General features: G+C 44.4%; 1 protein-coding gene across 2 annotated transcripts; it reads right to left on the reverse strand.

The window, feature by feature from the left end:
• Positions 1-13,921: 13,921 nt before the first annotated feature.
• Positions 13,922-107,770, reverse strand: RER1 (retention in endoplasmic reticulum sorting receptor 1). Of its 2 annotated transcripts, none has more exons than XM_069240987.1 (7): positions 107,633-107,770; positions 92,496-92,583; positions 89,683-89,787; positions 77,513-77,612; positions 49,989-50,067; positions 42,917-43,052; positions 13,922-15,117 (listed from the first exon to the last, which is right to left on the reverse strand). In XM_069240987.1, exons 2-7 carry the CDS (start codon positions 92,574-92,576, stop codon positions 15,028-15,030), a joined length of 591 nt encoding a protein of 196 aa, XP_069097088.1. In that variant the 5' UTR covers positions 92,577-92,583; positions 107,633-107,770; the 3' UTR covers positions 13,922-15,027. The 2 variants fall into 2 exon arrangements, with proteins under 2 accessions (XP_069097088.1, XP_069097089.1); XM_069240988.1 differs by having other exon boundaries at positions 107,629-107,745.
• Positions 107,771-144,179: the final 36,409 nt, after the last annotated feature.

The following is a 144,179-nucleotide window of genomic DNA, read 5'->3' on the forward strand; positions in this document are numbered from 1 at the left end:
CCATCACTTAAAGCTTAGCTACTCCTTGTCTTGTAGTGCAATTCTTAGTTTTCTTGATCATCAGGGTCAGTTGAATATTATTTTTCCAGTTTTCGTTTAGTCTTTGAACGGGTGAATTTGTACAATCCTTTGAATCCTCATTATAATGCTATATGTATGGATACATGGGGCATTTCTTTAGGTCTCTAACAAAGACTGACGTTCCCCATGCTCAAAATAAATATGACATATAAGTTGACTAGACCTGAGAAGGAGTTTACGAAAGATTTGGAAGACAGAAGGGAAGAAAGTGAGTCAAAGGCAAAGGGAGGAACTAAGGCTGAAAGAGAAAAGAGGAAGAAATCTAACAATTGCTGGGATACAACCAGAGTTAAGCTTAAATTGGCAACAGTATGGAAAGCTTTGTTTCATGAAAAGAAAGGAAAATATTAGAAGTGCTCAGATAATGGGTTGAAGTGAATAGATTTGTTCAGTGGAAAGGACCCTGCCACTCCTGGAGTTTATTATGAGCGTGGGAAGAATGCTTATGCTCAACTTCCTAAAAATTGGGTAGGCAGCTTTTATCCTGCCTTAGTGTTCCCTAAAGGTAACCATGTAGATAATAGAGGAGTAGTGCTTCAAAGATACACGTGTAGTGTTTCACAAATAGTTACAGATATCTTTGGTGCTATGATTCCTTCTGTACGAGTTTTTTTTTTTAATGACCTGAAGATTAGAAAGCTATCAACATTGGTTGACCATCTTACAAACTATACAGCCCATGTGTAGTCTGTTAACACAGAACATGTGGCAATAATAGGCATGCTTCAACAGAATAGGGTTCCTTTAGATATTGTGGAGTCTGCTGAATGATGTGCATTCAGCATTGTTGCACGAATGTGCTTTAAAAATATGGTGGGATTAACAAGTGTATTACTAATATTTCTTATGTTTCAAAAGATTTGAGGGAGTTCGAAGCAACAGGTGCCTGGGAGGCTATTAGGAAAGGTTTTTCTGCAGTTGGTAGTTGGCTTTGTGGCATTGGGAATAAACTATTAAGGAACATTTTACCCCATATTAACCTTGCTATCTTAGCTAAATGCTCATTCCTCTGCTTAAAGTGGATTATAATGATGAGTGGAATGAGGAAATCAAAGCGTAAGGAACGAGAATCGATGGCAAAAATAAATGGGGGAAAAGGAAACAGAGGAGAGGCGGAGCTTGAGCTTTATGATGAACTGAGAGACTTAGAGGAGTCTAAACATAAACAACTAAGATCAACAACGGGAATTTGAAATTCAGTCATGAAGGAGACTTATGAATGTTTTATGTGATGACTCTCAGAGTCGTCAGAGGAGTGAATTAGCAACTCTGCTACCATTTTTCCTTTTGGTTTAATATACATATTAACCTATGCATCGTATATAAAGTGTGATTTTCACTTTAAAATTAAACCTAGTTAGTGATGTTCATGTTAAGTGACTCATATTTAATGTAGGCCTCCGTTTAAACACCTCATGACTTCATTTAGAATGTATTTCTGGCTGTTGTGTGTTTCTCTCATTTCTCTCTTTTCAGGAGCAAAGCTACAGTAATTGAGGTATGTGATAAATGTTATCGGTATTCCATAGACAGTAAATAGTAAATTTACAGACCTATGCGTGAACATGTTGTATCATCTTATTATGAGATATCTCTGGAAGGCCGGGCAGCTTAAGCTCCCATTGTGTGATGGCTGGGAAAAGGGTGAAGCCTTATTATTGCTCTTAGCTTAACATTAGTGGTTTTTCCTTCAGGGGAAACTGAAATTTACTCAATTTGTATATGACATTAGGCAGTCCGGTTTTGTATTTGAATCACTTTTGAGTTATATTGACAACAGACTTACATGATGATCTTTGATTTATGACGAATGTGAACGATTTAAGTTTGTAAATTTGCTAATCTGTTAAAAACCATAATGGTTTGCATATCTACAACTGTCTGTCATCTTTGCAGGGCCAAATGTGCTTCACTATCATCAATGTATCATTTAATTGTTGATGTTAAGCCTCAGCCCTGGACAAAAGGTCCATCCGCTTGAGTGCAGTTTCTACTTGAGTTTGCACTGACTTTCTGCACGGTCAGTGCTTAATTAGTACATAAAAACGTGCAGTGCCCAGAGCCCTCATCTTAAACGCGCAGCTGCTGCAATTAAATGTGTGAACACTGAATACTAAGGCAGCCTAAATCCTAAAGCTGTCTCAGGCCTCTTCCATTCATTCACAGCCACTCCCTGCCCCCTCAGCTCACTCTTGCAGCTTTCTGCTTTCTCCCATTGTGACACTTTTTGTTTTTCTCCTCCTCCTTCTTTCCCATATGTGTCTTTTGCTCACAGTAAATGCTTGAGGCAGAAAAATAAGTGCAGGCCCTCCTCATAAGTGCTGGTGCTCTGCACCAGAAACAACAAGCACAAATTAAGCACTGTGCACAGTACAAATCCCATCCACACTATAACAGCCCCACATCAAGACTTCTATGAGTAAGCAGATAAAGAAGGAAAGTTGCTATTCTGACTCACCAACTAAAATGTCTGAGGTTACAAAAAAATTGGGAACTGTATAACCACACTCCATATAGGTTGGAGGATGACTATTAGGTCACAGTTCTCAAGAATCAAGGAAGCGCAAGTTGAGCAAGATGTAAATGCGAAAGTCTGGAATTTAGAGACAAGTAGTAAACCAAGAGCTTCATAAAACCAATAAATTACCACCATTTTTTAAAGATTGGATTATAACAGTACACGTGGTTAGATTCATGAAAATTTAGTCCATCTTGTGTTAAATAGGTATTGCTGCAATGACATTTTCATTTTGTTGATAGTCTCGGAATTGTTTGTCCAGAAATATGTTGCATTTGGTGTGATGCAGTGTTGAAGAAACGTTTATCAATTCATCAACATTTTGTGAGGAAAGAGCAGAGCTGCTAAGATGGCGAATGAGTCCTCCTGCGTTCTGCAAACTATCCTCTTAAGAATCACTGAATGTATATTGACGCTCAAACTTCCCGTGGATTGCTCATGGCTGGGAGCTTTGTTATGGCAATGTATCTAATTAGTGCTTACATTCAGGGAACTACTTCTTTCTCTACACTCGAGTGCTGTTTCGCTCCTAAAAAAAAAAAACAGTTCTTAATTTGTGCTTGTTGTTTGCGGTGCTGAGCACCGGCACTTAATGTGGGGGGCCGGTGATTATTCTTCTGCCCCAAGCATTTGCTGCGAGCAAAAGACACATATAGGAAAGACGGAGGAAGAGAAAAACGAAAAAGCGTCACAATGGGAGAAAGCAGAAAGCTGTAGGAGTTAGCTGCAGGGACAAGGAGTGGCTTTAAATGGATTGAAGAGGCCCGAGATGGTTTTAGAATTACGCTGCCTCAGTACCCCTGCTCCCACATTTAATTGCAGCAGCCGCGTTGTTTAAGAGAAGGGCTTAGAGCACCGGCACGTTTTAATATACAAATTAAGCACTGAAAAAAAACAGTCCTATGTGCTCTGTTGCTGCCTCCTCCAGCTCCCAAGACTATTCGTTGCTACCTCCCAACCTCATTTGCCGTTTTTTTTGCTTTTACTTTCTTTTTCTTCTCTTTAAATCTTAAGTTCTTCTGCTGATACCTTTCTCCCCTCCCATTCCATTCCATTGCCCCCATCATGGTGACTTCTCCCCCGCTCCTCTCGTTCGGGTTCTTTAAAAATATCTTTTTTTTTTAATGGATGGCCCAGTTACTGCAATTTCGGCAGTGCTTCTCCTTTTTGCAAAATGTGCTTTCGTACACATTCAATTTTCAATTTTAAAGCACGGCTCCAAGATTCCGGTCTTCCATCTTGGAACGGTAACTTTAAAAAGAAAAAAACACATCAGCATCATCATCATCATACTGTAGGCGCGCAATTGCTTGGTGATGCATGCACGCATATACATTATGCTGGGCAACATGACAGATGCATGTATTGACGTTATCACACTTTTTTAAGGTTCATGGACAGTATTAACAGACTTTTTTTTTCTCTTTTTGCAGATACTGAAAAGTCACAGCAAAAAAGCTTTGGCAAAGTCAATATGTCGGCATTATCAGCCAAAAGGCAGAACGTATTAGGCTCGGCCATGCTTTTTGCAAGTATATGGTGTCCCAAAATACCAATTTTAAGTTCCTCGGGGACACTCAAAATGCGTCTGGAGAAAGAAATGCGAGCATGACTGCCGAGTTCCTTTTTGAGGTTGGGTAATAGCACACAATGAACATGTGGTCATAGTAAAACTGTTTCTCGAAATACAAAATTTAAATTGGCTTAAAATTAACGTGTTCAGTGTGCAACCTGACTCCAAATATAATGCACATATTAAGTGTGATCCGGTAAAGACACGGCAAGGAGATGGGCGTTTCCAGCAAACAGCATTTCTGCATGTGTAAAAAGCTACTCTACATTTGTGTGCTACTTAAAATGCTCCCCGACATTGAAATGCACTTGATAACGATTTCTGTACTTTGAACATCTCTTACCCAATGAAGGAAACCCTTCGTCTATCATCCATCAATTGTGGGCTATTTTCTCTCTATTTGGACCCTGGATACACACTTACTTTTGCCTTATAATGGTGTAAATCCAACTAAATGCAGGTGGTGGAGACTGTGTTTTCCAGCCCAACCTGGGACCAACGTTTCTCACAGGTAACAACACACATAGTGGTGTTATTATCACAAGCGAAAAGTCCGTTTACTATAGTAAATTAATGTTTGGGAAATACAACATATGACTTTCCAGATGTGAATGGAGGAGGTTTCGCACCTCTGTTCAAAAGGATTCACAAATACCTTTATGTAATCAGATCCATGATTTAGTACCATTTTAAAAACTATAAACAGCTTATTAAGGACTTTACTACTAGGTAGGTAAAATACTAAAGCCAATTAAGTTACAAATATTTGATGAATGTGATGTTTTTTTAAATTGAAATGTTGACCATTCAAAAAATAACCACACACCTTTCTCCCAAAATTTTATTGCATTTTGTAATAAGAAGAAAACAAAAAAAAATCTTTTACACATTTTGGCAATTTTTGGAAAAAGAGTCACCAGAAAACAACACTCTTCTGGGTTAACTGGTCCACTATGATCACCATCTCATGACAAAATGTAAAACCTAAGAGAGAATCTCTCAGGAAAAAAAAATAATTGAGACTCCAATGTAAACATGAGTAAAGCTCAGGAATTAGAACAGGCACGTTGGCCGGGTGATTAAAAATGACTGGTGAGCCCCTTTAATAAAAAAAAAATATATACATATATATATTGTGGTGTTTCAAGGCATATCTTGAATTATAATTTTGAATTCTCCATCACATGATGATTTGTTTATACTCTATTTAGCACAACTAAGACATGAATAATTCAGGTGTGGTTTAATAATAAAAAATAAAAAAAAACATTCTTAAAGTAGAAAGTACGGTGTAACTGTTTAAAAGTATAATATATATATATATATATATATATATATATATATATGGAAAATGTCACTTACGCAGTGTACATCTGTTCGTGGCATGAGCCGCTGCAGATTCACATGCCGTGCATATCCCGCCATCTAGTGTGAGGCTCGGAGTGTTACAAGTTGTTTTTCTTCGAAGAAGTCCTTTCGAGTCACAAGATCGAGGGACTCCTCCCATTTCGGCTCCATTGCGCATGGGCGTCGACTCCATCTTAGATTGTTTTCCCCGCAGAGGGTGAGGTAGGAGTTGCGTATATAGTAATAATGCCCATGCAATGGAGTAAGTATGTATGTACATAATGTGACAAAGTGTTATATTTACAAATTTTCAAATGTACAAGTTGAATTTTATTCAACTTATAATGGCTACAGGCTCCCGGGGAGGTGGGAGGGCGCATGTGAATCTGCAGCGTCTCATGCCACGAACAGATGTACACTGGGTAAGTGACATTTTCCGTTCAATGGCATTTGTAGCTGCAGATACACATGCTGTGCATAGACTAGTAAGCAGTTATCTCCCCAAAAGCGGTGGTTTAGCCTGTAGGAGATGAAGTTGTCTGAAATAATGGTCTTAGTACTGCTTGTCCTACTGTGGCTTGTTGTGTTGTTAACACATCCACGCAGTAATGTTTAGTAAATGTATGAGGCGTAGACCATGTGGCTGCCTTACATATTTCTGTCATTGGTATATTTCCTAGAAAGGCCATTGTGGCGCCTTTCTTTCTAGTGGAGTGTGCCTTCGGTGTAATAGGCAGTTCTCTTTTAGCTTTAACATAACAGGTTTGAATACATATAACTATCCATCTGGCAATGCCTTGTTTGGATATTGGATTCCCTGTATGAGGTTTTTGGTAAGCTACAAACAATTGTTTTGTTTTGCGAAGCTGTTTTGTTCTATCAATGTAGTACATTAGAGCTCTTTTTATGTCTAATGTATGTAATGCTCTTTCAGCTACAGAGTCTGGTTGTGGAAAAAACACTGGGAGTTCCACAGTTTGGTTTATGTGGAACGGTGATATAACTTTTGGCAAAAATTTGGGATTTGTGCATAGAACCACTTTATGTTTGTGTATTTGTATAAAGAGTTCTTGAATGGTAAAGGCTTGTATTTCACTCACTCTTCTGAGGGATGTGATAGCTATTAGAAAGGCTACTTTCCAGGTTAAGTATTGCATTTCGCAAGAGTGCATGGGTTCGAATGGTGGACCCATGAGTTGCGTTAATACAATATTGAGCTTCCATGAAGGAACTGGTGGTGTTCTTGGTGGACTGATCCTTTTTAGACCCTCCATAAATGCTTTTATGACTGGGATTCTAAATAGTGACGTTGAATGTGTAATTTGCAGATATGCTGAAATTGCTGTGAGATGTATTTTAATGGACGAAAAAGCTAAGTTAGATTTTTGTAAGTGTAGTAAGTAGCTTACAATGTCTCTTGCGGACGCGTGTAATGGGTGAATTTGATTATTTTGACAGTAATAAACAAATCGTTTCCATTTATTTGCGTAGCAATGTCTTGTAGTAGGTTTTCTAGCATGTTTGATGACCTCCATACATTCTTGAGTAAGGTCTAGGTGTCCGAATTCTAAGACTTCAGGAGCCAGATCGCTAGATTGAGCGACGCTGGACTCAGGTGTCTGATCTGCTGTTTGTGTTGAGTTAACAGATCTGGTCTGTTTGGTAGTTTGATATGAGGCACTACTGACAGCTCTAGTAATGTTGTGTACCAAGGTTGTCGTGCCCAAGTTGGTGCTATTAGTATTAGTTTGAGTTTGTTTTGACTCAATTTGTTTACAAGATACGGAAGGAGTGGGAGAGGGGGGGAAAAGCGTAAGAAAATATCCCTGACCAACTCATCCATAACGCATTGCCTTTGGAGTGAGGCTGTGGGTACCTGGATGCAAAGTTTTGGCATTTTGCGTTTTCTTTTGTTGCGAATAGGTCTATTTGTGGTGTTCCCCACTTTTGGAAGTAGGTTTGCAGTGTCTGTGGATGAATCTCCCATTCGTGGATCTGTTGGTGATCTAGACTGAGATTGTCTGCCATTTGGTTTTGAATTCCTGGGATGTATTGTGCTATTAGGCGAATGTGATTGTGAATCGCCCAATGCCAAATCTTCTGTGCTAAGAGGCACAGTTGTGATGAGTGTGTGCCTCCCTGTTTGTTTAAGTAATACATTGTTGTCTGTTTTGACAAGAATGTGTTTGTGGGTTATTAGCGGTTGAAATGCTTTCAACGCTACAAACAATGCTAGTAGTTCTAGCTGATTTATGTGAAGTTGTTTCTGCTGAGTGTCCCATTGTCCCTGGATGCTGTGTTGGTTGAGATGTGCTCCCCACCCTACCATGGAAGCATCTGTTGTGATTACGTATTGAGGCACTGGGTCTTGGAAAGGCCGCCCTTGGTTTAAATTTACAGGATTCCACCATTGAAGTGAGGTGTGTGTTTGGCGGTCTATCAACACTAGATCTTGAAGTTGACCCTGTGCTTGTGTCCATTGTCTTGCTAGGCACTGTTGTAAGGGCTGCATGTGTAATCTTGCGTTTGGGACAATGGCTATGCATGAGGACATCATGCCTAGTAGTTTCATCACTAATTCTACCTGATACTTTTGGTTTGGGTGCATGCTTTGTATTACGTTTTGGAATGCTTGTACCCTTTGTGGACTTGGAGTGGCAATCCCTTTTTTTTGTGTTGATTGTTGCTCCTAAGTATTGTTGTATTTGACACGGCTGTAAGTGTGATTTTTGGTAGTTTAGTGAGAACCCTAGTTTGTGAAGGGTTTCTATGATGTATTTTGTGTGTTGAAGACACTGTTTCTGGGTGTTGGTTTTGATTAACCAATCGTCTAGATACGGGAATACGTGTATGTGCTGTCTTCTAATATGTGCCGCTACTACTGCAAGGCATTTTGTAAATACCCTTGGTGCTGTTGTTATTCCGAATGGTAACACTTTGAACTGGTAGTGTACTCCTTGGAATACAAACCTTAAGTATTTCCTGTGTGAAGGATGTATGGGTATATGGAAGTACGCATCTTTGAAATCTAATGTCGTCATGTAGTCTTGTTGTTTGAGCAAGGGGATTACGTCTTGAAGTGTCGCCATGTGAAAGTGATCTGATTTGATGTAAAGATTTAGTGTTCTGAGATCTAATATAGGTCTTAGAGTTTTGTCCTTTTTGGGTATGAGAGTACAGTGAGTAAACCCCTGTCCCTTTTTGATGACTGGGTACTAGTTCTATTGCCTCTTTTTGTAACAACGCTTGGACTTCTATCTGTAATAGATACATGTGTTGTTTGGACATGTTGTGTGTTTTTGGCAGCACATTTGGTGGTAATTGTAGGAATTCTATGCAATAGCCATGTTGGATGATGGCTAGGACCCACGAGTCTGTTGTTATTTCCTCCCAATTTTGGTAAAAATCTGTTAGTCTCCCCCCCACTGGTGTTACATGTTGGGGATTTGTGACACTGAAGTCACTGTTTGTTTTGAGGGGTCTTGGGACTTTGGAACTTCCCTCTAGTCTTAGGGAACTGTCACCCTCTGTATTGTCCCCAAAAGCCTCCTCTCTGATACTGGCTCTGGTATGTGGGCCTGGTTTGTGAAGTTGAGGGTTCTGTTGTTTGAGCCCGAAACCCCCCTCTAAATTGTGTTTTCCTAAAAGTGCCTCTGCTCTGTGGGGAGTAGAGCGCGCCCATGGCCTTGGCCGTATCTGTATCTTTTTTCAACTTCTCGATAGCAGTGTCCACTTCCGGCCCAAACAACTGCTGTCCATTAAAAGGCATATTAAGCACAGCCTGTTGGATTTCGGGTTTGAATCCTGAGGTGCGAAGCCAAGCATGTCTCCGAAGTGTCACCGCTGTATTTACAGTTCTTGCAGCTGTGTCTGCAGCGTCCATTGCTGAACGTATCTGGTTATTTGAGATACTTTGTCCTTCTTCTACCACCTGTTGTGCACATTTTTGGAATTCTTTGGGCAGATGTTCAATAAAGTGTTGCATTTCATCCCAGTGGGCTCTGTCATATCTTGACAGCAAAGCCTGTGAATTCGCAATGCGCCATTGATTGGCTGCTTGTGCTGCCACTCTTTTCCCCGCTGCATCGAACTTGTGACTTTCTTTGTCGGGTGGTGGTGCATCGCTGGAGGTGTGTGAATTCGCCCTTTTACGTGCTGCGCCAACTACTACTGAGTCCGGTGTCAGTTGCTGTGTAATGTACATAGGGTCTGTTGGTGGAGGCTTGTACTTTTTCTCCACCCTAGGAGTAATAGACCTGCCTTTCACGGGTTCTTGAAATATTTCCTTTGCGTGTTTCAACATTCCCGTTAGCATTGGAAGACTCTGGTACTGACTATGTGTGGATGAGAGAGTATTAAATAAAAAGTCATCTTCGATAGGTTCAGCGTGCAGTGTGACGTTGTGAAACGCAGCTGCTCTGGACACCACCTGCGTGTAAGCCGTACTGTCCTCAGGTGGTGATGGTCCTGCTGGGTAACAGTCAGGACTGTTATCTGACACAGGCGCATCATAAAGATCCCATGCATCTGGGTCACCTTGGCTCATGCTTGTGTGTGTTGGAGACTGCACCATCGGTGGGCTAGCGATTGGTGATGATTGCGGTGAGCGCTGAGGTGATGGTGGCGGAGTTACTTGTTTTGCCACCTTTGCTTGTGGTGGTTTATCCTTCTCTTGGAAAGCCAGTTTCCTTTTCATCCTTATAGGAGGGCGAGTTCTTATCTTCCCTGTCTCCTTTTGGATATGGAGCCTTCTCTGTGTATAATCTGGCTCCCCTGCTTCTAGTTCCTGTCCGAATTTATGGCTTTGCATTTGTGTGGAAAGCCCTTGCTCCTCAGTGTAGGAACTTGTTTTCGGCTCCGAAGCCGGATGTTTCGGGATCGAAACCTTTTCCACCATCTTTTTCGGCTCCGAAGCCACTTTTTTGTGTTTCGGTGTTCCGATCTCTCGGTGCCGAGTCGTCTCGGTATCCCGATGTCGAGATTGTTCTGACCCGATGTCTCGGGGTCAAGTCTTTTCTGTGCCGGTATCTCGACCGGAGTCGGATGACTTCGACACATGCGTGCCCTTTTTCAGTGCCGATGGACGGTCACCGATAATTTGGGGTAAGCCATGGCCTGCCGGCGGTGGCGTCCCCTGGGCTCTGATGAATTTACTGAGTTTTGGCTGGGGCGATTTTACTCACGGTTTTCGGCGTCTGTTCTGTTTCGGCCTCGTCCGAGTCAGCAATGGAGAAGGTTTCTTCTTCCTCCAAGTCATGATGTCCTGACGGCGCCGACGCCAACGCCATTTGAAGTCTTCTCGCTCTCCGGTCCCTTAGCGTTTTCCTCGATCGAAGCGCTCGACAGGCCTCACAGGTATCCTCTTTGTGTTCGGGAGACAAACACAAGTTACAGACCAAATGTTGATCTGTGTAAGGATACTTGTTGTGGCATTCGGGGCAGAAGCGGAATGGGGTCCGTTCCATTAGTCTTGTCGACGCACGTGGTCGGGCCGACCAGGCCCCGCTGGGGACCCGAAACCCCGAAGGGCCACCGGAGCTCTTCAAAATTCGGTGTCGATCTGTGTAAACGAACCCGATACCGAACGCAAACAATACCATCAAATTTTTCTGATATCTAACTAATTTCCCGAACCAAAACACGGAGTGTAGAGGAACACGTCCGAACCCGATGGCGGAAAGAAAACAATCTAAGATGGAGTCGACGCCCATGCGCAATGGAGCCGAAATGGGAGGAGTCCCTCGATCTTGTGACTCGAAAGGACTTCTTCAAAGAAAAACAACATGTAACACTCCGAGCCCAACACTAGATGGCGGGATATGCACAGCATGTGTATCTGAAGCTACACATGCCATCGAACATATATATATATATATATATATATATATATATATATATATACACACACACACACACACACACACACACACACACACACACACACACACACACATACATACACACATACACACATACACAAACATATATCTATACATGCACAGTCTTCTTTCCTTATGACTGCTTGGACAGTGCATATTTGTAACACTTAGGGCGTCCCTTATAATACTTTAAAATAAAAATGTAGCAGGATTAAATTATGCATGCAATATGCCAAACGCATCCTTTAGATACACACTGCTGAAATATGATTCTTCCAGAGTGGACTAAAATTGCCCTACTCGAAAAAGTAATTACTTCTAAGGAAAATATTTTAGTTTCACCTTTACATGTCGCCTCACATGTTATGCGATCAGCATTAGCATAGCGTGTGTATGCCATTTGAATGTCCTAGCAGGGTTCACTATAATGCTGAGGGTACCCGTCCACATGTTTCTGGATTGGCTCACTGAACGGAAGTATGTTGACCATTTGAAACACTCCGCTAACCAGAGCTGTGGTTGTTGTAGCTTTTCTTACACACAACTCATAGAGTGGTAGACTTTAATCCAAATACACAGATATTTCAATATGCCTTGACTAGACCTACCTAAAAATAAGATTATAATTTTAAAGTCGGAGTTGTAAAGCAGAGGTGCATCAAAAACTCTGCTATTTTCTACAAAAACATTCATGCTTCAATAATAGTAAGTAGAAATTACACAATTCGCTGTGCTTAACACAAAAAATCCCAGGACAGTCAAAACAGACTTAAACTCTACTCTATTTGGGAGCTGACAGGGCTATACAACTTCATGGCCATGGAAGTATACCTTTCTTGAATTTTTTTACTATCCCAAGGGCACATTCTTTGCCTTGAAGCTCATTGGAACAGCCCGAGGGAGGCCTCACACATCTCCAAAGATTACATCAAAGAAAGGAATTGGGCACGCATAATGGAACAGGTCCTGGCCAATTTGAGACATGGGTCACTTACTAGCGCATTTTTAGATTTCAAATTTGTGTAACAGAATTTGAGCCACTCTTAGATACAACTACTCCAACACTTGTGAAGCCACTGTATTTTACGTTCAGATACTGGACTTTGTAAAAGGCTTTTGTAGCAAATGGAAATTGCTCATTTATTGACAACATAAGCCGGGCTTGTAAGTCTGAACCTGAGGCAGTGGTACATCTCCTGGTCTCTTATAGTGCCTACTCCAATGCTTATAAGAAATGAATTGCTTCAATATGCCGACTGATTTGGGTGGCTCAATACATGCTTGCTTTGAAAATTTTGAGAACTGATACACAGGGAATTACTGTAGGTAGCAACATTTTTTTAACATCGATGTGGCACACAAAACGGACAATTTTGATCCAGAAATAGGATGTGAATTTTATTTACGGTAGTTGACTTAACATTTTGGCTGTTATTTTATTTAACATTTGTGTATACACAGATGTGATTTTATGTGATTCTATGTGTATGATTTAATGGGATCAATTCCCGAATAAACTGAATTTTGAGTGACTGGCTTTAATACTTTGAACAATAAAAGAAAACGGCAAAAAACTCTGCAGAGCGGAGCTAAAAAATGCATTTTCCACATGATAATCTTACCACTTGAGGAATTTCACCTTGGAATCAAGGTTCAGTATGAACTGTGTCTTACTAGCTGAGGGGTTACCCAAAACTTCAAAAACCATTAAATGACTTACAGAGAATATACAGTATTATTAACTAGGCACAGAAAAGCCACATAAACTGAAACACTGTAGAATGTTTCACAATTTTACTAATTTATCAGTGTCAGTAAAAATAATTACACTGAGATAGAAGCATTTCATCTTTCTTAATCTTTCACGATGCTTCGAAATGTTCTGGTTGATCCAATGAACATAATTTTTGTGTCCCGTTTTACCCACGGTTTGTAAATCGAATGGTTCACAGTGAGTACGTTTGCTGTTAAAGAATAAAATGCTGCTTTACCCACGTGTATCCAATGATTATTGCAGCACAGTTGTTGCTAACTTAATACAAGGGGTTTACAGCATACTAGGAAAAAAAGGCAGACACATTTCTGTACTGCCAGGGTGCTGCTTCAGTAATTAACTTGAAGCACAATTCCACTTTAGTTCGGCATCTGAATACCCTTTGAGCAGATGCACCCAAAGATGGGGCTAAGAAAAAAAAATCAGATTTAAAACAAAAAGGTAAAATTATTATCTTTAAGGGAAATGTTTTCATTCAGAATTGAAATATGATTCAGCGAGGTTGATGTATGGCGTTTCACTCTGAGCCACAGAAAAAGACGCACATAAATCCAACTGACCTAGTAAAAGTGCACTAGCAAGGCCACTCGAAAATAAAATTATCCCAATTGCATGTACCACCTGAAATGAATCCCTGGATCATGGTTAGTGGTGGTACCCAAGAGTACACAAATCTACAAACTTCTTAAATAATCAAGCATAATTTAAATCTGTAGTAACTTCATGGTCCATAAATATATGAGACGAGAAAGGAGTCACTGTCTTTAATAAAGTTTGGAATGAAAAAGTCACTTAATAAAATCATCTCTTTTTATAGTTGTACCACATCGAAAAAACGTATACATGCAGGTCATATAGTTGTCTCAATTTTTCATAAAAAATGGAAAAAGCAGCATTCAAACCCTCAAACACTTTTTTTGTCACTGTTGTGTTTGTGTGTGTGTTAAAATGCCTCGAGGGGCTGCACAAAATAAACTTAAGTTAATCAGAAAAAATAAACAAAAAACTTTTTTATCAAAGAAATAAATGTGAAAATAATCTCAACTAATAATTAAAATATATTTATATATAGGTGTATCCAGGCCCTCAAGCAAAATTATACCATCAAGAACAGAGTTTTGAACCATTATTAAAAGGGCACAATTTCAGCATCACGCAGTTAGCGCAATGGTGAAACTGGCATTTGAACCAAATGGAGAATACAAGAAAAACATATTAAAAATCTAACACTTGTTTCAGTTCTTAATTCCACTAAAAGTGTGGGACTCCTCGTTCAAAAAGAGCAGTAATAATAACTTTTTAATATCGTTAGTAGCCGACGTTCACAACTGATGTAATTTCTTTTGCACACATTCTAAAGCAGGAACTACCACACCCAGTTTGCAAAGGGGTGCCTCTTCATTCCTTTCCACTGTGGTCATGAAAACTCCCCACAGGTTAGTGGATTATTCCGAGGACACCATGGCAGAGACAACACTGCGGTAGACTGTGAGGTCAGACTTTTTCTTCTTCTTCTTCTTCTTATTTTTTTTTTAAACAAACCCGCAACTGTGAAGTAATCCTGAAGTACTAGTGCCACAGAATACTAACAATTCCGAGGCTTCTTCAGGTGCTGTTAAAATGAATGTGGCTTGCTTCTATGGAGTATTCACCACTTTAGACATGGTTGAAATGCCAGTTACCGGGTGGTACCATTTCAGATATTCCATACAACTAAAGCTATTCGAACAAGAAATAAAAATAAACCACATCATTAGCTCTGTCATTTTCGGTTTTGTGAATAAAAAGGCATTTTTACAATGGCTCAAAACTGTTCTTTTCCTTTAATTGTACATAAGAAAGTCAATTGTTTCATCTAGCTGGAGAATGGCTTCCCCACCTCTTCCTTTCCTTTGTACTTCCTCTTGCCGTGCGTGAACGGGATATATCTGTATTTGATCATGTGCTGTAAAAAAAATTAAATAGGGTTAGATGTCTGCCGCAGCTGCACAAACACAAAAAAATAACAAGGCCAATTTGGCCAGTCCATTTCCTAAAATAATACATCTAACCCGTACTGACAGATTCCTAAAAAAAAAAAATGTGAGAAAGAAATAACTAGAGATGTCTACTATTGTCCTTTCCTGTCCTCTTGCAACACAATAGTCTCTTGAACATCTTTATTCACTCTTACACCGGGATTAATTTCTTGTGTCAGTACCAAACCTTATGATTTGCTTTCTTGACTTTGCACCGTCACACCTCCAAAAGGGTGGTTGTATATATTCACTGCACTCGCTACCAAGAACGAACTTCTGCTCCTCCTACAACTTGACTGCCTTTGTCACCTAAATGGAAATTTTCACGCCAACAGATTACATAAGAGCCTCACATTTCAGATCGGTTTAATTCTACGTATTGTCTGTAGACTACAAAAAAGTTTAAGGTATTGTCAGCAAACCAAAAATAAGGATTTCAAATTGTAAAGCACTGGTGTTTCTAATGAAGCCCACTGTTAAAAGACAAAAAGTCCATGTAAGACATTACAATCGGTTCAAACATGTTCTGTAGGATTTAGCCTTAACAAGATCTTTGTGCCTCTACGATATCTGATTTCTAGAGGTTCAAGTGTAGCAAAAATCAAAAATGAATTAATTTCTTTATTAAAAAAAAGTCTGCTGGAATACTAGAATATGGGGCAGAAGAAAACGTGAATGTTTACATGGAGTAATCACTAGATATCGGTGCTCATCAACAGGTGTAGTGAAAAGATGTATCACCTTCAGCAAAAAACGCATGACAAAACGACAGCCATTAATTTCTTTGTAGGGTGCTTTTCATTCAGGCTTTTGAGAGATTTCGAGACAATATAAGGTAGCTATCTACATAGTAGGCTTAAACGTTCAGCACTGGGAGGGAAGAATGGAATATCATGCTTGCTCCTAGGACATGTGGCGAATATTTAATTAAAGGTTCAGCAATACGTTCTGAGACAGGAATAAAAGCACCGAAATACTGGGGAGAGGCACACCTATTTTTGAATTACTGTAAGGTCCATTGCATTATACATGTAAGGAAAAACGCAGAAACAGCTTCTTAAGTCAGGTATTTTTTTCCCTAGGTCCCCCAGCTAAAGGCATTAAAGAGAACATTCAGAATGATTTCTAGTATAAAAAAAACAAAAACAAAAAAAACACCTAAGTTAAAAACAAGAGGCTAGTCAACATTTGTGGGGAATGCGATGTAACAAATTCAATTTGTCTGCATCAGTATTTAAGATTCCTTGAAAGTGAACTGTAATAAATTAAATGGTCCTTTAAAAGTTATAGGTGGCACACAGAATGATTGCAGGTACAAAAGTTCTTGTTAGGCTAAAACGTTGTTGTGTTTTGGAGAATCGGAAAGATTATGATGACAGGACATTTATTTCCGGTAAAACAGGTTGATATGCTAACATTAGCTTATGAGACTAAAATGGTTACAGCCTGAACACAAGCCGTCCAATAGTGTTTTTATGGTGGTGTTCCCGGACTACAGATTCCTGATGTTTCCTTCCTGTGGCACTCAAAGTCACACAAAGAAAAAGTGGGATTATATTACCCTCAGTTGGTAGGCTAATTTGTGAATACTTACTCTAAAAGCACCAGGCAATAGCCCTGCCTTCCCAAAAATTGTACACGTGTCTCCTTGCAAGGCAGGATCATCTTAAGGTGGAGTGCAGAACAGCTGTGATAAATTGAAGCCCATTTTTAAATGGAAAAACACTTTCTTGTGATGCTATATGAGTACCCCATTTAACAGTGCCATACGGACCCTGAAAACTAGATAAAGCCTCAAAGAGTTGGCCTTATGATTAACTAGCCCTCCAGTTAGTATAGATGGTGATGATTGTGGTAGGATGTCACCATTAGAAGCCCCTTGGTAAACACTCAAGGGACAGCATAACCAAATTGGAGGAAATTTTATTGGCAATTAACACCAACAATTCCAAATCTAAGGCACTTCAAGTGATTGTACTTGCATCTTTAAAGGTGCACTGGAAGTATGTAGACACATGGAGGCATAACCTGCAAAACAATGTGAAATGGTTTAAGAGAAAAAAATAAGTACATGAGACTCAAATTCCTGGCCTTCAACCACTCTTGTTATTTAGCAACTAAATGAAGGAATGTTTGAACCACTACAAGAGCCTTCAGAGTCTCACTAACTTATTGGTGGAGTCCACGTGTGTGCTTCAAAGAGAAATATGTGCCTATTAGGCTGAAAAGGAGCCTTAGTTTGTAAGATCTACCCTTATTTGAAAGTCTTGAAAGTGTTTAAAGCTTGTAAGGACCAGAAAGCTGAAGTGTGAGGAGAAGCTAAGTCAATTACACTCAAAGACCTAGCAACAACCACTCTAAATTTACACTGCTGAAGAAATGCACGTGCAAAAATAGCAAGCAAGTTTTTTTAAATCTATTAAGTCAATAATCTTGCAATGAATGTCTCAATGAAGAAACACCCAAGACTCTGGTTGTCACCACATTGCCACCCCTTGCAAACAGACTCCTATCTGAAGTGTAGGAAGGTGTTTATATAGGGATCTGCTGTAGGATGGCCTCCTTACTGGTATTCAGTCCAAACTATTTATTTTCCACAAGATTTGGTGGAAGAAATGAATGTACTTACTCGCCCCACCCCAATACACGTGTTTGCCTTAAAAGACAGAGTTCTAACTTGTCTTGAAGAGTTTTGTAGTCTCAGACCTCCCTGGAGTCAATACTATATCTGAGATGCAAGTATGAGGGGAAGGTCTTTGTATTACCATACAGCATCAGGCAAAGGTACAGGGAGTGAGATTGCCTTTTGCACATTCCAGCATACTAGTGCAGCCAGGACATTTTGTGAAGGAGGTATTTGCCAATGCTGAGTTTGACAGGTTTACATTCTGAATTAAGGTCCTACACACTGGAGGCTATGCTGTATTCTAACTACTTGGTAAGTCAGAGCCCAGAAGCCTAAATAAAATAAGAGGACTTTATTTCCCATCACCCATTAGCACAGGAAGTGACCACTGGATCTCCCATCATCCACCTGCACAGGAAGTGTCATTTCTTATTATCCATCTGAGAAGGAAGTGACACTAATGGTTTTGCTGCCACAACTGTCTTAAAAAAAGTAAGGCAAGTAAAAGGTCTTCATTTCCCATCAACCATCAGCATAGGAAAGGACATCACAGCATCCTCCAATCCTCATCTCTCCCAGAACCTACTTTAGGGCAGCTGCAACACGGCAGCACAGCAGATGTGCCGAAAGCAGGCTCATTTGCGCACACCCATGCCTGGACCGTGCCCAGTGCCAGGAACCCTGGTCCGATCACCACCCAGTGATACTCTGCAGCACTCCCTAGGTCCCTAGACCCGGGACACGCAGGACACCATCTTCACCACAAGTGACAGCATCAAATGCAAGTCCACCACACTACTCATATGTACTGACCGCTCCATCATCCACTTCCAGACCAACACCAGTCAAGTCAACACCCTTACCAGGTTCAGCATTCCAAGCCGCAGCTGGGGTGAAATCACAGAAGCAGACTGGCCCAGCACCTCAGCACGGATCACCCTAACCTCATAGGCAACTTTGACAAGGACATCAAAAACTTCAACAGGACCAAGAACTATGCAGACTGTCTAGCACTCATTAAACCCAACAAGCAAAGTAGATCAAGCAGGCCAGCTTGCACACAGAAGACTTCTGAGATACTAAACCACATTGTAAATAGCTAGAACAGAAATGAAGAACCAACCACGACACCACCAACAGAACTACCTACGAGTCTTCACTCGGTGTCTCTTACTTGCTGGTGATAGCTTCTAAGAAAGAGGTACTAGTGGCCCGCTGCTCCAAAAGCTGCAAAGAGATCTTCTCGATAGTCAAGGTTTTCCCCTTGTCGACAGCCACTGTCAACAACATGGGTGCCTCACAACAACTCTGTGACAACCTAACCAACTTATTCCAGAGCAAAATTGGAAACAGCAACTTTGCAACCAATCTAACCCCATAAAACTCTTCAGTAACCTATCCTTCACCAACCAAGACAGCCACCTGACTGAATGGACAACTCTCACTGGAAAAAACACAGTGGTTATCATGCGGACCTGCCACTCAGGGGGCCCAACAGACTCATGCCCACCCCTTCACCCCAACCACATCTACAAACTGGGAACCTTGCCAAACAGCACCACCCGGACCCGCATCAACACCACCTTCATCACACCCGCCTCTTTCCTAGGTGAATGGAAACTTGCAGAAATCAAGACCCTTCTCAAGATGCCGCAGCCGACTTGAATCAAATGAGCAACTTCTGACTCATCTCCCTGCTCGCCAATCCAGCCAAAGTGAAGCCATCAACAAGCAACTCACAACCCATCTCACACTTCATCTTCTAGACAACGCTCAATCATGATTCAGAAAGAACCACAGTATGAAAATGGCACTCATCACAGCTATTGACGACATTCGACCACCTAAAACAGCATTGCAAGACTCATTTTCTACCTCCCACACTACACCCACATCACACCGAACGTCAGGAACTTCACTGGCTTCTCTTTCACAAGTACAGACAATTCAAACTTCTCAAGCACAAATACAAAACCCTACACAACACAGGACCAGAATACCTGAAAAGCAGCATACACTTTCAGCAGCTCACCAGACATCTATGATCTGCCTCACTCTTATTCGCACACCCTCTCAGGATCCACAAAAGCAAAACTGGAGGTCGCTCATTTGCCTACATCTCACTCGAAACAGGGAACGACTTCCCTCAACACATTACAGCCTCCTCCTCACTTGTTGAGTTCCGCAAGAAGCTGAAGACCTGGTTCTTCGAATAAGCAATTTGGGGACCACAAACCTACACAGCTGCCAAAGCAGCTGGATACCCTCTCTGGTGATTAGTGCACTATACAAATCAACATAACAAATACCAAAATGGGATGAGGCCTGTTTCTGGAGCACTTTGACAAACACACTTGACTTTAATCCTTAAATGCAATAATCACCAATATTAAGGAGGGTTCAAGAAATGAACTGGGGTGTGAAAAGTTAATGAGAGCTAGTACAGTTTGCAAGCCTTTAAGATCAAATAAATTGAACACTGAAGCTGTGCCTAATAAAAGGATGCAGGACGAATGTGCCCAAAGTGAACAGCAAATATAGGAAGGAAGCTCAAATTCTGGTGAAAACATCGCAAGTATGAAGCCACATACAGAAGATGAATAACCCAAAGAAAAATTACACAATGGAGCCTCTGCAATCACAATCTTTTAGAAGTTGCTGGGCAAGATGAAAGATAGCAACCTGATATTGGAGTGTTGTTACCAGAGGAAGCAATTGAGTCTCCAATATAATGATTTGGGCACTCCTTGAAGAAAGCTTATCAATTTGCAAAATTGTTTTTCTCTTGACCCTTTCTAGCTCAAAAACCTCTGTCTGATCACAGGCAGACAGATTAGCCATGTTCTAGGAGAGGCGTGCAATAAACCATTTTCCACAGCACAATTGTCGTGATTTTATCTACTATATGGTATTGGTCATGTATGCAGCAACGAAATAGCCATACTTCAGAAGATCTGCAACACTGTCCCCATACTAGATATAGAAAGAGGAGAATGAGGAGCTTGTCTCTTCTTTTTGGTCTTCTTTTAACTCCCAGACATGTATGACAAAGTTGATTTAGAAAGTCAAGTTTTGTTTTCGTTTTCCCCCTTCCTGAGAGGCTTTCTTAGTTTGTACACGTGTTGTGTCAAGTCTCGCCCTTTCCCCATGATATTCAGAGAGCTCCAGGTGTCTATTTTTTATTTGTAGGTATTGAACATCTATGTTCGGCCTGGCAATATACCTTGTGGCATAGGCGGGCATCTCCATTCACAAGTATGCTGATGACGCACTATTAAATCTTCCTTTGTCTGATTCAAGTTCAAGGTTGTTTTAAAGCACCATATTACTCACATTGGTGCCAGAGCACACAATAACACTGTTAAATAAATGAAATTAAGTAAGGTGGCAGAAAGCAATGAAGCACAGTTCTAGCATGGATTATCCTGTGTCAGTGAGCGTTATTTGTAAGGGTAACAGAAGGACACAAACAACTAGTCGGAAAGATGGAAGCCTTTGATTTTATGGAGAAAGAATGTGAAGCACAATAACAAATCTAAGAAGTGGAGGCCGCATCCTGCTTGCCTGGAAAGTTTGGGGAGAAAACAAACACAAGATCATAGGCATGCTGAGGCGAAAGTGCTATGGAACCTTTCTTATAAAGTTAGGCACTGTACATAATGTGACTTTGTAATTTAAAAAACAAAAACATGGATTCTTCACTGTGGAAGCTTATACTTCTATAACTCATCTGGAAGAAATAAGTGTCAGAAGCAAAGTGTCTTTCGTGGATGTATATTTGATGTTCATCTATTGAATAAGCTAAGAGTAAGAACCCAGGAGCTTTGGCAGTATTTGGTTACGTTTCTCGGCAGTCTGGAGAAAAGTTCTTGCAAGGCACTTCATGAATTGATGGAGTACAAAAACAGCAATGAAGAATTTTAGGTGTGGAACCATGATATTACTGAAAAGACATACTGTAATATAGCTGTCTTTAAGACTGGTTTAGACAAGGTTAACAAATACAATAGAAATCCATGTGGCTGAGAAGAATTTGATTAGCACTCCAAAGGCAAAAGTTAATCCAACAAAATAAGTAGATTTTAGCAGTTAATAAAGTCAAAGCACTTGCGAATATGTTGTTGCAAATTATGCAGGAACCAAGCTGTTAAACAGAAAGACGTGATTGTGGTGCAAACATTGACTATTCATTTTCAACAAAGGAGTTGGATGGTTCCTAGGTTCTGTGGGAGAACCATACCCAAAGTATCTCAACCATGCCAGGGCTTTTAGGATAAGGATATATGGTCCCCTCTTCATCTTACGAATGATCTCTCGAGATCAAGAGGAATTGAAGAAAAGTGTTTGCAAAAAGCTGCTGCTAAAATACTTGCATCTCTTGTTTTTGTGAGTTGCAAGAAGGTCCAGGTTGAGCTCTCCACACTTGGAAATCAGGATGTACCTTCTAAGCAATGCATTCACCAACAGCCCCACCCCCCCCGTTTCCAGGTCCCTGGCAAGTTTGTCATGGGCGTTCTATCTTGTGGGAAATCAATCAAATCCGGATCTCCAGCGCATCTAATGATCAAACTGGAGATCTCATGCTTCCCCGGTTTTTCATACAGAACACTGATGTAGTACTGTTGGTCATGACCAATGATGTAGTGATTTATTTGAGGCAGAACACCGGGAGTCCCTAAAGAATGTCTCTCAGCTCCAGGAACTGAAGAAGAGGTCCTGAATATATTACCATTATTGATGAGCATGCAGTTACAATACGTTGTGGTTGTGGCCCTCTGAAAAAAGTTCTACCAAAGGACTGGGGACAAATTGCCACCACAGGTAATCTTTCTTTGAGGTGTGGAATCATCAGCCCTGTGTCCTCACATTGGCCCTTCCCTTGACTTCAATACTAGTTCAACCCCTGGTGGATCCTGTCGCAAGAGAGGTAAGTCGTTTATGTAGTATCAGCATGATACAGGTAGACATCAAGCGAAGCCGGAATTGCTACAGACCTAAGTTAACCACTGAGAATAACTACAACACTGGGACAGAAAGGCTCTGGCAAGTACAGTCTCAGAATTCTCCCAGTGAAGGAATTAGATTTCAAGATGTCAGGATGGACATGTTCTGATTTCACGAGAGGCTCAAGTTTAGAAACAATGTGACAGAAGGTGTTAAGCATGCATTCAGCAACCAATAATCTACATATGTAATAATCTGGTACCTTTGCCTCCTGAGAAATGCACCACGCTGGTTGAGGCATTTTCGGTAGTATTATGTGGTCTCATCTGTGTCTGCAAGTAAGAGCCTTGAATTGGTAAGTGCTGTCCGGCTACTCAAAATGGTTGTATCTACGATGAGTGTGATGGATGTTGGGGTGGCCTGGGAGCCGAAGATGGAGGATGCGTGAGCCTGCTGCTCCGTGCTAGCCCAACACTTATCCTGATCAATGGGCACCCGGGGTAACTGTTAGCTGGTTGTGGATAAGGTGGAGTCACTTGAATACCTGCGGAGACGAGCCAAGGACAGGAAATCGGTGCAATTTGGGAGGCGGCAGCTCCCGAGACCGGGGAGGCTTGCCCGATCCGGCTCAGCAAGATGGCGGCCTAGGACGGCCGACAGACTCCTGTGATGGCCTGTCCCGAGTGGCGAACACTACAGCCCTTGTGCACCTGGGGACAGGCGACTGCCAGGCACCTCTCAACTCCCCGTCCCACCCCCCACTCCCGCTTCCACATTCTGTGGGTTCGGGGTGAGGGTAATCAAATAGCGTTGAGGAGAGAGACTAGCGTTAGGGGTGACCGTGTGCATATTTTCACAGGGCTTCATCCAGTTGATGCCGTGGAGATGGAACCCTGGGGTGCCACTGAACTGTCCCTGTGGCACAAGCGAGGAAAGTCTTCTGTCAGACGACTGGTGGTAGTAGCGCCCTCACCAAAATTTCTGGTTTGGGGCGACAGTTATCCGGCTTTAATACTCCTTGGTGGCAACCTAGTATCCAGGATCAATGCCCCCCCCCCCCCCACCCCCCCAGAGAATGACGCCAAGTCCTGACGGCCTACCATCAGAATTCTATTCTGTGTTCGCTGGGACCCTGATCATCAGCTGGAGTTCCTGTTCGCAGAGTCACTGAGATCGGGCTCCACCCTTTATCGATGTTAAACATGGATTTTAAGATCCTAAGTACGATTTTTGCCCTTGGATTCCTTCCCCACAGGCCAAGGTTAATACACAGCGACCAAAACAGGTTTCTTCCAGAACAGAGCATCTCCCTAAATCTCCGAAGGTTATACCACATTCTCTACCTTCGAGGCGCTCTATTCCACCCTCGTGCTCTCATTATGTCAGTGGACCTTGGAAAGGCATCTGATTCGGTGAGTTGGGATTTCCTTTTTGAGGTCATGCGCAAGATGGGTCTGGGGAAAAACTGGATTAAATGGTGTAATCTGCTGTATTCTGCCCACACTGTAGGGGCTACTTGGTTTCCCCACAATACAATGTATATCAGGCTACTAGACAGAGGTTCCCACTGTCCCACCTCCTGTTTTCCCTGGCCGTCAAACCCTTGGCAGAGCTAATTCGACGAGAAGAAGTGGGAGCCAGGATAACAGGGAGTGGGAGGAGGCATGGGGGAGTTCTTTGGGGGGGGGATAGGGAACACATCATCTCCTTATATGCAGATGATACATTACTCTACCTGGTTGCCGGAACTCCGGGTGCAGCCTTTGAAATTACCTATTGAACAAATGTGCAACTGTGTCAGGGCCTCAGACTCAACATCTCAAAGACTATTCCCCTTAATAGCAAGTGCTCCAAACCCAAGAAATTCACCAGGAGGCCTGACGTGGTTTCCATCGACCATCCGATACTTGGGCGCCTGCGTCTTTCATTCCTTAGAGGATCTCTGGGAGGGAAATGCTCTTCGCTCTCTTATAGCCTGTGTCCCCTTTGGCGATCTCTGAAACTATTCATCATGGCTCGGGTCTCATTGTCCAAGACAGTCATGTTGCCGAGATAACAGTATTTCTTTACTAACCTCTCGGTCAAGATACAGTGTTCCTGGTTTCAACAACTAGATACCCTACTGACAGAATTGATCTTGGAGGCTGTCACAGGGTGTTGCTGGAGGTTCTTAGGTGCCTCCCTGACAAAGGAAGGTCTGGGTACCCCGGCTGTCGAATTGTACTACCTGGCAGCTCAGTTGAAATGGGTCGTACACTGGCTTGATGGAACTCCTCAAGAGGAGCTAGGTATAGCAAAGGGGACCACCAGACGAGGGACACTACTGGCAAAATTACTCTGTACAGAAGTTGAAATGCCCCAGGCGAGTGTCTTACTGGCAGTGGCCCTCAAATGCTGCAAAAAGTGCTTGCAAGAAACGGTGGGCACCCTCCTTTACACTCCAGCATTGCCCCTGGTGGGACTTCCACACAGAGACCTGCTTGCTTACTTCTCGGATGCCCAACTGTCAGCCTGGATGGATGCCGGAATGATGTTGGGGAGGGGGAGGAGGGGCTGCTATCAGATGGGCCTGCTGACGCCGCTGGAAGATTAAATGGACCAGTTTGACTTACCAACAGGCCAATTTCTAACATATGAGGCATTAGTGAAGCACTTCAGGGACCTCTGGTCAAGCGGACGAGATGAACCCAAGACGCATATAGTTTCACAATTAATGGTAACTTTGGAATCTGCGATACATTGCGTGATATCCTTCGCTATAATTCCAGTATTTTTATCCTTTAAAGATATCTGGAATAGACAATCTGGTTCTTTTTGCTTAGGAACTATATGATAATTTCTGTAGAATTTTGTGAACATCCTTTTCTAACTCCTAATAGTGATATTTTTGCTGAGATCTAATTGCTTTTTTTCAGAATTCAAGCCTTTGACCATCTTTTAAGACTGAATGTGCCTACGTGAAGATGATCTAAAAATAGTAACAAAAGAGTAAAATTCTACCCCCTATTGCAGATCTACTATGTGGGTATATCAATTTGAACTGAAACCTTTGTTAACTAAACCTTCTAATAGCTCTGGTACTGTCAAAACCTGGACTCCTCCTTTGGTACCTTGCTAAGTTTAGGACGTCCGATACTACTTACAACTTTGGAAAAGTATACAGTACTCTTTTGTGCCAGAACCTCAAAAGAGTGAGGTTTTCTCAACAATTGGCGTCTTAACAGCCCTTGCTCTACAAGTTTCCATTTGAGTTGATTGTGATGCTTTGTCATTTTCCCTAAATACATTGTCCATCAAAGGCAGTGGCAAATAGTTTGGCCTCCAACTAATTTTTTCTGAATGTTTCCACTCTTAAGCCACCTCTTTTGTCTTAATTCAAGTGTTACCGAGCTTGGCAAGAGCTGCTCTCTTAGAATGCATTGCCAGCCACAGGGCATCCTTTAGAACAGATCTTGTTTTAGATCTTTTATTTAGGATAAATAAGTGAGTAAAAGAGATCAACCTGTGATGCAGTTTGTAAATTCCATTTTATAGAATAGCAAGATCTTTAACTGCCTCAACTATAGTGGCAGCCGCAATCAAGATTTTTGCTGAAGGTATTCATACAATTTCCAATCTTTTCTTGTGGAACAAAACATATTGCAGATGGATTGGTTCACTTTTACAAATCTGCTTCTGTAATCACGGTGTATGCTTATAGTTGCCTAGTAAGGCATTCTGTGCCATCACCCCAAGCCCCAATATTTTCATGTCCTTTCAGTAAGGGAAAGTCTTGGAAACAGCACTGCCACATTTAGAAGAACCTTCTTCCAAATGTGTGCTATCATTAGGCAATAAGAACAATTTCTTCTACCCTTCTTGAGGTAAAATTAGATTAATGCCTTTTTTGATTTACCCATGAAATAGGGAAGTATCATGAGGGGGGAACTATCCTTAGACAGGAGCTCAGTGGGACCCTCCCTCAAGCTTATACATTGTTCTGATTTACTGCCTTGGGCATCAGAAGCCATCTGGGCATGAACTGCTTAGTGAGTGAGATGATAACAGCTGGGATGATAGTAACCTATATGGTACCTACTCTGCCCTATAACTACTATATGGTTTAATAATTGGGTTCAGCTCCAGCATTCTGGATTTGTGACACTTGTTAGCAGGGGCTGACAAACAATAGGCTTCCACTCAACAGTCTCTTCAATGCCGACCAAGCATATTGTTGAATTTATTCAGGGGTTACGCACATGCGCTACTTGAATGTGTTTTTGGATGTTTAGGAAATGCAACCCTCATGGTAACTATATAGCTTGTCTTTACACTGTATTTCTGCCTGAAACCATATAAAAATTAATTCTCTTTTTGGAGGTGCTTACATTTCATCCTAGAAAGTTAAATGAAGAATACTTAGAAATAATATTTAACAAACTTTGGAGGTTGTTTTGTGGTGGTTACTCTCCAAGGCATACAGTTGTCTGGCCATATCTGCCTTACTAGAGTTTAATCACAAAAGGTAATTCAACTTGTGTAAAAAAAGATGTAGGTTGTTAGGATGCCTACTTCAAGATTCATGAATGTGTAAAGCGTCCCAAGTGAATAGTGATGTTGCTTCCCATTATGTTTAATATTTTGGACTTGTATGTACTTGCTTTGAAGTGTAACACTTTTGGGGAGTCTTTCCTGAAAAAAAGCTGTAACGCGTTAGGTGGATTACTCAAAGATGGAATTATAGCAATGCAAATAGACTGATTTTGTGGTAACCCATTTAATCATGGTCTTGGAGTAAGCAGGGAAGGCACCCAAAGGAAGGAGATTTACAGTGATACACTATCTCCTCCATACCACCACACAGCTTAGACTTTGAATTACTTTCTCGATGAACCACCAAACCACCGTGAAATGTTTTCTTAACTTGCAGTGGTAGCATTAAACATGGGCTATCAAAACTCTTGTATGTTTGATAACATGCACCAATTGTATAGAAACAGGCATTTTAGTTGAGCATATTCAGAGTTTCAGTGGTGTTGTGGGATGCTCATGTTTAGGAGCTGATATACATGATATATATGGAAAATGTCACTTACCCAGTGTACTTCTGTTCGTGGTATGTTCCGCTGCAGATTCACATGCTATGCACATGTCCTGCCATCTAGTGTTGGCCTCGGAGTGTTACAAGTTGTTTTTCTTCGAAGAAGTCTTTTCGAGTCACCGTACCGAGTGCCTCCTCCTTTTCGGCTCCATTGCGCATGGGCATCGACTCCATTGTAGATCGTTTTCCCGCAGAGGGTAAGGTAGGAGTGATAGAGTGTAAAGAAAGAGATATCCATGCAATGGAATAGAGATGTATATACATAGTTTAAATTAAGGGGTGTCCATGCAATGGAATAGAGATGTATATACATATGTACACATTTTAAATGTAACTTAAATGACTACAGGCTCCCGGGGAGGAGGGAGGGCGCATGTGAATCTGCAGCGGAACATGCCATGAACAGATGTACACTGGGTAAGTGACATTTTCCGTTCGATGGCATGTGTAGCTGCAGATACACATGCTATGCATAGGCTACAAAGCAGTAATCCTCCCCTAAGCGGTGGTCAGCCTGTAGGAGTTGAAGTTGTCTGAATGAAAATGTCACTTACCCAGTGTACATCTGTTCGTGGCATCAGTCGCAGTAGATTCGCATGTTCTGCAATAGCTCGCCATCTGGTGTTGGGCCGGAGTGTTACAAGTTGTTTTTGTTCGAAGAAGTCTTTCGAGTCACGGGACCGAGTGACTCCTCCTTTTGTGTCCATTGCGCATGGGCGTCGACTCCATCTTCGATTGTTTTTCCCCGCAGAGGGTGAGGTAGGAGTTGAATTGTAGTAATAGTGCCCATGCAATGGAGTGACTAAGTATGCACCTATTTAAGGTTGAGATGATACATATATAAATAATTGAAGGAAACTTCCAAACTGCTACAGGCTCCCGGGGAGGCGGGTGGGCACATGCGAATCTACTGCGACTGATGCCACGAACAGATGTACACTGGGTAAGTGACATTTTCAGTTCGATGGCATCTGTCGCTGTAGATACGCATGTTCTGCATAGACTAGTAAGCAGTTATTTTCCCAAAAGCGGTGGATCAGCCTGTAGGAGTGGAAGTAGTCTGAAATAATGTTCTTAATACGGCTTGACCTACTGTGGCTTGTTGTGCGGATAACACGTCTACACAGTAGTGCTTGGTGAATGTGTGAGGCGTAGACCATGTGGCTGCCTTACATATTTCTTGCATTGGGATGTTTCCTAGAAAGGCCATGGTAGCACCTTTCTTTCTGGTTGAGTGTGCCCTTGGTGTAATGGGCAGCTGTTGTTTAGCTTTAAGGTAGCAGATTTGGATGCATTTAACTATCCATCTGGCTATACCTTGTTTTGATATTGGGTTTCCTGCATGAGGTTTTTGAAATGCAATAAATAGTTGTTTAGTCTTTCTGATGTTTTTTGTTCTGTCAATGTAATACATCAATGCTCTTTTGACATCTAATGTATGTAGTGCCCTTTCAGCTACGGTATCTGGCTGTGGAAAAAACACTGGAAGTTCCACTGTTTGATTTAGATGGAACGGTGAAATAACCTTTGGCAAAAATTTAGGATTGGTCCTTAGGACGACTTTATTTTTGTGTAGTTGTATAAAAGGTTCCTGTATTGTAAACGCCTGAATCTCGCTTACTCTTCTTAGGGAAGTAATGGCGATGAGAAATGCCACCTTCCAGGTTAGGAACTGTATGTTGCAGGAGTGCATGGGTTCAAAAGGTGGACCCATAAGTCTAGTTAGGACAACATTTAGGTTCCATGAAGGAACAGGTGGTGTTCTTGGTGGTATAATTCTCCTAAGGCCCTCCATGAATGCTTTAATGACTGGTATCTTATATAGGGAAGTTGAATAGGTAGTCTGCAGGTATGCAGATATTGCTGCAAGGTGTATTTTAATGGAAGAGAAAGCTAGGTTAGATTTTTGTAAGTGAAGCAAGTAACCCACTACATGTTCTGGAGTTGTGTGTAATGGTTGTATTTGATTAATATGGCAGTAGCAAACAAACCTCTTCCATTTACTTGCATAGCAGTGCCTGGTGGATGGCCTTCTGGCTTGTTTTATGACTTCCATACATTCTTGGGTAAGTTGTAAGTGCCCGAATTCTAGGATTTCAGGAGCCAGATTGCTAGATTCAGCGATGCTGGATCTGGGTGTCTGATCTTTAGGTTGTGCTGTGTCAACAGATCTGGCCTGTTGGGCAATTTGATGCAGGGTACCACTGATAGGTCTAGCAGCGTTGTGTACCAGGGTTGCCTTGCCCAAGTTGGTGCTATCAATATGAGTTTGAGTTTGCTTTGACTGAGTTTGTTTACCAGGTAAGGAAGGAGAGGGAGAGGAGGAAAAGCGTAAGCAAATATCCCTGACCAGTTCATCCATAGGGCATTGCCTTGGGATTGTTCGTGTGGGTATCTGGATGCGAAGTTTTGGCATTTTGCGTTCTCCCTTGTCGCAAACAAGTCTATCTGAGGTGTTCCCCAGAGTTTGAAATAAGTGTTCAGAATTTGGGGGTGAATTTCCCATTCGTGGACCTGTTGGTGATCTCGAGAGAGATTGTCTGCGAGTTGATTTTGGATCCCTGGTATAAATTGTGCTATTAGGCGAATTTGGTTGTGAATTGCCCAACGCCAAATCTTTTGTGCTAGCAGGCTTAACTGCGTGGAGTGCGTCCCCCCCTGCTTGTTTAGATAATACATTGTTGTCATGTTGTCTGTTTTGACGAGAATGTATTTGTGAACTATTATTGGTTGGAAAGCTTTTAGTGCTTGAAAAACTGCTAGAAGTTCTAGGTGATTGATATGCAGTTTTGTTTGATGTACGTTCCATTGTCCTTGTATGCTGTGTTGATCGAGGTGTGCTCCCCACCCTGTCATGGAAGCATCTGTTGTTATTACGTATTGTGGCACTGGGTCTTGGAAAGGCCGCCCCTTGTTTAAATTTATGTTGTTCCACCACAGAAGCGAGAGGTAAGTTTGGCGGTCTATTAACACCAGATCTAGAAGGTGACCCTGTGCTTGAGACCACTGTGATGCTAGGCATTGTTGTAAGGGCCTCATGTGCAGTCTTGCGTTTGGGACAATGGCTATGCATGAAGACATCATGCCTAGGAGTTGTAATACCATCTTTGCTTGTATCTTTTGTGTTGGATACATGCGTTGTATGATGGTGTTGAAATTTAGAATTCTTTGTGGACTTGGAGTGGCTACTCCCTTTGATGTGTCTATTATGGCTCCTAGGTATTGTTGTACCTTGCGCGGCAGAATGTTGGATTTTGTAAAGTTGACGGTGAACCCGAGTTTGAAGAGGGTTTGTATGATCTGATTTGTGTGATTTGAGCACTCTATGAACGAATGGGCCTTGATTAGCCAGTCGTCCAAATATGGGAACACATGTATTTGCTGCCTTCTTATGTGTGCAGCGACTACCGCTAGACATTTGGTAAAGACTCTTGGTGCGGTTGTTAATCCGAAAGGCAGTACCTTGAATTGGTAATGTATTCCTTTGAATACAAACCTTAGGTATTTCCTGTGCGATGGGTGTATTGGTATATGGAAATAAGCATCCTTGAGGTCTAAAGTTGCCATGTAGTCGTGTAGTTTTAGCAATGGCAATACTTCTTGTAGTGTGACCATGTGGAAGTGGTCTGATTTGATGAAAGTGTTCACTACTCTGAGGTCTAGGATTGGTCTCAGCGTTTTGTCCTTCTTTGGTATCAGAAAGTACAGTGAGTAAACTCCTGTGTTTATTTGTGTGTTTGGCACTAATTCGATTGCATTCTTTTGCAATAGTGCCTGCACTTCTATCTCCAGGAGATTGGAATGGTGTGTTGTTAAATTTTGTGCTTTTGGTGGTATGTTTGGAGGGAATTGTAGAAATTCTATGCAATAACCATGTTGGATAATTGCTAGAACCCAAGTGTATGTAGTGATTTCCTCCCATGCTTTGTAATAATGACCTATTCTTCCCCCCACTGGTGTTGTGTGGAGGGGGTGAGTGACATGTGAGTCACTGTTTAGTAGTAGGGGTTTTGGGGCTTTGAAATCTTCCTCTATTTCTAGGGAATTGCCCTCCTCTATATTGTCCCCGAAAACCTCCTCTATACTGTCCCTGGTAACTGGACGGTGTTGCTTGTGAGGTGCTGGCTTGTGTGCTTTGACCCCGAAACCCCCCTCGAAAGGGCGTTTTACGGAATGTGCTGTAATTCCCTCTGCTCTGCGGGGAGTAGAGTGCGCCCATGGCTTTGGCAGTGTCCGTATCTTTTTTGAGTTTCTCAATCGCTGTGTCCACTTCTGGACCGAACAGTTCTTTTTCATTAAAAGGCATATTGAGAACTGCTTGTTGAATCTCTGGTTTAAATCCAGACGTTCGGAGCCATGCATGCCTTCTGATAGTTACAGATGTATTAATTGTCCGTGCAGCTGTATCTGCAGCGTCCATGGAGGAGCGGATCTGGTTGTTGGAAATGGTCTGTCCCTCCTCAACCACTTGTTTTGCCCTATTTTGTAAGTCCTTGGGCAGATGTTCAATGAGATGTTGCATCTCGTCCCAGTGGGCTCTGTCATAGCGCGCAAGTAGTGCCTGGGAGTTCGCGATGCGCCACTGGTTTGCAGCTTGTGCTGCGACTCTTTTACCAGCTGCATCGAACTTGCGGCTTTCTTTATCTGGGGGTGGTGCATCTCCAGATGTGTGAGAGTTGGCCCTTTTCCTAGCTGCTCCTACAACGACAGAGTCTGGTGGCAGCTGTGTAGTGATGAAAACCGGGTCTGTAGGAGGCGCCTTATACTTTTTTTCCACCCTTGGTGTGATTGCCCTACTTTTGACCGGCTCCTTAAAGATGTCTTTTGCGTGCCGGAGCATACCAGGGAGCATAGGCAGGCTTTGGTATGAGCTGTGGGTGGAGGAGAGTGTGTTGAATAAAAAATCATCCTCGACCTGTTCTGAGTGGAGGCTTACGTTGTGAAATTGTGCTGCTCTAGCCACCACTTGAGAATACGCGGTGCTGTCCTCTGGTGGAGATGGCTTCGTAGGGTATGCCTCCGGACTGTTATCTGACACTGGGGCGTCGTATAGGTCCCATGCGTCCTGATCTTGGTCACCCTGGCTCATGGTGGTGTGAGCTGGGGAGTGTGATGGAGTTTGTGCTGGTGAGACGTTAATCACGGGCGGAGGAGAGGGTGGTGGGGTAACTCTTTTCACCACTTTTGGTTGTGGTGTCTGTTCAGTCTGGAACTCCAACCTTCTCTTTCTCCTAATGGGGGGAAGGGTGCTTATTTTTCCTGTCCCCTGCTGTATGAAGATACGCTTTTGCGTATGGTCCACATCAGTTGCTTGTAGCTCTTCCTCAAACCTATGCTTTTGCATTTGGGAGGTTAGCGAGTGCTCTTCTGTATAAGAGCCTGAAGCTGGGTCGCTTGCAGTTTGTTTCGGCATCGAAACCCTGTCTGCGTGTTTTTTCGGCTCCGAGGTGGCTTTTTTCTTTTTCGGGGCCGAAACCTCTCGGCGTCGATCTGCTTCGGTGCCGCTGTCTCGGCGTCGAGCCGTGTCCACACCGGCATCTCGGTGTCGAGGCTTGTCTCCAGCACTTTCTCGGTCCCGAGAAGGCTGCGTGCCGGTGTCTCGACCGGAGTCGGACGACCTCGGCACTGTTTGGGCCTTTTTCGGTGCCGACGGTCGGTCACCGAATTTATGGGTGGAGCCACGGCCGGATGGCAGTGGCGTCCCCTGGGCCTTGTAAATGTTTCTCTGTGTGGTTTTCGACGTCTTACTCACGGTTTGTGTATCGTCGAATCCTTCGGAGTCTGAGTCTTGGATCGAGAAGGTACCTTCCTCTTCCTGTTCCTCGAACTCCCGTTGGGCTGTCGGTGCGGACGCCATCTGAAGTCTTCTGGCTCGACGGTCTCTGAGTGTTTTTCGGGACCGGAACGCACGACAGGCCTCGCAGGTGTCTTCGCTGTGCTCAGGTGACAGGCACAGGTTGCAGACCAAGTGTTGGTCTGTGTAGGGGTATTTATTGTGGCATTTGGGGCAGAAACGGAACGGGGTCCGTTCCATCGGCGTTCTTCAGCACGCGGTCGGGCCGACCAGGCCCCGACGGGGGATCGAAAAACTACCCCGAAGGGCACCGGAGCTCTTCGATCTTCGATGCGGTGTGGAATCTAAGTACGCCGATCCCGAACGCAACAATACCGACGAAAATCTTCTGAAATTAGCTAATTATCCGTTCCGAAACTCGGAGCGACAGGAACACGTCCGAACCCGATGGCGGAAAAAAAACAATCGAAGATGGAGTCGACGCCCATGCGCAATGGACACAAAAGGAGGAGTCACTCGGTCCCGTGACTCGAAAGACTTCTTCGAACAAAAACAACTTGTAACACTCCGGCCCAACACCAGATGGCGAGCTATTGCAGAACATGCGTATCTACAGCGACAGATGCCATCGAACATAATGTTCTTAGTACAGCCTGTCCTACTGTGGCTTTTTGTGTTGCTAACACATCTACACAGTAATGCTTGGTAAATGTATGAGGTGTCAACCAAGTGGCTGCCTTACAAATTTCTGTCATTGGTATGTTTCCTAGAAATGCAATTGTTTCTCCTTTTTTCCTAGTGGAGTGCGCCTTTGGAGTAATTAGCAGTTGTCTTTTCGCCTTTAGGTAACAAGTTTGTATAGATTTCACACTATCCACCTGGCTATGTCCTGTTTTGATATAGGATTACCAGTATGGGGTTTTTGGAACGCGACGAACAACTGTTTAGTTTTACAAAATGATTTTGTTCTGTCGATGTAATACATTAGAGCTCTTTTAATATCTAATGTATGTAGTGCTCTTTGTGCCACTGAGTCTGGCTATGGGAAGAAGACTGGGAGTTCCACTGTTTGGTTTAAATGAAACAGTGAGATTACTTTAGGTAGAAATTTAGGGTTTGTGCGGAGTACAACCTTATGTTTGTGTACTTGTATAAAGGGATGTTCACTAGTGAATGCTTGTATCTCACTAACTCTTCGTAATGAAGTGATTGCCACTAGAAATGCTACTTTCCAAGTTAGGAATTGAATCTGACAAGAGTGCATGAGTTCAATGGTGGACCCATGAGTCGTGTAAGTACAATGTTAAGATTCCATGAGTTTACTGGTGGCGTTCTCGGAGGTATGATTAGTTTTAGACTCTCCATGAAAGCTTTAATGACTGGTACCCTAAATAGAGATTTAGGGGGTCATTCTGACCCTGGCGGTCATGGACCGCCAGGGCCAACGACCACGGGAGCACCGCCAACAGGCTGGCGGTGCTCCCATGGGCATTCTGACCGCAGCGGTACAGCCGCGGTCAGAAACGGGAAACCGGCGGTGTCCCGCCGGTTTCCCGCTGCCCAAAGGAATCCTCCATGGCGGCGCGGGGGATTCCGACCCCCTTACCGCCAGCCTGGTTCTGGCGGTTTCTGCCAAGCAGACACTGAAAATCGCGACGGGTGCAACTGCACCCGTCCCACCCCTTCCACTCCGCCGGCTCCATTTGCAGTCGCCCGCCAGCCCAGCGGGAAACTCAGAATTACCGCGGCGGTCTTTTGACCGCGCAGCAGTATTCTGCCGGCGGGACTTTGGCGGGCGTCCTCCGCCGCCCGTCAAAGTCAGAATGATCCCCTTAGTTTGTTTATTTTGCAAATAAGCAGAATTTGCTTTGAGTTGTATTTTGATGGCTGAAAAAGCTAGATTTGCTTTTTGTAGGTGGAGTAAATAACTTACGATGTCTTGTATGGACGCATCTAAGGGTATGTATTTTGCTTGACAGTAACAGTAGAAAACAAATCTTTTCCATTTGTTAGCATAACACTGCCTGGTAGTAGGTTTTCTTGCCTGTTTAATGACTTCCATACACTCTGGTGGAAGATTTAGATATCCAAACTCTAAGATTTCAGGAGTCAGGTTGCCAGCCTGAGCATCGCTGGATTTGGGTGTTTGATCTGCTGTTTGTTCTGTGTCAGCAGGTCTGGCCTGTTTGGGAGTTTGACGTGTGGTGCTATTGACAGGTCTAGCAGTGTGGTGTACCATGGCTGGCGTGCCCCATGGCTGGTTGGTGCTATAAGTATGAGTTTGCGTTTGTTTTGACGCAGTTTGTTGACCAAAAATGGAATGAGCGGGAGAGGGGGAAAAGCGTAAGCAAATATCCCTGAGCAGTTGATCCATAGAGCATGCCCATGGACTGAGGGTGTGGGTACCTGGACGCGATGTTTTGGCATTTTGCGTTGTGGTTGGTGGCGAACAGATCTATGTTTGGTGTCCCCCACTGTCGAAAGTATTTGTGAAGTACCTGGGGGTGAATTTCCCACTCGTGAGTTTGTTGGTGATTTCGACTGAGGTCCTCTGGTAACTGATTGTGAATCCCTGGAATGTATTGAGCTACCAGGTGTATGTTGTTGCGAATTGCCCAATGCGAAATTTGTTGTGCTAGAAGGCAAAGTTGTGATGAGTGGGTTCCTCCTTGTTTGTTTAAGTAGTACATAGTTGTCATATTGTCTGTTCTGACAAGAATGTGTTTGTGAACAAGAAGAGGTTGAAAGGCTAGGGAGACTGCTAGCAGTTCTAAGTGATTTATGTGAAGCTGCTTTTGTTTGTTGTCCCATTGTCCCTGAATATTGTGATTGTTGAGGTGCGCTCCCCATCCTATCATTGATGCATCTGTTGTGAGAATGGAGTGAGGCACAGGGTCTTGAAATGGCCGCCCTTTGTTTAAATTTGTGGGATTCCACGACTGAAGCGAAAAGTGTGTTTGGCGGGCTATCAACACTAGATCTTGGAGATGACCATGTGCCTGCGACCATTGTTTTGCGAGGCACTGTTGTAAGGGCCAAATGTGTAACCTTGCGGTTGGGACATTTGCGTTGCATGATGCCATCATACCTATCAGTTTCATGACAAAACGGACAGAGTAGTGCTGGTCTGGCAGAATTTTTGGCAATATGGCGTGGAACGATTGCACTCTTTGTGGGCTTGGACTTGCAAGCGCTTTTTGAGTGTTTAGTGTAGCCCCCAAGTACTGCTGAATTTGCGATGGTTGCAGGTGTGATTTTTGGTAATTTATTGAGAACCCTAGTGTGTGTAGGGTGTCTATTACATAACGTGTGTGATGTTGACACTGTTTTTGAGTGATGGCTTTTATTAGCCAATCGTCGAGATATGGGAATACATGCATAAGTTGTCTCCTTATGTATGCTGCGACTATGGCAAGGCATTTTGTAAAGACTCTAGGGGCTGTTGTTATCCCGAAGGGTAATACCTTGAATTGGTAATGTTTTCCTTGTATAACAAACCTGAGGTATTTTCTGTGAGCTGGATGGATGGGTATGTGAAAATACGCATCTTTTAGATCCAGTGTTGTCATAAATTCTCCCTGTTGTAGCAGTGGGACTACATCTTGTAGTGTTACCATGTGAAAGTGTTCTGATCGGATGTAGAGGTTGAGAGTCCTGAAATCTAATATTGGCCTTAATGTTTTGTCTTTATTGGGAATAAGAAGTACAGGGAGTAAACCCCTGTTCCTTTTTGATGATGCGGCACCAGTTCTTTGGCTTGTTTGAGTAATAGTGCCTGTACTTCTGGTTGTAACATTGCAAGATGTTGCGATGAAAGTTTGTGCAGTTTTGGGGGAATGTCTGGAGGAAATTGTGTGAACTCTATGCAGTAACCATGTTGGATAATGGATAGTACCCATGTGTCTGTTGTGATGTCTAACTATTGGTCGTAGAACATTTTCAGTCTTCCTCCCACAGGGGAAGTGTGTTGAGGGAAGGTGATGATAAAGTCACTGTTTGTTATTAGTGGCTTGTTTTGAGGATTGGAATTTTCCTCTGGATTTGGTGAATTGTCCAGTGTAGGATCCCCGAAATCCCCCTCTTTGGTATTGTGTCTGGAATGAGGGCTTGGATTGTGAGGTGGATGGCTCGGAGGGCTGTGGCCTGAAGCCTCCCCTATATTGAGGCTTCCGAAATGAGCCTCTGTATTGGGATGAGTAAAGCGCTCCCATCGCTTTGGCAGTGTCGGCGTCTTTTTTCATCTTATTACAGCCGTGTGCACCTGTGTGCCGAATAATTGTTGCTGATTGAAAGGCATGTTGAGGACGGCCTGTTGGATTTAAGGTTTAAAACCTGATGACCTGAGCCATGCATGCCGCCTAATGGTGACAGACGTATTTATAGTCCTTGCAGCGGTATCTGCAGAGTCTAGCGCCGATCTTATTTGATTGTTCGTAATTGCCTGTCCCTCCTCTACTACCTGCTGGGCTCTCTTTTGTTGTTCCTTAGGGAGATGCTGAATAATGTCCTTCATCGCATCCCAATGAGCCCTATCGTATCTAGCTAGAAGGGCCTGCGAATTAGCTATGCGCCACTGATTGGCTGCTTGTGACACCAACCTTTTCCCTGCAGCATCACATTTTTTGCTTTCTTTATCTGGAGGGGGTGCATCTCCAGAGGACTGAGTTAGCCCTTTTCCTTACTGCGCTGACCACTACTAAATCGGGGGGCAGCTGTTGTGTGATATAAACTGGGTCTGAGGGTGGTGGTTTGTATTTTTTCTCTACCCTTGGGGTTAAGCCCTTCCTTTAACTGGTTCTTGGAATATCTGCTGGGCATGTTTGAGCATACCGGGGAGCATGGGTAGGCTTTGGTATGCGGCATGAGGTGAGGACAATGTATTGAACAAGAAGTCGTCCTTTAGAGGTTCTGTGTGCATGCTCACATTGTGGAAAGTTGCTGCACTAGCTAGAACCTGTGTATACGAGGTGCTATCCTCAGGTGGCGATGGCTTAGATGGGTAGCACTCTGGTCTATTGTCTGAGACTGGGTCATCACAGAGATCCCATGGATCTGTATCCTGATGTGACTGCATAGTGTGTGTTGGAGACTGTGCAGTGGGTGTAGCAGGTGGGGAGACAGTCCGTTGAGGAGAGTGAGGAGGAGACCGGTGAGGAGAAAACTGGGGCGGCACAGATTTCTCTCTTGGCACTTTAGCCGTTGGCTGATCAGTGTCCGAACGTCCATGGAACGCCAGTTTTCCTTTTATTCTGAGAGGAGGTGCTGTGAGGATCTTGCCAGTGTCCTTGTGGATCTGTATTCTGGCTTGTTTGTCATCGAAATCCTCCATTTGTTGTAGTTCTTCCTCAAATCTATGGCTTTCTTTTAACTGTTTCGAAAGTCCATGCTCCTCTCTATAGGAATGTTTTTTCGGCTCTGAAGACGTTTTTCTTCAGCACCGAAGGGCCTGGAGTAATTGTTGGCCTCGGTTCCGAAAGTGACTTCCGGGGTCTGGACTCGATGGGTCGGTGCCGTATGCTTTCAGAGCCTGTGGCTCGGCTCGAGTCAGAAGGCTTCTTAACGAGCGTGGCCTTTTTCGGTGCCGAAGATGTTACTTGGTCACCGGTCGATTTTTTTACGGGTGGAGCCATGGCCTTCCGGCAGTGGCGTCCCCGAGGCCTTATGTTTGGGCTTGGTCTGGGTCAGGGCAAGCATACTCACATGCTGGCCTGCTGTTAGTGGTCAGTCGACGTCAGACTCTTGTTCGGAATCGGATCCCTGAACGGAGATGGCAGTGTGAATCATCTCCTCCTTTTCTGCGTCGAGGCGTTCGGTGCTTCTGGACGCCATCTGTAACCGTCTCGCTCTTCGGTCTCGTAAAGTCTTTTTCGAACAGAAGGATTTACAGGCTTCACAAGTATCCTCTCGATGATCTGGGGATAAACACAGATTACAAACCAGATGTTGATCTGTGTAGGGATACTTGGCGTGGCACCGAGGGCAGAATCTCAACGGGGTCCGGTCCATGAGGCGTCTATGACTCTTGTGGTCGGGCCGACCAGGCCCAAGTTGGGCGCGGGTGCCCCGAAGGGCAACCGAAGATGTGTATCCACCAGTACCGAGGTATCGATGCTGGATGGGACGCGATCCAAAACAATACCGATGATTTTCGATGGATTATAAGTTTTTCCGACTCGAACAACCGGAGTGAAGAGGAACACATCCGAACCCGATGGTGGAAAGAAAACAATCTACGATGGAGTCGATGCCCATGCGCAATGGAGCCGAAAAGGAGGAGGCACTCGGTCCCGTGACTCGAAAAGACTTCTTCGAAGAAAAACAACTTGTAACACTCCGAGCCCAACACTAGAAGGCAGGACCTATGCATAGCATGTGTATCTGCAGCTACACATGCCATCAAACATATAGATAGATAGATAGATAGATAGATAGATAGATAGATAGATAGATAGATAGATAGATAGATAGATAGATAGATAGATTTTTTTCTGACATTTTTATTCTGCCCACTAGAACAAACAGCATGGGACAATGGGGCAGCCCACTTGAGACATTGGTTAATTTCAATATGAGTCACAGCATTCTGCTCCTTTACAAGAAATACATTCACACAAAAAGTAGTTCACTTTGGTGCTTGGAACAGTGTGCTTTTCGGGACAAAGAATATGTTTCTTTCTATTTTTTTCTAGCTATTATTGAGGGCTCAGCAGGTCTCTGACCATCAATGTTTTACAAAAACTATGACAAAACAACAAACAATGACAAAATCAAAAGGCTTGCGGCCAGAAGCAGACTTTGTTAAGGCATTTTTAATAACTGAAGATTGTTTTTTTCTATTGAAAACCTGTTCCGGGATAGCATATTCTACATTAATGATCATTACTGAAAAACCCATAAGGAAAAAGGCATATACAACAATAACAAATGCTAAGAAACTAAATTTGAAAGGGAGTATTATGGTAATTCTCACATAAGCTGACCAAACTATTAACAGAGCACAGAAGGGGAGTGTACTCATCACAACAAACTATAGCTGCTGACTGTCAACCAAAACCCAAATTCTCTTTTCTACAAGTTAAATAGCTGCATGGGTCATCCACTGAGAGATCTCACAATTGGTTTTGTAAACCAATCAAACAAAGGGATATGCTGGAATCCATGTTATTAGTTATTGTTGATGCTTCGTGAATGGGTAAGAGATCTATATTTTTATTTTCAACGATGTCAGAAGTCAATGCTATTGTTTAAAGTTCCTTCGGTCAACTAAAAACAATAAGAGACAAAAATAACTGTGATGGTGCATAGACATTTTTAAGGTAAATTCGGAGAGAGGTATCAAGAAAGGTAAATATTGTAGGTATCCGAATTGTGCATATGCTTACACAGAGTATGTAATTCAAGACATTTATGTTAAAGCTAAATTTCTTAACTGACACTAGATATCACTGCGCTAGAAATTAATTCTGAAAGACTTGGAGGCATTTATAGCAAACGCAGCATCTGGATACCCATGGTTTAGGCTCGATACAAACTAACTGGATCTTGAGGCATCCTAAGGTGTAATAAAAAAAAAACCCTATCATAAAAAAGCCTGAAAAATGGAAGGTATGAAAGTTTGGTGGACAGGATACTCTGCCTCAAATGTGGTGAATTTTCCACCTGACTTATGATAACCTGTGGTACTTGTAATTTGGCAGACAGGATATGCGTCACGTTTTGAAAGAGTGTTCTGTCTACCAAACTCTAAATAAGGCCCCAAGTGTCATCTCTCACTCCCACCAGTACTATGAGATACGTTGTTTGAGCTGCCCGGTTGGCATCTGCCACAATCTGTGAAACTACACACTGAAAGAAAGCATTTCTTCAAATGTATAAAAACACTGCTACCACTGCCTGGTGGCAAATATTCTATAACTGCTTTTAGCACAATTTCTCGTGTAAATTTGCAAAATCCATTTGAAAATATATTCATCTCCCAAGATACAAAAAATCTAAAAGAATCGTATTTAGAATACAAAGTTGGTATTTTTCTACATCAACACCGACATGCATTGGGAGCAATACCTTTTCTTAAAATAGACACATTAGAATAAGAATAATAAAGTATCTGCCGTTCTAAAAAAAAAAAAAAAGACAAACTTCTTAAAAGTGTCCATCACTATAAAAAGGCAGTTAGGTTGAAAGTCGGTGAAAGTCAGTAACCAATGGACTAATGCATTCACAGCACGGGTATTAGTTCAACTGCATAGTTATATGTTCAAATACTGAGTGGCTTGTCAACTCAGTCTTTCCTGCTTCCGAAACCGATAAAATGAGTATGATTGAGTTGGGTTTTCAATAAAAAAAAATTATCCAGAGCCATTACAGCCGTTTGAACAAGCACTATACACATTCTTATGTTATAGGTTTAAATTCAAAGTCAGTAACGTCAGCAAACGAAGAAAAATTACATTTTTAAGTGTAATGTTCTATGGCAAAAACTCACATGGAAGAGAAAACTGCTATTTTTATATGTATCTCTTTTATAGGTTGGTCAGTTTGCTTCTGACCCTCTCTGCATTGTTTCTCCAAAATCATACCACCATTAAACACCCAAATGAATAAATACAAATGCAGATAAAATAATACAAAGCAGCAATGTGCCATTTATACATTACGACTAGCAACCTGCTGAAATCTGCAAAGTGGTTATCTCCGCCCAGACCCTGTGGATATTTTTTTTATTTTCTGAAAGTGTTCAGAGAGCTATTAAGAATACTAAGTTGCTGCTTTTGTTCAAGTTACAAAAATAGACTCAGGGCCTGATTACAACCTTGGTGGATGGGATACTCCGCAACAAACAAGACGGATATCCTGTCCGCCGTATTACAAGTTCCATTAGATCCTTATGGAACTTGTAAAATGGTGGGTCGGATATCCGTCATGTTTGTGACGGAGTATACCATCCGCCAAGGTCGTAATCAGGCCCTCAGTCTCCAGAACAATGTGCAAGTGTAACACTATTGCAGGAATTTATCAGCAGTATTTCTGCTCTATTTACAATTATAGTTTGGAGTGTTTTTGCATCAAAGTAAGCATAAGTGGATTATTGAGAGTTTGATGGAGGAAGGACATTCACCAAAAATTGGTTATACATAAGTATACAATCAAAATAGGGCAGACAAGACATCCACTGATTCATGACAGATGTCCTGCTTCTGCCAAACTCTAAGTAACAATACCAGTCTGTCAAATGAACAGGCTCTCATCCTTTAGCTAATGCAGTGCTGGATTCAGACATACCTTGATTTGTCGCTTCATGGTGATGCAGAACAACATGATGAAGTACATCACGAGAATGGGCCAGAACACTGGAACATTGAACGCCTCAAAAAAAGTGCACACCATTGCAACTACAATACCTTTGGTGGCAGAGTGCCTAGGAAAAAACACAGTACAAATCCAATTAAAAAAAAAAAAAAAAAAAAAACAGCTTTATAGAAGTTTACAAATATTTAGCACAGAATATTCTTTTTTGAGCTGGCGCCTCTTAACTCGTAAGATATCTGTTTTGCAGCCAGCAGAAAAAAAAATTCTTACTTATGCTCTTTACAAAACATGATATCTTGTTCGAATAGTAGACTCTATGCCTCAGAGCTCTTAAAGTAAAATGGGAATGCAAATAAACTGGAGAAGGATTTCCTATGGTCAGAGGTGGCCTGAAGATATACCTGCAACTATCTTGTTATGACCAGAATTCTGCAGACTTCAGCCATGTTTGTGGCTGATCCTCTGTTTTTAATTTTTAAATTCACTGGCCAGTCCGATGCATAAGACTGGCCTATTCAACCTTGTTTGCAGACTGAGTCTCAGGGTATGGTAACTCCTCCTCTTGCTTCCAACGCTCTTAGTCCTAAACTCCATTGTTAAATTGTTTTCATCCTGGCAAGTGAAGATGGAGTTTAGGAACTACGGGGGTCATTACGACCTCAGCGGTCTTTTTGCAAGACCGCCGAGGGACCGCCGTGAGGAAGACCGCCTGTGCAGGCGGTTTGCCTCTCGGCGTATTATGACTGTTGGCTGCTGTCCGTTGTTATTCTGACGGAGAGCTGCCAACAGCCATACTTGCGGGCGGCGGGAAAGTGGAGGTTGCTTCACCTCCACCGCCACGCCAACAGAACACCGCCCAGCGAATCACGTCCTGTGATTCGCCGTGGCGGTGTTCTGTTGGCAGTGTGGTGTCGGCGGAGCTGCCCCCATGGCTCCCGTTCCCTCCCGGAGGATCGACGGAACAGGTAAGTCGATCATCGTTCGTTAGGGGAGGGGGGTGGTGGGGTGTTGTGTGTTGTGTGCGTGCATGGGGGTGTTCGTGTGTGTATGTAGAGGGGGTGTGTGGGTGCGTGTATGCTTGCAGGGGTGTTGTGTGTATGGGAATGAGTGCGTGTATAGCTGTGGGTATGGCTGTGTGCATGTTTGAATGTGGGTGTGCGTGTCTGACTGTGTGTGGATGTAGGCATGTAAGTCGGGGTGTGTGTTGGTGGTGCCTGCATGCGTGTCGGGTGTGTGAGAGTAATGTTATGTTGGGGGTCGGGTGGGGAGGGGGGCCCTGCCACCTTTGGGGGGTGGTGGGGGGTGAAGGGGAGGGAGTCGGGTGGGGGTGGGGGAGAACCCTATCAGTGCAAGGGAAGGAGTTCCCTGGCACTGATAGTACTTACCGCCATGGATTTCATGGTGGTTGAAACCGCTGGAAATCCACAGCGGTAAGCCGGGTCCAAATACCGGCGTCGGTATACTGACGGCCGCCGGGCTGGAGACCCAGGTCTCCAGCCCGGCGGTCCTCTCCGCCTGGCGGGCGGGACGGAGAACCGGCGGATGACCATGGCGGTAACCGCCATGGTCATAATTCACCAAGGTAAGACCGCCAGCCTGTTGGCGGTCTTACCGCCGGTTCTCCGCCATCCGCCAGGGTTGTAATGACCCCCTATGTATGCTAGTGAGATGACCATGCGAAAATTATTTTATATTTACTTCTGATTTGCAATCCATATAGGTATCCGGGAGGAGGGTGAGTGCATGTGAACCTACAGCACTACATGCCACAAACAGATGATTACTGGGTAACATTTTCCATTTGAGGCATGTGTGGCTGTAGATACACATGCTTAGTGTAGACTGTAAAGCAGTTTTCCTCCATCCGCCGTGGTTAAACTGTGTGGGTTGCAGTTGTTTGAAATAAAGTTCTTAGTACCGCTAGACCCACATTGTTTGTTGACGGGCCATGGCATCCACATAGTAATGTTTTGTAAATGTGTGCGGTGTAGTCCATGTAACTGGCTTGCACATGTCAGCTATGTGTATGTTTCCTAAAAATGCCATTGAAGCTCCCTTTTTGCTAGTAGAGTGAGTTTTGGAGGGATAGACAGAGGTTGTTTGGCTTTCGCCTAATAAGTTTGTATACATTTCACAATCCAAAGTGAAATACCAGATTTGGAAATGGCTCTTCCTATATGTGGTTTTGAAAATGCAACAAAAAGTTGTAGTGTTTTCCTAAATTACTACATTCTGTCAATATAGCACGAGAGCTCTTTTTACATCTAGTGTGTGTAAAGCTCTTTCCGCAACTGATTCAGGGTGGGGAAAGAATACTGGTAACTCAATAGATTGATTTAAGTGGAACTGTGAACCACGTTTGGGAGGAAAACAGGGTTGGTACATAGTACCACCTTGTCCTTATGAAGTTGGAAAAATGATTCTTCAAAAGTTAATGCCTGAAGCTCACTAGCACATCTATATAAAGTGAGTACAATGAGAAATGTGACTTCCCGTGAATGAAACTGGAGAGGGCATGAATGCAGAGGCTCAACTGGGGGACCCATTACCCCTGTTAACACAATATTGAGATTCCAAGCAGGGGCTGGAGGTACCATTAAGTGGAAAAGCTCCTTTGAGTCCCTGTAAAAAGGCTCAGATTACAGGGATTCTGAATATAGAGGCACGTCCTCTATTTTGCAGATATGCAGCAACTGCCGCTAAGAGTAGCCTTATGGAAGTGAAAGATAACCTAGTGGTATATAAGGGGAGTAGGTAGCAGGCGAAGTCTTGAGCTTTTACTGTTAAGGGGTCAAAGCAATGTTTCCACTTTGTCGCATAACAGTCTCTAGTAGTGGGTCTTCATGCTTCTTAAAGAATATCCATACACTGTTGAGGTAGGTTTAAGTATCCAAATTCAAAGACCTCAGGAGCCTGATCACAAGATTGAGAGAGGGTTTGGATGCCTTACTGCTCCCTGATGTTGAGCTAGAAGGCCCTTCCTATTGGGATGCACCCAATATGGAACTACTAAGAGGTCTAGTAATGAGGTGAACCATGGCTGTCTCACCCATATGGGAGTTACTAGGATGAGGGTTAGAGACATCTACAGAAGTCTGTAATTTCAAACCTGAAGAAGCAGGAGAAGTAGAAAGGTGTAGGCAACTCTCCCTAACCAACTCTGCCACAGTGCATTGCCCTTGGACCAAGGGTGTGGAAACCTAGAGGCAAAGTTTGGGCATTTTATGTTTTTTGCTGTGGCGAAGAGGTCTGGGTAACCCCACTGTTGGGATAATGGGGGGAGGACTTGTGGGTTGAGCTCCGACTTGTGGACTTGTTGATGTCTCCTGCTGAGAAGATCTACAAAGGCGTTGTCTACTCTTAGTACCAAGAGGTGAATATTGTGCTGGAAAGCCTACCTACTAATGGTCTGAACTAGATGAGATAGCTCAGGTACATGGTAGTCACGTCTGTTTTGATGAGAATCACCTTGCCAATAAGGTGAGGAATGAACGCTTTCAGCACCAGATGAACAGCTAGCAGCTTGAGGTGACTGATATGGAGTGAGTCTGACTGGGTGTCCGTTGACTCTGTATATTCAACTCCTGTGAGTGTGCGCCCCAACCTACTGAGTGATGTGTCCCGTTGTTTTGGTTCTCTGCGGAACTGGGTCCTGGAAAAACTGTCCTTTTAGAAGACTGTTGGTATTTTACCACAGCAGAGAGTGGCAAGCTTGATGGCTGATCAACACTAGATCTTCCAGTTGACCGTCCGCTTGAGACCATTGATGCATTAAGCATTCTTGGAACGGGTGCATATTGAGTCTGGCAAGAGGTACTATGGCTAAACATGATGCCGGGATGCCTAGGTGGCACATGACTGTTTTGACTGGTACCTGCTGGTAAGGCTAGAACTGTGGCATAAGTGTTTGGAAGGACTGAATCCTTGCCAAATTTGGTAAGCTATTCCTCCTTGAGAGTTGAAGACAGCTCTGAAGTAAGGTTGTATTTGAAAAGGTTGTAGGTGGGACTTCAGTGCACCTACTGTGAAACCTAGTGAGTGAAGCAAGTTTATGGTAGTTTAAGTGTGTTGAAAACAGCTCCGATAATTTGTGTTTTTGATGAGCCAGTCGTCCAGATATGGGAAGACGTGTATGCTTTGCCTGTGCAAATGAGATGCTACTAAGACTACACATTTGATGAACACCCTGGGGGCAGTAGTGACCCTGAATAGAAGTACTTTGAATTGAAAGCGTTTTACATTGAGTACTAATCTAAGGTATTGTCGATGTGCTGGGAGAATCGAAATGTGAAAGTAGATGTCCTTCAGGTCCAGTATGGTCAGGAAGTCGCCTTGTTGTAGAAGTGGAATGATATCTTGCAGAGTGACCATGTGGAAATGCTCTGAGAAAATATACCGGTTTAGGGGTTTGAAGTCCAGAACTGGCCTAAGAGACCTGTCCTTTGTAGGAACAAGAATTAACGGGAATAAACCCCTTTTCCTTGTTGGGGTAATGGCACAGGTTCTATTGCTCCCTTTTGTAAAAGAGCCTTGATTTCCTCTTTGAACAGCTGCTGATGGTCTGATGACAGTCTGTGGTTGTGAGGTGGAATGTTTGGATGTGTTGAAGTGAGCTCCAGGCAATAACCATGTTGGATAATATTCAACACCCACTGGTTGAATGTGATATTCTGCCATGAGGGAAGGAACTGTTGAAGTCTTTCCCCAACAGGTGTAGCATGATCGGGGGGAATGGCAGTTAAGTCAAGGTTTTCTGGTGGATGGTTTAGAGAAACCGCCCTTACCTCTAGAAATGTTTCCTCTGGAGGAACCTGTATAGTATCTCCTAGGTGATGTATTTTGTGACTGGGGATGAATGCTGTGTGTCTACAGTAGGTGAGGGTGGTGGGGAGTGTGCCCTTGATACCACCGGCGGTGGTGGTGAACTGATGGGCGGCGAGCTGATGGCCTTGTCTGCTTTCTTTCTTTGCTTGGCTGGGCATGGGACCACCAAAGTCTCTTAAAGAATTAATTCTCTTTTGGCTGGCTAGTCTGTTGTGTAAGGAGGTGCAGCTAGGATACGACTGGTGTCAGTATTGTTTCTGTCTGGAATCAAGATGCTCCTGTAACCGTTCAATCATGGGTTCCACAGATTTGAAGCTGGCCCTTTGCTTGTAGAAAGTGAAATACTTTGGTTCCGAAGCAGCTTTCGACACCGAAGGTTTAGAAGAAGTGTGCCTCTGTTCCAATGTTATTGGTTTGGGCACTGAGACGCATTGAGATTTTGGCATCGGGGCTTGCAACTCAAGAGTCTTGGCTTATGACTGAGGACTGTTGAGCATGGGTTTTCTGCTGCTCTTTTGGCGCCAGGCTGGGGCTGGGCATGTGTGATGCAGCTTTTTGGTGCTGGTGATCCCCGAGAAGACTTTGGCCAGTACGAACCGGTTGACTCTTTTGGACAGTTTGCTGAGGCTGTAGCCAGGATGGAGGAGGCATAGTACTCACCGTTTGTCCTGCTGAAAAGTCCTGGATCTGGAGTTCAGATCACTAACTGTTGTCATGCAAGAAGGAGCCCGCATCCGCTGGAAATTTAGAGATGTCTTGCGTGTCAATCACAGGGCATTTTCTTCCATCAGGAAGATTTGCAGGCCTCACAATTGAATTCCTGATGATCTGGAAAAAGGCACAAGTTACACACTAGATGTTGGTCGGTGTGTGGAAACTTGGCGTGGCAGCAAGGGCAAAATCGAAAGGGCGTCCATTCCATCACCAGATGGGCATGTCATGGATGAGATGTCAAGAAATGATTTGCCTTGAAGGGTGGCGGTCCTCTGGGATGGTCAGCTGGAAACGCTTCCACCAGTGACCGATGTAAAGCTATAAATAACGACGATCGAGGACAATACCGACATTAAAGCCTAGATGCTAGGAAACAATGATGCCGAACAGAGCAGAAAAGCACACGTCCGAACCTGACGGCGATAAAAACAATCTAACAGCAGAATTGTGGGCCATGCGCATTGTAAGCAAGAGGAGAAGTCACCACACCTTGTGACTAGAAAGACTTCTTAGAAGAAAAACAGCTTGAACACTTACGAGCCCATTAGTAGATGGTGGGCTTATGCTAAGCACGTGTATCTATAGCCACACATGCCTCAAACACTATGTAACCATTTGTTCCATCCCCAAATAGGAATACCTTCCTACCATATGGAGCGATTACAAGCCTTCTCTGCAGCTCTGCTTAAAAGATAAGACCCAACCATGGAGCTATTTTTCTATATGTCCCTTTCTACACAACCCTGATCTAACAGAATGCCAAAAGACTTCTCCAAATCAGGTAAATTGTTAACCAAAAAACAGATGTTGGACAAAACTGCTATGATGTCTCCTGGGACAAGGTCCAACATATGACTATATGTCAACCTTACACCAAAGATATACCCAGTCATACTGTATCAAATCAACTAACAAACATCCTTTTCTACATCATTCCCTCAGTGGACAGTCATTATTATCACAGATATCAGTTCAATGCGAAATTTAGTGCTTATGCATTACGTGAGAATAGAAATGTCCCTTTTTCAAATATCTCATGTTTCAAATGATAGTAGCCTTTTACTTACTTAAAATATAAATGGTACAAAATAAGACCATCATTGATACCAAGGACATAAACAGCCTAAGCAATAAAACTAGTTTATCATTTTCATCCAAAAAGGTTTATAAAATCCTACCGGTTTTCAGTGCCCACACTAATTCTATTTCAAACATACTTTTTATCGGTTCTTTTGATTAAGAAAAACATATTTAAACGCTATTGTTCACTAAGTATGTGTTATTTCAAACTGGGTCAGCACCCCAGAGAGTCATAGAAAGCTTTCTCAAGGTTTGTGCATTCTTTGATACTGTAAGCTCTGATAATGCTTGTTTCTGATTATAACATAAAATTAAACTACCTTTATATTGATCTCTTCAGCTGCAGGGCTTCAATAAACGCTGCTAGTAGGTCCTGTTTATAGTTTACACCAACAAAGAGGACACAAACAAGAAAGGGTGCACTCACCAAAATTTAAACTCTGGTAGCCTCCGAATAAAAGGACGAAATTCTTCATTTTGTTTTGTGGGTAAGGAAGGACCTTCATCTGAAAAACAAAATTATCATTTTTAATTCTATAACGATAATTTGATGTTTTCTGAGTTTAATACATCCAGGAATAACTACTCAACTTTATCCAAAGTATTTTTTAAAAGTTTCAGAGTAACCAAAACTTTTCAACATACATTGAGCAAAAATAGCAAGACCCCATTTCGAGCTAACAAATTGAGATCTGCAAATTAATTATGAACGAAGGCACCTCAGCTAACTTTCCTACTTTTAAGTTTAGCCAATATGCATCCTTGACAACTTGTGCAGCATTTTTTGGGAGACGATCGGGGTCTGTCCAAAACAAGCCCAACCCTAGTTTGGTCAAACTGTTTTCAACATGATTACACCATGGGATTTTTCTTGTTATATGTGTACTCAGCAGGGCATTCAACCATGTTCTGTATGGGCTAAGAATATCTATGGACCAAATCTTAATCCAATACAATATTGTTCTTAAGGCAGCTATGTGGGTGATGGAATCTAGATTTAAATCCATCCGAATATGCTAAGTGGGGGAGCTAGCCGGTATTTTTACCAAGGCCTTTATAAATGAATTTAAGCAAGCTCTAAGTCCCTCAGATTGCCATACCCCCATAGCTCTGCTCCATACAGAGCCCCCCTCTAGCTTGTACTTTTTATATTTCTATTGCGGGGGAGATTGTGAATCTGGAAGATCTGTTAGCAAATCTCAGGACATCCCGAGTTCTGTTTCAGTCTCATGTATGCCTTTGATAAATGGGCCTGCCATTTGTGCGTATCCTCCAGTCTGACTCCCAAATAATCAAAATCAGTGACTCTCTCTAATGCTTCCCCATCCAGGAGGATCGTCCTCCTTATTTTATGTTTTTTATCACCAAGGATCATGTATTTGGCTTTTAAGGTATTAACTTCAAGGCCATGGTCCTTGCAAAAGCACATGAACTTCGCAAGTAAATTGGCAAGGCCGAGGGCAGTTTGGGATAGTAACAAAGTGTCATCCGCAAATAGCAAACACAGAATCTTTGTCCCGCCTAGTTTTGGTGCATCGTTGTCACAGTCCAGTAAGTAAGGGATACAAGCGTTGATAAACATTAAGAAAAGTGTGGGGGCCAATACACATCCCCGCCTCATCCCTGTTTTAATCGGAATCTCTTGTTACCTCCCCATTTAATCCCCATCGAATTTTAGAAAAACTCTCAGTATATACACTTTTAATTTAGTTTAATAGGGGACTTGGGAAACCGGCTCTGTCCAGTACCTCTCACAATTTGCAACGCTGGACCAGATCGAAAGCAGATTTGAGATCCACAAAGGCCACAAAAAGGTTCCCTGCATCAAGGTCTACAGTCTTCCATTTCATCGTGAGGAACCTAAATATCTGATCAATGGTACTTATTTTCTGTCTAAAACCTGCTTGAAGATCACAGACGGCTTCAGTCTCTTCTAGCCATTCTTTTACCCTTTTCAGAACCTGATAACAAAATAATTTTTGAAGATTATCCAGGAGGCTGATTGGACTATAATTCGCTGGAGTGGCCCTATCCCCCTTTTTGTAAATAGGTACAATAATTGCTCCCTTCCAGGAGCGGGGATAGTTTCCACTAGCCAAAACGGCATTTGATACATTGTTGACATAGAGGCCCCACATGTCAAGGTCAGATCTAAACAAGTCAGCAGGTATACGATCTAACCCGGGGGCTTTTCCTAGTTTTTGGGCCTTAATGGACATCCTGGTTTCATTCAGAGTAAAAGGAGTCAGGCTGTCAGTGGGAGAAGAGTCTAGTCCACAGTACTGCTATTGGGGAAAGCATCAGTTTCAACGTTATACAACTTCGTGAAGTGGCCCACCCAATTTTCCGGCAAAATATAGCAATCTGGTCTAGAATTTTCGTTTTGCCCATCAAAAGCCACCAAGGACCAAAAACGTTTCAGATGCTTCTCCTTAGCTGCTGTCAGCAAATCCTGCCATGACTCCTCTTCCCAATTGTTTTTGCAGGTCTTTATTACAAATGCATACTCACGCCTAGCACTAGTTATCAGATGTCTATCTTTAGATTTAATTGCCTTTGGCAAACTACACTTACACTGCATGCTTTGCCAAACCACCTATGGTGGGGTCCAGCTACTGAGTGATTATTTTCCCGAACAGTTCTATAAAAAAGATCCTTCAAAGTGGAAAAAAGATCTATGTGCAAGGCCATGACCTTATTGAGGGAATATGAACAAGGACCATTCATTATTTGGTGGGTTGATACTAAGTCAAGCATTTTCCGCCACAGTTTTCTTGAACTTTTAAAACAATCCCACTTCAGGGCCCGCTTGTTAGAGGAGACTACTAGTGGGGAAATAGTTTCATAGCTATTTTGCATATCTATTCTTTTAAAAATAAGCCCATCATATGTAACTAAGATTGGGGCATGATCGCTATTGTATTGATTTCCTACGCAAATATCTTGAATAGTGTGCCATATCCTCACATCAATGACCACATAATCTAATATACTACTATAAGACCTTCTGAAAAACGTGGGTTTTGCAGGAGAGTCCGAAGGAAAACGCCCATTTCCTGGGCGAAGACCGTGTGTTATCATGAAGTCTATAACCTGAAAATCCCTACCACTAGTTTTGGACTGCTTCTTCAGAGAAGAAAAAGGAGGAATATTCCATGATGCATCTTCTAGCTGCATAATCTCGGAAAATACAGAGTTCGGCTCAAGTGACACATTTAAATCCCCAGCAACAAAAATAAAATGCGTTGTTATATAATCAGACACCAAGGCATTCAACACCTGAATAGTTTTTGACAATTCATTAAAAGGACCTGGTCGGTTGTAAACATTGACACACAACAAGGGGAAGCCTCGCTTTTGCTGGATAGATAAAGCCAGTATGTCATCTGATTCCACATAAATTTCTCTAATATTGCCCAGATCAGAGTTTTTTGTCCATATAATAAGACCCCCCCACCGCTCTCCCTGCCAGGGACGGTCTGGCTTCTTTGCAAAATGAGTTAAACCCTTGTCTGAAAACATTAATAGCAGACCAAGTTTCCTGGAACAAGCAAATATCAAATTTGTCAATAAACTCCCCCCAATCTGGGTCATCTAATTTGTTGCGAATTCCAGCCAAGTTGCATGTCAGAAACTTTGGGGTTAAAGTCTCCCAGGTTATAGGGTCCTTCCGGAGGGCTGACAAAATTCAAGGTCTAACCTGGTTCTTCCTATGTGATAATTTGACCACAGGTGCATCAAGTGCATCAAATGCCAAAACCCTGATCGTAGGGGAAAGGAGCTCTGGATCTGACACCCCTTCTACCTACAAATTAACAATATGAGAAGATCCACTACTATCCCGAGCAGTTGCAGGCAAAATCAGTCAATCAATATCTGGAGCAACAGCTACTTGTGCCAGCCTCCTGGATTAGTCGTTGCGTTCTGGCAAACCCACTCCTTCTTATTAGCTAAAACAGGGGTCTCCTCAGAAGTGGCTAGAAGTTAGTCTCTCTCAATTCGAGGGCTATGGTTCGGAGCGGGAAAATTCATCCTCATTGAAGAATCATTTACAGGCCAACAGCTTTTAAAACTGATATTTGAACCACTTTGCAGGGGGTTCTGCGTCTCCATGGATAATAGGCCCCTTACCAACTCAGGCGCAGACAGCACTAGCTTTATTGTGTCCTAATGGCCCTCTCTCTCTGTGTGGCGCTGCGCCAATATTATATCTGAATGGATAACGGAACCACATTGTCTGGTGTGCCGTATCCAGTAAATGACTTTATTTATAAGTGAAGCACTATCTTCATGTGCATTAGGTGATAAAGGAGGGACTCTGCACATGAGGATTGGGTAACCACTACCCAAAGGCTTGTATGAGGTTTGCACAGTGAGCGGTTCCCATACCATTTTAGCGCGTGGTCGAGGAATCATTGGAGCACAGAGATGGCTTTTTGTGCCGGAGGGACTAATAAGACTGATCTGTGGGTCTCTAGTATCCCGGTCAAGATTGTTACTTGGGCAAGCAACGGTCTTCTTCCTAGCACCAAGTTCTTTGATAGAAGTGGAAATAGGATTTAATGGGCTGTGGGTCATCTGAATGTATTGCTCATGTGTTATTCCATTGTCCAGCATATGCCAAACAGCGGACTCAATGGATTATACCTCTTTGTAGATCCATGGGCATTAACAACCGGCCCCTAGCTCTTGGGATCTGCAAAACAAATACCCATGGGATTGTGGTATGTGCATTGGCAAGATGCTTAGATGCAATTTGGCACATAAGAGCAAAACGGTTAGGGACAGCTTGCAATGCATCATACTAAATCAAGTCTAAGACTGTAGATAAAATTTTATATGTTGCTCTCATAGGGAATATTTGATTTTAATCTCAATGCTGCCATATTGTATTTATATATTTTGCATTTTAAGCTTGTTGATTGAAGGATTTTATATTATTGTCTTTTTATATTAGTGATCTTTCATAATTTTTTATTATGTTTTAGAATCTTGCATTTCGCATTTTAATTGTTCATTTTTAAGCTTTATACAGTTAGAGACTTTTATATTATTGCTCTTTTATATTTCCAATGTGTGTATTGTATGAAGAGCTTTTATGGTATTTTTATTACCGAAATAAAGCCTAAGTAAGTAATTATGCAATTCTGGTTGTAGAATTGTGTCACAGTTTATGGAAAGTACATATATTAGCTCTTGTATTCTTGCCCACTGTCAGGCATATGTGAAGTTGGTACAAATATGGACTTCAGTAGCATAATGAGATTATTAAAAATGAAATGTGCCCTTCGTTGGTCTGGTGCATAACGTTTTTAAATTTCAACTGAAAGGAGATTTGCAAATCTGACTGTGTTCCAAAAAAAGTAGTTTATTTGGTGGGACTGTAAAAAGGAATAGTTTCTTACCTGTAACTCCAGTTCTCTCGTAGGGGAATCTCCGTTGAAGTCATAAGCATTTGAATAGTTTTGCCCACATGCGTTATCCCGGAGCACTTCTTCACATAGTCTCTTCTAAAGTGTAGGCTGCAGAGACACTCACGAAAGAACATAATATGCAGCCTAGGCAAACAGGCTACAGTGGTGTAATTCTTCAGACTGTACTTAGAAAAGGGTTAAAACACCCTGATAAATGTATAATTTGAGGTACATGTATACACCAGACCTCAAATCTCCTTCACAAACCCTTTTCGGTCAAAGTAAGAGATGGAGAATAGAAAGGCAATTTAGCCTCATAGGATGCTATTATGTCAGTGGAAACCAGTGACTGTGCCTTTAAGGCTGCAGAAACCACCAGTATCCCATCATGCTCAGGAAGTGGCAGTTGTTTCAGTTCTTTTTGACGTACCAGTGATAGGTTAGTGCAATACTATTCTCTATTCAGTCCACCGGTGAGGAGGGAGAGATGCTTATGACTTCAACGGGAACTGGAGTTATAGAGGTAAGAAACTATTCCTTCTCTCTTAGAGGGATCTCTATTGATAGTCATAAGCATTTGAATAGAAAAGCAAACCCATCCCCAATAAACGCAGTGAAAAGAATAGAGAGAAGATCAGACTTGGTAAATACATTCCTGAGAGAGGCTTGTCCTACTTGAGTATCTGCCCTAGCATCGGAGTCCAAACAGTAGTGTTTAGTGAATGTATGAACAGATCTCCATGTAGCTGAGTTGCAAATTTCAGCGATGGGGACATTCCTCATCAAAGCAGTTGTAGCTGCTTTGTCTCTTGTAAAATGGGCCTTTTGGTAACAGTAAAGTATGCAGGATATTATTCAGCGTGAGATGTACTGAATGGAAGTGGCCAAACCCGTGCAAATCGGCCCATAGTGCCCAAAAAGCTGGTCCGATTTGAGCAGGTTTCGCGTCTTGTCTAGGTAAAACCTCAAGACCCTCTTTACATCCAGGGAGTGAAGAGTTTGCTCTGCTGGAGTAGAAGGATTTTGGAAAAAAAAGTGGGTAAACATATTGTTTGATTGACATGAAAATCCGAAATAACTTTGGGAAGAAATTTCAGATGGGTTCTGAGAACTACTTTATTAGAGTGGAAAACTGTAAGGTTCATTAGCACACAATGCATGGATTTTGCTAACTCTACGAGCTGATTTAATAGCTACTAGGAAAGCTGCTTTTCAAGATAGATACTGTAGCGATGCCTTAAGAATAGGTTCAAAAGGATCTTGCATTAAACATGAAAGGACTACATTAAGTTCCCAGGAATGGGAAGGGCATCTGATGGGAGGAAAAACCTTTTTTAACCCCTCAAGGAAATCTTTAATTACTGGGATCTTGAAAAAAAGAGGTTTGTGAAGGACATTTGCAGTAGGAAGTAAGAGCCGCAAAATGCACTTTTATTGATGAGAATTGTATGCCAGATTTTGCCAGACAAGGGAGAAAGGAAGGATGGCTTCCTCCTGGTAAGATGTAGGGTCTATATTCTTTGAAGAACACCAAATGCAGAATCTCTTCCACTTAAAAGGTGTAAGCTGTACATGTTAGATGGCTGTTTAGCTTCCTTAAGAATGTTCATGCAGTCTAGTGGCAGGTTTAAGTGTTCATAGTGCACTAGGTCAGGAGCCATCCTGTCAAATTCAAGGAGGAGAGATTGGGGTGGACCATCTGTCCTTTGAACTTCGTTAGTAGGTTTGGACAACATGGCAGCTAGAGTTCTGGATGCGGTGATAGGTGAAGGAGGTCCGTGAACCACCACTGACACTGCCACTCTGGTTCTATCAGGATTAGTCTGGCTCTCAAGACTGACAGGTTGAGGACTGCAGGGATCAGAGGAAAGGCATAGAGAAATTTGCCTGACCAGTCGATCCATGGGGCATTCCCCAGAGTCCCTGTTTGGAAGTACCCTGAGGCGAAGTCTTAGTATTTTTTGTTTTCAGCAGTGGCAAACAAGTCGATGTGCTGTGAGCCCCACAGCCTGAAGATGTTGTTGCCGATGTCATCGTGAAGGGCCAATTCATGGTTTTCTTCCAGAGCCCTGCTGAGGGCGTCTGCCTGCACATTTTGCACACCTGGAAGGTGAGATGCAGTGATCCGCAGGTTTCTGGCTACGAGCCATCTCCAAATTGCTTGTTGAGGTAGTACATGGTGGTTGTGTTGTCCTTCTGAACAAGCAGGGATTGAGTTTTGAACGACTGGTAAAATGCTTTGCGCACCAGGTGGACTACCCAGAGCTCGAGGAAGTTGATGTGGTATGTAATTTCTTTCTGAGATCATTTGCCTTGTATTTGGAGATGATCCTTGTGGGCTCCCCATCCCAGTAGTGATGCATCCGTTTTTATGGTTTGAGAAGGGGTCTGTTGGTGGAAAGGCACCCCATGAAGAAGGTTGGTCGGGCAGCACTGCCACGTTAGAGACTGCTTCACATGAGGGGAGTGGATGATCTTGTCTTCCCAGCTGCCTGTCGCTTGATTCCACTGATCCTCGAGACATTCCTAAAGGGGATGCATGTGAAGGAGTGCATTCAGAGTGAGGATAATGCATGAGGCCATGAAGCCGAGGAGGGAGGACACTGACCTCACCCTGGGATGAGAGGCTGTCATTAAATATTGACATTTCCGTTGGATCGCTGACTGTACCGGATTGGAGATTGACTTCCTGTGGTTGATGTATAGACCAAACGTGGGAGGACTTCGCAAGCCCAGTTGCAATGTTCCTGGCCTCTTGTAAAGTTGAAGCTTTGATCAGCCAACCGTCTATATAGGGATAGACAAATATTCGGTGTCTCCTGAGATGTGCAGCCACTACTGGCATGAACTAGGAGAAGGTTCTGGGAGCTGACTTGAGGCGAAATGGAAGAACCTGGTATTGATAGTGGCTCTGCCCCACTACAAACCTCAAGAATGTGTGGTGTTTCTTTGCGATGGGTTTGTAAAAAAACGCATCTGGGAGGTATACAGAGAATAGCGAATCTCCCTGGCGTAGTTGAGGGTAGATCTGATGTAATGCCAGCATCCGAAATTTCTATTTGTGAATCTATTTGTTGGTTGTCAAAGTCGAGAATGGGTCTGAACTAGCTCTGGTCTTTTTTCTTCACCAGAAAATACCTTTGGCCTGGTGTTTGTGAATGACAACCTCCACCACTTTCTTTTGAAGCAAAATGTTGACTTCTTTTTGAAGCACGTGCAAAAAGATGACTTGATGGTTTTGGTGGTATCGTCGGGGAAGAACTGGTGAAATTTAGACCATATCCATTCTGAACAATGTTCACTACCCAGGCGTCTTTTGTGATTTTTTGCCACTCTGCCAGAGAATGTGAGAAGCTTCCCCCACCAGAGTTGATAACAGACGAGGGGAAAGGGAGGATTCATTGCCTTGCTCCTGTTGTCGTTTTAACCCCTTGTGCGGGTTGTTGTGAAGCACGTCCTCTAGTTTGCCTTCTTTGCTGGAGTTGCTGATAAGGTTGATGTTGCGGTAGCTGGCGACTCTGGTACCACTGAGGGGTTTGAACCCTCTCTGCAGGTAATAGCAACGCTGATAAGGTCTGGAGGGACGTCTTTGTTCGTTTGGTCTTTCCAGGGTGACAACTTTCAGTGTTTCCGTCTCTGACTTCAGGCAAGCCATCTCTTCATCGGTATGGGTGTCAAAGAGGGTTGAACCAGAAAATGGAAGTTTCAAATTTGTTGTTGTGACTCAGATTATAATGACGTGAGTCTCAGCCAGAAATGATGTCTTAAGGCTATGCCATGACAATATTCATGGCTGCTAACAACGATTAATCTGTGCTGCAGTGCCAATTATTTGATTTGATACCGTGAGGCCTTCATTCACTCACTCAAGAAAGTCTTCTCTTCTGTCTCTGGGGAGATTGTCAGCAAACTGTTGGATACAGTCCCACAGTGCTCTATCATATCTTCCGGGGAGGGCAGTAGCACTCCTGGCCTTCATGGTGGTTGCAGCTGTACAAGTCTAATTTCCTATCCTCCTTGTCACGAGGAACTGAAGAAACCGGAGTGGTAGCATGATACTTCTTAGCTGCCAGAATGAAAGTCAGGTGGTGGTTCTGTTCTAAGAAAAAGCAGATCTTGTTCTGGAAGTCTGTATTTCTTTTGAAGTCTTGAAGGAGCTGATTTGGTGCCTGCTGGAGTAAGGAAGCGCTTCATGGCAGGCTTCAACAATCCTGGCACCAATGGAAGCAGAGGCCTTGATGATGATTTTTGTTAAAGCGTTTCAAAGATAACGGATGTCATAAGTGTATGAACTGACATCTGTATGTTCAATTTTGCAGTTCCTCTTACTAAAAAATCCAGGAAGGTGGATATGTCATCTATCGGAGATGCGAGGAGGCGGTGAGTCAGTAAGGGTCAGTGAGCAGTGTCTTCTTGATGCAGATGAGGACGTTGTGTGTCTAGATCTAGGTCTAGATGGTGTCCTTGAACTATAGGTACGATGGTGAGAGCGTCTTGTAGGCGAGGAACATTTGCAATGGTGTCTGTGGCGTGATGTACTGCGCATTGTAGAGCATGTCTGGGCTGTGTCGGTGTCGTAGGAGGAGTTGGTGCAGGAGCTAGTACAGGATGAAGAGCCAGTGCTGGAGGTGGCAGAGACAGTAGCGAAATTGGAGGTGCTGAATCTGGTAGTACTATTGGGGATGAAGAGAATAAGCCATTGAGTACTCAGAGTCAGAAGATTAATAAATCCTTCTCCTTTATCTCCTGGGCATCAAGATGGACTTCGACGTTGAACGACAATGCGTCGACCTTTGTCAACGGAGCCTCAATGTCTATCTTCTCAATATCATACAGCTCCCTGGCGTTGAGGGATCAGGTTGCCTCGACGTTGATACGCTCCTGGACGACGATCTGATAGTGCATGTCGACGGAGTATGCCTCGTACCTTGTCGCAACATCGATCTATGCTGTTTCCCCAACGGCTATCCAGTCCTCGGTGGCGAGCAAGTTGGTGCTGTACCAGGTCTCGACGTGGACTGGGAAAGATGGCTCTTACATGCTGGAACTCTCTTTGTGGAACTTCTACATTCCTGTGAGACAAAAGTAAGTGTCCTGGCAGAGGATGTACCCTCTCCTCGCTCTGAAGTCTCAACCTGAGACTGGATTTGCTGTCTGCGCCTTTTTTCTGCTTCATGGAGTGGAATCTTTTCTCTCGCTCTCAGTGTATGTTGTGAACATTTTTTTTTACAATGATGACACTGATCTGGAAGATGAGAAGAGGGAAGGCATAGAATGCAGGCATTGTGAGGGTCTGAGATGGCCTTTTTCCTCCCACAGGAAGGACACTGGTCAAACAGAGAAGGCATAATGCAGGAGAAAATGTTGTCAGATTAGGTCTGAAAATGGGAGAGAAAGTTGAAAAACGTAGAGTGATGTAGTCAGAATGAAAATTCACAAGTGAACTTTGAAGGAAAAAAGCCTAAAAGGCTGAGTTCAGAGCTCCAGGATCCTGTCAACAGGTATACGAAAAAAGAACTGAGGCAACAGCCATCTGCTGAGCATGATGGGATATTGGTGGTCTCTGTAGCCTTAAAGGTACAGTTACTGTTTTCCACTTAAATAATAGCATCCTATGAGGCTACACTGACTTTCTATTCTTCATCTCTTACTTTGTCAGAAAAGGGTTAGTGAAGGAGATTTGAGGTCTGGTGTACACATTTACCTCAATTTATCCACTTAGAAGGGTATTTGTAACCCTTTTCTAAGTACAATCTGAAGAATTACACCACTATAGCCTGTTTGCCTAGGCTGCATATTATGTTCTTTCTTAAGTGTCTCTGCAGGCCTTCCTGAAGCAAGGCGAACTTCTACACTTAAGAGACCATGTAAAGAAGTGCTCTGGAATACCACAAGTGGGCGGAACTAGTCAATTGCTTTTGACCATCAACGGAGATCTCCCACAAGATAACTATGGTTTTTCAGAACGCAGACCCTTTGGCACCCATGTTCCACTTGTTACAAAGGATGAATTATCACCAGAAATGGATGAAACGCACTATGAGAAATGGCAAGAAGTATGTATAGGTGAACATGACTATTAAACCTTACTTGCCTTTTTGTGTAATTTTGAGCTACTTTTAGGAGAAGCCTACAGCGGAATTTGTCAGTATTATCTTAGTTCTCATAATGGATGATGTTTTTGTATGTCCTGGCAGCACCACTTAATGTACATATTACTTACTTTTAGTAACAGTTTATCTGGTACAGACTCTATCCACAGACTCCTTACCTTAGAAAATTCCCTAGGTGTCAGGCAGACTGCTGGCGGGGCAGCAGGTGGCGCTGTGCGGCTCTGCATAGCAGTGTCTGTATCGAGTGCACTGGAAATAATGTGCATGGTACCTACATAGGCACCACTCCAGCCTGCTGACCTCAGTTTATGACTATAAAGAGGCATGGACCCATACTGAGGTGGATTGATCAGCAGGTCAAAATGAGGTCCTGGAGTATCTCTGAGATGAGATGAACAGTTCACAGGACAGGGAGGATGGAAGGGTTGGTAAGGAATCTGCAGCTAGTTATAATCTCTACCAGATAAAGTGTTCCCAAAGGTAAGTAACCTGCTCCTCTGATAGAGGCTTTTGTCGCAGATTCCTCACCTTAGGATAAATACTAAAGCAATCTCTCCCTGGAGATGGGTCTGAGAATCGTTTGGACCAAAAACTCATAAAGGACCGAACAGGCGAAATGCCCATCATATCAAACCTAATTGTCCAGGCAGTAATGCTTGGCAAATGTGTGCTTAGCAAATGTGTGCAATGCCCACGTAGCCACTTGAAGGATGTCCTGGACTGGGACTCCTCAAGCTAGCGCAGTGGTCGCAGCTTTAGCTCTGGTGGAATGAGCTCTGAAGCCCTGAGGGGTTGTTTCTAGGCCATTGCGTAGCAGATTTTTAGACAGAGGACAAATCATCTGGAGATGGTTTTCTTGTGAATTGACTTTCCTTTGTTAGCAACTACAACTCTAAAAAGGAGTTGATCGTCCACCAAGACATCTTTGGCATTATCAATGTAGAACAACAATGCTCTTTTTGTATCTGGATGGTGGAGTCTCTCCTCTTCCTTGGTAGGGTGAAGGGGTTTGGGGTGAAGAAAGTAAGCAGTGTGATGTTTTGACAGACGTGAAAATGTGTGACTACCTTGGGTAAGAAGGAGGCACAGTTCCAAAGGACCAGCTTATCCAGGGAGTTATCAGAAAGGGTCTGTAATTCGCTAACATTCCTGACAAATGTTATTGCCCAAAAGAAGATTGTTTTGATGGTACGGAGTCTCGGAGGGCAGCTGCATGGGTTCACTAGGCAAACACATTAAGAAAGTGAGAACTAAATTAAGATCCCATTGGGTGCAAAATTGAAAAAGTAGGGGGAAAGTGCTGCAAACCTTTCACGAAACAAGTCACAACGGGTTACTTGAACAGGACGGTTTGATCTGGCAGCTGCAAAAAAGCAGAGATGGTGGAAAGGTAATGGCGGAAAGGTACCCTTTAACTGTACCCAATGCAAGACCTTGATGGGCAAGGAGTAGGGGAAACAAAAGGACGTCAAGACAAAGGTGCAGACAGAGAATCAACAGATTTATCAGCAAAACAAGCCACAATTTTGTCTCATATGCAGGCGTATACAGTTTACGTGAAGGGACGCCTGGGTGTCAGAATGGCATCACTTATTTTGGGAGGGAGGTCTAATACTCTCAACTATCGCCGTTCAGTCTCCTTGCATGTGGATGGAGAGTGTGCAGGTTCGGGTGCAGAACCCTGCCCTGTGCGACAGGAGGTCCTCCCAAAGGTGCAGCCTGATTGGAGGACAGATCTCATGCTCAAGAGGTAGGGACATCAGCCTCTCCGTGCTCAATCTGGAGCCATCAAGATGACTGGGGCTCAATCATTCCTCATCTTATTGAGAACTCTGGGCAAGAGTGGTAAAAGCGGAAAGATGTACAGGAGTCCTGAGGTCCACTCAAGACTAAATGAGCCTCGGAGCGCGAGCCGCCTTTGCAACTCCAGCATGCAGAAGTGCTGACATTGCTCATTCTCTGCAGTGGCAAATAGATCTAACCAAGGTTCTCCTCAAAGTCCGAAGAGACCTTGCACCACCTCTGAATAGAGTTGCCATTCGTGATCACAAGGGCATCGATGGCTGAATTTGTCGGATATGGCGTTCAGAGAGCCTGCCAGACGTTAAGCCACCAGGAAAATGAGCCGACATTCCAGCCATGTCCAGAGACTCAGGGCCTCTTGACAAATGGTCCACGACACCGCCCCCTCCACTTGTTGCAATATCACATGGTGGTGATGTGTATGTGAACACTTGAACCAGCCTTCCCGTGTTGGAATGAAGAAAGACCTAATTCCAGGTTAATCACTCTCAGATCCAACAGGCTGAGGTGCAGCGGTGACTCCACAGTTGACCAGAGTCCTCTGATCTCCACCTCTCCCAGATGATCACACCAACCAGGAAGTGACCCATTTGTCATTACTGTGAGCTCTGGATGGGGAAGGGAGAAGATTCTGCAACTAAGCCAATCGCGGTCCAAGAGCTACCACTGCAGATCTTTTGTAGTTCCCTTCGATATCTGGGCCGAGTCAGAGGGATTCCCCTGATGGTGTGCCCACTGGGACTTCAAATCTCACTACAGTGCCCACATATGCCAACAGGCATGCTTTACCAGCAAAATGCAGGAGGCCATGAGACCCAGCAGCCTCATTAAATCTACCAAAAACCAGGATAAAGGATTAAAAAGCGGAATCGCAGCCCAAATACCCTGGACTTGCTGTGCCAGTGGACAGGCCCGAAACTGCACTGTATCCAAAACAGCTAGGGTGAAAGGGTCTGGGAGTGAGTCACTGAATGTGAAACCCAGCAAATATAGGAGGCCCGCCAAAGTCTGAAAGTGAGAAACTGCTGTTTAGTACGAGCCTGCCTTTAACAGTTGGTCGTTGAGGTAGGGGAAGACTTGGACTCCTCAACTCCGCAGATGTGCTGCAACCCTGCCATCACCTGACACCAAAGGATGCTGGTAAGACCATAATGCTCTTTGGCTTCCGTGAACCGCAGATGTGAGGTGTCCTGCAACTCCAGCGCTAATATCTAGTCTCCAAAGACAAGGGCTGACAGAACCCGAGCCAAAGCGAGCACCCTGAATTTCTCCTTTTTCAGGAAGCAGCTGAGAGGGTATAGGTTAGGACGGAGGCCTCCATACCTTTTTTGCACTAGAAAGTAGTGGGAATAGCAAACACGGCCTATTTCTGATACCGGCACCATCTTGATGGCTCCTTTAGCCAAAAGAGCTAGCGCTTCCTGTCCTGGGTCAGCCATCCCTGGTCCTCCATCAGTTGACTAGCAAATGGTGGCAAAAGTGGATGGTTCCGATGGAAGGATAGGGCATAGCCCCACCGGACATTGTGAAGCACCTATTTGTCCAAAGTAATCTCCTGCCATTGGGGCAGGCGGTGCCGAATCCTGCCACCAACCGGGTGCCCATAATGATATATTTGGGGCTGGGGCTGCGGTTGCTGAGGGGTGGGAGAAGGGGGTTTGGAGGTATTTCTGGCCTTGGTTCCCACAAGGACTGTGGGAGCCACAGATGCAAAAGGACAGAAGCTCCTGCTGTCCATGGTGGCTAGGAGGAAAAGGACGCAACTAGTAACCCCTGCTGTAGCCATGGAAGAAGTGGAATGCAGCTGTCATTGGACCATGGTGAGCCCTAAGGACTTAGCCATGGTACTACTATCCTTAAAACGTTCAAGTGCCAAATCCACCTTGTCGCCAAAGGGCAGTCAAAGGGCATGTCCATAAGAGATACCTGGACATCTCTTGAAAAGCCAGTTGTCCTCAGCTGGTGTGCCGTCGGAGCGCCACAGTGGAAGCAATGCCCAGTGAGTTGGTTGTATCCAATCTGCAGCAGATTCTGAACTTTGCTGCGACTCTCTCGTTAGCAATAGCTGGAAAAGTATAACTCTGGCCTCCTAAGAGACCATAGGTAGCACTTGTGCAACCATATCCTATGCAGTATGGGAATAGTGGCCTAGCAGGGACAGGTGCTCACGGACCGCACTGAAAGGCTGGTATAAAAAAATAAAAATCCTTTAGCAAATGTATCCAGCCCCTGGGATTCCCTATCAGGTGGTGTGGTAAGGAACAAGATGGGATTGAATGAGGCCTGACCACCAGGCTATCAGGGACGGTGTAGGAAGTTGGCTCTGTATGCACTATTTCAAAGTAAGGAATAGTATGCACAGAGTCCAAGGGTTCCCCTTAGAGGTAAGATAGTGGCAAAAAGAGATAACACTAATGCTCTATTTTGTGGTAGTGTGGTCGAGCAGTAGGCTTATCAAAGGAGTAGTGTTAAGCATTTGTTGTACATACACACAGGCAATAAATGAGGAACACACACTCAGAGACAAATCCAGCCAATAGGTTTTGTTATAGAAAAATATCTTTTCTTAGTTTATTTTAAGAACCACAGGTTCAATTTCTACATGTAATATCTCATTTGAAAGGTATTGCAGGTAAGTACTTTAGGAACTTTGAATCATTACATTAGCATGTATACTTTTTACATAAAACACAATAAGCTGTTTTAAAAGTGGACACAGTGCAATTTTCACAGTTCTTGAGGGAGGTAAGTTTTTGTTAGTTTTGTCAGGTAAGTAAATCACTTACAAGTCTCAGGTTTGGGTCCAAGGTAGCCCACCATTGGGGGTTCAGAGCAACCCCAAAGTTACCACACCAGCAGCTCAGGGCCGGTCAGGTGCAGAGGTCAAAGAGGTGCACAAAACGCATAGGCTTCAATGGAGAGAAGGGGGTGCCCCGGTTCCAGTCTGCCAGCAGGTAAGTACCCGCGTCTTCGGAGGCAGACCAGGGGGGTTTTGTAGGGCACCGGGGGGGGGACACAAGTCAGCACAAAAAGTACACCCTCAGCAGCGCGGGGGCGGCCGGGTGGAGTGTGCAAACACGCGTCGGGTTTTCAATGATGTTCAATGAGAGCTCAAGGGATCTCTTCAGCGGTGCAGGCAGGCAAGCGGGGGGGGGCTCCTCACGGTAGCCACCACCTAGGCAAGGGAGAGGGCCTCCTGGGGGTCACTCCTGCACAGGAGTTCCGTTCCTTTAGGTGCTGGGGGCTGCGGGTGAAGGGTCTTTTCCAGCCGTCGGGAAATGGAGTTCAGGCAGTCGCGGTCAGGGGGAGCCTCGGGATTCCCTCTGCAGGCGTCGCTGTGGGGGCTCAGGGGGGACAACTTTGGTTACTCACGGTCTCGGAGTCGCCGGAGGGTCCTCCCTGAGGTGTTGGTTCTCCACCAGTCGAGTCGGGGTCGCCGGGTGCAGTGTTGCAAGTCTCACGCTTCTTGCGGGGAGTTGCAGGGGTCTTTAAGTCTGCTCCTTGAAACAAAGTTGCAGTTCTTTTGGAGCAGTGCCGCTGTCCTCGGGAGTTTCTTGTCTTTCTTGAAGCAGGGCAGTCCTCAGAGGATTCAGAGGTCGCTGGTCCCTTGGAAAGCGTCGCTGGAGCAGGTTTCTTTGGAAGGCAGGAGACAGGCCGGTAGGACTGGGGCCAAAGCAGTTGGTGTCTTCTGTTCTTCCTCTGCAGGGGTTTTTCAGCTCAGCAGTCTTCTTCTTCTTGTAGTTTCAGGAATCTAAATTCTTAGGTTCAGGGGAGCCCTTAAATACAAAATTTAAGGGCGTGTTTAGGTCTGGGGGGTTAGTAGCCAATGGCTACTAGCCCTGAGGGTGGGTACCCTCTTTGTGCCTCCTCCCAAGGGGAGGGGGGTCACATCCCTAATCCTATTGGGGAATCCTCCATCTGCAAGATGGAGGTTTTCTAAAAGTTAGAGTCACTTCAGCTCAGGACACCTTAGGGGCTGTCCTGACTGGCCAGTGACTCCTCCTTGTTATTCTCATTATTTTCTCCGGCCTTGCCGCCAAAAGTGGGGGCCGTGGCCGGAGGGGGCGGGCAACTCCACTAGCTGGAGTGTCCTGCGGTGCTGGCACAAAGGGGTGAGCCTTTGAGGCTCACCGCCAGGTGTGACAGCTCCTGCCTGGGGGAGGTGTTAGCATCTCCAACCAGTGCAGGCTTTGTTACTGGCCTCAGAGTGACAAAGGCACTCTCCCCATGGGGCCAGCAACATGTCTCGGCTGTGGCAGGCTGCTGGAACCAGTCAGCCTACACAGATAGTCGGTTAAGGTTTCAGGGGGCTCCTCTAAGGTGCCCTCTGGGGTGTATTTTACAATAAAATGTACACTGGCATCAGTGTGCATTTATTGTGCTGAGAAGTTTGATACCAAACTTCCCAGTTTTCAGTGTAGCCATTATGGTGTTGTGGAGTCCGTGTTTGACAGACTCCCAGACCATATACTCTTATGGCTACCCTGCACTTACAATGTCTAAGGTTTGGCTTAGACACTGTAGGGGCACAGTACTCATGCACTGGTGCCCTCACCTATGGTATAGTGCACCCTGCCTTAGGGCTGTAAGGCCTACTAGAGGGGTGACTTACCTATACTGCATAGGCAGTGTGAGGTTGGCATGGTACCCTGAGGGGAGTACCATGTCGACTTACTCGTTTTGTTCTCACCAGCACACACAAGCTGGCAAGCAGTGTGTCTGTGCTGAGTGAGGGGTCCCCAGGGTGGCATAAGATATGCTGCAGCCCTTAGAGACCTTCCCTGGTACCAGGGGTACCAGTTACAAGGGACTTACCTGGATGCCAGAGTGTGCCAATGGTGGAATCAAAAGTACAGGTTAGGGAAAGAACACTGGTGCTGGGGCCTGGTTAGCAGACCTCAGCACACTTTCAATTCAAAACATAGCATCAGCAAAGGCAAAAAGTCAGGGGGTAACCATGCCAAGGAGGCATTTCCTTACACAACCCCCCCCAAACGAAAGAGGATGAGACTAACCTTTCCCAAGAGAGTCTTCATTTTCTAAGTGGAAGAACCTGGAAAGGCCATCTGCATTGGCATGGGCAGTCCCAGGTCTGTGTTCCACTATAAAGTCCATTCCCTGTAGGGAGATGGACCACCTCAACAGTTTTGGATTTTCACCTTTCATTTGCATCAGCCATCTGAGAGGTCTGTGGTCAGTCTGAACTAGGAAGTGAGTACCAAAGAGGTATGGTCTCAGCTTCTTCAGGGACCAAACCACAGCAAAGGCCTCCCTCTCAATGGCACTCCAACGCTGCTCCCTGGGAAGTAACCTCCTGCTAATGAAAGCAACAGGCTGGTCAAGGCCATCATCATTTGTTTGGGACAAAACTGCCCCTATCCCATGTTCAGAGGCATCTGTCTGCACAATGAACTGCTTGGAGTAATCTGGAGCTTTTAGAACTGGTGCGGTGCACATAGCTTGTTTCAGGGTGTCAAAGGCCTGTTGGCATTCTACAGTCCAGTTTACTTTCTTGGGCATTTTCTTGGAGGTGAGTTCTGTGAGGGCTGTCACAATGGATCCATATCCCTTCACAAACCTCCTATAGTACCCAGTCAAGCCAAGGAATGCCCTGACTTGAGTCTGGGTTTTTGGAGCTGCCCAGTCCAGAATAGTCTGGATCTTAGGCTGGAGTGGCTGAACTTGGCCTCCACCTACAAGGTGTCCCAAGTAAACCACAGTTCCCTGCCCTATCTGGCATTTGGATGCCTTGATAGAGAGGCCTGCAGATTGCAGAGCCTTCAAAACCTTCTTCAGGTGGACCAGGTGATCCTGCCAGTTGGAGCTAAAGACAGCAATATCGTCAAGATAAGCTGCACTGAAGGACTCCAAGCCAGCAAGGACTTGATTCACCAACCTTTGGAAGGTGGCAGGGGCATTCTTTAAACCAAAGGGCATAACAGTGAACTGATAATGCCCATCAGGTGTGGAGAATGCGGTCTTTTCTTTTGCTCCAGGTGCCATTTTGATTTGCCAGTACCCTGCTGTTAAGTCAAAGGTACTTAAGAATTTGGCAGCACCTAATTTATCAATCAGCTCATCAGCTCTAGGAATGGGATGGGCATCTGTCTTGGTGACAGAGTTAAGTCCTCTGTAGTCCACACAAAACCTCATCTCTCTCTTTCCTTCTTTGGTGTGAGGTTTCGGGACTAAGACCATTGGGCTAGCCCAGGGGCTGTCAGAGTACTCAATTACTCCCAATTCCAGCATCTTGTGGACTTCCACCTTGATGCTTTCCTTAACTTGATCAGACTGTCTGAAGATTTTGTTTTTGACAGGCATGCTGTCTCCTGTGTCCACATCATGGGTACACAGGTGTGTCTGACCAGGGGTTAGGGAAAAGAGCTCAGCAAACTGTTATAGGACCTTCCTACAGTCAGCTTGCTGTTGGCCAGAGAGGGTGTCTGACTAGATCACTCCATCCACTGAGCCATCTTTAGGGTCTGATGAGAGGAGATCAGGGAGAGGCTCACTCTCAGCTTCTTGGTCCTCATCTGTTACCATCAACAGATTCACATCAGCCCTGTCATGGAAGAGTTTTAGGCGGTTTACATGGATCACCCTCTTGGGGCTCCTGCTTGTGCCTAGGTCCACCAGGTAGGTGACCTGACTCTTCTTTTCCAGGATTGGGTAAGGGCCACTCCATCTGTCCTGAAGTGCCCTGGGAGCCACAGGCTCCAAAACCCAGACTTTCTGCCCTGGTTGAAATTCAACCATTGCAGCCTTTTGGTCATCCAAAACTTCTGGAGCTGTTGGCTGGCCTCAAGGTTTTTACTTGCCTTTTCCATGTACTCTGCCATTCTTGAGCGAAGGCCAAGTACATAGTCCACTATGTCTTGTTTAGGCTCATGAAGAGGTCTCTCCCAGCCTTCTTTAACAAGAGCAAGTGTTCCCCTTACAGGGTGGCCAAACAGAAGTTCAAAGGGTGAGAACCCTACTCCCTTCTGAGGCACCTCTCTGTAAGCGAAAAGCAGACATGGCAGGAGGACATCCCATCTCCTTTTGAGTTTTTCTGGGAGCCCCATGATCATGCCCTTTAATGTCTTGTTGAATCTCTCAACAAGGCCATTAGTTTGTGGATGATATGGTATAGTGAACTTATAAGTCACTCCACACTCATTCCACATGTGTTTTAGGTATGCTGACATGAAGTTGGTACCTCTGTCAGACACCACCTCCTTATGGAAGCCCACCCTGGTAAAGATACCAATGAGGGCCTTGGCTACTGCAGGGGCAGTAGTCGACCTAAGGGGAATAGCTTCAGGATACTTAGTAGCATGATCCACTACTACTAGGATGTACATATTTCCTGAGGCTGTGGGAGGTTCCAGTGGACCCACTATGTCCACACCCACTCTTTCAAAGGGGACCCCTACCACTGGAAGTGGAATGAGGGGGGCCTTTGGATGTCCACCTGTCTTACCACTGGCTTGACAGGTAGTACAGGAGGTGCAAAACTCCTTAACCTTCTGGGACATGTTGGGCCAGTAGAAGTGGTTGACTAACCTCTCCCACGTCTTGGTTTGTCCCAAATGCCCAGCAAGGGGAATATCATGGGCTAAGGTCAGAATGAACTCTCTGAACCCCTGAGGCACTACCACTCTCCTAGTGGCACCAGGTTTGGGATCTCTTGCCTCAGTGTACAGGAGTCCATCTTCCCAATAGACCCTATGTGTTCCATTTTTCTTGCCTTTGGACTCTTCAGCAGCTTGCTGCCTAAGGCCTTCAAGAGAGGGACAGGTTTCTTGTCCCTTACACAACTCCTCCCTTGAGGGTCCCCCTGGGCCCAAGAGCTCAACCTGATAAGGTTCCAGCTCCATAGGCTCAGTTCTCTCAGAGGGCAGAGCTTCTTCCTGAGAAGAGAGGCTCTCTTTTTCTTGTTGTGTTGCAGCTGGTTTCCCAGCTGACTTTCCTTTTCTCTTGGTAGGCTGGGCCTTTCTTCCAGACTCCAGCTCTACTTTTTCACCCTGTGCCTTGCACTGTGCCCTTGTTTTGACACACACCAGTTCAGGGATACCCAGCATGGCTGCATGGGTTTTCAGTTCTACCTCAGCCCATGCTGAGGACTCCAGGTCATTTCCAAGCAAACAGTCTACTGGGATATTTGAGGAGACCACCACCTGTTTCAGGCCATTGACCCCTCCCCACTCTAAAGTTACCATAGCCATGGGATGTACTTTAGTCTGATTGTCAGCGTTGGTGACTGAATAAGTTTGTCCAGCCAGGTATTGGCCAGGGGAAACCAGTTTCTCTGTCACCATAGTGACACTGGCACCTGTATCCCTCAGGCCCTCTACACTTGTCCCATTAATTAAGAGCTGCTGCCTGTATTTTTGCATGTTAGGGGGCCAGGCAGCCAGTGTGGCTAAATCCACCCCACCCTCAGAGACTAATGTAGCTTCAGTGTGACACCTGATTTGCTCTGGGCACACTGTTGATCCCACTTGGAGACTGGCCATTCCAGTTTTAGCTGGAGTGGAGTTAGAAGTGGTATCTTTCTTGGGACAGGCCTTGTCTCCAGTTTGGTGTCCAGACTGACTACAGCTACGACACCAGGCCTTTTTGGGATCAAAGTTTTTACCCTTGTACCCAGGATTGTTTTGTGAAGAGGCTCTGGGCCCACCTTCCTGTGCAGGTTTTTGGGGGCCTGTAGAAGACTCTTTACTATTTTTGTTTTTGGCTGTCTCACCACCTTTCCCCTGGGGAGGTTTTGTGACCCCTTTCTTTTGGTCACCCCCTGTGGAAGTTTTGGACACCCTAGTCTTGACCCAATGGTCCGCCTTCTTTCCCAATTCTTGGGGAGAAATTGGTCCTAGGTCTACCAGATGCTGATGCAGTTTATCATTGAAACAATTACTTAATAGGTGTTCTTTCACAAATAAATTGTACAGCCCATCATAATTACTTACACCACTGCCTTGAATCCAACCATCTAGTGTTTTTACTGAGTAGTCTACAAAGTCAACCTGGCTCGAGGATTTTTGAGCCCCCCTGAATCTAATCCTATACTCCTCAGTGGAGAATCCAAAGCCCTCAATCAGGGTACCCTTCATGAGGTCATAAGATTCTGCATCTTTTCCAGAGAGTGTGAGGAGTCTATCCCTACACTTTCCTGTGAACATTTCCCAGAGGAGAGCACCCCAGTGAGATTTGTTCACGTTTCTGGTTACACAAGCCCTCTCAAAAGCTGTGAACCATTTGGTGATGTCATCACCATCTTCATATTTAGTTACAATCCCTTTAGGGATTTTCAACATGTCAGGAGAATCTCTGACCCTATTTATGTTGCTGCCACCATTGATGGGTCCTAGGCCCATCTCTTGTCTTTCCCTTTCTATGGCTAGGATCTGTCTTTCCAAAGCCAATCTTTTGGCCATCCTGGCTAACTGGATGTCCTCTTCACTGGAGTTATCCTCAGTGATTTCAGAGAAGTTGGTCCCTCCTGTGAGGGAGCCAGCATCTCTGACTATTATGCTTGAGAGGCCCTGTCTTCCCTAGATAGGACTGGTAGGGGGGAATCACCCTCCAAGTCACTATCATCATCCTCTGTGTTGCCAGCCTCAGAGGAGTTGGCTCTTTCAAACTCTGCCAAAAGCTCCTGGAGCTGTAGTTTGAAAGGTCTGGGGCCCATTACTATTTTCTTTAGTTTACAGAGTGACCTTAGCTCCCTCATCTTAAGATGGAGGTAAGGTGTGGTGTCGAGTTCCACCACATTCATCTCTGCACTAGACATTATGCTTCTAAAAGTTGGAATACTTTTTAAGAATCTAAAACTAGTTCTAGAATCTAATTCAAACTTTTACCAAACTTTTAAACTCTAAAAGAAATGCTAAACAGGATCTAACACAAGGCCCTAGCAGGTCTTTTAAGAATTTAGAAAAATAGCTCAAATTGCAAAAACAATTTCTAATGACAATTTTTGGAATTTGTCGTGTGATCAGGTATTGGCTGAGTAGTCCAGCAAATGCAAAGTCTTGTATCCCACCGCTGCCACCAATGTAGGAAGTTGGCTCTGTATGCACTATTTCAAAGTAAGGAATAGTATGCACAGAGTCCAAGGGTTCCCCTTAGAGGTAAGATAGTGGCAAAAAGAGATAACACTAATGCTCTATTTTGTGGTAGTGTGGTCGAGCAGTAGGCTTATCAAAGGAGTAGTGTTAAGCATTTGTTGTACATACACACAGGCAATAAATGAGGAACACACACTCAGAGACAAATCCAGCCAATAGGTTTTGTTATAGAAAAATATATTTTCTTAGTTTATTTTAAGAACCACAGGTTCAATTTCTACATGTAATATCTCATTTGAAAGGTATTGCAGGTAAGTACTTTAGGAACTTTGAATCATTACATTAGCATGTATACTTTTTACATAAAACACAATAAGCTGTTTTAAAAGTGGACACTTAGTGCAATTTTCACAGTTCCTGGGGGAGGTAAGTTTTTGTTAGTTTTGTCAGGTAAGTAAATCACTTACAAGTCTCAGGTTTGGGTCCAAGGTAGCCCACCGTTGGGGGTTCAGAGCAACCCCAAAGTTACCACACCAGCAACTCAGGGCCGGTCAGGTGCAGAGGTCAAAGAGGTGCCCAAAACGCATAGGCTTCAATGGAGAGAAGGGGGTGCCCCAGTTCTAGTCTGCCAGCAGGTAAGTACCCGCGTCTTCGGAGGGCAGACCAGGGGGGTTTTGTAGGGCACCGGGGGGGACACAAGTCAGCACAAAAAGTACACCCTCAGCAGCGCGGGGGCGGCCGGGCGCAGTGTGCAAACACGCGTCGGGTTTTCAATGATGTTCAATGAGAGATCAAGGGATCTCTTCAGCGGTGCAGGCAGGCAAGGGGGGGGGCTCCTCGGGGTAGCCACCACCTAGGCAAGGGAGAGGGCACCGGGGGTCACTCCTGCACAGGAGTTCCGTTCCTTTAGGTGCTGGGGGCTGGGGGCTGCAGGTGCAGGGTCTTTTCCAGCCGTCGGGAAATGGAGTTCAGGCAGTCGCGGTCAGGGGGAGCCTCTGGATTCCCTCTGCAGGCGTCGCTGTGGGGGCTCAGGGGGGACAACTTTGGTTACTCACGGTCTCGGAGTCGCCGGAGGGTCCTCCCTGAGGTGTTGGTTCTCCACCAGTCGAGTCGGGGTCGCCGGGTGCAGTGTTGCAAGTCTCACGCTTCTTGCGGGGAGTTGCAGGGGTCTTTAAGTCTGCTCCTTGAAACAAAGTTGCAGTTCTTTTGGAGCAGTGCCGCTGTCCTCAGGAGTTTCTTGTCTTTCTTGAAGCAGGGCAGTCCTCAGAGGATTCAGAGGTCGCTGGTCCCTTGGAAAGCGTCGCTGGAGCAGGTTTCTTTGGAAGGCAGGAGACAGGCCGGTAGGACTGGGGCCAAAGCAGTTGGTGTCTTCTTTTCTTCCTCTGCAGGGGTTTTTCAGCTCAGCAGTCTTCTTCTTCTTGTAGTTTCAGGAATCTAAATTCTTAGGTTCAGGGGAGCCCTTAAATACAAAATTTAAGGGCGTGTTTAGGTCTGGGGGGGTTAGTAGCCAATGGCTACTAGCCCTGAGGGTGGGTACACCCTCTTTGTGCCTCCTCCCAAGGGGAGGGGGTCACATCCCTAATCCTATTGGGGAATCCTCCATCTGCAAGATGGAGGTTTTCTAAAAGTTAGAGTCACTTCAGCTCAGGACACCTTAGGGGCTGTCCTGACTGGCCAGTGACTCCTCCTTGTTATTCTCATTATTTTCTCTGGCCTTGCCGCCAAAAGTGGGGGCCGTGGCCGGAGGGGGGGGGGGGGGGCAACTCCACTAGCTGGAGTGTCCTGCGGTGCCGGCACAAAGGGGTGAGCCTTTGAGGCTCACCGCCAGGTGTGACAGCTCCTGCCTTGGGGAGGTGTTAGCATCTCCAACCAGTGCAGGCTTTGTTACTGGCCTCAGAGTGACAAAGGCACTCTCACCATGGGGCCAGCAACATGTCTCGGTTGTGGCAGGCTGCTGGAACCAGTCAGCCTACACAGATAGTCGGTTAAGGTTTCAGGGGGCACCTCTAAGGTGCCCTCTGGGGTGTATTTTACAATAAAATGTACACTGGCATCAGTGTGCATTTATTGTGCTGAGAAGTTTGATACCAAACTTCCCAGTTTTCAGTGTAGCCATTATGGTGTTGTGAAGTCCGTGTTTGACAGACTCCCAGACCATATACTCTTATGGCTACCCTGCACTTACAATGTCTAAGGTTTGGCTTAGACACTGTAGGGGCACAGTACTCATGCACTGGTGCCCTCACCTATGGTATAGTGCACCCTGCCTTAGGGCTGTAAGGCCTACTAGAGGGGTGACTTACCTATACTGCATAGGCAGTGTGAGGTTGGCATGGTACCCTGAGGGGAGTACCATGTCGACTTACTCGTTTTGTTCTCACCAGCACACACAAGCTGGCAAGCAGTGTGTCTGTGCTGAGTGAGGGGTCCCCAGGGTGGCATAAGATATGCTGCAGCCCTTAGAGACCTTCCCTGGCATCAGGGCCCTTGGTTCCAGGGGTACCAGTTACAAGGGACTTACCTGGATGCCAGGGTGTGCCAATTGTGGAATCAAAAGTACAGGTTAGGGAAAGAACACTGGTGCTGGGGCCTGGTTAGCAGACCTCAGCACACTTTCAATTCAAAACATAGCATCAGCAAAGGCAAAAAGTCAGGGGGTAACCATGCCAAGGAGGCATTTCCTTACAGACGGGATGCTGGGTGAGGAAGGCTGGGTCCATGGAAGTGAGGCGACAGCGGCAGAAAATATTCCTGTGCACAGGAGTGCCTATGCTGGGCTTCACCCAGGCCTCAGTGAGGGCTTCATTGAAGGGAAGTAAGGGTTCTGGTGGAGACATCCTGGGTGAAGCACTGCTATTGAGACAGTGGGCTTGAACTGAACTGTGAGCAGCTGAAGGTCCAAGACTTCATAAGGGCCTCACAAAACTCTCGGGCCTGGTTCGCCCTGGCAACGAGATACTTGGGGAAGATCAGAGCAGACCCAGGGTCAGCCATGGGCTCCACAGGGACGACCTGGGACCAGGACCTGGACTTGTGGCATCGTTCCAGTGTATCGTCCAATGAATGGGACCAGTGTGAGGAAGTTGAAGAATGCTTCAACCTCTTGGACTTCTTCTTGTGGGACTTACCTGAAGACATCCGGGATTGCGACAATGACAGAAGCGAGGGACTCCGGAGAGCGGTCCTAGGACCTACCTTTGTGAACAGAACCTGCAGCAGTGCAGATTTTCATGGAGAGCGGGCAGAAGCTTCATGGACCACTTGCGGCTGACTTTTGGACTCATGATCCTGCAATCCGGCACTCAAGGGGACTGCTCAAAAATGTCAGGGTCCAGTCTGACGTCTGGGGAATATTCATTTGTAAGGAATGTGCAGCTAGACGTCTCTACTAGATTTATGAACTGCTGCAGGGGTTTCCATTAAGGCAGCAGAATCAATTGTTTTTTTATTTTTAAATGGTAAAATGTGCTCCAGATATTTTTAGGCGGAGGAAATCAGAAATCTTACTTGTTAACAGACTACTCCTAAGTTCATTAACACTGGGATGTACCAGCTCGAAATGTGCTAGGCAGCTCCATGTTCACCCCTCTCACCAATTCAACTTGGTCCTCAACATTTTCTTTAGAGGAGTAACAGGGGTATAGACAGTGATCAAAAACGGATGAGATTCAGTTCCACAGATGCATTGATAACCTTATTGACTGAGGTATGTACTATTTGAAGTTCAAACACGCCGGTATTTTATTCAACTCTTATCTCTGATTGTATTTTTGGGGACTGATTTTTAGATGGAAGCCCAAGGGGTGGGTGCAGTTACTTCAAAAGTGTCTCTTCTTGATATAGAAAGCTTGATAGGAGTATAAGAGCTTGATGACTGCTGCATCACCTCAATATTTGTTGACTTACTAGCTTTTGACGTGTAAGACTGGAAATGTAAACAACAGTATGTGGACCGTATGGTCTTATAAAAAAAAAACAGCAACAATGTTATCATGAAAAGCTATGTATACAGTCAAGCTTGTTGAAATGTTAATAAATACATTTTTATAAAAATCCTTCTGTGAAAGGTAAGAGCAGAAGACAACACTAGGCCATAAGAGAAGCAGCAAAAAATACTGCATTTTCCCAAAGATCCAAATTATTGGAAATCCGCATCTTAATTGGGCACCAAAAGAATACAACTAATAATTAAATCACTCATCTCCTTTAAACTAACTGAAAGACGAGTCCTCGGCACAGATACATGGCAGACAAAAAGAGCTTAAATAGAAGTGCTACAAATATGTGCATTTGGGGCACACTTGTCTGGTCAGATTTTCAAAGCAGCAAATGCCCATCAAGTTTTGTTAGTGCATCTCCAACCACAAAACCACTCACCCTACCAAGTGTCTTGACAGCATTAAGCCAGTGCATGACTTTTCCTTTCCATAACAAGTGGGCCCTAGTTTGCAAACATCGTAAAGTGTGACTAGTACAGCATCCTGCGTCCAGCACAGTTAAAGCTGCCCAAGCCAGACAGACATCTTCAATGGAATTTTATAAATTAATAACTGCAAAAGATATATACTGTACCTGAGTCTTCCATTAAAGACGGATCTACTTTTGGAGACAGGAAAGCTATGAAGAGATTAAGGTGATAGATTCCCAAGGCATATGTCACAATGTACCAACCCTGAAGTAAGACACAAGAAAGGGAAATGCGTTAATAAAACAGCAACAATAAATGAGTTCAATACAAAGTGGTGGCCGCACCAGCCTTCTGAATGTCACGGAAGCCAAACTTTCATTCCTGATATTGTTTCTCTGCTTGACAAAGGAAGTGATATAGTATACTTGTAAAACCTCATTGTCACTTTGCTGTAATTTCATTCCTTAGGCTCCATCAGTAACCTACGATATGAAGGACCACCAAAGTGGATATAGACATTTGGAAAAGATTACATAGCTGAACAATTAATTACAATTCTGTAGTAAAGAAAAAAAGATTTTGCAGCAAAAAGCATATTAAAGTAGATAGAAGTACAAAGTGACTGGTTGCCCCTGATTCAAGGAGGACGTAACATCTTGCCATTCATCAGTAATCTGTAGTCCAGGGGTCAAATGAAAGAACACAGTGGTCTGGTTCCTGCATGGGAAAAATGGGTCGGGATGATACTGAGTGACTTTCTAACTCCTCCGATGGATGGTCCGCCCTTTTAATTATGATCTGCATCATTATATTTCTTCAACACTTCAAGGCTATGATTTTAAATTTACTGGCTATTCAGCTGATTAACCCCCCCCCCCCCCCCCAACCAGGGTTTCTCGTAAAGGACAGTCCACAACATCATAAACAACAGGTTCTCAAGTGAATGGATTACTTTATTCACACACATTTGCCACTTTTTCTGTTCCACACTGCAGCGTCACTCATTGAAGCCAAAAACGATGTTTAACTTTTCAACACTTCAAACGTCCTCCAACACACAGCAAATTCCGCTTTCCAAGATCATGCGCCCAATATAATTCAACGTTGCTCTTAAATTAACAGCAACCTTAAATTGTAAACGCTGTATTCTAAAAATTGTTTTGCCGAAATCTGTGTTGTTATTAAGTTTCAGTTGAAATGAAGACCTTGTGCAGCATGACTTTGGATATTTTAGAGGTTTCAATCAAGCTCCCATCCCCGCTCATACCTGCCAGCTCTACAAATGCTGTACAAAGTATCCTGCCTGCTCGCCATGGGACTATGATAAAAAGGCCTTTCTATGCAATCCTTCAGCCACCACCCAAGCCGCCCCGTCTGCTCTGGGGTTCTGTAGTTATACTGGAAAAGACCTGGTTCATCATATTGCACTGTCCTGAGAGCAGACTACCCTACTGACTAGCTACATTGCTTTAAACCTTTGTGGGAAGCATAGTTTCAAATATTTCATAGATACAAAAGAAAATGCTACTTCCCTACAACTAACGTTTTGCAGCACTGATATATTTCATAGATCTCTGTGCTTGGCGTTGTATCCTCTCATTCCAACTGCACAGGATGGCCACCTTTCTGTTTCAGTCAGTGAGTTGCATAGGGTTCGAGTCTGCCTCATTGACGATTTTTAGATTCAGCATCACTAGTGTGCCCAACCATAGCTACACCTTATGGAGTTGGGGAGTAGTGGGGCACATGTTGCATGAGAATTCATGGCATTTTAAAACACTTCTGCACCAAATATCAGTGGTATACTGTAGGAAGCTGGCCTGGTGTGAGGTGAGCACCTATGGTGTTATCACCTTATACCAGGTCCACTTATCCCCTATTAATGAGGTGTAGACAGTGTCTAGGAAGCCATGGCTCACTAGAGGTAGCTGTGGATAAGCAGCCAAGACTTTACTAGGAGACAAGCAAAGCTTATGCAATACCACTACAGTCACACCGCACTTACACACATGAAAGAAACACACAGTGTTACAAAATTAAATGTACTTTAGTATAGTAACAAAAATACTAAAATACTGAATAGGCAATACTCCAGTAGGATGTAAGTAAACAACCTATGTTGTACACATTAGAAGTCAGTGATTAGCATAGGAAGCAATAGCAAACAGTAAAAACAATAGAAAATAGGGAATGCCCTGGGGGGGGGACCAAATCATATACTAAATAGGTGGTATGTGAAACGCAGTCCCCCCACCCAAGGAAGTGGGATCAGTAGAGGGGAGCTGGAGGAATTGGGAACCCCAAAAGGTAAGTACCAGGGTGCACCCCAGCGACCAGGAGAGAAAAAATAAGTATGTGGTTTTCACCAAACCCACAAGAGAACTTTGGAAAAGGACTGTGCAAGACCCAGATAAGACTGGAAGAAACCAAAGGTTGACCCAGACAGAAGAGGACCTGCAAAAGAAGTGGACCAAGTGCAGTTCAAGTTGGAGTGTCCGGCTGTGGCAAGAGCCACTACCCACACTTCTGTGAATGCAGGACCAGGTCAACGGTGGATGAAGAAAGTCAGCAGTGCAGCATTGGCACAGAAGTGAAGTTCCAGAAGTGATGCTAGTGATGTCCCACATCGGCAGTTGTGATGCAGTCAGTCAGTGGTGCTGAAAAAACCACCAACAAGTGTTTGCAAATGCAAGAGTCGGTAAAGACGTTTTTGCAAGGCTGAAGAGAATCAGCAAGGCCCGTGGAACTCGACCAAAGGAAGGGAGTCTGAGTTGACCCTCAGCAGCTGGGAGAGTCACAAGAAGAGGAGGCAGCCCCCACAGGTGACCCGCAGGCAGTATGCACAGGAGTCACAGTGAGGGCCACTCAGCACACCTGAAGAGGAGTCCCACGTCACTGGAGCATCAGGCAGCAGACTGTGCTTTGCCGGGAAGAGTGCTGGAGGCCGGGGGCTACATGGAGCCTGAAGATTTCTCAGAGGAGGCACAAGCAAGCCTTGGTAGCTGCTAGAGTCGTGGTGCAAAGGGGTACTATCCCACAGAGACAGGCAAGGGCTTACAGTCTCCAAAGTCGGACAGCTAGTAGAGAGGACCAAGGGGACCACTTCAGACACCACCTGTGATGTAGGATCCACACAGCTCTGGAGGAGAGAAGACCCATGCAGCTGGTCAACATTGCAGTTGGTACCAGCGGAGACAGAGGAGTGACATCTTCACTCCAAGGGAGATTCCTTCTTAATTCTTGTGCAGGCTGAAGACTCGTCACACTCAAAGGATGCACAGCCAGGGAAATGTTTTAGTTGCTGGAAGGAGCAGGGGAAACAATGTTACAGAGCGGAGTTGTAATTGGAGTTGCAGATTGTGAGTTCCTGGAGGATCCAGTTGCAGTCCCGGTGGTCAGAAGATGAAGTAAAAGTTGCAGAGGAGTTCTGATGGAATCTTGCACGTCGAATCTGAGGACCCATTCAAGAGGGAGACCCTAAATAGCCAAGGAAGGGGGACTGGTCACCTAGCAGGGTGACCACCTATCAGGAGGGGGCTGTGACGTCACCTTCTTGACCTGGCCACTCAGATGCTCCCAGAGGCCTCTGCCCACTTTGGTTTCAAGACAGCAGAATCCAGTGGCCACCTGGGGGAGCTCAGGGCACCACCCCTGGGGTGGTGATGGACAGGGGAGTGGTCACTCCCTTTACCATTGTCCAGTTTTGCATGAGGGGGTCCCTGGACTGGGGCAACTTAGTTTATGCAAGGATGGCACCAAATGTGCCCTTCAAACTATACCGGTTTTCCAAAGGAGAGGGCGTTACTTCCCTTTCTCACAGGAAATCCTTTGTTCTGTCTACCTCTGCCTGAGCTGGTCAAGCAAAAGGAGTGCAGAAACCTGTGTGAGGGGTGGCAGACGTGTAGGCTGTCTGGAAAACCCCATAAGACTAGCAGGAGCCCCCCAGAGTGCATGGAATCATACAACCAATACTGGCAATAGTTTCGGGGTACGACTCCAATAAGTTTGATACCAAACATGCCCAGGTTCAGAGTTACCATTATGTAGCTGGCTACAGGTAGTGGCCTGTGTTCAGTATGCAGGTAAAATGGCTTCCCCGCACTTACGAAGTCCAGGGTAATGGAGCTGGAGTTCGTAGGGGCACCTCTGCTCATACAAGGACGCCCTCACACAGAGGTACCTGCACCCTGCCCTCTGGGCTAAACGGGCTTACCATAGGGGTGACTTGCAGTGACCTGTAGTGAAAGGGTGCATGCACCTTTTCACACAGGCTGAAATGGCAGGCCTGCAGCCACATTTTGCATGTGTTTCAAAGGAAATTTAAAGAGACTGACATTACACCATAATCATATACTTGGTGTCCCCATTCTTTCATTTCACTATTAATGTCATTCTAGTGGATCAGCGGTAATAGGCACGATAGGTCTTCACATCTTCTTCGAAACTGTTATGTCTTGTCAAGTGCTCTTGGGTTTAAAAAAGAATGCACTTCCTCAGTCCCATTAGGAAAACATCTTCCCCTCCTGAAGCACCCTTGGTGCAGGATACCCTCAAAGAGAAGAAATTGTCAAGTTTAGTAGCTCTTGAAGTTATTATTATTATTATTTTTTCCACACCTGGCCTTCAGCAATTAGATATTTAACAAATTATTTTGTTGTTCCTGCACAACCAGCAGGTTTTTAAAACTGATTCTCTGGTGTTTATTCATTGATGATGTTTTTTCAAATGAAGAACACCTTGAAACACATGATGAGAAAAATGCTTGCAATTTGTCTAACCACTGGAAATCGTTCTGGGTAGCATCCCAACCCATTGTTCTTTTGCTCAAAATGTCACCTCAGTTTGGACCCAGTCATAATCAAATCAGTCTTAACCCTGCTCCCCATGGAAACAGTGCAGTCTGAACTACCAGACCAGGTCCTCCCTGAACTGGAACACAAGCAGCCCAGGACCGGTTTCGCCCTAGTTATGGGCTTATCAGCTGGGTATAGTGAATGAATGAAAACTTTATACGATTATCATAATCATAAAAGATAAAAACAAAGAGAAAAAAAATACATAAAGAAGAATTTTAAAAACTATAAAATTTGTCTATAAATAATCATATTTACAATATAAACAATAAATATAAACATACAAATAGTAGTCCATCCATCATCTTCCCAGTTACCTCATTAGTTAAAATGATCTCATTCACACAAATACAAAATTTTAAATACAGGATGATTACCCTTAATCCTATATCCATTCAGATACAGTTCTACAAGATACATGGTAAACTACTAGGCATTCAGGATCTTATTCCAACAAAGAGCCCCTTTCAGGTAAGTAGTAACAGCCGTTATTGTTACGTTATCCCGTAGTAACTTCAGATGAAGAAATGCTGGACGAAATTGCTGAAAGCCCCTGATCTTAAAAGCGGTATTTCCAGCAAGTAGAAAAATCCTGTGTTCAAAATATTTGAAAAGAAAGTACTTTAGGCCTGTACGAATTATGGAGTGAAAAGTTACCCAGCCTGAAGAAGCTATGCAGCAGCATTGGCTTTGCACCTCGAGCTGCAGATGACTGTTTCAGAATGCAAACAAAGACTGTCTGACCACAAATCACCGGCGTCATTTCAAATGGCAAGTTAGAACTACAGAAGTGAAACAGTAACGTAAATATTCATGGGGAAAAGGGAGCATTGAGCTGCCACCCAGCCAGGAGTCATTTCTCCTGCAGTTATGTTCTACACTTGTGTGTGTGTGTGTGTGTTTTATCACACTCAAGGAGCCACATTCACTATGAAAACCTACAGTCTTATGTTTACTCCCACATTAAGAGAGATTTTCGAATCCGATTTTGGAATTCTCAAAGAAAAAAATTATTATTAAGACATTTACTTTTTCTAACTTTCTCCCCCATTTTCCACCTGGAAATGTTTTTCTGGGGGAGAAGCCACATCTCAAACAACTCAATAAATTTTAGGGTTTTTCCCCTTTTCTGTTACTGAGAAATGATGTACTTCTGTCTTTAACAACAGTAAGCCTCTAAACTTTTCCAGGCTGAGAATGTTTGTCAGCAGTTAATAATTCATACATTTGTCAGGGTGCACAAACTCTCTATGGCATCCCCACTGTGGAATGCACACTCCACACCCATGAGAGCAGATTTACTCCAAACTAATGTTACATAATACAGGTGTTATATTATGTGTGCGTGTAAACTGAGTTAAGCTCAAATTTATATTCCACTTTTGTAAAGCAAGCTACTTACACAAGTAAGTTAAACCTATACATGCAATGACTATGAATCGGACAATGAGTACTATGGAGCACATAAGCCCAACTTCCTTCTTCCCAGGAAATCATTTGACAACTAAATCTCATGGTGTCCAATTAGGTGCTGGGAAAAGATTTCCATTCAGAATATACCTGCATACCAGGATCTGGACATTGATTCAGTCAAGGATGGCCACTGCCCACGTCATAACGCAGTGGTGGTGACTTATGTTATCATGCTGCTGCTTGGTCCCCTTTCTGGTTTTGACACTGTTAGGTTGCGTGGCACAGCCGTAACTGAGAAATCACACAGACCTCTTCCAGCTGGTAAAGCAGCTCTGTGTGAACTGTAATATGGAATACAAAATTCTGTGACATGGTGAGGCACATTCTCCTCAATTGTTTTTAGCCTGTCTGTGCCACTACAGGCTGGGACAAATCACGTCAGAATTAATTTGTCCCAGACATTCAATGTATGTTCCTATGGAACAAATGGACCAGGGAGCGGTGCAATTTTCAGCTCCTCTGGCAAAATAGAACTGTGCCAGTGCGGCAGTCCCCATATAGGTTTTTAAGGTAAATAGGCAATAATTTCACCTAACCACTAGGTGACACCTTCCTAACCTCCAGGTGACTCCACCTAGGTGGCACCTTCCTTACATCACAGGGCTTGGTTAGACCATATACCCTCTGAAGGGGAACTTGTGCATCCCCAAATGCAACAAATATGTGCTTCTGGTGTGTAGTCGTAGAACGCACAATGAGAATTAGCTAAGACAGTTATGCCCCTCTCAGGAAGTGTCTCAGTTCTGACTTCTCAAAGAAGATGTCCATAAATAGTCAGGTCACGTAACAGGAATATATATGTGTGTGTACTGAAGATGCAGTGTACTGCTGCTATGGAACAGATCAATGTTGTGGTGATGCTGAGAGCGGATGTGTCAAAGTCTGTGAAGCATAAATAGATGTTGTGCCAGCCACAAATACTCAGTGCCTCACACGTCATAGATAGGAATCATGTATTACTTTAGGGTAAATATTAACTCCTGTGCTGGAAGCCTAGATGGCACAATGTATACATAGTGCATTCATAAAGATGTATTCCTCTGAATAACCTCATCACACAATTAATGCAATAACAATGATAATAACATTATAATGATCATTTATATAGGCCACATTAAGCAAGTAGTGTCTCCTCTTGGTGCATGTTAGAAAGAGGAAGGGCCACTGGAATAATGTAGTTCTGTGACTGGCATATTATGCAATAGGCAGATCCTTTGCAGAGGTCATCTGGTCTCTTTTTAGTTGCTGACTCTTGTGGTCATGCGTTAAACTGGTACTAATAAGGAGAAATCTTCACTCAGACCGTATTAATGTGTGTTATAGGACAAAACAGCAAAATAATGTTGCCAGTGAATGTGCAGCATTACTTTCTAGCCACATAATTCAAGCACCTCTTCCACATACTTTTGCCTGTCAATTGCTGCATAATTCCAGTGGACCTGATAAAGGGTGATCTGAAGAGATGAGACGGATGCACAGCACAAGAGGCAGGCAAATGCATGTGTTGGAGCATTTAATACCAAGTAAATCAGTCCAGAATGTAGGTGATCAGTCATGTATGTGGCACTGTCCCACCAGCAGCATGATTTTATCACCTCATTCCTTGAGTAGCTTCTCCTGTTTCCAGCTGACATACGAAATCCTAAGGAACCACATGGCGTCACACACAAAACCATGACAAGACATGACTCCAGGGCAAGAAAAGGACCAGGAGACAGACACAAGATAAAACATATATTATTTTCCCACTGATTGTTTTGCACACTTTTGCCTTGTGTGTGGTGTCATCTGAAGTTCTGGCATTATTTGCGCTGGGTTCTGAAAGTTCCCACTAACTGGGATAGTGGTGGTCTGGGCTCGGTGCGTTAGTTCAGTGAGCCGGTCCCTTTAATGAGGTGATGGTGTGATACATCATTCAAAGGCTCAGGTGATATCACCTTGGATGATGAAAGGCCAAGCTAGCCACTCTGGGAATTAAACATTTAAATCCTTGCTGCCACACAGATCTTTGCTGAGGACACATTAGGCGTGTGGGCTACCTTAGCCCATATTCAGGCTAACTTAAACATTACTGGACTGTGACAGACGATGCATGGATCATTATACACAGGAGTCCAAAGGTAATTGCTCTGCGCCTGTGACAGTGACAGTGGGGGGTATTTGAGGTGGGGCCTCTTCAAACAGGAAGCAGTGCTATTCGAGCGCTGTTTTAGACAGTGCTTCTGGAAGTGGCATCTGCAAGGTCACAGTAGCTGTGAGGGGACAGTCAAAGCCATGACACTAGTGGATTCCGAGAGGAGGAAGTGATGGAGTTTGCTCCACTTTTGTCCCATATGATACGCTGCTTCTCTCACTGTGGCACCCTTGTGTTAGCTTCTTTGCGCTACAGAGTTTGGAAAATGGCTGCCTCTACTAACTGAACTCTATTTGAAGAGGCCCAATTTACATCCAAAGGCTAAATGTTTTTTGCTATCAAGCTTGAGGCCGTAAAGTGTTTACGTCTGGAGTCACGACTCCTTTTCCACCATTTTGGAAAAAAAACATCTTTGGCCATCTTCTTGCTTAGAACTAACCTATGTGCTCGGTTGGTGGCCCTCAAGAGGTTATTAAGAGCATGTGCTATCGCCCTAGGGGAGAAGATGTGGCTTAAGGGCCAGAGCTGCCGACCTTGGAGCTGGGGAATACAGTTCGAGTCTCGGCGCCGGCTCAACATCCTGTGCTTCAGAGCAAATCACTTAATCTCCCCCTTGCTACCAAAAATGAATTTGTAATGTAACCGATGCTCATGTAAAGCATCGAATTTGCGCTATATAAAACAGCAAAAAAATAATAAAGCGCTCCAGTACCTTCATGTCGAGTTCGCACTACATAAAACTGCACCAAAAAAAAAAAAGAAAAAAAGACAGACATCGCAAAGAAACAGCAAGATGTCTGAAAACAAGGAAGAAACAACATACCGCCTTGAGCGCAAAGTGGGGAGGCAAAAGAAAAAATAGTGCGCCTCGCTAAGGTACATGTCTAATCGTCTATGTCACAGGGTCAGTCTCAAGTAACAAAACAGTCTCAAGATGAGACAAACGTAAAGCATTTACCAACGACATCAAGGGATTTTTGAAAGGCAGGCTCAGGAACGAATGAAAGTGACGGGCGTGGTTAAAGCCCACAGAACAGATTACAACATGCTGAGAAGAGCAGTGCTTGTGCGCTGCTATGCTCAACCTAAAAAAAATGAAATAGGAACACTGTTTAATTTGGGAGCGTCCAAAGTTTTTAAAGAAAAGGCTTCCACAATATCAACAAATACAGACACTGAACGACAAGGGTGTTTATGTGGTCCCTTGGCGCACTCCTTTACTCACTACACATGGGGCTCTAATTTTACATTCGGGACTAATTTTACGTAAGTTGTACTGTTAGCCTATAAAGAAAATGTTACATTAATAAGGTGAGTGGGCACCACATGGGCCTCTAAGGCACCTGTAAAAACTAGCTTGATCAATGTTATCATAAGTGATCTGAAACTGCCTGATTTAGATGGCCATTCTTTATAATAATATATTTAGATAAATAACATTAATTTAAAGACTTTTTAAAAATGTACCTACAGATTTGGTACAAACAATATGCCAATCAACTATAGCCACCACCAAAAACAGTGCCATGGCCAACAGCTTTAGACCAAGATGCCAAAGTAATAGTTTAAATGTTCAAATTATCTATCATACTATCACATACAATAGAAAGGAAAAGAAAATCAATAAAATGACGATACGAAAAAGAAAAATGTTTACAAAAACCTGTGGATACAGTTCATTCTGAATCAATGGAAATTAAAAGAAGACCACTGTCTAAAACTAGAGTTCTACTTTATTAATTCAGTAGCATGTGCAGTTCCCGACTTTGTAGCCAGATGTTCTTGGATAAATTGTCCTACCCGTAACCTACCTTTTGGCACAAAGACCAGTGGCTAGAGATGGCAACGCCATTCAGCGCTCACATCCTTTTCAATGTTTCTTTCCTTTGCAGGTGTTTGATTTGCAAACAGCTTTCTTGGGGGACCTGTAATCCTGTGTGCTCAGAACTGGTTGCAGTTTCAATCCATTTCCTTCCCTTGGCATTATTCTCCCAACACTCCTGTTTGCAGACATAAATTATCTACTGAAGGCTATCGATATATACTGGCAGTGATGATGCTGCTTGATGCCAAGAGGGCCTTTTAACTTTTGAGACTGGAACGTCTATTTACTAACTTGGACACATACGATTTTCCTTTCAAACTCATATGTTTAAGCTCTTTAAGATGAAATACATCAATATAGGATCAAAAAAAAGTTAGTCAGTGAATTATGAATACACCAATGAAGAAATGTTAAACATTCTATATATAATGTATTATTGAAATAATAAAAGAAAAAGTGCACAACAGTGATAAAACGTAATCTATTCTGCAGCAAATAGCTCTGCTTCATTACTTTTCTGAGTAGCTTATCTTTAGGGGAAGTGAAATACTACACAAAACTCTAACCTTCTTAAAAGACATCTATACAATCATTCAGCCTGCGATCCACTGGACACCACTGTGGCCTATTTCCTTCCTTTTGCTTCAGCCTTTTAAGTCAGGAGTTATCCAAAACCTATTGATTTTACAAAAAATTGTATTACAGAATACACTTACAATTCGGGGGTTTGAGTAAGAACTTTTCATTAATTAGTCTGCTGTTGTGTTGATCACATCTTTTTTCTACCCCCTACAGCATAGGACAGTTGATCAGTCCACTCGAACCATTAGTTAATTTCACTGTCAGGGAAGGCTTTCTGCTCTTTCACCAGCAGCACATCCACACACAAAGTACTTCCCTTCAGTAACAGGGTTTACTATGGCAACGAGAGCTTTCTGAGATGAAAAAAAGATTTGTGCTTTGAGGCAACATTTTTTATATATAAGAAAAGACCATGCAGCTCCCCCAAGAATATCCTTTCACAGAAGTCATGAGAAGACAAAGCAAGCGATGGTAAAGGCAAAAGACTGGCAGGCAATGCCAGACTACTGGCTTTTTTATGATGAAAGTTGTGTCTGGTGGCAAAAACAATAATGGCCTCATTACGAATGTGGCGGTCCGAGGACCGCCACACTTGCAGCAACGGTCAAACAGCCGCACTCTAGGCGGACTGACTGCTACATTACAGCCCTGGTGGGCGGACCTGCAAGGGGACCGCTGTCCTCGCAAGGAACATGGTTCCTGAGCGGTTGATAGCGGTCTGAGTTGTACTCAGTCACGGCTGCACTGATCTCAGTGCCGCCAGGGTGATTACAACTCAGCTGTCTGCTAGCCTTTCCATGGTGGAGGCCCCGCCATGGAAAGGCTAACGGAAAGCCAGTGCCGGAAGCCATGGGGGTGGGGGGGGCCTGAACTGCCAATGCCCATAGCATGGGAAGTCCAGAGTCCCTTCTGCCCAGCACCATCAGAATACACACTGTCTGCTTTGCAGACAGATCACATTCCGGTGGTGCTGGTGTGCCTTAATAGAGCAGAGGCCAATATCGTAACACTGTTCCCGCAGGTCAGCCTGGTGGGAACATTGTAATACGCCTGGGGTTGGGGGGAAACGCCACAAGTATGACGGTGGGTTCCTCCCCGCAGCTTTGGCCGTCCCATGATGAGACCACCAAAGTCGTAATGAGGGCCTAATTCTGTTTGTACAAGCACACTCACCCATGCCTATATTACCATCTTTAGCTTCTCTCATGGTTAAAGCTAACTAATTCCAGTGTAAACTCAAGAAATATATTTTGTTTTTGAGAACTTATTTTTACAAGACACTTTTATCTGTAACTCTGAATGGCACTTGGTTACATTTACATGTTTGGTCTTTTTTTTTTTTTTTTTTTTAGTTCTAAAACATGCTCTAGTAACTTTACAAGTGAAGTACCAAATATGAAGAGATGCAAGCAAAAAACAACCAACATTTAATGAGAATATAATTCCATGACTAAATAGCAAACTTACCTGTAGTAAATATACTCTAATCATGTAGAGGAAACTTAGACCGAGAGTTAGAACCCATCGTCCTATTGTGTATGGAGTGGATTTATCTAACCAGGATTGATAGAGCTAGATAAAAAAAAAAAACAGTGAAATTAATATCGTTTTTTAAGATTTTGCAATTTAATGTTCACAAAACAGTTATCTTGCGGAAATCCCAGATGATATGGGTGGGTGGGGAGGGAATTTAATACTTCATTTTCAAACCACAGAAATACAGTTGCAACTCAAACCTCCAATGGCAATGGGATAAGCCTATATTACACAGCTGCCTTATCTCTCTTTTCTGTAATATTAATTTAGAGCAATTGGTCAGTGTTAACAGTATTCTAATTAAAATTATGCTGCACTTTCATTTAATATCAACAAGACACACAGAGTGTCTTATTCCAGTATCAGAAGTGGTATCGAAAAAGGTGTGTGTAAAACGTATTCCTTCAAAATAAGAGACTGATTGTGACATCGTTCTACTGCAAAGTTTATTTTTTATTACTTTAACCCACCACCAGGTTTGTTTTTATTTTCTCACAATAAAAAAAAAAAAAAAAAATCGCACTTTAAAAAAAAAAAAAAAAAACAATTCATTTTATTTAAGCTGTAACATACAGCCCGAATAATTTTCCTGCTGAGAGTAACAATGGAGTATGTTTTCATTTCACCTATATAGCATTCAAGGCAAACAAAATGCCTCTCAACCAAGATGCTATTACAAAAAAAAAAAAACTAGCAGCACAGATATTGGAGCACAGTTTACAGTTTATTACTTTGAGTGAGCTTCTCCATGTCCTACTAAATGTATCGATACTAAAAGTGTATGAGTACTCCTGGTTGTGAACTATCTATGGTACCTTCACAGACAAGCTGTGTTCTCAACGGCTTTGCATAATGAATGTCTAATAATGTATATTGCCAATGGGACTGGGACGTGCTGTGGAGAAGACATTTATCTCCTGGACCATTCTAGTTTTGATGAACCTCGAGCATTTCACACAGTTCACACTGCCAAGCTTTAAACGGGCCGAAACAGGTGTGTCTGTGGGAAGTCCATCTTCAATTCACTGGGCCATACTCAAAAAAAAAAAAAACACTAACTTTGAACTTCAGAGCTTTAACTTGTAGGCATTTATCTGAAAATGTGTGCAGCCACAACTTTGGATCCTGTCTTAATTCTGAACTGAAATTACTTTCAAAAGGGTATCAGAGAAAGAGCATAATTTGTAGTTCCTGATGATGAAACTTTGAATTTCAAACAACACGGGGACGACTGTTTCAAAAAAAAAAAAAAAAGACTTTCATTTGCAACCCTTAATTGAACTTTGCTTGACACTACTGGAGAATAAAGAAAACAGTTATTTAATCATGAAAGCAAAGTATGCAAACTTGCTTGTGGTATCAGTTTCTCTCTACTGTAGGAAATCCCTCAAGCTATGCCAGTGTTTTGCCCTTTTCTTTACTTGTATTTATTAGATATACCTTACGAAAATCAAAAACGTACATGGGCTCTTCCTGCCACTGGGAACACACACCACTAGCCACCCTATCATGTGTCTACTGTGATGTGGCCTGTGTGTGGTGGTTGCACCACAACTCTGAGACTCCCTCGGGACACAACTAGTAGAGTTTCTTATAAAGCCTGAAATAGTGAACGTATTTGCTACATGTACTGTGATCCTTTAGTTTAAATGTCACTTCTCTTGTAAAGGGGGATGATAACTGCAATAACTCGTCACTGCTTGTGAATGGGAGCACTGCTAAATTAGAACACAAGCAAGGACATTCGTTAAGTGCCCCCCAAGTGTCACTGTGGAGTCAATGTAACTGCATAATGCCCCGGAGATGCTCTTGCTCTTCATCAACAGCAGGGAAGGGATTAAGGGCCATATGTACGAACACTTTTTCCCATAGACACAGAATGGGAAAAAACCTTTGCTACATCTGGCCCAAAATCCTTGATTTCACACTTTGGATCTGGAAGGTTTTGTGTTGAGGCATTGAGGGAGAGTGGGTATCTGTGGGGTTGTGTTTAAAAACTGCTGATTCGGAGTACAACACTAAGGCCCTGGTTAAGAGTGGTCCAGAACGAAGGGTACTGCTCAGGGCCATTACTAGTACCCCTCATTTCTGGACTCAGGGGTACTGAATTGATTTTACTCATATTATTGAGTGTGATTCCGCTCATGACAAAACATGGCTGGGTTTGTTATGTGGAGGGCAGGGGCTGCATGTAGGAGCACAACCCAGTACCAGTCTACCCCATGGGTGCACCTCCTGCTGCCTCCATGGCACTGTCTCACCTTTGATACCACCTCGTTTATTGAACCCCAGAACAGAAAATGCAGCGTTGAGCCAAAGGATGAGGCCTGGGCACATAAAAAAACTGCCTGGGCTCGGATGGCACTATACTGCCATCCCTATAGCATCAAGGCCAAGAGCAAAAAACGGTCACAGCCAAAGGAATACAGTACAGGCACAGTCTTTTTTGACAGTATAAAGCAAGCAGTGGCAGTAAATAAATCTCTCTTATTCCATCCAACAGATCTACCTTCAAAGCACAATGCTGCACAACCCCACTGGGGAACTAACTGGCACCGGCATGATAATCCCATTACTTCATGGTTTCTGTGCATGGCCCGAAGCGCTACACCTGGGGGAAACATTATTTCAGGATATAGTGTTTGCTGCACCTGAATTCAGATGTTTAGCTGCAGTTCTAAAGTAGATGGATTAATATTTTTGTCAAATCAGACCTGCAGCTTATTGACCCAACCAAAACGTACCTGTCCGAGTCGTGAAAAAAATCTAGAAACCACAGAAGGCTTGCCATGGACAGATTCACCAACACTGTCCCCTTCTGACATCCTGCTTCTGTTGGGATAAATTAAAAAAAAAAAAAAATATAGAGAGATTTTATATAGTAAACACAGTTCTTTCTCTTCAGGCATTGTTGTATCAAGTGTTACTATTACCCAGCCCAACACTACTTGTTGGTGATACTGACAAAACCCAAACATTTGTAAATCAGCTAAGTCTCGCTTGCATGCTGAATCCTGATACAAACATTAAAACTGTGCAGAGTAAAACAAAAAACAAAAAAAAAAAACCACAAAATGATTACTTTTTGCACACTATGAATCCGTAGGATAAAGAATTTAATGAATGGTGATTCAGTCTACTTATGAGATGCAAGTCATTACATTGTAAGCACTAGGTGGAATTATGCAGCAAGAGAGAACTACTCCGCTAGGCGAAGCCAAAAGCCCATTTTATGCATATTTTGATGATTGATAATAACAGGTGTTCCAGACGTTTGTCCTGCTGGGATTCAAACTTGTGTCCTACAAGTGTTACAAATCTAAGTACTGAACACTTCACAGATTGTGGTCTCTTCCAAGCATCAGAATGAATGCCTTGTGTTACTGCACAAGATTAGCTGTGAACACATCAAAAGAGCACGTCTGAGGGAAGGAAGACAGGAAACATTTACTTTGTGTTCCTTTCTATAGTGCTCACACCAGGGGACACCCCCTGCAGAGCACAGTGTGTAAAAGAGAGAAAGAAGGGGGAAGGACAGGAATAAAGGTGTCTGTAAAAAGAAAAACAATTGTCAAAGATACTAATGTATGATGGGAAGATGAACCTATAACATTCTCCACACATACGAGCTTCTGACTCAAAGCATACAGACTCAAGGAAGGCCTATGCATGGCAGACACATGAATTATAGAAAACAGAAGTAGGACCTCCTTCTAAGAAGTCTTCAGAAAGAGGCAGTTAGAATGTATCCAATGCTGGGTGCGCAGAAGGCAAACCCAAGCTTTAAACAACCACTTGCCTAATACTGAGTTTACGGGATTTTGCTAGCGAGCATTTGTAGCCAATCTCCTAACTGCTGACGACCTGCACCATCATAGCTAATTAGGCATTGAAGAAGATTGGTCATGGGGCATGTCCTTGGAGAATAAAGGGAGGCACTCGACAATAAAGGGCTAGCTAATTTTAAGCAATACAAGTGACTTAAGACCCATTATTGAATTTAATAGAGCAGCAAAAATGAAACGTGCAAATTTAAAAGTCAACTATATCCAGGACTATTTACATAATGTGCAACAATCTCAATTCTGAATTACCTGCTGTGTGTATCAGACACACATTTCAAAGTGAACTTATTGTTCAAATATAAGTGTATCCTATGCCCATGAATTGACTCATATTTAAATATAAATTGGATGATGTTTGCACTACTTAGAGAACTTTAGAACAATGTCTACAGCAAAACTCATAACACAAAATGAAAAAGTAAAAGACCCATGACGTTTGTCTTCTAGTCCAGCTAAAGGGAGAGGGAGTAGTGATGTTTTGTTAATGTATTAAACTACGGTCCTTCAAATACAGAACTGACTTCAACCGGCATTATGTAAGAGTCCATTTTTACTTACGGGGCAGCACAAAATTAGGTTACCATTTTCATACATTTGGATCCACTTTCTAACACCTATATTTTTTTCATTTAATCTCCAGGGTTCTCACTCATGCATTTAAAATTATCAAATATTTTATTTGTTCTAGAGATAACAAGTACCTTCGCCTACAACCGAAGACCGCTGAGAATAGAATATAAACAAAACCCTCATCACAGTGTCAGAATTAGCACAATAGTACCAGCTCCTATGTGCTCCTTCTACATTTCCATCGGCACCAGGATGTATCAAGAAAGGAAAACCTCCGAAGTTAAGTTGTGCTGGATTCAATTTTCAAATAAATCCATGGTCTTCCCTCAGAGTCACTCTTTCTGCTTGAACCAGGTGAATTCATTCCTGTGGTACAATTCTTGGAACACTAATATGTTAAGAACATGCAAGCTCCCTTAATTCTGAAGGCAAATAATCCAAGGAAGTGATCAGTTAGTTTTGGAGACCGGCATCTTAAAGAACAATGATATTTTATACTTTCCCTGAAAGTTCCACAACCTAGATATCTAATCTCTAAATTCAGGGCCTTAGGATTTCCCGACAGTGACAAAATAATCTAGATGCACACCAAGCCACTGGAATGCGTTTACACCTCAGGGAGTAAGGGAGGTAAGTCTGCCTATTTGATAGGCTTAGAAGTGAATATATCAGAAGCCTAGGAATAGTTGTACACTGCATCTATTGTGTTAAGGACTTCTTCCAGTAAAGCATGAAGGTTTGGGCAGTACCTGGATGGAATACGGTGCCTAAACCCCATAAATTCCATAACCACACCAACATGCATCTCATTTACATCTCATCTACACACATCCCTGTCCTGTAGTTTCACAGGTTTGTAGTACCGATATAATGCTATTTTAGCCAAGGCTGCCTTCCCTGTAGCACTCCTGGCTGTGATGAGTGTTCTTATGCATATGTTCTCCCATTTATCATCAGTGAGAGTTCATCTCAAATCGGTTTCCGGGTAGGAAGAGGAAATAGTCAGCTGAATAAGGAGCAGGCAATCAGCGAGGCAAGCCAGAAACAGTGGAGCGAGACTAAGGGCGGCAGGAGCAGCTTGAGCTTTGCAGGGACCAGGGGAGCTCCTCTTCTGCTGCTGCAGCTCTACCCCCTCGGACTCTACTAAGCTTTGGTTCCTCCTCTCTGGATTGCACAGGAAAAGCTGAGAAGCTAAGAAAACCAGTTGTATGGAAACAGAGTGGCTTGATAGTGGAGCGTTGAAAAAAGTAACTAGCTTACTGCAGAGCTTGCTAATGCTGCTGGCAGTCTCACTGTGTCATGAGAGGCAAAACAAGCCCGGTGAGGACATGGCAAATGAAGGGGCTCATGTCTTTCTTATATGAACATGGCGCTCATAGGAGAAAAAAAAAAAAAAAAACACCACACACAAACACTTATAAACACAGCGATCAAAGTGCAAAAACAAGCTAGTGGTGGTAGTTGAGAAAGATCAAGCACAGCAAATGAAGCTGCCATGAACCTTCCATCAAGAAGATAAAAAGAAAAGTGCTCACAGAGAATCATAAATAACAGAAAGAATAAGAGCGCATGAAACAGGTCAGTCTTCATGGGAAGTTACAAACGTCCAAAAGGAGGGACTACTAAATATATTCACCAAACAAAAGCAGGAATTTATGAAGGGCAGTCAGGGGTGTGGAATTCCTACAGCTCGATTCCCAGGACATATTGTTTGGGGTCAAGGACAATATGTTTTCATGTTTATTTTGTCCGTGGGACAAGTAGGCTCAAACCCCTGCAGCACAAACCCTTTGGCTGTCAGTTTACAGTGCCACTTTATGGATCAGGGAAGGGCATTGTCTGCACTAAGGTAATATTCGAGTTAATATGTTAATGATGTTAGAACTATCATTTATGTCTCATTAATGTAAAGCCTTCATTACTAGGGTGAGTGTTTTAAGGAATTGTTGTAAGCTCAGTTTTACTGTTGAGTGTGGAGAGTGGCCCCAGTAGAAAAATGTGTACATGTGCGTACAAAGTTTAATTATATAGGGCTACGTAGAATGCTCCCAGAACGCTCTCTGTTTAGATGAAAATCTATTTAAAAGATTGAAAGCACGATTGAGGAGACTCTGCTTTCAAATTAAATGTTGACAAAAGAATGCAGCTAGGAAAAACACATTTTGCTAAACTACTGTAAAATCATAGGTTTGGATTCTTTGAAGAATCATCTACTACAATGTGTTGGTGTATACTAGTATTCCCAGAAAATATTCATAATGCAAACTCGGTGCAACCAGTTTCAACAAGATTATGGGAAACATGAAAATAAACAATCATTGGTAAAGCTACTAGGTCTGACATTGGCGGTTACCAATTTGGCTTTGTCAATGTGTGTCTTGTTTTTACATTGTTTTTTTAAAACGTTATTGTTGCAGGTGCTGCCAGGCCCACACCATTATAACAAACATTAGCAAAAAGCAATAATATTTTTGGGTCTCAAAAAGCTTGTCACAGTACCCTCTGACACCGAACAAAATACTTTGTGTGCCGATATGCTCCTTGTGAAAGAGCAGAATGCTATCATTTACAGAGAAGCCAGTCGAGAGAGAGAGAGAGAGAGAGGGAAAGAGAGAAAGAGAGACAGAATTTTAATAAAAAACTAAATATCTTGGTTAACTAAAGACCTAATCAGGGGCCAATTCCTAAATAAAGTCACAAAAGTGCACTCATACATATGCCCTTGCATTAGTGCAGTTTTACAGGTTTTATGAATTCACAATAATTTACAGAAGTAGGCAAAGAAATTGTACTCCAAGAAAAAAATCTGTGAACTGCTTTTTAGCACAAACAAATATGCATGTGTGGATTCACCCAATGCGTAAATCTGTTGAGCATTTTCAAGTTCACTTTCCCTCCAACCACTTTTATACCCAACCATGGAAGAAGTTTTATTTCTGACTTTGTCAGGAGTAAATTTCCAACTTTTCACAGACTGAGAAAAGATTAGAGAAGAGCTGGTGAAAACCCCTAAAACATGCAAATTAGCAGATTTGCACAGTCTCCAAAGCGCTTTCCAACCCTGAAACTGTTAAGTAACACTACCTCCAGCATTGGTATGTAGATCTGTGGAAAGGTGACAAAATGCAGGAATTGCTCAAATTAAAACCCCAATATAGTATGAGCCCTGGCATAATCGGACAGGCTATTATAACAGCTCTTATATAATGAAATTGCTGCCATAATTTATCACCAGACTACGTGGCACCAAAGTGACAAGTGGACTTTTTACAGGACAAGTAGATTTATGAAGCAACCTGTTCAATGAACAAGTAGATATTTTAGTAAATTTCACACTCCTGGCAGTAAGAGGGACCAATGAAAAAGAAGCTCACATTGTAGATACAGCATGTCTCAAAGAGCCAGAGTGCATGTGCTGCCTAGGCGAGACCTAAAAGTAGTTCTCAAAAAGTGAGCAATAGAAAAACAAAAGTAAAAAGGTTATGATCTATGTGAGGGACAAACAAAAGGTGGACAAGGCAAGCCATCCAATAAGAATCAAGGAATGACAGTAATAAAGCCAAACAATGGTAAGCCATGGGTGAGCTTAAAGCCCACTTTAAAATGTTTGTCAAGCTGGCAATAGGTCTTTTGCAACAGCTGCCACTGTCTGGTTCACTCATTATAAAAAAGGAATGTGCAGTAAAAGAGTGAAAGACCAGTAAAAAGTATATATGGGGGAAAGCACAGGTCAAGAAGACCCTGCAAGACAAAGAGATACGATAATTAGAGAGGATGTATAGGGTAGTGGAACAAAGAGCCATGAAATGAAATCAACACGAGTCAGCTCTGGTATTCAGCAGCATCAGTTGAGGCCCCCAAAGAAAAGATCTGTGAGTCCCCATTTATTTATTTCATCGATCTAAGCAATGAGGTTGTGGCTCAGTGTACAATTCGGCCACAGGACATTCCTCAAGTTGTTACTTACAAAAAGCAGGTCGAATTTGAAAAGAATCAAGCTCAAAGAGTCAAAACTGATTTTTTTTATTTTTTTTATTGGAGTCGCCATTTCCTAGTGAAAAAAACATAGGATTTCTGGTGACACTTCTTAGCAACAAGTATACTTTCTTTAAAATAAATCACTATTCCACTAGCATGTGGATGTCTAAAAGAAACATTTAAGAAATACCAGCAACAGGTGAACAGTGACAATAAGCCAAGACCAGTTTACGTTCTTTGCTGAGGTTAGGAGTGTTTTTAGCCTGGTTGCCTTCAGTTATGTGTTTTACGCCACCAAAAAGGCAATCCAAATGAGCAGGCTCAGCAGAAAAATCAATAAGTGCACATTATCCTTTTTCTTTACCTCTTGGTTGCAGAAAAGAAATGAATGCGAGTCTCTTAGTAGGGAGTATGCATGAGGCAGTGAGGCATTACTGAGATGTGTGTAACCCTCGTTTGAAGTATTGAATCTCTAAAATCTGCCTGATACCAGACAACATACACCGAAATGCCTCCAGAATCCCTCACAACTGCATCATCTTTTCAAGATTTTTCAAATACGAAGTTGCCACCCAAAGTGTAGGGTTTTGGATTGTGCTTGATGGCTTGTTGGTCACCCATATGCATTTTGTTGGGAAAGCAAACAATCTGCCTTGTATGAATAAAATCCTGTCTTGTATAAATAAAATCTAGCATATTGTGAAAAATGCAAATGTTAATCAGTTAAAAAAAACACAGAGAATAAATAAACCTATCACCAAATAAACATTGAACAGAAAGAATTGTTTGTTGCTAAGTCACTTCACAATACTACAGCTCTTCTGAGGATGAATGATGTCAAATCGGTGTTGCTGTGCTAATCCGTTTATAGTAACAAATGAGCTGCTTGTGCTGAACCAGGTCATTAACTATCTTTGTTACCTAAATATTTCAACAGCTAGACTGTCATCCAGTAATCCCATAGCACACCAGTTTCTGTTTCTGCGTAGCCTGTTGTACTACATTCTTTGTCATCCCAACAAAGGTCCACCCTAATGCCATTACTCCTGCTCTGCAATAGTGACGGTCTAATACAAAGCAATGAAACCAACCTCCCGCCTTAAACCCAACTTTAAGGTTAGATTCTCATCATTCTCCATCACCATTGAGAATTTTACCTACACAGGCTGGATCACATGGAATATTAGTGCTGCAGTTCTCAGCAACGAGCCAACAAGATATATATATATATATATATACACACACACACATACATACACACACACACACACACACACACACACATCAAGAATCCTTTGAAGCAAAACCTAACACTGCAATAAGAAATCACACCGAGAAACTAATAAATCACGTTGACACAAGGATACTTGAACAAAGCCTGAAGACAAAAGACACAGTTATCTAATTATTCTTCACTAATGAAAGAAAGATGCCATGGTGTGGACAGTCACAGCTTCATCACAAGGAAAACATAGAAGACTACATACTGGGAGGAAACTACATATACCTCTGCTAGCCTAGCCAAAGGACTACCTGATGCTCAATCAACAAAACTACAACTTAAAGAGAACACAACACACACCTCACTTACTCATTTTGTGTGTGTTTGGGGGGAGGGGTGGAGGTAATTACCTCCCAAAACGACAACACATTCGCTCCATTCCTAGTCACACAGTCCATGCAATGGTTTCCTGACCAGTTTTAGACAAATTCCACAGCATGACAGAAGTTTTTCTAAAACAGAGATAAACCTAATCAATTCTGCTCATAAACTGAGCATATAAGAAAGAAATGTGGTACTATCAAACAAGGTAGGAGAGAATCCATAATGAAGTAGGAAAATCAAGAATAAGGGAAAGCTTGCCATTTCTTCCTACTTGCAGTAAAGAAAGTATTCAAATAATATGCTCCTCGTACAAATGCATGCTTTAAATGTGTTTTCCATCCCCATTATCCACTTGGTGTTTTTTTTTCCAATTTCCTCAAAACTTCTGTCCCCAAAGTGTTGTGCCTAAAAGTGGCTAGATTTACTGTGTGTGCAGTATCAATGTCATAAATTAATACAAACATTCTGACCTTTGGTTAACATAAGAATGTGACAGAAGGTTGTAAGATGTAGTTACAGAGACCCCATGCATAGTAGAACTCTGTGGCCCTGATATCCTTGGCCACACCCAGCATTAATGCTGTTAATTGGTTGTCAGGTCTTTACTAACAGCAACGAGAACGATGTTTCCACTGAGAAACAGTCTAATGCCTAACTACAGAGGTGATGCAATACAATTTGGAAGCACATGTCCATGGAGATATTTACATGAGACTAAGTACATCATCTTCACCGGGAAGGTCAAATCTCCAAAAGAGAGAATTGGCATGGTACTGGTCAGAGCCTATCAGGGGGTGTCTTTAAAGTATGGAAAGCCTGCATACTTTTCAGGGACGCTGGACTGAACCAAGAAAGCGATAGATTGGTCAAAGAGAACAGACGGATTTGATGATTAATGACTTTTTGCAAAGGTGGCTTGGAGTATTAACAGTAAGCTTGCATGTTAAAACTCAAGAACAATATATCGAATAGCATCATGTTTTTGACACGTGAGGCCACGATTCAAAAAAGACATATCAAATTGGAGATTTGGTCCTTGCAAAATGACAAGATGCTATCAAATGGGGATCTAATCACTTCTAGATCTCGACAGGTGGAAAGCAGACATACAGATTGGCTCGAGCAAGCAGAGATGCTAGCACCCACCAGACAGGTCGAGCATGTAGACCTTAGTTGGTACTGAACTGGGAATCCTAGCTGCAGGCCATTAACTCCAAAACAGATGACAAACCACCATAGACACTGAATCTCCAATATGTATTAATGCAGTTGATTGCCTTTAACTGTAATGTACAAATTGGTTATATTTTAAAAAGTCCAAGAGAGAATTGACCAAAGATCCTGAATGATATTGCATACATCAGCCACCGCAATACGCAGATGTTTTTGAATTTCAAGAGGGGCAGCAGTTGGACGCCTGGGAGGATGAGAAATGGTCAGTGCTGGAAAGTAGAGGGATTGAGACAGATCTTGGTTCCGCCAGCTATTAGTGGCTGGATGTGGGATCCGGCCAACCCACTGAAGCCTTCTGAATTTGTCCTTGTGTCACTGTCTGACACTAGGACACGTTTCAACAATGCCAGCACGTTGTCTGCATTCCGTGTGGAGCAGCAAATTGCAGGCAGCAAGGGGGACCTCCTTAACACTTCCAGTTGGGGCCGAAAACAAAGGCCTACTTTAAACAGCTATGAGTTTTCTTTTTGTTCAAGTATCACCCTGGCAAGGAGCCATCTGGCGCACACCACCTAGATGGCAATGCAAAGGGAGGAAAAAAGGTGCACAGCTTATCACCACTTCACAAGTACTTAAGAGAAAGTATTGGAGGCAGGTTTTTACTTTGTTCAACCCCCGTGTAAGAGACGTGCTTGCACAGTAAGAATGCAAGCTTCATCTGTATAAGTAATTACACAAGTATTGATGACAATGGCACCTGTTTGTTTTTTTATTCGAATCTTTTATAGCACTAGTCGTCAAAGTGTAGGGTGTCAGAGCGCTTTACATGACACACACAGACAATAAATCATACACACATATAAATCAATGTACAGAAAATGTTACCCAAGACAATGGGGGTTATAACTTATAAATATGTAGGAATCACATGTCATCCGTACTTGCAGACATCATAATTTCTGAGTGAACGGTCGGGAGAAACCCAAAGTCATGATAGAAAACCTAACGCAGTGATTGAGCTGTCTATACTAATAAGACTTTATTCCTCTCCAAAGGAACCCTTCTTTGTAATTTTAGACTAACAGAAGATTGAGAAAAATAACAAGCATCTAAACCTATGACTTACACTTTGCATGCAGCTAAATAGGGAACTGTTCTATATTAGAAGACTTGCAACTTATGAACTGAAAGTAACATGATTTCAGTGTCAAACGCAGTGGCCCACTTACCTATCTAAATAAAAAATGTATCTGTGATCAGCATGTCACATGATGCAGCAGGCACATTAACCCTCTACGCTACTTTACAAGTCAAAACTGTGGCTGGAAAAACACATAACTGTTAATTGTTAGTGATATCTTACCGTTATTATAAACCCCTCAAAATTACTGGGCACACAATGATCACTACAGCAGGCATCTAAAATGCAGCCTCTGTGTCAAATTAAGTAATTTCGAACATATTTATTTGCCACATATGTCCTTGCAGCAGATTTGTTTTAAATAAATGTATAAGTTGACAGTCCGATATTGCTTTGCAAGCTCCATGTGATTCCACCCCCTTTTCTCTACCACACCTTGACCTCCCAATTTATGGGTTCCTGAAGTAAATTGTTTCCTGCTTTAGCACTGAGGGTGGGCTATTTTTATTGTTGCAACCTAAGGGGGAGGGCGTTGTTGTTCTACTTGATTTTGACGACCCGGTGTCACCTGCTATGTCCAATATTTACATTTTAGATCTTATTACCTTCGTATTATTCTGTTTCTCTGGGACACAGATTTGAAAAAGTTGTTAACAACTGGGTTTAACCCAAGATAATCAATGTGCTGCACTAAACTGTACGGAAAGTAGTAAAGACCAATTGAAAAAAATGTTTTTGGCACTCGAGTCAGACACACATTGCACGGGGACGTAAATGTCCTTGCTCGTGTTGCATAATGAAATAAAAATGATGGAGTTTCACTGTAAGCAGGTGCCATGGCCTTGGGCTATTTGGCTTTCCATAACTGTGATAAGCCTTACAACACAGACAGCGTTCCTCAAACTCCAACCGCTACACTAAATTGCTGGTCTTAGCAGGATAAGTGCGTACTTCGCATACACTTTCCTAAACACAAATTATGTAAGCCTCTTCATGCTTAACTGTCTGTGAGCTCATGTGACCAGTTCATATCAATCGCTTACAGCTTCACACTCCCAAAAAACACCTCTCCCACCAATGGCTTTCTTCAGTCCCCTCTGGCCCCGACTACTTTAGTTTTCCACTGGCTTGACCACGGGATGTGGGTGTGTACTTGGAATCTTCAGGGCAATTACACTGAGAGCTGATACCAGGACGTTTGAGATGCGGTTCGAGTAAGTGCTTCAACCAGCTGTACAACTGCCACAAACAGTTCATCCAGGCAGAGCTTCTTCCCGAACAATTCTCAACAATCCTGATGAATCCATTCATAAAAGCAAAAACGTGCCACATGACACATTTGCTGATTAATTTAATGGCTTTGTTTTAAAAGTAAATCTTACCGAATGGAGCCTGTATTATGTCACAAATCCAATGGGGAAAAGATCAATAATCTAAATAAATGTACACTCCGGGAAAGGAGGGATAAAGGGGAGATATTCACAATCCAGATGGACCTAAAAACGGTTCAAGACGCTGCTTTATCTACCCGAACAGCATAAATTCTCCGTATGGAAGGCCCGCTGGAGTTAATCTCAGACAACTTCTAGGTTAGGAAAGGGTCGGAGAGGAGTTTGGGAAAGCCCACAAGTGTGCGTTAGTGGGAGTACCTCAACAGCCATGGTAAACCATAGGTTGGAACGTCAACTTCGCACCCCTTAAGTGACATTTGCTACTGTAGGGTTCTCTGCATTTATGTCCGAAAATCCGCATTAATATATGTATATACGTCGTCAGGAATCCCTTTGTGAATGTCTGGCTAGCAGAAAATCAGTAAATTCATTTGTAAACTCCTGCTTCACATGCACGAATAGGAGGAGCAAGGGTGTTTGCGGGTTTATTAGGAAAAGTCAGGACGCTCTGAATTGCTCTCTCTGGACAGAGCATGTTTACTTTGGGTATAACCCATTATGACCTGGGTTGCTAAAGCAGACATTTACTGCAAGGATGGATTGAGATTCTTTCTATTACTATAAAACATATTCTGATTACTGCGGGCCAAAATGGTCCACATGGGTATCAGTTCGCAATTATCCCTCCTGGCCTCCTACCCATATTGGAATGATTGGCAGGGGTGGTCTGAGTTCCATCAATGGATACAGCGAGTTTACCGAGACTAAAATCCAGGGAGGTCTGCACCGTTTCCAAGTGCACAGAGGGTTTACTGCGAGTAAAGGTCTGCTTTGCCATCAGGAGTACTGTTTATACAAGAAAGTCGACACTGCTATCGGGGCAGTGTATGGTTACTGTGAGGATAGGTCATGGAGTTCTGCATTGCTATAAGCGGGCAGAGCGCCTTTATTGCAAGGATAACATGGGTGATGTACACTTGTCACCTGAAACAGAGTGCTTACTGAAATAGTTGCTCTGGGTGGTTTGGATTGCTATAAAGAACCGATCGTCTGTATTTTGAGTAAAGTACAGGCTAATCAGCACTGCCATCAGGTGCAGTGTATTTATTTTTGGCGGTAGGTCAGGGCGGTCTGCATTGCTATCACTGGGCATAGATTATTTATGGCTGGGATGGGTTTGGGTGGTCTGTATTACTATCCCTGGATAGGACCATCATATGGCTGGGATAGGTCGGGAAGATCTGCATTGCTAACACTAGGCAAGGCTTGTTTTTGGCCGGGATAGGTTAGGGTTTCACATTGCTATCACGAGACAGAGCGTGTTAAGTGCAAGGATAGGACAGGGTGGTTTGCCTGGGAACGTGTGTGCTTATTGTATGCCTAGGTCAGGGTAGTCTACAATGTTATAAAGGCCAGAGTGCCTGCATTGTGAGTAGAAAATAGGCTGGCCTGCTTAGCTATCAGGTGCAGAGTCTATTTATTTGTTAACAGGTCAGGGTGGTCGGCATTACCAACGGGTGCACATAGCGCTTATTCTATGGCTGGGGCTTGGTGGCCTGCACTGTTATAAGGGAAAGAGTGTGTGTATTTTAACGTGGAGCATGGTGTTTCCTAATGCTGTTAGTGGCACAGTCTGGATTGTTGGGCTATAGACTGGTTGGCGTTGCTTTTAATAGCACGGGTGTCTTTGTTATGGGTACACAGAAAGAGCTCCCACTGCTGCCAGAGAGGACAGAAGTCTTAATCTAGGGTTGTGGTTGGAGCTGTCAAGGAGCATTAAGTGAGTAACAATTTGTTGTGACGAAAACTCGCACTCCCGTTCGTAGCAGCGGGATTCTTTACAATGTTGTGAGGAGGGCTTCGCTACGCTGATGTGAAGGGCAAAGAGTGTTTTTTGCACGGCTGTTGCAGCGACTGGCGCTATTGTTGAAAAGGTGGGGGAGCCGGGGTAATATTCGACTGTGTTTGTTGGGCACTGCTCGTGGAAGAGAATGGATGTTGAATCCGTGGCAGAATGTAGCTTCACAATTGACGGGCAGACTAAAGTCAAGGAAGCAGAAGTTGTTTTTTTTCCTTTTATTATTAAACAGATTTGGAAAGGATAGCACTTGTTTTTCCTGAATGTTTAACACAAAGCTCTGGCAGTGGCTGGCACTTCCATCATGAAAAGCTTACTAAGCGACGTGCTGGGTTTGGGCTGCTGTTGCCGGCAAGGATGTTTATTGTGTTGCCATAGCTTGGTTGGTCGTGTGATCAATGGATGTTTACTGTGGAACTGGCACTGAGGTTAGGGTTACATTGTGTTTGGTGTGTGGCGTTGTGACTATGTTATGCTTAATGAATGACCTGCACTGCTGTCTGAAACAGAGAATGTTGATTGTGTGTAGTGACTGTGGACATGTTGATTGTGAAGTTGTGACGCGACCAGCACTGTTGTCACGGAATGCTCAATTTGGAGCTGTGCCAGAGACTCCCAAAGCAGTCAAGTGTGTGCAATGAAGAGGGTCTTGTGAAAACGGACTTTTCAGGATTAAGTGTTAATTGTGTTAATGCAGCACAGAATGTATGGAATATGCACATGTTGTGCTGCTCTTTGGGGAGGAGGAAGCTGGCTGAGAGGGGATACTGCCAAGGGGTGTTTGGGAGAGGGTTACCAAAGGAGCGGGCGGGGTTTCTGTTGGATGGCCATTCTCAGGTTATCCTGGCGGGCTTGCGGTAGCAGAGTTTTGCAGAAATCTTGGTGTGGCTGTGTGTTTATTGTGGGCATGCAGAACAGGCTGTTTCCATTATGGAATGCTCATGGTCGCAACCAACGAACAGCAACAATTTACAAAAAGCGCAGTACGCTGTTCCTTGGTTTGTTAAGAGTATTCATTTTGGAGTTGGGCAGAGGCTGGCACTGCTGTCATTAAGCAAAAGAATTACGATTTACGCGCAGCATGATTAATTTGATATATATATATATATGAGCACAAAGGACGATATAAAACATGTTTACAATCAACCTTAAGAAGCGGGGGGGGGGGGGGGTGTCATTGACTCGTGGCACAGATAAATCATGAACTAACAGGGTACTAGAAATTGTATCACAACATTCGACTTAAAGTTAAGTCAAAGGGAGATCCTGGGAGACAAGTGCAGTCAGCAGCTGAAGAGGGCTACATATTTCCCCCCTCTCCCGGGCTTCTAGGAGACAGAAGTAGCATGGTTGCAGGAGGACCACTAAACCAAGTGTTGAAGTTATGCTCATAGCATTCGCTTGAGGCTAAGGCCCTGTCAGGCAGTTACTGAGGTACTGACACCTGCAATTTGGTTCCCTACGGTGGAAGAAGGGTCCTAACAAGGTTGGTGAGAAGAAGCGACTGTGAAGGTGTTGCTGCATTCTACCTGAATGTGTCGGGATCCCGCGAGAGAGAAGGGCGTCCTTTTTGTGGTGTGCTGGGATAGAGGCTTCTGCCAGACGATTATCAGGCTGCTGCTATCAGGAAGTTGTTGGATACGGGGAGGGGGTTACTGAGGTGTTGCGACGTGTTGATGGTTAGCAGATCGGTAAGTGGGTGGGTGGCAGTGCCAAGGAAATTGTGGGGTCTGTCAGAGGAGTGTGGGTGGATACTGCCAAACGTAGACCTATATTGGGATTACTGACAAATTGCGCATACTTGCAGGGGGGGAATTCTCTGTTGGGAATGGTGTTGAGAGACTGATACTGTTGGGGTAGGTATTCTGTATGTATACTATCAGCCCTTCCAGACAGACTGCTGGCAAAACGAGCGAAAACCGTCTCTGACACGACGAGAAGAGTGGCTACCAAACAAGGGATCCCTAAATAAGCATGCGAAAAAGCCTTTAAAAGTCAAAATTGAAACCCTTCTCAATTTGTGAATTCCACCTAAGGGACAGCTGGGAATTGCAGTTTCTTAATTAGCTCCAGATGTCAGACACCCATTGGTTTGGGAGCCAAGCAAACTACAGCCCCCAGCATGCCAAACGAGATGTCCAACTCACTTCCGACAATCCGAGTCTCTGACTGGGGCCGATCAAGGTGTCTACGGCCGGGTAGGGAAACTGGGTGGGTCTCAGATCCTAGGCGCTACGAAGGACTGCAGGTATGAGTGTAAGAATAGAACGCGGGGTAGTGAGAAACCCGGGTTACAGCCAGTGTCTCCGCCTTACCTACCTCCGTCCTCCTCTTGCGCCGAACTCGGAACTGCTGAGGACTTGCGGCTTACACGTCACTGTGCGAGTCCAGCAAGCCGGAGAGGAGCAATCGAACGACGTCCGCGCTCCATCCACTGCTCCGTATTCGACTCATCGCCTGCCAAGGCTGGGATTGTAGAAAGAGAAGAGAGACTAACACAAAGCTCTTTAGAACGCTAGAGTGTTGACTAACACACGGGGTGATCTCGCAGCAAGATCCATGCTTTCTACCACTAATTGCATTAAATCAAGTGCCAATGTAGTTGTAGCTGCACTTTGTCCCATGTCATGTACACAGCTGCAAAGTTTTCTCAGTGTGTCCACATATTTTTCGAACTTTTTCATAAAACTTTACTAAACAATGCAGGCAGATATTAAATCATTGTACAGTAGGAGAATATACAGAGTACATTTCCTAGGTTTCGCGAATGAAAGTTTTAATTCTATTAATAATACAGGGGCGAGTGTAGAGATGGGACCTGCTGGACAAACATGACAGAGACCACTAGTTGCTTAAGGCGGAGAAGCACCCGAGCGCCCCCAACCCCCTCTATAGGTCGAATCCTTGGTCTCTGGCTTTCCAAAGAGAGCTTAGGGACATTCAGTAAGCTTAACTGGGTTTGCATTCCGTTCGTTGCCTTACCACTGGCTTTGTAGTTTGTAACACACACTTCTAGCTGCTGTTGCTGCTATTATTATTTTTAGGCTGTCTAACTGTGAGTTAGTTCGTCCCACGATCAACGTTTTTCCACTACGTGTCCTTGTATTCTTCCACAAGTGCTCGTTTCTGGTAACAGGCCTGTAAAACGTGTTCTTGTCACATTTGCTATCCATTTAAAGACAGAAATTAAATGTCAGTCTCTGTGTTCCAAGGGAGGTCGGTATTTACTTTTCTTTCTCTGGCTTCAGTGTGAAAGGCTTTATGTATATAGGCCATTAGACCTGAATCAGGCGTGAGACTCCCAATTTTTAAAGCAAAAAATGACTTTATTTTGCCTGTCTCCTGCCTGAAATTGCCTCTCCTGCAATAGAGGCTAGTGGAGGAAATATATTTTCCCAATTTGTTTTAATCTCCCACTTTTCTCTCCTAAAATGTTTTCACGGATGTTTAGGTGACAATCTGTCTATGAACAAAAAACATTTTGTTCTAGCACGCAACGCAATTTAAATGTCTGTAAATTAACTGTGCAGATATTTCTGAATATAGCAAAATGAGGAAAGCACAAATGAAGCACATTTTTGTTAATTCTGAAGTGTGGTAGAAACATATTTCAACATGATCCAAACAAATCAATACACAAAGTACACTCTACTCTACTGTGCACCAATCTACGCCACTCCACTCAACTCTAATGTACTCTGCAACACTCCACTGTACACCACTGCACTCTACGCTGTGCCACTCCACCCTACTCTACTCTGCACCACTACAGTCTCCACCACTGAACTCTATGTGACTCTACTTTGCACAACTGTACTCTAATCTGCACCACACTACTCTATACCACTGCATTCTATGCCACTCTACTCTGCAACACTCCACTCTGCACCACTGTACTCTGTGCTACTCCATTCTGCACCACTCTACACTACACAACTCTACTGTATGCTAGTGCTTTCTATGCCGCTCTACTCTGCTCTGCACCATTCTACTCTGCACCACTGTAATATACACTGCAAAATTCCACTGTGCGCTACACCACTGTTCACCACTCCACTCAACTCTAATGTACTCTGCAACACTCCACTGTACACCACTTCTCTCTATGCCACTGCACTCTACACTGCGCCACTCCACTACTCTACTGCACTCTATGCCACCATACTCAACTCTGCACCACTACAGTCTCCACCACTGAACTCTATGCGACTCTACTCTGCACAACTGCACTCTATTCTGCATAAGTATACTCTGAATCACTAGACACAACGTCACTTCACTCTACACAACTCTGCTCTACTCTGCACCACTCCACTACTCTACTGCACTCTAGGCCACCCTTCTCAACTCTGCACCACTACAGTCTCCATCACTGAACTCTATGTGACTCCACTCTGCACAACTGCACTCTATTCTGCATAAGTCTACTCTGAGTCACTAGACACAACGTCACTTCACTCTACACAACTCTGCTCTACTCTGCACCACTTCACTCTACGCCACTGAACTCTATGCCACCCTTCTCTGCTCCACTCTACTCTGTGCCACTGCACTCTGCACCACACCACTGTACGCTACTGCACTCTTTGCCACTGCACTCTATGCCACTCTGCTCTACTTTGCACCACTACACTATGCACCAATACACTCTATGACACTGTACTCTATGCCACTCTATTCTGCACCACTCTACTATAGGACTCTGCACTCTCTGCCACTGCCCTCTACTCTGCACCACTCTACATCACTCTACTCTGCTTCACTCTAATCTACTCTGCAACACTCTACTCAACGCCACTCCACTCTGTGCCACTCCACTCTATGCTGCACCACTCCAACCTACGCCCCTGCACTCTACGACACTCTTCTTTACGCTGCACAACTCTAAGCCACTAAACTCAACTCTAATGTACTCTACAATACTGCACTCTATGCCACTGCAATCTACGCAGCGCCACTTCAGTCGACTCCACTGAACTCTACGCCACTAGACTCTACTCTGTACCACTCTACTCTATGCTACTACACTCTACTCCACCACACTCTATCCCTATGCACTCTAAACCACTCAACTCATGACGACAGGATACGCGCTCCTGACGTAGGGTACTGACCGGGTGGCTCCTTTCAGCGGAAGTCCACTCGTCGACTCCTTCATGCCACAGAGGTCTCAGCTGCCTCGGGCCGGGCGCGCCCTGAGCCTGTCAGCGAACGGAGGGCTGGTAATGCAGCGGCTCGCCAGTCTGGCCGGCCAGCAGAGCACGCCGGGAGAGCCCGAGGTGTGGGTGCAGCCCTCTCTCCCGTCGGGGAGCCCTGAAGAACAGGGGGAAAGGACCGCGCGGCCACACCGGCCGCACAAGCACCCGCACCTGCTCCCCTCCGCCGGGGAGCACCTGAAGCCTCTGACGGAGCCACTGCAGCTTTCCCCCAGGTGAGGGCGCCGGCTTCTCCCAAACCCCTAGTGGCACCAGCAACACTCCAAGGCAAGCGGCCCCCTGCAGCCCTCCCGCGGACCACTACGGTAGCGGCCGACCGCGGGTGCCGCTTGCGGGGGGGCGAGAGACCTCCTTTTAAGATCCTCCCAGCTCCATCAAGCTTGGAGGGAACCTGGAGGGACAGATACGCAGAAGCACCAAGCCCTCGCTATAAAAACTCAAGGCTCTGAGCCAAGTTGCTTGCCCTCAGCAGGCCCCCAGCACCACAAGTACACTCTTGAAAGTAGGCGAGCTGCGGGGGGGAAAGAGCGACACTCTGGGCTCCTCTCTGGGCTCCACTCTGGGCTCCAGAACATCAAAACACACTGTCTGTTCGCCTGCAATCTCCTGCAACTCCTGCAACGCCTGCCCCAGCCCCAACCCTGCTCGGTCCTACCTAACCTGGACCTGGACCAGGACCAGGGCATCACCACACCTAGGGCTGCCCGCTGGGCTCGTGCAGGCAACCCCTGACTGCACTGGTCCCTCAGCACCCAGCCTGAGGTAGTACAGCCACAGAGCGGAGCTTGTAAGTGCGCGTAAAAGTGCGCCAGCTCAGTGAAGCAGTGCAGGAGCAGTGAGCAGTGGAGCCAGAGCTTAATCTAGACAAACAAGCCCACTTACGGATCACGTACAAACCACAAACTACGGTCACAATTCAACTCAACTCAACCCACCAGGAACAAAAAGCGTTGATAGGCGGCCCGGCTAACCCCTGAGAGCATCAGTACTGGAATCACCGCACTCGCACTTCGGTGTTGCAGGCTAGCGGTTCTACACCTGCCCATCCCTCAACATTGCAAGGAGCAATATCACCCACAATTCCAACAAGGAGGTTGCACCAGTCAGCAGCCAGCAGTAGTTGGAGTGTACTCCGGGTCAACTCTGCACTGCGAGAAAAAGAGCGAGCAAACACTCCCTTTGCCTATGAACAACCACTCCCAACTGAAAGCCTTCTGAAGGTCTCTTCGAGTAGACCACCCTCTCACTAGTAAACTAGCAAACAGATTCACCAATCAGGGGAAGGAGCATGAGATCAGGTAAAGCACGAAGTAATGCCACCAGTCAACCCACAAATCAAACTAAAGAGGAAAAGTAAAAGAGATCCGGCTACGGATGGAGTATCAGTAAAAAGGAGAGCAAGCAGTGACTTGGATCACCCCATTCCATGCAGGAGACTCTCCCCATTCAACGGCTCAGGCAGGGGGCCGGTTGAACAATTCTCTAGCATGGAAAAAACAAACTGGGGAGAACCGGACGCTTGGGAAGTTGGGAGCCCTCCACCCAATCACCGCAAGATAACTGACTACTTCTCTGCTGTAACAACTTATGGTGCCGGGAAAAGGACTAGATCACCGGCACCAAGCAAACGATCCATAGTGGGTGGCCTATCACCTGTATTTGATTTGCAAACGCAAGGAAGTTTTGTAGAGATTCCTAGAGTGAATTTACCTGTCCCCATCCCTCTTTCGCCAGCAATAGTGATCATGAGAAAGCAGCCTCTGAAATTAGACACCCAGCACACAGCTCCAGTGCCCCGCACTCAGGCACCAGGAGCGTCCCCCACTCTCGGGAAAGAGAAAACGATAAGGTGCGCCAGCTCAGATCCTGCCAAGTTCCGTTGAACATCCAGCTCAGTAAACCAATCGATTCTAGACTCAGAGATGGTAGCAACTGCAGAAATCCTAGAACAAGCCCCCCAGCAAGGCGGCCCCCTGTGCCAAAGCCCCAAACTCCATTCCTTCCCAACGTTTGGATGTGAAAGTGAGGAATTAGAGCTCTGGAATACGGAACAGGGTTGTCCAACTAGATTCCCCAAAGAAGAAACAGCGATAGTTGCTCAGAACCATGCCCATAAAGCAACTAAAACTGAAGGTACCCCAAGCGGGGTTTACAAATTCAACTAGCAGCCACAATCACAACCACGACCCCCGGATGTTATAAGGCCAGATGCCATGTGGGCTGCAATTCTAAACTCAATGCAAGCAATGGTTATGGCTCTGCAGTTTCACTCAAATAAAATGGATTTCCAAGTAGACTTGTTAAATACTATGACAGTATTTGTCTCCGGTATCAACAGCAAGCTGGAAGAGTTAAACGCCTTAATAACAAGGGCACAAGCTAAACAAGCCAATGACTTTACCATCTGCTCCTGCAAGGAGGTGGTAAATAAATTGTCTCAACTGCCACAAATCCTAGAAGGAATACTAAAAGAAATCGGCTTTGCCCGGAAGGATGAACACACATATACAACTCCCCTCGCTACCATGCTAACATCTGTCCCGTTTGTGCAAAAACAAGAGGAGAGGCTCTGCTCCCCTCAAACAACCTCACCGTCGACCATAAGAGAGAAAAGAATTCAGGCAGAAAGTAATGCTTCAGCAAGCTTCAGAATGGAAATTATAGAGAATCACCTTTCATCGCAAGCGACCGCCAAACCTGGGAACTCTGAGAAACCTTCAACACGGGTTCTATCGAAAAGAGAACTTAACAGGCAAGAAAAGGAAGGAGGTCTGCACATTCACTCCAATTATCCATCTTAAAAACCTCAGAAATTATTTCAAATGAACAAAGTCAGGAGCACATGGCACCAAGTGGAAGGCAAAACAGCAATATCCACGTTCCAGCATGTACGAGCACCGACACAAAAGCTAGAGTAAAGACCCCTTCTGACCCAATAGGTGTTGTCCAGCTAACAAAGTCCCTGTTGAGGCCCCCCATTGTACTTGGCAAACACACGGACAATTGTACAAGTCCCCAAAGGGACCAGCAGAGCACAAATTCAAAAACCACTATGCTCGGACAATTCAGACAACCATCACAGGCAAATTGAAGCAGCAAGATGAATGTCCATGCTACAAGGCTTGGTGAAGTGGTCTACATGGAACATATCGAGCACGCAGAGCAAATCCAGGCCCCTCAAGCAGGTACCCAAAATGATGAACCAAACACCCAACTGCTCTGGGTTCCGGAATTCACCTCAAGATCCTCCACAGATGTTCTCAATCACTCTACTATTCTAAGACTCTTAAAGGCACTCCCGGATCTACAGCATGTGGCCGTGGATGACATTGCTGCAATTAAATTTATCCAAGCCAAAGGTAGCCAACACACGGACCCAACGCTTAGTATCTTTGCAGAGCCGGTCCTACCCAAACAGATTATGGAGAGAAGGGACCTTTTGAAAGCCTGGGGTATTGAGGTGGTCATCTACAACGGTGAACGATATCCACCCCCACTATTAGACTCTCAACATCTGGAATTGCCCAAAGACACATGGTCCGTCTTGCATGGAGCATGCGCAGCCACCCCTTACAGCAGAGCTTCTGAAGAAACGATTAGCGAGAGAAGACTTCCCAAATCCCCATTGAAAGTCCAAATATGGAAAGAAGAAGGCAGGAAAAGACTGGTCCGAGGTCAGAGATCCCACCACGGAAGGGAAAGGGTAGCATCGGCTCCTTCCCCAGTAATGATGGGTAACAGCTGAAGAATCATCCCCACAAGGCGTATTGAACATCTGTTCGTGGAACAAAGGCGGCCTGCGGGCAAAATGGAGGATCCAGAGGTAACAAAGTTTCTTAGCGCCTTTGATATTATACTCCTACAGGAATCCTGGGCGATGGAATCAATACCATTAGTAGGATTTATAGAATATCTCAGTCCAGCCACAAAACCGAACAGGCCCGGCCGGCCAAAGGGAGGCCTAGTGATATATATTAGCACGAGCATCCTAGCAAAGATCTCAGAGCACAAGGAGGAAGATCTACCCTTTCAAGTAGTCAGGCTTGATGGATGGGGAAATAATATACAGGAACCACTGATTTTAGTTAATATATACACCAATCCAAAAACCAAAACAATTGAAGTAAATAAGTTATTAAACCAACTGATAAGGATGAAAACTACGGTACAATCGGCATATTGGCTAATATCGGGTGATTTCAACCTCAACCTATTCCACATCCCTGGTGAAAATCACATCCAAACAGTGGCAACAGTGCCCGCCCAACAAAAAGCAGGAAAGACAAATTAGGTGAGAGTTTTATGGGCACCTGTGAAGCTGTAGGCCTTTTTGCATTAAATGGTCGAAAGTTGCCTGACATTCCACCAGCCTGGACAAGATCCTCCGGGAAAACAGTCTCCCACCTTGTCTATACACTGGTAACTCCTGCCCGGTATACATTAGTGAGTAACTTCTGCATTTTGGACTGAGTGGAAAGTGATCACAAGCCACAGGTAATCGGGATCTGTTCGTCACAATACAAGCCAGAAAAAACTGTAGCCCTGGAAGGGGTTAGTGGCACCGAAAACCTAAAACGACTCAAATGGTCATCCGATAACATTTAAAGCCAAGCAGAAGGGGCTCTACGAAGGCTAGAATCAATGGCCACATGTAGGGCAAATTTGACAACGGTCTGGGAGAACTTTGCCATCAACCATATAAAGAAAGACACCGTAGAAACCCGAGAAAGGGAGCACAATTGATCCACCAAAAGCATTTACATCTACCACAGCCTGTTCGGAGAAAGAAAGCAACTGTAGGTAAACTACTAAGGCAAATGTGTAAATTCCAAGACATTGGATCACTATTGGCTGCCTTGCGAGAGCAAAGGAAACTATTAAAAGGCAAATTATGGTCCTTAAAAAAAACATCAGCAAGAGATGCTCTGGGTCAAACTACACTATGCATCTAAATCATCTGATCCCAAAAGATTATGGAAAATCATTAATATAATGGACAAGGGCCCAAAGGCAGCTAATATATCAGAGGAATCATGGGTGTGCCATTTAAAGTTGCATCTAAAGGAGTTGGACACTGAAATCGTGCCGCAAACCCAGGGGTTTTTGAAAATCCAGAAACCCAAGGTTGTAGAAAGCCTGAAGATCTCAGCATCAGAATTAATAAATATCATCGGGAAGTCGCGAACTGATTGTGGTCCAGGGCCTAACGGCTTAGCACAGGCCCTGTTTAAACAGGAAACAGAAAGATGGGCCAAGTTCCTAGCAGCGATGTTCAACTGTGTGCTCACAACAGGAATTGTCCCGGCAACCTGGAGAGGCTCAATAATTCACCCCATTCACAAAGGAGGGAACGCGGCTTCTCCAAGTAATTACAGACTTATAGCTTTCCTAGATGTCGACCTTAAGTATTTTTCATCTTGTGTGTTAAACCACCCAGAGGCTTGGATTACAGACAAAAACATTCTGCTGTCCAATCAAAGCGGTTTTACTAAACATCAAGGAACACTAAGAAACCTCATGGCACTGGGACTTATTACCAACAGAGCAAAAGCAACCAGGACTACCACCTATCTGTGTTTTGTTGACTTTAAAGCTGCCTTTGATTATGTCCCCCGTGGTAAACTGTGGGCTAAACTACAACTTTGGGGGCTACCAGTTACTATTTTAAAAGCTATCGAAATGATTTATTCTGATACATGGCTGAAGGTAAAACTAGGGGGCGGCTCACATCTATCCAGGGCGGTTAAAATAACGTTGGTGTTAAACAAGGCTGTGTATTGGCCCCAACATTCTTTAACCTCTATATAGCGGATCTGTCTGCAAAGTTAAACATGGAATCATCCCATTCCCCCTCTCTGGGCGGCCAGCAACTATCCAATATGTTACATGCAGATGACCTATTACTAATTAGCAACACCAGAATACAGTAGGCATGCAAAAACTGCTAAACAAATTAGAAGAGTTTGCAAGGATAAATGAATTAGAAATCAACCACAACAAATCTAAAATGATTACTATAAATCGCAGACCCACCAGCCAGCGTAAATGGTACCTAACAGAAAAGCCTTTGGAGGAAGTAAGCTCCTATAGATACCTAGGAGTCGTGGTTTATGCCACAAAAAGAAGCAATAAAAAATAAGGCGCAGACACTTGCTTATGCCTTTTGCAAGCTCTCTAATTCAATCTGTGGCCATGCCTTGAACCCCTTGACAACCATAATGAGAGCAAAATTATTACCAACCCTCTCATATGGGGCAGAAATAATGAGGGGTATGGAGGTAGCTCTCTTGGAGAAGCTTTTGATAAAGACGTACAAGCGTGTCTTTCGGTTACCAAGGCATGCCTCCGCAGCCCAGGTCAGACTAGAATTTATGTTGGTTAAGCAGTCGCTGGCTCGCCCTGCGGCATTCATCAAATGTTGTTACAAACTGAGTCGTGCCCAAAAAGGGTCTTTAGCCAATCTAGTCTGGCAGGAAATCACCTTAGAAAGAGGGAATGGAAACTACAAAAGGTATCTGGAAAAGAGTATAAGCCTCTTGAACCTAGGTGAGGTATGGAATCAGTCGCTTCCCATGCCGGCTTTTAACAAAGCAGTCAATAAGTCAAGTAAACTACATAGCTGGTTAAAAGACAGGGAGGCTCTGAACAAAAGGTCACATGGCTGGTTGATTCTCAAATCGTATAAAACTCTTAAAGAATCATTACTTATGGCTGACCCCTATTCACGGAAAATTAAGCAACGCTTTCTAAGGCTCAGGCTGGGTGACATTCCAACGCCAGACCTCATGCCAAATTGGAAGAAGGGGCCACGAGCGAGCATGCATGAGTACCGCCTTTGTCATCTGGCGGTAGAAAACCTGGTGCAGGTGGTCTGCATTTGCCAGCCCTGGCTGTAGAATGAAAATGCTTACTGAAAAAAGGGGTTAGATCCTGTAGACAAGCACTAATTGAAGCATTCAATCCACAAAACACCATATTGAATATTAGATTGGTTCAATTTTTGGAAATCTATTCCGGTAAAATAACATCTGCTGAAACAAGCCTGTAATAGGGAGGGCGCAAATAGAGGCAAAATCCAGCTACTCTGAGTAAACACATCAAAGATTTTGGTAACATCGCTGGTCACACAGCTAGACTGCTATGAAGTCTTGCACCAGTAACCGGAGTCAAGCAGGAGTAATTCAAAATTGTAGAATGTATTTAACTCTTCTCAGTTTTATAAATCTATGTAATATATATGTTTCAATGTATTAACATGGTTCTGTCAAATTTTATGTTGAAGGATTACTTTTATGGTTTTAATTAACTAATAAAATAAACATTCTCTCTCTCTCTCTCACTCTACTCAAAACCAGTGCGCTATACACCTCTTCCTCTGCACTCTACGTCACTTTAATATGCAAAAACTCTAATATACCCCACTGCACCCAATGCCACTGTGCTCTACAATATTGCACTCTACTTCACTGCACTCTATGCCACTCTATTCTACTCTACAGTACTCTGCTCAACACCAGTCTCCATATGTCACTATACTCTACACCCCTCTACTCTATGCTACTGCACTTTACACCAAGGCACTCTATGCCACTCTACACCACTGACACTCTACTCTGCACCACTCTCTGCCACTGATCTCTATGCTGATCTACTTTGCATCACTGCACTTTTCTTTGTACCACTCTAATCTACTTTGCAACACTCCACTCTATTCTGCATCACTCCAACCCACGCCACTGCACTCTATGCCAGTCTACTCTACACCAGTCCACTTGAACTCTAATGTGCCTTGCAATGCTCTTCTCTATGAAAGAGCACTCTACGCAATCTCTCTCTATGCCAATGCACTCTATGCTGTGCCACTGCACTCTACTACACTGCACTCTATGTCACCCTTCTCTGCACAACTACACTCTTCACCACTAACTCTATGTGACTCTACAATACTCTGCACCACTGCACTTTACTTTGCACCACCCCACTTTACACTACTGTACTCTACGTCAGTGGTTCCCAACCTGTGGTCCGGGGTCCACTGAGGGTCCACGAAGCCTCCTCAGGAGGTCCGCGACTGCTTAGAAAATTAAATAATATTAACAGATTAGGTCCAGCGCTTTTAGTAATGATTCAGTAGGGTGTCCCATATTCCAATAATGATTCAGTGGAGGCCCCTGGGTTCCAGTAATGATAAAGTGGGGGTGCATAGATGCCAAAAGGTTGGGAACCACAGCTCTACGTCACCCTACTCTGCAACACACCACTCTAGCCCACTTCACTCTATGCCACTCTATTCAGTACCACTGTATGCTGCACCACTCTAGTGTATGCCACTGCACTCTGCGCCACTCTGCACCACTCTACGCCACTCTACTCTGCACAAGTCTAAAATACTCTACAACACTACACTCAATACAACTGCACTCTAGGCCACCAAACTCTTTGCTGCACCACTCCAACCTATGCACTGCACTTTACTCCCCTCTACTCTACTTTGCACCTCTCTGTGCCACTCAACTCTAATGTACTCTGCAACATTGCACTCTACACCTCTGCTCTCTATGCTGCACCACTCCACTCTACTCTATTCTGCACCACTCTACTCTATGCCACTGCACTCTATGCTGATGCACTCTACTCTGTACCACTCTACTTTATGCCACTCTAGGCCACTTCACTGCACTCTATGCCACGCTACTCTACTCTGCCTCACTGTACTCTACGCAGCTGCATTCTTCAACACTGCACTCTAAGTCACTGCACTCCATGCTTCTGTGCACCATTTCACTCTATGCCTATCCACTCTAAACCACTGTACTCTGCAACACTGCAATCTACGCCATTCCACTACTCTTTGCCACTTTATGCAACCCCACTCTATGCCACTCCACGCAATTCTGTGCCACTCCACTCTACACCACTGTGCTCTATGACGCTGCACTCTATGTCATTTCACTATACACCACTGCACTTTGTGACACTCTACTCTGCTCCACTCTACAGCACTGCACGCTACACCATTGCCATCTACTCCACACTACCTTACACCACTCCACTCTATTCCACGACACTCCACTCCATGACAATCTATGCCACTTTGTGACACTCTATACCTCCCTGCAGCACTTGGTGGCATTCTATGCACTCTGTAGTACTCCACTCCACTCTACGCCTCGTCACTCCACTATACCCCACTCCATGACACTCTATGCCACTACACTCTGTGCCATTTTACTCCACTTTATACCACCCCACAGCACTCTCCTCTATCCCACTAACTTTTAGCCATGCCGAACAGCAACCACACTGGTGTACAACACGGCTAAAACAAATAGGCAAAGCCAATAGCTTTTGCATAGGCGAGACTATTGGCTTTGTCAATGCTTGTTTTATCCTGTAAGCTGAGCCCGCCCTCCAGCTGTGTGTGATGTCAGGCAGGGGTACGCAGAGGCCATATTGCTCACTACAGCCCTCTTCTTTTTTTAAATCTTTATTTTGTATTTTATAAAAAGAACAAACACACAGCTGTGCACAGAGTTTCAGTATGCATACTGTTGGACCATTGGATTGACATATAAAACATACCTAGGGAGGAACACATCACCAATATTGACATTCGGATCCATTAGTAGGAAGTGCTTCCTGCATCATGCTGTCTGCCTGTGTTGTCATATCCCTGTGGGTTAAGGTGGCTACCCCCCTATCCCCTGATATGTGTCTAATCCAAATCACCTGATGTGCTGTCCAAAGTGGAGGTGGTGTCGGGGTCATCTGGGTTAAGTATTCGCTCGCTTGCTGTTCTCCAAGTGTCCAGGTGCTCCCCCACCTTGTCATCCCTTCTAAATAGTTTAATATGGATTTATTCTACTAGAGACCATTCCTTCCCATCCCCCATCCAGTGGCATATATGTGGTGCGCGTGTGCCCATCCATGAGATGGCAAGTAAGCATTTCACAAGCACTATTACTAATTGCAGGAGTTTGTGTGCCATTTTCTTGCCCTTTGGATGCCTGACATTCCCTAGCATGCAACTAGCTGGTGATGCCCCGATCGGGATGGCCACTGTTATGTTTATTAGTGCAATTACTTGTTCCTAATAGCTCTGTACTTCCCTGGATTTCCAAGCCAAGCATAGGAATCCTGCGCCTTCCCTCCCACACTTTGGGCAGCTATCGGGACGTGTGGCAGAAAATTTGTGGAGTTCTCTTGGGGTCAGGTATGTCCGGTGAAGGAAATTAAAATGCACCAGCTTAAAGATTGCATTTCAAGATAACTTGTGTGTGAGGTAATTGATGTGCGACCATTCCAATTCCCCCAATTGTTCCTCCAGATCGTTCTCCCAGGCCGCTCTAGAGCATGGCATTTTTGCTGCTCTATCCGCCCTTATGAATTTGTACAGTAAGGTGATTAGGTGGCTGCCCTACCCAAGGACAAAAGGATCCCCAGTGTGTGTGACATGGTCGGAGCGTCAGGAAAAGTGGGCCACGCACTCTTCAAAATGTTAGACAAGCCTGCATAGTGCAGGAAATGCCCTTATTCCAGTTTAAAGGTGGTGCATGCCTCCTCAAATGAAATTAATTTGTCCCCTGGGTATATGTCTCCTAGCGTGTCACATCCTCCCTCAGCCCATTAACGGAAAGAGACACTCTCCATGAGTTGACGGACACGTTTTACTATCCCTATGAAAGGGGGCCCTCCTCAGGACTTTTTGTACAAAGCTTTGCCAAATAGAAGCAGTGGCATGTGCCAGTTGGGAACCGTAGACAAGGTCCCTGTCGCTTCCATAAGGACTTCGGACAGCTGGCCCCCTGGAACCCTACCCGCCAACAGACACTTCTCACAATTATCCTTGAGTGCCAGCCAGCGGGTTGCATGTTGTAACTGTATGGCATAGTAGTATAAGTCAAGGCTCGGGGTCTCCAGGCCCCTATCTTCATATTCCTTTTTCAGGGTCGAAAGAGCCACCCTGCTTCTTCTGCCCCCCACAGGAGTTGGACCAACATGGAGTCCATCTGTTTGAAAACCTTAGCTGGAATTGGGCACAATTAATTTTGCAGTGTGTATAAGCATCTAGGGAGTAGCATCATCTTCGAGATTGCCAGGCGCCCCATCAATGAAAGAGGAAGGGTATTCCAGAAGGCTATGGATGATCCAAGGCTTGTAAGGATCTGGTCAATGTATAAGCTTAGTTGCCTGCCTGTTGAGTGTGCAACCCTGATGCCCAAATATCTGAAGTTGTTTAATTCCCATCGGAGGCCTAGAGTCAGCAGGCACACCTCCAAGGCTCTCGCCGGGGACGCTAGTGGAAAAATGATGGATTTGTCCCTGTTGAGTCGCTGGCCCGAAATGCCTCTGAATGTCTTCAATAGCTGTAGCAGTTGGGGTACCGAGACCCCAGGTGAGGGTAAATAAAACATGGTGTTGCCGGCATATAAAGAGATAATGTGCTGCATGTCACCGATCTGGATTTCCCAGTGGTGGAACTGCTTACGGACCCAAATGGCCAAGGGCTGTATAGCTAGGGCAAATAATAGTGGTGATAAATGGCACTCCTGTCTCAATGCCCCAGCCCAGAGTTTACTCTTCCGATCTTATGCCCCCTATCCTAATTCTTGCGTGTGGGTTAGTGCAGAGGAGAAGAACCCATCCACAGTATTGAGGACCAAATCCCTTGACCGATAGGACCATGAGCATATAACCATAGTCTACACTGTCAAATGCTTTCTCGAGGTCTATCAAGAACAGAACCACCCCGTCCTCTAAGTCTTGGACCTTATTCATGATGTGTGGAAGTCTTCTGAGGTTCATGCCTGTGTTGCACCCAGAGATGAAGCCACATTGGTCTTCATGCACCAGTTGTGGCATGTAAGGGATCAAACATGAAGCCAGTGCTTTACACAGTATTTTCATGTCTGCATTCATGATGGTTATGGGTCTATATGCAGAAGGATCGTCCTGGGCGCTGCCTGGTTTTAATAAATTTCACCCTCCCTCATGGAGTGAGGCAATATTTCCCTTTCCTGGGCTTCAAGAAATATGTCAAAGAGTTTTTGAGTCAGTGCGCGGAGTGTGTTTGATAAAACTCCGGGTGAAGGCCATCGCTCTCCGTAGCCTTGGAGCATGGGATCACCTTTAAGGACATCACTACTTCTTCAAGGCCTAGTCAGGCATCCATCTTCTCTGCCACGGAGGGGGGGAGGAGCTTAGGGATATCTAGCCTATCTAGAAAGGATATATATTCCTCAGCCTTTACTCTTGTGTTTGCTGTGTATACCTTCTTTAAGTGTTGTTGGAATACCCGAGCAATGTCTCCCCGAGCCCGAGCAATCTTTGGCCCTCTGGTGTCTGCAAATGTGTCACCTGTGTTAGGCAGTTTCCCTTCAGAGTATCCAGGCTAGTAGCATGCCAGGTATGTCCCTTTCTTGATGAAGTCTCTGTCTGTATTGGCCTAGGGAAGGGGTCTTGAAACTGGGGCGCCTCAAGTGATCCCCGGGGGGTGTGCCAGACTCTGGCCAAAAGAAGCATTACACAGATAACAGTGGTTTGTTTTAAGCAGAAACATTTTTATTGCATTTTTAAAAAGGCAACAGTACTTAACTGCAATGTTTAAATACATCTAGACATAATTGAACATTGCCATCTTTTTAAAATAATTGTGAAAAATATTGAGGGGGTGCCCCAATGATTATTATTTTTCAAATGGGGGGTGTGACATTAAAACGTTTGGAGACCACTGGCCTAGGGTATATTCGTCAAGCCTGTTCCATATGTCTATGATTCTACGTTTTATTTGCTGCTCCCTATTCTGTGTTTCCTGGTGTGCATGGGTAGTAGTCTGGGTGCAGCTATATGTTTTATGGGTGGGGGGCTGGCAGGTAAATACTGTCTGGTCAGGATGGTGAAGTCTCCATACGTCAGTAAGCTCTAAGTAATCCATCATCCCCGCAGTGCTGCTGTCATGTGGGGTTTTGTGACCGTCCTCAGCAGCAATCTATCTAGATCGGGATCCAGTACACAGTTGAATTCAACAAGCCATAATATTGAGGGGCCTGTATCTTGATCTAATATGTCTTGTGTGGTGCAGAAGAACCCTGGGTCATCATTGTCTGGGGCGTAAGTGTTGAGTATAGTTAACAGAGTGCTGCCTAAGGTGCCCTGAAAGAGAACATACCTCCCACCCATGTCTGCGTATGAATAAATGAGAGAGAATGGGACTCCTTGTGCCACTGAGGTTAGTGTTCCCCTGACACAAGACGAATAGGAGGGATGGTAAAGTAGGCCAAGCCATTTTTTGCCGTGCATTGGGCTAATATAGCTGTAAGGTGTGTTTCCTGCAGGCATGCTATGTCTATTCTGTGCCACTTCAGGAATAGCAGGACCCTATAGCACTTTGTATATGACCCATGGCCCTTCACATTCAATGTCAGAAGCCTTATGTCCCCCCAACCATAACGTAGAATATTCATGGGTGAGTGATCCCCCATCTGTGATGCCCTGAAATCTGATATTTGCTGTGTGCAGAAACAACAAAACCAGAAAAACATTCCCAACTCCCTTAACCTCCCGCGGACAGACATAGACTAAACCTTGTCTGATAGGTCTCCCCCTTGTATGTGCACCAGGATTCGCACAACCTCCCAGCCTGCCCAATAGAGACCGGCAAACCTTTGTAACCAACATTGCTCCCTGCTAGCCAAGGCCCTATCTTAAATGATTCCATATTTCCGAGTTTATTGGTGTCGGCACAAAGGGCTTAAACCTTCTCCTGCATCTCTAATTACAAAGAACACCCCCGCCATGTGCGGGTCCCAAAGGCCTCAAGTTGTCTTTCCAGCACAGTTGCAAACTCTTCCTTAACAGAATTGGAGGTCTTACATTCTTCATCGCGGTTGAGGTATGGCCCCCAAATGCCCCCCCAGCCTGACCTCATGAGTAGCATTTCAGAGGTTAATCCTCTTTCCAGGATTCTGTTGTGAAAATTGTTGATACCAGCTTCGATGCCGCCGGTGGGGAAGGGGTTGCCGCCCTGGTGAGCTCTTCGTTGTGCTGGGTCTCATCTGTTCCCCTTCCCTCCAAGGGAGGGGTCCCGACCGGTTGCATAGTTCCATCGTGTGCTATTTTAACTCTCCCTGTCCCCAGGGGAGAAAGGTTGGGGTTATCTCTATTCACCTGCGGTCGCGGGTTGCCTACCCTTGGCTTGGACTCTTGGGGGTGACTCCTGCCATGGCCCGCGGTAGGTCAGTCTGCACCACTTCGTAGTTCTAGCCACTCCCATACCTCCTATGGGTTGTCAAAAAAGTGAACCCTTTCTTTAAAAATGACTTTTAGCTTGGCATTATATAGTAGTATGCAGTGTAGTTGCATGGCACGCAGGTTTTGTTTGACCCCTGTTAACGTTTTCCGCTGTTCTTGGACTTGTTTAGTGTAACCGAGATATATTGCAGTGGTGTTGTTTCCGTGGGGGGGGGGGACCGACTGCTCCCTGGCAGCCGGGAGAATGCATTCCACATCCATATACTTTAACAGTTTGGCAATTATGGCCCTCGTGGAGCCCCCGGGGGGGGGGGGGGGCGGAGGGGGCACCAATGCCCTGTGCACTCTCTCCACCACAGTTATGTCAGAGAGTCCTTGCAGATTCAGTTAATTCTTGATCCAGTTCTCCAGGGACCACTCGGTGGAAGGGCCTTTTACTTTTTCCGAGAAACACAGGCAGCTGATATTATTATGCTGCAAGCGGCCCACTGCGTTCTCAGCTCCGCGCTCCACTATTTCCGCTTTCATCTAGGCCATTTGTCCTTTCATGGATTTCACTTCATTCTGGAGCTCAGAGATGTTGATCTCAGCTGTTGTGACTTTATCTGCCACCTTTCTGAGGTCCACCCAGAGGAGGTTGATGTCTGGCCACAGCCTCTGTGGGGTGTTCAGGAGCTGAGCAGGCTCCATGGATAGACGCTAGCAGCTCTGCCCTAAAGGGGTCCTCCGTCTCTGCCAGTTGGTCTTTGATTCCTGACTCACCCGACTGGCGTGTGATCCTTTGGGTAGGATGCCATGGGGTAGTATATTGCGGTATAGAATTGGAGGCATTGAACTGGGCAATCTTGTCTTTGCTCTTCTCCGCACTTGTTCGATTTTTAAGAGCTGGGGCATAGACACCCAGTGTCTTTTAAATGCGTATGCACCACCATGAAGGGCGCCATTCGAGTATCCCTGGCTCAGCTGACCCCTCATGTTCCTGGCAGGTGCTGAATGCTTGTTAGAGACCCAGCCTGGGGCCACACTATCCGGCTCTCCATTCCTTTTGTGAGGTTTGCGGGGAGAATGTTTGTCGAATTGGGCCAGTATTTATGGTTAATGGGCATTGGATTCTTTGTCACGGCACTGTACCGCAGTGAGAAGTGCCATTTGGAGGGTCCCAGGCCTACTTTGCAGTTGAGGTTGTCATTGTCTGCCCCAGCACAACAAGGTAACCCCTTTGAGTTCCAGAATGGGGAGAGGGGTGGGAAGCTGTGCTCTAGCTTAGGAGGAGGGCACAAACTTGCTCATGGTTCTTGTTGCAGGAGTCTCTGCTGCCCTCTTCCCAGGTGTTAGATTGAACCCGGCAAGCAGCCCGGGGAGTCAGTTGCAAGTCATGCCTCATCATCTTCCCTGAAGTTATGCCTTAATGAAAGCCCACCCTAGTAGTAGTTACAGTTCCATTGTGTCACCGGAGGGGACCAGCGCTGGGTGGGACCCCTGGCGCTCCATTTTTGGCCCTGGGAAGGCTGTTGGCACCCAGATCTCTGCGGCGGCTCAGACCCAGCCCATGGAGCCTGCTGGTCCAACCACCCACTTTCCCTGATCTTGCTGGGGGCATCTTCCTATCAGCAAAACCGGAGCTGACACGCTTCTTTTTCTGGCCGGGTGCCGAGCGAAAGGTCCGGGGTCCACCCCGTGCCAAGTTGTGGGCCCCGCTCACCTCGCTCTCTTAGCATGATGTGTAGACCTCGACAGGCCCGTCGGTCCTCAGGTCCAAAAGTGCCATCAAGTGACACTTGTGTGCACAATCCATTTTCTAAACTCTCTTGTCCTTGGGACTTTACTTTGCATTCCACCAATTTAGTATATGGTTTGCCCTCCCCTAGACAGGGATGTGGAATTCCTATCGCCCGGCACTGGTTCATATTGTTTGGGGTCAAGGGCAACAGGTTTTCATGATTATTTTGTCCTTGTGACAAGTAGGCCCAACACCCTGCAGCACAAACCCTTTGGCTGACAGTTTACAGAGAAGGGAACTGTCTGCATTTGAGGTAATATATGTGTTCATGTGTTAATGCTATTCAAACTTGTATTCATGGTTCATTAATTAACAGCCTTCATTATTAGGGTGAGTGCTGTAAATAAATGTTTTAAGGTCAAACTGCACTACTGACAGTAGTTTCACTAAAAAAGTGTACACACATGTTTGAAAAGTTTAACAATATGAGACTAAGTATAATGCTCCCAGAATGCTCGCTGATTAGATGCAAATGTTTGCAGAAGCTTGTAAGCAAGAGTGATGATTCTTTGATTTCAAAATAAAATGTTCAGAAAAAATGCAAGCAGGAAAAAAAAAACGTTTCGCTAGTATGAAATTTTAGTTGCTATTTCTTTGAAGCGTCATTTAGTAAAATGCGTTGATGCATTATAGTATTTCCAAAAAATATTCCTAATGGAAAATCAGTGTAGCCATTTTCAACAAGATTATGGGAAGCCTGAAAATAAGCTAGCACTGGCAAAGCCAACCAATCGACATTTTTTGTGAGTCTTTTGGTTTCGTCAATGCGTATCTTGTTGTGGGAGCTGCCAGGCCCTCACCATTGTAACAAACACTGGCAAAAAGAAAAAAAGGTTTTTGGTCTCAAAAAGGACACATTGCCACCAGTGGTGTAACAAAGGCCCTGCAGCCCCCCTTTCAGAGGGCCCCCTCAGCAGAGCACCTGCCCTGATTGAGTCTGGAGGGGGGCCCTCAATGTTCTTTGTGGGGTGGGGGGGCTCCAGTTTTGTCACACCACTGACTGCCACAGTGATTGGTTCCTGACACTAAACAAAACTACTTTGTGTACTAGTATGCTCCTTGTCGAAGAGCAGAATGTGATCACTCACAGTAAAGTCACAAAAGTGCACCCATGGTATATGTCTTTGAATTAGTAGCATTCATGAATTCACAAGGACTTACAGAAGTAGACCAGGAAATCGTACTCCTAGAAAGTAGTTGTGTACTCTATTTTAGCACAAGCAAATATGCATGTGTAGATTTGCTCATGTGGCGATCTATTGAGCATTACAAGTTCACTTTCCCTCGAACCACTTTTCCCAACCCTGGAAGAACTTCTACTTCTGCCCTTGTCAGGAGTGAATTTCCAACCTCTCTCATTATGGGAAAAGATTAGAGAAGAGCTGGTGAAAATCCTCAAAACATGCAAGTTAGTAGGTTTGCAGACTCAAAGGCATTCCAGTCCTGGAATTTTGCTTACTGCTTTCTCCAGCCCAAGAAAGTAGATCTGCAGAAAGGTGGGACATAAGGAAATTGCTATAGTAGGGATTGAAATTGCAAGTATTCAAGCCCTACTATAGTAGTAGCCCTGGCATAATCAGGGCTATTATCAGAGTTCTTACATAATGAGATGGATGCCATAATTTGTCGCAGAACTACATGGCACCAAAGGGACAAGTAGAATTTTTTATCGAACATGTAGATTTAAGAAGCAACCTGTCCCAACAACAAGTAGATATTTTATTAAGTTCCACACCCCTGCCTAGGGCCCTCATTATTTTCTCCATATTTTGCCAATGCTTGTTGTTTCTATGATAATTTCTGATTGATATATATATATATATATATATAGTGTATACTTACCTCCTTACTGACCCCTGCCACCACCACATTTTCAACAAGGCTAGCCAAATCATTGCTCCCCAGCTCCGCGCCGTATTCAACAGCTCCCTCGACACCGCAACCTTCCCAGACGTCTGGAAGCACACCGAAGTCAACGCGCTCATCAAAAAACCCAAAGCAGACCCGTAAGACCTCACAAACTATAATCCCATCTCTCTTCTCCCCTTCCCCGCAAAGGTCGCTGAGAAGATAGTGAACGCCCAACTGTCTCACTTCTTAGAAGAAAACAACACCCTTGACGCCTCCCAGTCTGTATTCCGCAAGAACCACAGCACTGAGACCACCCTCATAGCCTGCACAGACAACATCAGGACCAGAGCGAACAAGGGCGAGACCGCCTACCTCATCCTCCTAGACCTCTCCGCAGCCTTCGACATTGCCACCAAACCCTCCATGCATCCCTTTTTGACGCAGGACTCTGACACAAGGCCCTAGACTGGCTCACCTCCTTCCTCGCCGAAAGAACCCAAAGAGTTCGCCTCCCTCCCTTCCGGTCTCCAGCCACCAGCATCATCTGCGGGGTCCCCGAGGATCTTCTTTCAGCCCCACCCTCTTCAACATATACATGGCCCCCCTCGCCAACATCCTCTGCCCCCACGGAATCACCATAATCTCTTAACACTGACGACACACAGCTCATCATCTCCCTCACCAGGAACCCAGCCACCGCCAAGACAAACCTGCACGCCGGACTCCTCGACATTGCCAAATGGATGACAGCAAGCCACCTCAAACTTAACTCCAACAAAACAGAAATCATCATCTTCGGCCCCAACCAGACAGCATGGGACGACTTCTGGTGGCCCACTACCCTCGGACCACCCCCAACACCCACCACCCACGCACGCAACCTTAGCATCCTCCTAGACTCATCTCCCTCCATGGCCCAGCAAATCAACATCATATCGTCCTCCTGCTTCAACACCCTTCGCATGCTACGCAAGACTTTCAAATGGATTCCTTTAGAAACAAGAAAAACGGTCACCCATGCCCTCATCAGCAGCAGACTGGATTACGACAACGCCCTCTACGCTGGGACCACAGCCAAGCTTCAGAAAAAACTCCAGCGAATCCATAACGCAGCCGCACGTTCCTTCATCAACTTCCCCCGCCATGAACACATCTCCGCTAGCCTCAGCTCCCTACACTGGCTGCCCATCAGCAAAAGGATCATCTTCAAAGTCCTCATCCACGCTCACAAATCCCTCCACAACACTGGACCGGCCTACCGCAACGAACAAATAAACTTCCACATGCCAACTCGACATCTCCGCTCTGCTGACCTCGCCTTCGCCACAGTCCCCCACATCCAACGCCCCACCTCTGGTGGCATATCCTTCTCCCACCTTGCCGCCAAGACCTGGAACTCCCTCCCCACCAACCTATGCAAGACCCAGGACCTCCTAACTTTCAGAAAGCAACTCAAGACATGGCTTTTTGAGCAGTAAACGGCAACCACCCTCCCCCCCGCCCACAGCGCCTTGAGACCCTAAAGGGTGTGTAGTGTGCTTAAGAAATTTTTCGATTGATTGATTGACCTCCGGTTGGGGGGACTGTCTATAAGTAATGTGGTGTAGTGTTACTATAATACAGTATCTTTATTTTTGTGACACTGTGTGGTTCTTTTCATGTGTGATGTGTTACTGTGTGACTATTGTGGTATTGCATAAACTTTGCATGTCTCCTAAATAGGTCTTGGCTTGGTATAAGGTGCCAACACCATTGGTGTCCACCACACACAAGGCCAGCTTCATACATGCCAGAGAGGGTGATTAGAAGGACCTCGAGCCTGAAACCGTGGCCCAGGTGCCTGCCAGGAGGAAGAGAGGCGGGGGAAACCTGCTCCTGAGATTGCCATGTCTGGGAGGGTGCTGAACCTGAGGTGGGTGCCACAGAACCTACAGGGGAAGAAGTTGTTGAACTGAGAGACCTACCTGATCTGATCCATTGGCAGGGAGGAGTTATGCGCAGCACAGAAAATGTGCTCCACTCTTGAGTGTATTTGGAGACAGGCCGAGGCCCAGGCAGCTGTTAACGCCTCTGGATCTCACCGGATTTACTGGGAGAATGATCTTCTGTAGAGTGCGCCTAAGGTTGCAGAGCCTGGGGCAACCCATGTGCTGCTGGTACCCTAGTGGTTCAGAGCCTTCTGAGAATCTGGGAAGAGTGCAAGGCTCCTCTTCAACCGTTTCCTGTCGTAAGCACCACTTTTGAGTGGGTGGACATTAACATTGTGGGACCTTTAAATCCCAAGACATTCATAGGCAATAGGTTTATCCTGGTCCATCTTTGTGGACCATGCCACCTGGTATCCGGAAACTATCCCCCTGAGAACAGTGACTGTGCCCACAGTGGCCAGGGCACTTATGGGGATCTTTACCCATGTGGGTTTCCCCAAGGAGGTGGTACCTGACCAGGGTGCCAATTCCATGTTGTTGCACATGAAAGCCAGGTGTAAGGCATGTGGTGTTACCTACAAGTTCACCGTGCCTTACCACCCCTGAAGCAATGGGTTGGTTGAAAGGTTCAACCATACCCTGAAGGGCATGATTATGGGTTTCTCATAACCCATGAGGCATAAGTGGGATGTCCTGTTACCATGCCTGTTGTTTGACTACCGGGAGATACTGCAGAAGGGGGTTGACTTCAGCCCTGTTAAACTTCTGTATGGGCACCTGGTGAGAGGGCCTTTTAGTCTGGTGAAGGAGGGCTGGGAGCAAGCTCCTAAGAAGCCACCCCAGGATGTTTTAAGTTATATGCTAGCCTTCAGGAACCAGACAGCCTGCTTCTGGAAGGTCACTCAGGAGAATCTGGAAGCTATCCAAGAGGACATGAAGCACTGGTACAACCAGAACACCACTCCAGTTGAGTGTCAGCCTGGCCAGAAGGTGTGGGTGATGGCCCTGGTAGAGCCTCGTGCTCTCCAAGACCGTTGGTCTGGGCCTTTTGAGGAGAGGGAGCGCAAGAACAATGTCACCTATTTGGTGGACATGCAGACTCCTAGGAACCCTTTGAGGGTTCTGCACATGAAGTACCTCAACCCGCACTTCGACAGGTCTGAGTTGACCATACTCTTGGTCACAGATGATGGGGTGGAAAAGGAGAGTGAACCTCTCCCTAACCTCCTGTCTTCCAAGAAGCAGGATGGGCCAGTGGAGGGTGTGAACCTCTCTCCTACTCTGATCCTATAACAGCAGAGGTACTGTCACCAGTTACTGGGACAGTTTGCCTCTGTGTTAACACTTACCCTTGGAGTCACCCAATGGCGTACTCAAGACATTGACAATGGGACAGCCTACCTGCTAAGGACAGGCCTTACAGGATGACTGAAAGAGTGAGTAACAGCATCAAAGAGGAAGTCTCTAAGATGCTGGAGTTAGAGGTGCATCCCAGTGGTGCTGGTTCCCAAGGCTGCTCCACCCGGTTTCACATCTGAACTGAGGTTTGTGTTGACTACCTGGGGCCCAGTGCCGTCACTAAGGCTGACACACACCCCATCCCCTGAGCTGATGAGCTCATCGGCCAGATGGGAGCTGTCAAGTTCCTCAGCAAGTTTGATCTAACACCTGGGTACTGGCAGGTTGTCTTAACTGAAGGGGCCAAGGAGAGGTCAGTGTTCCCAACGTCAGAGGGGCATTACCAGTTCCATCTTATGCCCTTTGGATTGAAGAACTCCCCTGCCACCTTACAGAGGCTGGTCAGCCAGTTCCTGGCTGGGTTGGAGAACTCCAGTGCCTTCTTCCTGGACAACATTGTAGTCTTCATCTCTAGCTGAGAGGATTACTTGTACCATCTCCAGGAAGTGTTGAGGGCTCTGCAAAGTGCAGGTCTCACTATCAAGGCCAGTAAGTGCCAAATAGAGCAGACGTCTGTGGTTTTATTTGGGACACCAGGTAAGGAGCGGCCAGGTGTTGCCCCTTCAAGCCGATATTGATGCTGTTCTTGCTTGGACACTCCCCAAGACCCAGACAGAGGCAAGAGCCTTTCTAGGTCTCACCCGGTACTACAGGAGATTTGTTAAGGGGTATGGCACCATTGTTGCCCCCTTGACAGAGCTGACTTCCAGGAAGCAGCCCCATTAGGTGTACTGGATAAATGCATTCCAGACTGCCTTGGACACTGTTGTAATTGTTATGTTGTAAAGCACGCGAGCTCTGGAGGAGCGCAAGCTCTTGACGGTTCCGATGCCGGGTTGCCACGGAGACCAGTCCGTGTTGCGGCGGCAGTTACGGGGAGCCGGCAAGAGGGAGGCGCTGATCCTTGTTATTGGAATAAATACTACATCTATCAACTACGGCCTAGTATTGCTGTATTACCACATTTTGGCGACGAGTTGCCAGTTCTGGAAACCAGTGGCAAGGCATCAGCAGATGTGAACTACGCGTGTTGTAGCTCATTGACGGCGTTGCTCTCATTTGAAAGGTAACGAAGGCTGCGTTCATTACCTGTGCTAGTTGCTGAAGATATCTCGACTGCTTCGATCTTTTCAGATAAGAGCTAATTTTAGAGGGAAGTACCTAGTGAAGTACTTCTCTAGTGAAAGGATAAAAGGACCATAAAAGGAAAACTCCAGAGAGATATTAGAAGAAAGTAATAAGGAGGAAAATTGAATGTCTTGAACATTTGGGTTTCACCCATTTAATTATTTTAAGGCGATTAAAGGTGCAAACTGTACAGTGATCTAAGTAATATGGATATGCCGACAATCACTGCACCTCCTCCATTCTTGTCAATACCAGGGCGGCCAGCAATAGAATGGGAAGAATGGCTGGACATTTTTGATAATTACTTAGAAGCTTTGGATGGACAAAGATTCCGCCCTAGTAGGAAGAAAGCTATTTTATTAAATGCTTTAGGAAAAGAAGGTCAACACATTTATAAATACCTTCCAGACTTACAACTTCAGGGTGACGAAGTGGAAGTGGATGTGTACGCAGATGCCAGGAAAAAATTAGATTTAAGATTTGCTAAGGCTCAAAATGTTGTGATGAGGCGACACAAATTTTATACTCAACCTCAAAGAGATGGAGAATGGATAGATGATTTTATATCTAGGTTGAGAGAGTTAGCGGTCGAGTGTCAATTTGGTCAGATGGAAGATGAAATGATTCGTGATCAATTGATCGTTCAATGTAGAAGCAGGAAGATACAAGAGAGGTTATGGGCAGCAAGGAATCCTACTTTGAAGGATGCAGTTGACTTGGCCAAAGTTGTAGAAGAATCGGAATATTGTATGAGAGCAATGGAGAAACGGGAGACAAAGGATGAGGTAGCAGCTATAAGCAAGCGACAGGAGATTTTTTCAAGCAAAGTCAGAATTGGCAACAGTAAACCTATAAGAGAAGCAGAGAGCAAAAGATGTAACAAATGTGGAAGTTTCAATCACACGTCGGAAGCAAAGTTTTGTTTTGCTATTGGGAAGGAGTGTAGGAAGTGTGGGCTCAGGGGTCACTTTGCAAGAATGTGTCAGGGTTTGAGGAGAAATAAGAACGTGGCAACACTCTTGCAAGAAGAGGTGGATGATAGCCTGTGTGAGACAAATATAAGTTCAGACAGAATATTGGCTGTTGGGGATGAAGGATGGAAAAAACAAAGACCCAAGGCACAATTTGTGATTCGAGGAAAACCAGTTGAGTTGATGGTGGATTCCGGATCCTTATATACCATTATTCCAAGAAGTTTGTTCACTTCTGAATGGCCACAAGTAAGATTATTGCCTAGAGATATAAGTCCTGGGGGATATCAAGGCGAGAAGATAGATCTTATTGGTTATATGATGGCTGATATCAAATTTGGAGGAAGAAGCACTAAAGGGAAAGTGTATGTAGCCGAATCGGGTCCACCAATCCTGGGATGGATCCATCAATATGATCTTCATATCATCATCAATCCTCGAGCTAAAACACAAATATTGGTTGTAGAAGAAGTAACGTTACAAGATATTCTCAGAGAGGCGAATGATGTTTTTCGAGAGGAAATGGGGCAACTAAAAGGGTATTGTCACAAAATTAACCTCAAAGACGGTGCAATTCCTGTACGACATAAAGTCAGGAGAATACCAATATTAGCTAGAGGACAGGTCAAAGACTTGATAAGAGAAATGCTGTGTTGTGGAGTCATTGAGCCTGTCGAGGCATCAAATTGGGTATCTCCAGTCGTGATAACGAGGAAGTCTGATGGAAAGCTTAGTTTTTGGGTTGATTTGAGAAGCTTGAATCAGAATGTGGTGATGGACAGTTTTCCTCTACCTAACATCAATGAACTTGTTTTGATGCTGAAAGGAGGAAAGTTCTTTTCAAAACTGGACTTAAAGCATGCGTATCATCAAGTAAAATTACATCCTGAGTCAAAAATCTTGACAACATTTATCACAATGGAGGGCACGTTTCAGTTTACCAGAATGCCTTTTGGTTTGTGCTCAGCCGCAAGTGTCTTTCAGAGAGTGAAGAATGACTTACTCAAAGAAATTCCGAATGTCATATACTTTCAGGATGACATACTAATTTTTGGAGATACAGTGGAAAATCATAATTTGACTCTGAGGCTGGTTCTAGATAAAATTTTAAAATCAGGCTTAACACTGAGAAAAGAGAAGTGCATATTCTTAGCCAAGGAAGTGGAATATCTGGGTCACAGATTGTCGCAAGATGGGGTGAAGCCAAAGAGAGATTTATTGAGAGCCATCAAATTGGCACCATGTCCTGTGAATAAAGACCAGTTGAAGTCGTTTTTGGGTTTAGTGGAGTACTACTCCAAGTTCGTGGAGAATTTTGCTTCGAAGACGGAGGAACTTAAAAAATTATTGCGAAAAGGTGTGGTTTTTGATTGGGGCACAGCACTAGAATGGTGTTTTGAATCAATCAAGAAGGAAATTTGTGAAGCTGACATTCTAGTGCCTTTTGATGGGGAAAAAGAATCGATCGTTACAGTAGACGCTAGCGCCACAGGGATTGGTGCTATCTTATCACAAAAACATGGTTCAAAGGAAAGAACAATTGCGTTTGCATCACGTTCTTTGACACCGACAGAGCGCAACTACTCGGTAATAGAGAAGGAGGCATTAGCTGCAACTTGGAGCATGGAACATTTCAGAATGTACATTTGGGGAAAACGATTCAAGTTGCGAACCGATCACAAACCTCTGGTGAAGGTGTTGACCCCAGGTGGAGCTGAAAAAGGTTCTTCTAGACTGATAAGACTTGCTGCGAGATCTCAGGAGTACAATTATACTGTAGAGTATATACCGGGTTGGAGAAATGTACAAGCTGACTGTCTTTCACGTGTATCACAAGACTGGGAAATGTTGGATGAAGAGTATGGTAGTATTCAAGCGTGTGAGGATCTAGTTGCAAGTGTCGGAGATGTAGTGCAATGGTCATCAGGAGCATTAAGTTAAGAGGAATGGTGTCAGGCTATGGCATGTGATGAGGAGATGAGGGAAGTGATCAATATGATAGTGAGTGGTAGACGTAGAGAGAGTACACTGCCAAAAAACTTATGGACGTATGGTAAGATATTAGATGAACTCTCATGTGTGGGTGAATATATTGTTGTTCGTGGTGAAAAGTTTGTTCCTCCTGTAGGTGTGAGGAGGAAAATTTTTAATATTGCACATGAGGGACATTTAGGGCAAACGTTGATGAAGAGGAGACTCAGAGAAAATTTCTGGTGGCCAGGGATGGATGATGACATTGTACACTGGGTGGAGAGATGTGATGTGTGTGTACGCAGTGAAAAGGGTCTGAAAGTAGGCAAACAATCCTTGATGGGTCACATTGAGGATCCTGGTCAAGCATGGCATGCTGTATGTGGAGACTTCATTGGTCCTTTAGGTGGAGTTAAACACATGTCTAGGTTTGCATTTGTTTTGATAGATGTTCATTCGAAATGGATTATAGTGAAATTTATGTCAGAGATAACCACAGCATCCACAGTAAGAGTTTTGTCTGAAATATTTAAGGAAGAAGGATGCCCGGTATGTTTGTGACGGATAATGGTACACAACTCACTTCTCATGAAATGAGAGAGTTTTTATTATTAATGGGTGTTAAACATTCAAGGACTGCACTATATAATCCGCAAGGAAATGGAATGGTGGAAAGAGCCAACAGGATGGTTAAGGGGGCTATACAACAAGCACTGGCTAGTGGCATGGATGTAGAAGGTATGGTTGCAGATGTTGTGTGGGCATATCGCACCACTGTTAATGGTGTTACTGGATGTTCACCGTTTTTTATGATGCGGGGTAGAAGACGAATTCTAAATTGACTCCGTTTTGGTTGGGAGAATTTGCTAGCAATAATATAGGAATATTTGAGAGTGAGAATAAATGTGGGGATTCTGCAGATGGTGGTAAAAATAAGAACAAAATTTGGCCGGGTGATTGGGTGAAAGTCAAGTCTGGGAGAATTGTTAGAGGGTTGAATAAATTCAAAGGGCCATTTCAAGTCAAGGAAGTTCATCCTTTGTATGTGATTTTGAGCACTGGTGAGAGATGGAATCTCAGGAGAGTGGCAAAGTGTAATTATACAAAAAATATGATTGCAGAAGATAAGATTAGTGATGGATGCAGTGGATGTATGTTTGATGATTTTGTAATGAAACCTGTTGCACAGCATTCTAGTGGTACAAGTGATGTGCTGCCTGGTTTTATGGAAGATGGTGGGATGAGACAACAAGAGTTTCGTGAATTCAGGAATGAAGTTGTGAGGGAGAGACCACATAGAGTTAAGAAAGCACCAGCGTATTTGGCTGATTATATAAAGTAAAAAATGTATTCTATTCTACTTTCAAGTATGGTTAAGATAGTATCTGGTTTCAGTGAGTTACTGTTTATGTGTTAATTCATTAAGTTTTAATATTCAATATTGTAATAATTCTGCTTAAACAATGAAAGGAAGAAGATATGTTGTAATTGTTATGTTGTAAATCGCGCGAGCTCTGGAGGAGCGCGAGCTCTGGAGGAGTGCAAGCTCTTGACGGTTCCGATGCCGGGTTGCCACGGAGACCAGTTCGTGTTGCGGCGGCAGTTACGGGGAGCCGGCAAGAGGGAGGCGCTGATCCTTGTTATTGGAATAAATACTACATCTATCAACTACGGCCTAGTATTGCTGTATTACCACAGACACCCTGAAGGAGGCCATGTGCACAGCACCAGTGCTCAAGGCTTAAGACTTCTCCAAAGAGTTTGTGATGCAGACAGATGCTTCAGATCATGGTGTGACAGCTGTGCTCTCACAGTTAAATGAAGAGGGCCTAAACCAACCGGTAGCTTTCATTAGTAGAAGGTTACTTTACCCGGAACAGAGAGTGAGCGCAATAAAAAGGGAACCCTTAGCTGTCGCCTGGGCACTGAAAAAGCTAAGACCCTACTTGTTTTAGATTCACTTCCAGGTTCAGACAGACCACAGCCCCTCAGATGGCTAATGCAGATGAGGGGTGAGAATCCTAAACTGTTGAGGTGGTCCATCTCCCTACAGGGAATGGACTTTACAATGGAACACTGCCCTGGCACAGAACACGCCAATGCTGATAGTCTGTCCACATTCTTCTGCCTTAGTAATGAGCAATCCCTTGGGTATCCCAAGCGTGTTAGACTTATCAGCTCTTGGTGTAGTTCCCCCTGTCTTTTTTGCTTCTGACCATCTGGTCTTGATCCTGTGTTGAATTTCGTTTTGCTGGCTTTAGGTCTCTGGGCACTTTACCTTTGCTGACCAGTGCTAAAGTGCACGCACTCTCTGTCTAAATGGTATTGGTGAATGGTTTATCCATGATTGCCATATTTGATTTACCAGTTAGACCCTAGTAACATGCACTATGTGTGCCCAGGGCCTGTAAATCAAATGCTACTAGTGGGCCTGCAGTACTTATTGTGCCACCCACATGAGTAGCCCTGTAAACATATCTCAGACATGCCACTGCAGTGTGTTTGTGTGCAGTTTTAAACTACCATTTTTAACTGGTAAGTGCACCCACTTGCCAGGCCCAAACCTTCCCTTTTACTACATGTAAGTCACGCCTATGGTAGGCCTAAGGTAGCCCCAAGGGCAGGGTGCAGTGTATTTAAAAGGTAAAGTATGTACAGGTGTGTGTCCTGATAGTGAAATACTGCTAAATTTGGTTTTCACTATTGCACGGCCTGTCTCTTCCACAGGGTAACATGATGAGTGCTGGGCAATACCTTTTAAGTGTAATTTTCTATTTGGAGGGAGCAGATAGAGTAATGAAGTTTGGGGTCTCCAAACTCACAATTTAAAAATACATCTTTTGGTGAAGTTGGTTTTTGAATTGTAAGTTTGAAAATGCCACTTTTATAAAGTGGGCATTTTCTTGCTTAACCATTCTGTGCCTCTGCCTGTCTGCTGAATACACGCTGACAGTTGGGCTGTTTGTGTATTCACCTTAGACAGTCACACAAAGGGAACTGAGGTGTACCCAGCGTATCCGGATGGCCCATCATGAGGCTGATGGGCCTTCCTGAGCTAGAGTGGTGGGAGGAGCTGACACTTGTACCTGATTATGATTATGTATGTCCTCACACAAAGCAGTCTCCAAACCCCCGGAGTGTGTCTGGGACCAGGGCAGGAAAGGCAGGGTCTTGTGCACTACAAAGACTTTCCTTTGACGTTTGCGTACTTCAAAGGCAGGAATGAGTATACGTACTGTACTTCTGAGACTACAACTTTAAAACATTGAGGACATTCTGCCAGGAAGAAGAGCTAGATGATGTAGGAGGGACTGCTACTCTGCCTGTTGCTTTGCTGTGCTGGCCTACTGCTGGAACCCATGTGTTACCTCCCCTGCCTCGCAGTAAGGAACTGACGCCTCACCTCCCCGGTAGAAGTAACGAACTGATGCCATATCGGCTCCTACGATGCCTCACCTCCCCGACTCTGTGCCACCTCTTTGTTCACTAGTTTTCCGAAGGTACTGTACCTGGGGTCCATGCGACTCCGTGACTGGCCTCACTCCTTTGCGAGTGGTGTCGGACTGTTGAGAATGACTCAGTCCAGATATCATGATAGCCCCAGTAGGAACTATTGTGCTTCTAAGTGCTTTACTCAGATTTAATCTTTAAAAATGTGCATCTTTGCTTATGTATGTTGGATTTTTGTTGTTTTGGTCTTGTTTTACTCAGATAAATATTGCCTATTTTTCTAAACTCTTGTGGCGTACTTTTGTAGTGTTTTTACTTTGTTTGTGTATGTGTGAGCAAAAACTTTACACATTGCCTCTGAGATAAGCCTGACTGCTTGAGCCAAGCTACAAAGGTAAGATGAGCAGGGGTTAGCTAAGCTGTGTGACACCCTTACCCTGACTAGAGTGAGGGTCCCTCTTTGGATAGCATGCAAACCACTGCCAAGCAGAGGCCCCTTTTCTAACAAGCCCCCTAGGGTCCTTGATGAGCGAGTGTTACCATTATGTGTTGCAGACCTAAAGGAACCACTATACAGCCACAGCCTTTCAGAACAAATTCATCTGATATGGCACTTAGTCCATTTTGTGCCCTCCAGTGTTGCATGAGGATACTGCTAATCCAGGCATTGTGTTTATAGAGTCCTGTTAGGAATGCCTTCCAGATGTTCTTCTGCAGTGTTTCTTTAATATTTTGCAGCCTGTCACCTGACGAGGTAGCTCCAGCGATGTCTTCAGGATCCAAGGCTCTTGGGCATTTTGCTTCGATGATGAGTCATACATTTTGTTTTCATTTTTCAACTTGTCTGGGGGGGTCAGTGTTTGCGCTTTGTTGGAGTGCCTGAATAGGTAGTTAAGTGGATTTTCAACGCTGGCTGAGAAGCACTATGTTTTTTATGATTCATGGTCCATTGAAACAGTTTGACTAGTGGCTTGTGGTTCGCGATGACTTTGAAGCTTCAACAATATATGTAGTAGTAAAAGCGGGCATATCCCAATTTAATTACAAGGGCTTCCTTTTCGATCTGTGCATAGCATGATTCCATGTTTAACGTTTCTCTGGTGAATGTCACGAGGGCCCATCTGTTGTGCCCTTTTTCTTGCACTAGAGCAATTCCAGTCCTCAGTGCTGGCTTTAGGGTGGTGCGAGCGGTGCAGCTGCACCTGGTGCTGAGTTTGAGGGCCTGAGTTCGGGGGGAGGGGTAGAGCTCTGTGAAAGGAAATAACTTTGCAGCAGGTACTTTTAAATTAGTGCGTTCCTTGCGTGTCCAGCAGGTGTCCGGCAACAATAAAGATGTCAAGATAACTCTATTGATTAATTAATGTTCCTGCTGGAGAGAGATCAGTGTTTTCTCTAGTGGCAATTTTGGCTCATCATAAGGTAGTGCAGAGGGTTAATATTCGTGCTCCAAAGAACGTGTACCATGCAGACTACAGAACTGTATTTTTCTGGCTAGCTCAGTGGGTTACTGTTTGTGTCACACAGATCTTGTTGCTTACAGTTCATAGGTTACAATCCTAATAGAGCACAATGACCTGTGGACAGTTATCAAAGAGCTGCATTCAAACTGCATAATATAGGTTAGAACATTATGTTTTTCCCAGCTTTTCATTACCCCAATGTTGTTAAAAAAGGTTTAGACTGGATAAAAATACATTCTTTTTTTTTAAAGCCAAAGGCAACCATGGTGGTATGTTTTAAAACCAAAGAATGTGCTTTTTCAGACTAAACACTCTTAAAATATACTGCCTCCTGTTATGGATTACGTGATTCCTACACCTTGTAATCCTTACTGTCTTATGTAACATTTCCTGCAGACTGATTTACACATGTGATTCATTGTCTCTGTATAGATTATGTGTGATGTAAAGTGCTCTCATACCCTACATTGGTATGAATAGGGCTGTAAAAAATGCAATGTATTTCGGAAAGGGACTATGGCGAGATTAGGGGCACTGTTGGGAGGGGTTAGTGAGAGTATCTGTGGAGAAGGAGGTCCTGGGAGGGGGGGGCAAAAAAGACTGACGCACTGGACGCCACCAGTGATAAAGCCAGTTCTTCCAGCCCCACTGGACTAATATCAACCAACAATTCTGTATTGCTCTTTGGAATGATGTACACCATTGTGGTGTCATATAGAAGTGCTTCCTTCACTTTTCTGAACGTGTCTTCCTGGGTGTCTCCCCATACCCAATTCGGTTGGCATTTTGGGGGTCATTCTGACCCTGGCGGTCATTGACCGCCAGGGTCAACGACCGCGGGAGCAACGCCAACAGGCTGGCGGTGCTCCCAAGGGTATTCAAACGGAAAACCGGCAGTCTCCCGCCGGTTTTCCGCTGCCCTGAGGAATCCTCCATGGCGGCGCAGCTTGCTGCGCCGCCATGGGGATTCCGACCCCCTCACCGCCATCCTGTTCCTGGCGGTTGTGACCGCCAGGAACAGGATGGCGGTGAGGGGTGTCATGGGGCCCCTGGGGGCCCCTGCAGTGCCCATGCCAATGGCATGGGCACTGCAGGGGCCCCCGTAAGAGGGCCCCTAAAAGATTTTCAGTGTCTGCCATGCAGACACTGAAAATCGCGACGGGTGCTACTGCACCCGTCGCACCCTTCCCACTCCGCCGGCTCCATTCGGAACCGGCTTCCTTGTGGGAAGGTGTTTCCCGCTGGGCTGGCGGGCGGCCTTCTGGCGGTCGCCCGCCAGCCCAGCGGGAAACACAGAATAACCGCGGCGGTCTTCTGACCGCGCAGCTGTATTCTGGTGGCTCCCGCTGGCACCGCGGTTACCGCGGCCGGCGGGAGTCAGAATGACCCCCTTTGTGTTGATCTCAGTGGTGGTCCTCTATAGGTTTTGAGAAGATTAATATGTCATTATTTATATTAGGCACTTTTTGTATCCTGACATGGTTTATATTTTGAAAGACTTTCGTTGCAGAGCCTATGACATAGTTAAACCTCTCATATCTTCTGAGCCCCAAGTGGGCTAAGAATGTAGTGATTCGTAAGGTCTAGGAGTATCCTCTGGCAGCTGGCATTGAGGTCCACTTTGGAGATTCATTGCGCTCCATTTAGATCAATTGTTATTTCATCCATTTTGGCTGTGATGTCTCTCCCTTTTGATTGCCCAATTGGGGAGCCTTATGTTAATGTTCAGGTGCACCGCACAAAGTTGTTTGGACTTCGACATGATTTCAATGTGGGATACACAGACGGAGGTCACAGGTGGAACTGTACTCACCTTTGTCCGCGGGTGACAGGCTGCAGGCACACCAGGCTTGGAAAAAGATGTACAGATTCTTTTAGGATGCTTTCCACCTTGCAATTTTATATGAGGGATGCGAAGAAGACTAGCCACAGATCTTCATTGGTTTGACAGCTTAATAGTGTCCCTCTTCCTTCTGTGTTTACATGGAATTTTACCTCCACTCTGTTTCACTCTACTGCTGAAGGTTCTCACTAGGGCTGTGGCTTTTGACCGCCATAGGCATATACCTTATTGGTCGTCCTCATTGTTGAGCTGAGGCTAAGAGCTTAGAACTAGTTGTAGTCCATCATTTTCACTGATGCCCGTGTGTACCAGGTCAGTGATTGGCATTCCCATTACATCAGCTTCGCACATGGTTGTGGTCTCCTCTGCTTTGCATCTTTTCCTGTGCAAGAGATCAGAAACACTTCTTCCTCTTCACCAGAGATATTTTGTGGCATTGTTTCTTGAAAGTTGTGCCCCATGTTCCTCCATGGTTGTTATGGTGTGGATTGGTGTGGTGGAGTTTTTCCACCTTTGAGGTTTCCTTTCTCTGCCTCGGCTCAGGCACACTCAAAGAGTGGTTTGTTGGACCACACCTGGAGCACGTTTTGCCTTCCACAGGACATCTGGCCCGTGGATGTACTTTCAATGTAAAGTTGCTGCAGGTGTTTGTGGTTCAGAGTGTTGGGTTGTATTTCATGGAAACCCTCTTCTCTGCATGGCATTGACTATGTCTTCTTTTATTTTGGGCAATGTGTCAGTCTGTGACTTTAGGGAAACCCATAGCAGTGCTACCTCCATTTGTCAATTTGTTCTGCTCTACTCTTGCATGTGCAATGAGGCTAGTATAAGCATATCCTCCAGTTATAACCCAGGCTCATGTCGGATTAGCCTGCAGACTACTGACAATTTATATTCCTAGGATATATAGTCCTGCACCTCCTTTGCTCGGTCGTCAGTTCAGTGCATGTGCTGGCCATTTCATGCAGGCGCATGTAGACACCATCTGTTATCTTGCCCTCTCTGTGTTTCGTTTTGAGCAGTTTAAAAAGCTCATAGTCAGGGGTAGTTTATGGGTCTAAGTGTGTTTTGGGTGCAACAGTGGCCGCATCGTAGTCATGGTTGGCCCCTCTGTTGTGAAGATTTTCAGATACTTAATATATTTCTTCTCCTGTGAAGAGGAGCAGCAGTGACTGCTTTACTATTAGCTGGGTCTCTTTTGTGTTGTAAAAGTAGTTGTTGAGGCAATGCACCCTGTCTTCCATGGTGGGGCAGCTAGCTGGGTCTACCAGCTCACTAAACGGCAGGATCGTGCTCAAAGAGGTGGTTAATCATAGCTGCCAAGTTTGGAGGTTGCTTATGTGTGACATTTCAATGGTTTTAGTAATTTTATGAGTGATGTTTAACTGCCAAATGAGTGACACTTTCCCATGAATAACACCTAGCAATTAAGTCCATGAAAAAACAGAAACATCAGAAGTATGCCATTATCAACAATGAGAAGCCCTAAAAAGACCTTACGATGCTGCCCAGTACCTGAAATGGAAGGTGGCTAACCTACTGCTTCTTTCTAAAAGTATC

The sequence above is a fragment of the Pleurodeles waltl genome, chromosome 6, assembly GCF_031143425.1.
Source record: "Pleurodeles waltl isolate 20211129_DDA chromosome 6, aPleWal1.hap1.20221129, whole genome shotgun sequence".
Classification (NCBI taxonomy): domain Eukaryota; kingdom Metazoa; phylum Chordata; class Amphibia; order Caudata; family Salamandridae; genus Pleurodeles; species Pleurodeles waltl.

Bases quoted from the DNA above. Each gene is read 5' to 3' on its own strand.
- RER1 (XM_069240987.1), bottom strand. From the start codon at position 92,576: ATGTCAGAAGGGGACAGTGTTGGTGAATCTGTCCATGGCAAGCCTTCT. The intron at 50,068-77,512 runs GTACAGTATATA...TTTGTTTTTCAG, and splicing joins GTCTTTAATGGAAGACTCAG to ATGAAGGTCCTTCCTTACCC. The intron at 43,053-49,988 runs GTGAGTGCACCC...GTTTTTTCCTAG, and splicing joins CTACCAGAGTTTAAATTTTG to GCACTCTGCCACCAAAGGTA.